Here is a 144,179-nt window from a genome sequence, read left to right on the forward strand (position 1 = left end):
GCAGCAGCATGAAGCCGCGCTGCTGTGCGATGTTGTACAGGGCACAGCAGACCACAATAATTCTGGACACCCTGGCTGGTGCATACTGCAAGGCTCCTCCAGATCTGGCTAGGCATCGGAAGTGCATTTTGAGCAAGCCGATGGTTTGTTCGATGATGCTTCTGGTGGATAAGTGACACAGATTGTAGCGCTCCTCGGCATTGTTTGATGGCCTCATCGGTGTCATAAGCCACTTTTTCAGGGGATAGCTCTTGTCGCCAAGAAGCCATCCGGAAAGTTGGTTTGGTGGATGGAAGAGCTGAGACACAGTAGACTGGCGCAGGATGAAGGAGTCATGGCAACTGCCAGGGTACTTTGCACAAACATGCATGATGATCGCCCTGTGGTTACACACCAGCTGGACATTCAGGGAGTGGAATCCCTTGCGCTTGACAAGTACAGCTGGGTTGTGATAGGGGGCCCTAATGGCTACATGTGTGCAGTCAATGTCGCTCTGCACCATTGGCAAGCCTGCCATATTGGCAAAGCCAACCACACACGCGGTCACACTTGAGCCATCTGTGGAGAAGTGGATATAATTGTGGACCTTTGCAAAGAGGGCATCCATCGGTGACTTGCGTGATGCATGTGTGTGCGGCTGACTGGGAGATGCTGCTGATGTCTGCAGCTGACCCTGGGAAGGAGCCCGAAGCAAAGAAGTTGAGTACAGTGGTGACTTTGACAGCCTCTGGTAAGGAGTGTCCACCCGCTCCTCTGCGCTCCAAGTGTTGGTGCAGCATTGCACAGATGTCAGCGACAACGTCTCTCGAAAGTCTCAGCCTCTTTTGGCACTGCTGCTCAGTCATGCTGAGGAAGCTGATCCTCTGCCTGTAAACCCTGTGTTGGGGGCATCTCCTGCGGCGAAGTGCAGCCCTGCGCTGAGGCCCTCCGCCCTGTGCAGCATCAGGTGGGTGAGGAGGAGGTTGGCACTCCTGGGGCTGGTGCTGCTGCGGCTGCTCTTCCTCCGAATCTGACGACGAGGATGAGAGGATAGAAATGTTTCCCCTCCCGTAGCTATAGATTTCACTCGAGGCAAGAAGCTTGCAAGTGCACACTCAAAGTAGCCTGAAATTATTCCAATCAGGTCACACTGCAGATGGGTGTCAGCTTGAACAGTCACAAGGTCAGTAGATTTGCAAAATCTTATCCCAAACCTCCAACAACAAGGTTGCTGCATTTGAATGTCAGCCATGTTTCAGGGCCACTTTTAAAGTGCTGCACCAATGACTACAATTCATGTCCCCCAGCAACTCGTCTCCCTGCAGCTGGCCTGTTTCTGACAAGACGGGAAACAGGAGCTAGAGGCACAAAAATGGGAAACCACCATCAAAAATAGGATTAGCAAGGCAGTTAACAGCCTGCCTTAGATATCCACCCACCGGTTCCAGTCAGGTCAATTTGGGAGCAGCTAAACAGACACTCACGAAAATCGGGTGGGGGCAGGATGGAGGCAGGTTGGGCGTCTGAAGCCATTTTTTCCAATTTTCACTACAGACCCTCCTCCTCGGGGCTATTAAAATTGAGCCCAAGGATTCTGGTAACCCCTGCTGGATGTGTATTGTGCAGACATCAGATAAGGATAGGCTTAGACCTGGATGTGATGCCCCTCCTGTGGTTGAATAGCTTGTTCATACATTCTGTCGAAGCTCACATGAATGGTAGCCAACTGGACACGATACTAGCATGCAACCAGCTCCCATAACCTAGCAAATAGTCAACGCATTCTGGAAGGGAGAAAAGAAAAACAATGGCAAAAAAAAATCTTGTAAGATCAGGTCCCAGTTCACCCTTTTATGATAAAACAACGACACATATCACTTGCATTCAGTGAAAGTCACTGTGCCACTACACCATGCAACAACATAAATCATTTTTTTTTTGTAAAAGAAAATTAATTTCCCCGTTACCAAGTTAAATCATGTAGAGCAGTTTCAGCGCAGGTGTAAAAACCAAGAGAGTACAGATGAAGGTGGTCTTAAATTTGAATATTAAACTGCATTGAATGTAATGCAGTGCTCTGGCAATGCGACTACATTGTATATACCCTTCATCATTTTTCAGATCAGGCTGTTTCTAAGTCCAAACACTAATACAGTGGTGACCCATTTAAGTGATCCAATAGAGGTCATACCAGTCACATTATTTTTGCATTTTCTGATTTTGTAACTTGAAGTGGAATGGTATGACGCTTATCCCACTAAGTTCCCAATTTTACCCAAGCTTTGGGATCCAAGTGAAGGGCAGACTATTTTCACAGCATGGAAGTCACCCTTTATGCAGAGTCTACTTGCACCACTTCAGATCAACTTTTGCAAAGGCTGAAAGGCAACTCAGCCTTCATTGTAATCAAACACTTTATGAAAATGTTTATCACCTAGAAGCAGCGTTTTAGTCCTAGAAAGTTCCCTCCCTAAAGTCACTCGGATGCGAGAATCCCACTGGGTCCCAAACATCAATTCCAACATGGGTGCCCACCTTCAGGAAAAGTAGAAGTACCTTGACTAAATACAATGCAAGACATTTGAAATTTATTAATCTTGGGGTAAATTTAAAGTGAAGAACCCACGATTCATTTGCACTCAAACTCAGCACACACACATAAAAGGCCCTTTCATAGCAGAGGTTTTTTTTGGCTGGGGAAAGAGTGTCTTCTGCACACTGCTCTGCTCTTTATTCATTCAGCAACAGGTGCTGGGCTCCACTATAACACGAAGCCCAAACTACAAACATGCAGGATCTGTTTGGAGTTTATTTTTGTGGAACAGGATGTCTTAAGCCAACAGCAGATTCTAGGCACACATTTTGTGTGGCACTTTACTGCTTTCAATTCCCTGCAGGTCCCCCCATTTATACACTTAGAGTGCAGCCAGCAAATGGAGAACAATACATCAGTTGGCTGTGCTCCTGTAAAGTACAAACACAATATTGTATATAGCACTGCTTCAAGCACCATAAAGAAATGGTCTTAATTTTTTTTTTTTTTAAACATGGGAGAGTTCTAGATTAAAGATTCGTTCTTTCCCTGCACTTTGATGAATGTTCTGTGTGGAAGAATACACTTCTCAGAAGTTTATTGCACTATGAACACACACTGTAGGGTAAATATTTGAAAATTGTGTTTGTATCATGGGTGAGGATTTTTACAGTGTTGTCACTCAGTAAATGAGCTCTAAGTCAGTCAATGTGCCTGTAGGTATCAAAGTACTTCACACAGTAAAGTATGTGGCTGAAGAGACAGCAAGCAGCTCAAACATCAGCTCACCAATATAGGCATTTAGTCAGAGGCTTAAGCTGCATCAGAAGCACTACTGGCACGAATTCATGAACTCATTTCTCTTATCTGCAAGGAGGAGAGCATGCCAGGGGATCTCGGAGATGCCGTAATTGTGACCATCTTCAAGAAAGGTGACAAGTTTGACTGCGGTGATTACAGAGGAGTTTCCCTGCTGTCTGCCACAGGGAAAGTCATCGCAAGAATCCTCCTCAATTGCCTTCTCCCAGTGGCCGAAGAGCTCCTCCCAGAGTCGCAATGCGGATTCCGCCTACTAAGGGGCACAATGGACATGATCTTCACTGCACGTCAATTACAAGAGAAATGCAGGGAACAGCACCAACCTGCTGTACATGGCCTTCTTTGATCTCATAAAGGCCTTCGACACTGTCAGCTGTGAGGGGTTATGGAGTGTCCTCCTCAAATTCGGCTGCCCCCAAAAGTTTGTCACCATCCTCCGCCTGCTTCACAACGATATTGAAGCCGTGATCCTGACCAACGGTTCCACCAAACCCAATTCACGTACGAACCGGGGTCAAGCAAGGCTGTATCATTGCACCAACGCTCTTCTCGATCTTCCTTGCTGCAATGCTCCATCTCACCCTCAGTAAGTTCCCCGCTGGAGTGGAACTAATTTACAGAACAAACGGGAAACTGCTCAATGTCCATCGCCTCCAGTCCAGATCCAAGGTCGTCCCATCCTCTGTCGTCGAATTACAGTATGCAGACGACGCGTGCATCTGCGCTCACTGAGGTCGAACTCAAAACCATCATCAACACCTTCACCGAAGCGTACGAGAGCATGGGCCTTACACTAAATATCCGTAAGACAAAGGTCCACTACCAACCTGCCCCGGATTATCAAAATCCATGACAAGGTCTTGGACAACGTGAACCACTTTCCATACCTCGGGAGCCTACTGTCAACGACAAAGTCCAACACCGCCTTCAGTGTGCCAGTGCAGCCTTCGGTCGCCTGAGGAAGAGAGTGTTTGAAGACGAGGACCTCAAACCCGGCACTAAGCTCATGGTCTACAGAGCAGCAGTGATACCCACCCTGCTGTATGCCTCAGAGACATGGACCATGTACAGCAGGCACCTCAAAGCACTGGAGAGGTACCAGCAACACTGCCTCCACAAGATCCTGCAAATCCATTGGCAGGATAGTCACACGAATGTCAGTGTTCTTGCTCAGGCCAACATCCCCAGCATCGAAGCTTTGACCACGCTCGATCAGCTCCGATGGACGGGTCACATTGTCCGCATGCCCGATACGAGACTCCCAAAACAAGCGCTCTACTCTGAGCTCCGGCACGGCAAGAGAGCCCCAGGTGGGCAGAGGAAACGTTTCAAGGACACCCTCAAAGCCTCCTTGAAAAAGTGTAACATCCCCACCGACACCTGGGAATCCCTGGCCCAAGACCGCACAAAGTGGAGGAGAAGCATCCGGGAAGGCGCCGAACACCTCGAGTCTCTTCGCCGGGAGCAAGCGGAAGCCAAGTGCAGGCAGCGCAAGTCAACCTAAGCACCCCACCCACCGTCTGCCCCACCTGTAACAGACAGTAGGTCCCGCATTGAACTCATCAGTCACCTGCAAACTCATTTTTAATGTGGAAGCAAGTCATCCTCAGTTCCGAGGGACTGCCTAAGAAGAGATCATAGTAAGTATCTCCCATAGCAACCAAGTGGACGGAGGAGCAGAAACATTGGCATGATAAGTCAAAAGATTGGAATTTGATTTAAAAAATTCATAATACTTATATAACATCATCACATAGAGACAGCAGACACTGAGCAGGAAGAGTTAGGAGTGTTGACACTGCGGGGTTGATTTTCAGTGTGCCGTGAGGCGGGCTTTTAGGCGTGCGGGGGGCTAAAATCCCGAATTCGGGGGGGCCCCCGACACTATCCCGCCCAAATCCCGCCTCCATGTAAGTTTCAAAGGAGGCGGGTACCCGCCCCGCACTGGGACCCGCCGACCCGAGGCGGGAAGGGATTAGTGCCAATTAACTGCCTGTTAACAAGTCGTTAACAGGCAGTTTTTAGCCTAATCCCTATTTTGAAGGTTGTCGTGTGGGATTCCCGACGGCTCCAAACCACGCCAAGTTAGAGGAGTCGGGCCGTCGGGTTGAAGGACTTGGAGGGGACGAAATGTTGGTGTTCAGGTGAGTGATGGGTGCATGAGTGCAAAGGTAAGTGTGTTTGGTGTGTGTAAAGAAGTTTAAATTACTTGTACTTACCTTTACAGCCTTCCATCCTCTAGGTTTCGGGAGTCCATCATTCAGCCAGCACAGAAAGCAGAACGGCCGCGAGCTGTCAAAAGTGACAGCCTGCAGCTTTCAGTGCCGGTGAGATTTCTAACTGAGTCTGCGTAGAAGGACTCAGGTTAGAAGTAAGACTGTCAGTGTTTGACAGCTTCAAACAGCTGTGAAACACTGATATTTCATCAGTCAACACGTCCTGACAGATGAAATTTCAGTTTGTGATGTCACCTGTTGCCGGGTGGCCCTTAATTGGCCTGCTGAGCCCGCTGGGCTGGCTCAACAAGGTCAATCAAGTGAAAATCGCGTGGATTGGCCGCATCTTGTTGGAGGCGGGGCTACAACCCGAAAGTTGTAGTCCCGCCTCCTTCCCGACTTCTGAATGAAAATCCAGCCCTGCATGAAAATAGGTTTTGAGAATTTTTTTTTAAAGGCAGGGAGTGTGGCATTGGTTTAAAGAAGGAGTTCCAGGATTGAGAAAGCTGAAGGCTCTGCCAATGAAAGGACAGTGATGGGGAGCGGGGTTGAAGGAGAAGATCATGGAAAGGAAGGTGTGGGCTGGAGGGATTTGTAAACATTGACAAGAATTTTGAATTCAATGCATTGGAAAACGGGGAACCAATGGAGGGCAGAAGGACAGGCGTGTTGGGCAAGTGAAGCAGGGAACGTTATACAAGGTGCAGCTAAGGAGTCCAGCAAGGATAGCATTGGAGAAGCAAGTGTCTTGAGGTAACAAGAGTGTGGATAGGAGTTTCAACATGCTGACAAGGTGAAGGTGCAAGTGGGCAATGTTGCAGAGGCAGAAGCGGTCTTAAAGAGGGACAAGATAGGGGATATTCAGACAGTTAAAAAGGCGGAGGCTTTGAGTGCCAACAATTTTTCAATCTAAATTTAAAAAACTCTCCTTTACAGTCAACTTAATGCTTTCTCCTCCCTTCACCATGCATACGTTCGACTCTCTTAGGATCTCAGTAACAATGGCAAAGTGTATGGGAGTGGTAGAGGGTACAGAACACAACTCTTTTTAAAGAAACTCACACATTGTGGATGCTGTCTATTCATTATTCTTTTTTCCATAGCCACATGTCCCCAACACACACCATCTGAACTCTTCAGGTCAACTATCTATTGATGTCATCGCTCTCAAAATATGGACAGTGTAATAGTGTAAAAGTTGGTCATAAGTAACTATTAAATGAATGTTCTAAACTTGGATTGAATTATCCCCAGACTGTTCTCCAACTTGGGGAAGGGGGCTTGGGTGTGAATGATAAAAGGACACGATTGGAACTTTTTTTGCTAATGTCACTTTGTACTTTACAAATGGGGCGGGCTAGACTAGCCCCACTGAAGATGACCTGTAGGCTAATTGTGAGCATCCTTCTGTCAGCTGGAAGGAGGAGGTACACAGGCAGTGCAGTGCCAGGAGTCTCTGAAGGAAGAGTTAGTCACTTTTTGGAGTATATGCTCTATAAAATATATATTCATCCAAATCTACATTGTTTAAAAAGACATATACAATGGTCATCCAAAAGAAGTTGCCAAAAGTGGGGAAAAAAGTCATGCAGTTTTAATTTTGAATTGTGAAAATGTCATTGTGATTGAAATGCCACACATCTGTTCCAGCTCTTCACACTGTGCCCATTCTCTCGCAAACTACACCCCCCATCCAAACATGCCTCTTAAAATATAGGGCCCTCCGAGTTGAAAGGTGCACTGCCTAGTTTGGTACTGAGCCATAGAGTCATAATGGCACAGAAGGAGGCCATTCGGCCCGTCGAGTCCGTGCCGGCTCTCAGCAGAGCAATCCAGTCAGTCCCATTCCCCCACTCTATCCCCATAGCCCTGCAAGTTTATTTCCCTCAAGTGCCTATCCAGTCTCCCCTTGAAAACATTGAGTGTCTCCGCTTCCACCACTTCCGTCGGCAGCGAGTTCCAGGTCATCACCACTCGCTGCATAAAAGTTTTTCCTCATATCCCCCCTGTATCTCTTGCCCAAAAACCTTAAATCTGTGTCCCCTAGTCCTTGTACCATCAACTAGTGGGAACAGCCTTTCCCCGTCTAGCCTATCCGAACCCGTCATAATCTTGAACACCTCTATCAAATCACCCCTCAACCTCTTTTGCTCTAATGAAAACAAATCCAGCTTCTCCAACCTGTCCTTGTAGCCAAGATCCTCCATTCCTGGAACCATTCTGGTAAATCTCCTCTGCACCCTCTCAAGGGCCTTCACATCCTTCCTAAAAAGTGTGGTGACCAGAACTGGACGTAATACTCCAGTTGTGGCCTAACCAGCACTTTATAAAGGTTCAGCATAACTTCTCTACTTTTGTACTCAATGCCTCTATTTATGAATTATGCTAACCACTCTCTCAATATGTCCTGCCACTTTCAGGGACCTATGCACATTAACTCCCAGGTCCCTCTGTCCCTGCACACTCTTTAAAACAGTGCCATTAAGTGTATATTGCCCCTCCCTGTTCCTTCTGCCAAAATGCATCACTTCAGGTGTGCAGAAAGATCCCTGATCTATACGGAGTTAGCCCCTCTTAGCCAGGGTGGTGGTAAAGATGCTACAATTGACCTCAGAATCCTTAGACTATAGATTGGGTGGGGGAGGAAGCACAGCCCGAATTCCTAATTGCCATCCAGAGGTCTCCATTGGAACATGTGCGCAGACACAGGACGAGTACAAGACTGGTTGTGATACATTCTACAGTGGAATTGCCTGCCAACACTCATTGCCTATCCTCATACATGAAGGATGGCCATTTGAACAAGGTACTGGAGAACTACACATGGAACCATACCTCAGCAAAAGCCAACACCTTCAGGGGATGGTATGAAAGTTGCAGAAAAAGTACATTAAAATTTACCTTCAAAGTAAAATACACGAAAAACTGATCAGATCATCACCAGTAACACACTGAAGACCGCAACCAATTAATACAATTGGATTCTGGTAAAACATTCAATAAATTCAAGATCCAAGAGATTTAAAACCAAAACATTTAATTTCCAAAAGCTAAATCAAAATCTTCAGATTGTAGACCAATTAAGTCAGTTAGGAACTCAAGAGCCATTTGAATACAGAAAGGGCATCTTTTGCAGTCTTCAAAATGTAGCAATCTTTTATGATCGAAGGTACAATGGCCTAGAAATTCGGTGGCGCCCCATTTGGGGCACCAGTCTCGCCAGGGCGCCAGAAGTACTGCCCCGGAAAGCGTCGCGAGGGCCCGCCGGAAATTCAGTTTGAGCGCCCCAAACGGAAGCGCGGCGCTACTCGAGGCGCCCCGCATCCGTCTTGGGGCGCTGCAACTGAAAATCGCAGCGCAACGTGCCTCAGCGCCACACGCTGCGGCACAGCGCGCTGCGGTACTGCAGGCCTTCCTCCCCTTCTTAAATCGCGAGTGCCGGCAAAAGAGCCCGGCACACCGAGGAGAAGTGCCAGGCTCTTGGGAGACAGCTGGCACAACGCCGGGGCGGGGGGGCTCAGGAGGCCGGGGACGGCTGCGCAAAGAGGTGCTGGCAGGCGGCCAGCAAAAAAAATGGCCGCCCCGCACCTTAGCGCCTCTACCGCCGCAGGTAGGCCCCCCTGAACCGGTCGCAAATTGCAACCAGCGTTACAGCGGGGGGCGCTACCAAATTTGGCGATCGGGGCGGTAGCGGGGCGCTGCGCACACTGATGATGTCATCGGTGGCGGCGCAGCGCTACCGGCTAACGTCGCCATTAGCGCCCCGCTAAATTTCGCGGGAGGTGTGGCCAGTGGCGCTAAACCCACTAAGTGCCCTCTTTGGGCGCTAACTTTCCGCAGCCCACCGAATTTCTAGGCCTATAAGTTTGAGGAAGATTTAAGTTAACATTTCTATCTTTAATAATGTTATCAAGGCCTTTCTACCAATCTGATCTGTTAAACTAGTAGTTTTGGGTCTCCCAAAAGGAAGGATGTGCAAAGTAGTCCATTCCAGATTTGGCTCAATTTGAGGTAACCTCACATCACACAGTGTGGTCTTGTACATTTCAGAGTTGCCTTATTCCTGGTTTAAAGCTGGAGCTTTGAAAAGCAAGGGCGTGTAGAGTGTTTCTCAAAAACTTTGTTGGTATTTGATTTTATCTCTGTTCATTCTTCAAAGAGTTTGCATAAACAAATTCAGTACTTAGAATAAATTACTGATCCAATTTTCCCAAAAGTGCAAAACTATGGTGTCTACACGGTTTGGAAAAGAAAATTGCCGCAACGGTTTTAAGGTCTAAAGAGCTTTCAACTCGTATCAGGTTATAGATTCTGACAGCAACACAACAGTGGATCCAATATAACAACAGAAAATGCTGGAAAAACTCATGAAGGCCAGGCAACATCCGTGGAGAGAAATTAGAGTCGATGTTTCGGGTCGAAACCCTTTTTCAAAACTGGAAAGGAAATAAAATAGATCGAAGTCAGGGCTGCGATAGAACAAAAGAAGTAAAAGAGACATTAAGAGGTATTCAAAACCAGACGAGATGCTAATAGGACAGTGGAGACAAAAGACGGCTCAGATTAGGTGTGAAGTGTACTGGCAGGATAAGAGACAGCTGCCATGTGGGAGAGAGAAGAGAGAAAAAAAAAGGAAAGGTGTGGGGGGGGGGGGGGGAGGGGGGGGGAGGGAACACCCAAAACAAAGGGGTGGAAAAAAATAAGTAAAAAATGTATTTGGGGCCGAGGTTATGATCTGAAATTGTTGAACTCGATATTGAGTCCGGAAGGCTGCAAAGTGCCTAATCGGAAGATGAGGTGCTGTTCCTCGAGTTTACGTTGAGCTTCCGTGGAACAATGCAAGAGGCCAAGGACGGTGAGGTCTGAGTGGGAATGGGGCGGTGAATTAAAATGACAGGCGACTGGAAGCTCGGGGTCACCCTTACGGACTGAACGGAGGTGTTCCGCAAAGCGGTCACCCAATCTGCGTTTAGTCTCCCCAATGTAGAGGAGACCGCATCGTGAGCAGCGAATACAGTATACTAGATTGCAAGAAGTACAAGTAAATCGCTGTTTCACCTGGAAGGGGTGTTTGGGGCCCTGGACAGTGGGAAGGGGGGGGGGGGGGGGGGGAGGTATAGGGGCAGGTGTTACATCTCCTGCGCTTGCACAGGAAGGTGCCAGGCGAAGGGGAAGGGCTGTTGGGGGTGACAGAGGAGTGGACTAGGGTGTCTCGGAGGGGGCGGTCCCTACGGAATGCTGAAAGGGGAGGGGAGGAGGTGGTGGGATCACTTTGGAGGTAGCGGAAATGGCGGAGGATGATCCGTTGAATGTGGAGGCTGGTGGGGTGAAAGGTGAGGACAAGGGGAACCCTATCGTGGTTCCGGGAGGGAGGGGCAGGGGTGAGGGCAGAAGTGCGGGAGATAGAACGGACACGGTCGAGGGCCGTGTCAACCACGGTAGAGGGGAATCCTCGGTTGCGGAAAAAGGAAGACATGTCGGAAGCACTGGTGTGGAAGGTGGCATCGTCGGAGCAGATACAGCGGAGACGGAGAAAACTGTGAGAATGGCATAGAGTCCTTACAGGAGGCGGGGTGGGAGGAAGTGTAGTCCAGGTAGCTGTGGGAGTCAGTGGGCTTGTAGTGAATCTTGGTCGATAACCTATCCCCAGAGATGGAGACGGAGAAGTCGAGGAAGGGAAGGGAAGAGTCAGAGATGGACCATGTGAAGGTGAGGGAAGGGTGGAAATTGGAGGCAAAGTGAATGAAATTGTCTAGTTCGGGGTGAGAGCAGGAAAGCACTGATACAGTCATCAATGTATCGGAAAACGAGGTGAGGGAGGGGACCCGAGTAGGACTGGAACAAAGAGTGTTCCACGTATCCCACGAAAAGGCAGGCATAGCTAGGACCCATGCGGGTACCCATAACAACACCTTTGATTTGGAGGAAATGAGTGGAGTTAAAGGAGAAGTTGTTCAATGTGAGAACAAGTTCAGCCAGGCGGAGGAGGGTGGTGGTGGATGGGGACTGGACGGGCCTCTGTTCAAGGAAGAAGCGGAGCGCCCTCAGGCCATCCTGGTGGGGGATGGAGGTGTAGAGGGATTGTACGTCCATGGTGAAAAGGAAGCGGTTGGGGCCAGGAAACTGGAAACTGTTAAAGTGGCGGAGGATGCCTGAAGAGTCGCGGATGTAGGTGGGAAGAGACTGGACAAGGGGAGAAAAGATAGAGTCGAGATAGGAAGAGATAAGTTCCGTGGGGCAAGAACAGGCTGAAACGATGGGTCTACCAGGGCAGTCCTGTTTGTGGATCTTGGGAAGGAGGTAGAAGCGGGCTGTGCGGGGTTGGGGAACTATGAGGTTGGTGGCCGCGGGGGAAGATCACCAGAGGAGATGAGGTCAGTGACAGTCATGGAAACGGTGGTTTGATGTTCGGTAGTGGGGTCATGGTCCAGGTGGAGGTAGGAGGAGGTGTCGGAGAGTTGGCGTTCAGCTTCCGCTAGGTAGAGGTCAGTTCGCCAAACAACACAGCACCACCCTTGTCAGCGGGTTTAATGACAATGTCAGGGTTGGATCTAAGGGAATGGAGTGCTACAAGTTTAGAGGGAGGTAGGTTGGAGTGAGTGAGGGGAACAGAGAAATGGAGACGGCCGATGTCACGGCGGCAGTTAGCGATGAAAAGATCTAGAGAGGGTAAGAGGCCGGGGGAGGGGTCCAGGTAGAACGGGAATTCTGCAAGCGGGAGAAAGGGTCATTTGTGCGGGGGGGGGGGGGGGGGGGAAGACTCCCTTCCCTTCCCCCCCACCTTTCCTTTTTTTTTCCTCTCTTCTCTCTCCCCCACATGGCAGCTGTCTCTTATCCTGCCAGTACACTTCACACCTAATCTGAGCCGTCTTTTGTCTCCACTGTCCTATTAGCATCTCGTCTGGATTTGAATACCTCTTAATGTCTCTTTTACTTCTTTTGTTCTATTGCAGCCCTGACTTCGATCTATTTTATTTCCTTTCCAGTTTTGAAAAAGGGTTTCGACCCGAAACGTCAACTCTAATTTCTCTCCACGGATGTTGCCTGGCCTGCTGAGTTTTTCCAGCATTTTCTGTTGCTATAGTGGATCCAACATGTTGAATTGTAAACGAGAGGTTTGCAGGTTAAGATCTCACCACTGATTGCAACACAGCCTTGTGAATCTCCAACCCCCAAAAATCAAACAGATCAATTCAACTTATACCATGATGCGCTATCAATTACTCATAAAAGACTGAGAGTTAGAAGAGTAACTAAAGGCTTTTATTAACAACAGAATGGAGGTCTGCCTCGCGTGGTCGACCGGTCCAGGATACAAAGGGCTGAGGAGCAGTCACCTTTATACTAGGACCTGTGGGAGGAGTCAGCCGAGGCATGTCCAGGCATGTACACAGTGGAATACAAACAGGACAAACAGGAATACAAACAGTGGTTTACCACATTCACCCCTTGTTTAAAATTGAGTCCGGCGGGGTGAAGTGTATTAAAAGTTAGTGTATTGGAGTCTCTCCGGAGGTCTTGTCTGCCACTGTGATCGGCGTGGCGACGGCAGGGGTAGTGAAGCTTCCGGCGTCGAGTCCAGCGTAGGCTGTGGCACAGGCGTGTCGTCCTCGTAGATGTCGAGCGGGTCGCGGGGCCCAGGCCTGCCGTCTGCTGGGGCTGGATATCGGATCGTGGGGGGGGGGGTGGTAGTGGGTAGTGGGTTACTGCGGCCCCCGAGGGTGCAAGGTCTCTTATGGAGACTGTGTCCTCCCGCCCGTCTGGGTATGCGCTGTAAGCATACTGGGGGTTGGCGTGGAGGAGGTCGACCCTCTCGACCAGGGGGTCCGTTTTATGGGTCCTCACGTGTCTTCTCAGTAGGACCGGCCCTGGGGACGTCAGCCATGGCGGGTAGCGATGTCCCCGATGTGGACTTCCTTGGGAAGACAAACATTTTCTCATGGGGGGTGGCGTTAGTGGCAGTGCAGAGCAGTGACCGAATAGAGTGGAGCGCATCGGGGAGCACATCCTGCCAGCGGGAGGTTGGAAGGCCCCTAGACTTTAAGGCTAGCAGGGCGGCCTTCCAAACTGTCGCATTTTCTCTTTCCACCTGTCCGTTCCCCCGGGGGTTGTAACTGGTGGTCCTGCTTGTGGCAATACCCCTAGTTAGCAGGTACTGACGGAGTTCGTCGCTCATAAACGATGAGCCCCGGTCGCTATGGATATAGCTGGGGAAGCCGAACAGGGTGAAGAGGTTGTTCAGACATTTAATGACCGTGGCACTGGTCATGTCCGGGCAGGGGAAGGCGAACGGGAAATGGGAGTACTCATCAATAATATTGAGGAAGTACACATTGCGGTCGGAGGAGGGGAGAGGCCCTTTAAAATCAACGCTCAGGCGCTCGAAGGGGCGAGTGGCTTTTATCAGGTGGGCCCTGTCTGGTCTATAAAAGTGCGGTTTGCACTCAGCGCAGACTTGGCAGTTCCTGGTCATGGTCCTGACCTCCTCAATAGAGTAAGGCAGGTTGCGGGCCTTGATGAGGTGGAAGAACCTGGTGACCCCCGGGTGGCAGAGGTCATTGTGGAGGGCCCGCAGTCTATCGATCTGCGCGCTGGCGCAGGTGCCACGCGATAGCGCATCCGGGGGTTCATTTAGCTTCCCGGGCTGGTACAAGATCTCGTAGTTGTAGGTGGAAAGTTCAATTCTCCACCTCAAGATCTTGTCATTTTTGATTTTGCCCCTCTGCTTGTTGTTAAACATAAAAGCAACTGAACGCTGGTCAGTGAGCAGGGTAAATCGTTTTCCGGCCAGGCAGTGCCTCCAATGACGCACAGCCTCCACAATCGCCTGGGCCTCCTTCTCAACAGCGGAGTGTCTGGTCTCCGGGCCTTGGAGGGTTCGTGAAAAGAAGGCCACGGGTCTCCCCGCCTGATTGAGGGTAGCGGCCAGGGCAAAGTCGGACGCGTCGCTTTCCACCTGGAAGGGGATGGATTCGTCCACTGCGTGCATGGTGGCTTTGGCAATGTCCTCCTTGATACGGTGGAAGGCTAAGCGGGCCTCTGCCGTCAAGGAAAAAGAGGTGGACTTGATCAGCGGACGGGCCTTGTCCGCATAGTAGGGGACCCACTGGGCGTAATAGGAGAAAAACCCTAGGCACCTCTTCAGGGCCTTGAGGCAGTGGGGCAGTGGAAGTTCCATAAGGGGACGCATCCGGTCGGGGTCGGGGCCGATGACTCCGTGTTCCACAACACAGCCAAGGATGGCGAGGCGGTTTGTGCGGAATATGCACTTCTCCTTGTTATATGTCAGGTTTAGGAGTTGGGCGGTGCGGAGGAATTTTTCGAGGTTTGCGTCATGGTCCTGCAAGTCACGGCCGCAGATGGTCACATTGTCCAGATATGGGAAAGTGGCCTGCAACGCATTTTGATCTACCATCTGGTCCATCTCCCTTTGGAAGACGGAGACCCCGTTGGTGACGCCAAAGGGAACCCTAAGGAAGTGATAGAGGCGGCCGTTTGCCTCAAAGGCAGTGTACTGGCGGTCCTCAGGGCGGATGGGGAGCTGGTGGTACGCTGATTTCAGGTCAATGGTCGAGAAGACGCGGTACTGCACGATCTGGTTGACCATATCAGCTATACGGGGGAGTGGGTAGGCGTCCAGCAGGGTGTAGCGATTTATTGTCTGGCTGTAGTCGATGACCAGGCGCTGCTTCTCGCCGGTCTTAACGACCGCAACCTGGGCTCGCCAGGGGCTGGTGCTGCCCTCAATAATCCCTTCTTTCAGGAGCCGCTCCACTTCGGTTTTAATGAAAACCCTGTCCCCGGCACTGTATCGCCTGCTCTTTGTGATGATGGGCTTACAGTCGGGGGTGAGGTTAGCAAACAGTGGTGGGGGGGTGACTCTGAGTGTGGAGAGGTTGCACCTGGTGCGCGGCGGGCAATTTGGAAGCTGCTGGCTGCGGACCGTGAGTGGGGGTAGGGGTCCACCGTACGCCATCGTAACACTTTTAAGGTGGCACTGAAAATCTAACCCCAGCAGGACGGCAGCGCAGAGGTCAGGCAGGACCAGAAGTTTAAAATGATCGTACACGGTCCCGTCTACTAAGAGTGTCACCACGCAGTAGCCGCCGATGTCCGCCGACTGGGACTCGGAGGCCATAGAAATCCGCTGTTGCGCAGGCAGGACTGGGAGAGAGCAACGCCGCACCGTGTCGGGGTGGATGAAGCTCTCCGTGCTCCCAGAGTCAAAAAGGCAGATTGTATCGTGACCATTTACCTTAATGTCCATTGTGGAACTGGCCAGTTGGTGCGGTCTCGCTTGGTCCAGTGTAACGGATGCCAGCGTAGGGGTCGGTGTGTCGCTGCGGGTATCAGATGAGGCGGTGTCGGGGGCCTGCTGCGTCCCGGCTGTCGTCCAAGATGGCGGCGTCCATGATCCCCATGTGGCTGGAGGCGTCCAAAATGGCTGCTGTACCGGTGATTCGCACATGGCCGGGGAGGTCCAAGATGGCGGCCCGCATGGCCCACACGCGGCGCTGCTGGGGTTCGGGGTGGCTTTGGCCCTGCAGACGCTAGCGTAGTGTCCCTTCTTCCCACAGCCCGAGCAGATCGCGTTTTTCGCCGGGCAGCGCGCTCTGGGGTGTTTTGCCTGGCCACAGAAGTAGCATTTCTGGCCTTGGGGCACTGCTGTCTGGCCTTGGGACACTGCTGCGGTAGTTGGGCCGTTGTTGGGGTGTGGCTGGGGTGGCACGGCGCTATGAGGCGGTCCTACCGTGTCCCAGGCTGTCATTCCCCACGGCGTCCACGGTGCAGAGGAGTAGGCATCCATGCCCTGGTAGGCTGCATCCAACGATAGTGCGAGTTCAGAGGCCTTGTTGAGGTCGAGGTTACTCTGCTCCAACAGTCGCTGTCAGGTGTAATTGGATCTGTGGCCCGCTACAAAAGCGTCCCGGATAAGTTCCTCTGCGTACACGGCGGCCTTTACATCCTTACAACCACAGGCCCGGCCAAGCACAGACACTGCCTGAAGGTATTCCACGGTCGATTCCCCAGGTTGTTGTTTACGACTCCCCAGGAGGTGCCTGGCGTACACTTCGTTCACTGGGCGCGTGTACTGGTCCTTGAGGAGCTTGATAGCGTCCGCGTACGAGGTCGCGTCTTGGATGACCGAGTACACTCGGTGGTTCACTTTGGAGGTCAGGATATCCAGTTTGTCCTCGTCCGATTTGATTGCTTCGGAGGCGGTCAGGAATTTTTCGAAACACTTAAGCCAGTGAGTAAACTTGGTGGATGAGTCCGCCTCCCGATGATCTAAGTCCAGGCATGCTGGTGTGAGGATCTTCTCCATTATAAAAATGTTGTTAATAAAATTGATGCGCTATCAATTACTCATAAAAGACTGAGAGTTAGAAGAGTAACTAAAGGCTTTTATTAACAACAGAATGGAGGTCTGCCTCGCGTGGTCAACCGGTCCAGGATACAAAGGGCTGGGGAGCAGTCACCTTTATACTAGGACCTGTGGGAGGAGTCAGCCGAGGCATGTCCAGGCATGTACACAGTGGAATACAAACAGGACAAACAGGAATACAAACAGTGGTTTACCACATACCATCTGTGACCTGACATAGCCGCCATTCCATTAGACATCTGGAAAGATGGTAGAAGTCATATCTAGATGATAGATAATAAGTTGCCTCACCTAACTGACTGCAAGCCAGGAACATTTAACACACATTGCACTGTCGTGCAGTCACAGTCCAGCAACCGCTCTGGTTGCACAGAGAGGGAGAGAAGATGCACTAGTGAGTCCATATTAACATACCGATCCAGCTTGGCCTCCCACAACACCACTATGGCTAGTCATCCGATAGGCAATCCCTCAATTTTTTGTAGACATCTAATTGGTCATTGCTCCTCTGAACTGTCTTCTTTTTCCTAATAAGCTCCAAATATTATAGAATCATAGAATGATACAGCACAGAAGCAGGTACTTTTGCCTATTGTGCCTGTGCCAGCTCTTTGGTAGAGCTATCCAATTAGTCCCATTCCCCATAGCCCTGAAATTTCACCCCTTTCAAAAGTTATTATTGAATCTGCTTCCACCATCCTTTCAGGCAGTGCATTCCAGATCATAACAATGCGCTGTGTAAAACATTTTATCCTCATGTCACCACTGGTTCTTTTGCCAATCACCTTAAATCTGTGCCTTCTGGTTACTGACCCTTCTGCCATAGGAAACAGTTTCTCCTTTTTTACTATCAAAACCCTTCATGAATTTGAACACCTCCATCAAATCTCCCCTTAACCTTCTCTGCTCTAAAGGAGCCCCAATTTCTCTAGTCTCTCCCCGTAACGGAGGTCTTTCACCCTTGGTACCATTCTAGTAAATCTCCTCTGCACCCTCTCTCCTTGATATCCTTCCTGAAGTGTAGTGCCCAGAATTGAACACAGTACTCCAGCTGAAGGCGAACCAGTGTTTTATAAAGGTTTAGCATAACTTCTTTGCTTTTGTACTAGTCTAGGTCATTAATATATATCAAAAAGAGCAGTGGTCCCAATACCGACCCCTGGGGAACGCCACTGCCTGAAAAACAACCGCTCACCACTACTCTCTGCTTTCTGTCCCTTAACCAATTACGTATCCACGCAGCCACTGCCCCTTTAATCCCATGGGCTTTAATTTTGCTAACAAGTCTATTATGTGGTACTTTATCACACACATTTTGAAAGTCCATATACACAACATCAATATGCTGTTCTAAATACCCATTCCCTTTCCTGCACCATCATGATGTTAAAATAAAAACTGATCAGTCTACAACTCATTCCCCCCACCACTCCCCCAAGGTCAGAGATTTATTGAACATCTTACCTCCTTCAGACTTTCCTCCCTCATAAAATTTACAGGCTTTTAAAATCGAAGGTTGTTATCACCTCAATCACTAATCACTTTTTAAAAATTTACTTCACCTTCTCTTCAAACTTTGATAATGTCCTTCATTATGAACTTGGATTCAGAATTAGTCACTTACTGAGAATTTCTCCCTTCTTGCTCAGGTGTCTTCATGAAAAAGTAGGGCATGTTTAAACTGCTGCCTCTCCGATATTTCTCCCTCCCTACCCCCACCCCCTGCCCCGAGACATACCTTCAGGCCAGTGCCAGTGAGACAAATAGCCCGACATTCTTCTTTTAATGGGAGAGCTGCCTGTGGAGGCACGACAGGTATCAGCAGCTCACCCAAATAATGTTAAAGAGGCCCGAGGCCCAATTTCAGGTCAGCCTCGGGCCTCTTGGTCAGACCCTCGTTCCGTATGTGGCGCCTATTTCAGAGCCGAAAATAGGCCTGAAAGAATTTCTACTCCATGAGCTGTTCAGCCTTAAAAGGTGATGACAGAAGTGTTCTTCTAGAGGTAGAAGTTAAAGACAAGTTCAGAACAATACTTCAAATTAAAGCTAGACAGCAGGAACAGTGGACATGGAATAAAACAGGCAAATTTAGGACTGATGTCAGGAATTCCTTCATACATGTTTGGAATGGACTCTCAGCTAGGACAGTGGAGCCAAAATCCTCTTGGATGCTGTGGTGAACCAAGATGTGCTGAACTTCCTGACCTGTTTTGATGCTGTGATCTTGATCATTTTACATGCATACAGGGATGAGGCACTGCTGGCAATTTCTGAAAATATGTTTTAAATGTTTTGTTAGGAGGGTTATTTTCTGTTAGAGAGAGTATAGTCTTGATACTGTCTCCCAAACTCCCTTCCTAGCACTACAAAAGAATTTTGAGGTTACTGTCCAGAATAGCAATAAGGAGGTACATATTAAAAGTGTCAAGATAACACTCATCACTTTGATCTGTGCTGAATGATCCGATCTCAGCAGTGGTGGAGGTGCTGCAACTAGCCCGAGTGTCCCATCCCTGCTGGGGAGTAAGGGAGTACACAAAAAAAATCAGCCAGGATTCTTCACCTTCAGTCACTCACTGCTGGAAAAGTATGTACGGCTATTGGGTGAAGACAAAAATCAAGCTCAGCCCTGATCCCCTCTCTAGTCAAATAGTCTGCTGACAGTCACTGCACAGTCTCAGACTTGAAGACTGGCCATCTCCTGTGCAACCCTAAACCAGTAGTCAGAGGCCTAGAAATTCAGTGGGCTGTGCCACCAGTTAGCGCCCAAAGAGGGCACTTAGTAGGTTTAGCGCCACTGGCCTCGCCTCCCGCGAAATTTAGCGGGGCGCTAATGGCGGCGTTAGCCTGTAGCGCTGCGCCGCCACCGATGACATCATTGGTGTGCGCAGCGCCCCGCTACCGCCCTGATCGCGATATTTGGTCGCGCCCCTCGCTGTAACGCCGGTCGCAATTTGCGACCGGTTCAGGGGGGCCTACCTGCGGCGGAAGTGGCGCTAATTAAAGGGGAGGTGCGGGGCGGCCATTTTTTTCACTGGCCGCCTGCCAGCACCTCCTCGCGCCGCCGTCCCCGGCCTCCTGAGTCCCCCCCCCGGGCAGTGCCGGCTGTGTCCCAAGAGCCCGGCACTTCTCCTCGGTGCCGAGCTCTTTTGCCAGCACTCGCGATCTCTGATCGCGCTGGTGCAGGCCCCTCCCCTTTAAGAAGGGGAGGAAGGCCTGCAGTACCGCAACGCACCGTGCCGCAGCGTGTGGTGCTGCGACACGTTGCGCTGCGATATTCAGTTGCAGCACCCCAAGAGGGATGCAGGGCGCCTCGAGCAGCACCCCGCTTCCATTTGGGGCGCTGAAACTGAATTTCCGGCTGGCGCAAGCGGCTCCGTCCGGAGCGGTAATTCTGGCACCCAGGCGAGCTTGGCGCCCCACCGAATTTCTAGGCCAGTGTCTTTAAAAACAGAAAATTCAAGAGGGGGGGAAAAAAAAAGATAGTCCATGGACTAGCAACAGATCAGAGGCCTGGAGATTATTTGCACAGCAAATTACCCAAGCCCATCACTCTGCACACAGATTGATTTTACATGAATTTAGCATCCCACAAGCCATCTCCCTCATCATTATAGATGCTGTGGTGTTGAACACTAAAAATTCTATTTTTGTGATGCAAGGAACAGTACATCACCAAGTTTAGAAACAGTATGAAAAAAATCATCTAAATCTTACAGGACTAACATGTCACTGATTAGATCTATCGATATTAACCCAACTCCCTCACACTGTAGGGCTTAGTAACTCTTCCTGGTTAGTTTCCTAGTGAACCCATTGCACTCAAATGTTTAAAAAACTAAATTTATATTCTTTGACTTTGGAAAGGGGCACTGATGAAGATTTACTCTCAAGTTCCACAAACAGCAGTGAAAATATTCAAAGTAATGTAGGATACAGCAGAAGCAGATTAAATTGTAAAACAGAGATTTGTGACAATGTCTAGGTCAAGGGCAAAGGAACAATTATAGCAGCTGTCACTCTCGGTTACCGATACAAAGATACGACAGCAGTGACAAACAGGAATCCCTCCAGACTGTACTAATTACAAATCTGTGGAGCTCCACCAATGGCTCAATGGTTAAATACAATGCCCTGTGTGTGATACTGGATCACACAGACTAGGAAAGTCTCAGTCACTCTCTCATCTCTGCTGTTGGCTGATCCCAGTTTGGGCAGCAGCAAGAGTGCAATTGGTCACAGCATCCCTTGGATACAGAGGAATTAAAAAAGTCAGTCAGTCAAGTTTCCCACCCCGATTGCTATCCAGCAACTACCGCCGGAAATGTGGATTTTAGGTGAGGGCCAGATTGGGTTCATTATGGTGCTTCCTTTCTCTCCCTCCATGTCCCCCTCCCCCCACCCCCACAAGTGCCACTCCCACCAGGTCAAATAACATGCCAATAAGGCTTCCAATTTGGCTACCCTTTGTATGGATGATGCCTCTCAGGGCTGCCAGAATCCATATAATCATCTCTCAGCAAAAAGAGGCAGTGTCTTTACAAGGAGGGAAGAAAATTAGGGCCAAAATAAATCTCACTTTAAGGCACACACAAAGAGTTATGAGTCCATTTCTCCAAAGTATCTAAAGAAAAAGAAAGAAAGGCTTGCATTTATATAGCACCCTGCACAACCACTGGACGTCCCAAAGTGCTTTACAGCCAATGAAGTACTTTTTCCAAGTGTAGTCACTGTTGTAATGTTGGAAACGTGGCAGTCAATTTGCACATAGCAAGCTCCCACAAACAGCAATGTGATAATGACTAGATAACCTGGTTTTTTTTTATGGTTGATTGAGGGATAAATATTGTCCAGGACACCGGGGAGAACTCCCCTGCTCTTCTTCGAAATAGTGCCATGGGATCTTTTATGCCCACCTGAGAGAGCAGACAGGTTTAACGTCTCATCTGAAAGACGGCACTTCCAACGGTGCAGCACTCCCTCCGCACTGCACTGGAGTGTCAGCCTCGGTTTTTGTGCTCAGGTCCCTGGAGTAGGACTTGAACCCACAACCTTCTGGCTAAGAGGCGAGAGTGCTACCCACTGGGCCACAGCTGACACTGCAAAATAACAAATTCATTAAAATCTTCACATCTCACAATGCTTAAAAGATACACACAGAGCTTTTCGTTCTTCCAAATGTTTACCAAGTACTCCTTCCCTTATCCTTATGAAAAGGGAGTGGGTGGCAGAAGAAAATTTAGACACCGCCAATGTTCCTGCTATTTTTTTTGGAGGTGTGCGGCTCCTTTAAGAGGCTGCGTGGCCTATTCAAATTATCACGCATGGTGGTTTTTTCTATTATAAAGCCGTTGAGCAGCTTACACAAGACCTCCAGAACACCGCGCAGCTGAACGAGAACATTGGACACCACCATCTTTTTGATGAGGTAAAGATTCCAAAGACAGATTGGAATATTTTCTTAATGTTGAGAGACTAGGAGCTGTGAAGGAGTAAAGGGATTTAGGAACACAAATCACTAAAAGTTAATGCACAAAATGGAATGTCGGCCTTTATCTCAAAGGGGGTTGAAAAAAAAAGCGAAAGGAGGAAGTTATGCAGTTAGAATCATAAAATCTTACACCACAGAAAGAGGCCATTCAGCCGGTAAGGCCTGTGCCAGTTCGGAGTTGTCCAATTTAGTCCCACACCACAGCATTTTCCCCATAATCCTGCAAATTAGTCCTTTTCAAGTGCATGTCCGATTGCCTTTTAAAGGATCCCATGGAATCTGATACCACCACCCTTTCAGGCAGTGCCTTCCAGATCTTCACAACTCTGGTGTGAAGAAATTTCTCCTCATTTCCCCTCTAGTTATTTTGCTAATTATTTTAAATCTATGACTTCTGGTTACCGACCCACTTGCCAGAGGAGGTAGTTTCTCCCTACTTGCTCTATTAAAACCCTCATAATTTTGAATATCTCTATTAGGTCTCCCCCTAACCTTCTCTGAGGAGAACAATCCAAGCTTCTCCAATCTCTCCACATCCCTAGTATCATCCTGGCAAACCACCTCTGTACCCTCTCCAGGGCCTTGACATCTTTCCTTTTGTGTGGTGCCCAGAATTGTACACAATACTCCAGCTGAGGCCTAACCAGAGATTTGTAAACATGACTTCCTTGTTTTTGTATTCAATGCCCCTATTTACAAAGCCAAGTATCCCATATGCTTTCTTAACCACGTTCTCAACTTGCCCTGCCACCTTCAAAGATTTGTGAATATACAACCTCAGGTCCCTCCAATCTTGCGCCCCCCCACCCCCCTAAAATAGTACCATTTAGATTATACTGCTTCTCCATGTTGTTTCTCCCAAAGTGCATCACTTCACACTTATCCACATTAAACTGCATCTGTCATCTGCATTTCACCAGTCCATTTATGGCCTTCTGATGTCTGCTACTGCTATGCTATTTACTACTTTGCCAAGTTTTGTATCATCCGCCAACTTCAAAATTGTACTCCCGATACCCAGGTCCAGGTCTACATACATACATGAAAAGTAATGGTCCAAATACTGACCCCTGGGGGACCGCACTGCATACTTCGCTCCAGGTCAGAATCCGGACCAGGTGACTTGTTGGCTTTGAGTGATGCCAACCTATTTAGCACCTCCTTTCTATCTATTTTTATTCTATCCAGTATCTCTACTCCTCCCTCCTCTAAACCAACATTAACTTCATCGTTTGTGAAGACAGATGCAAAGTACTCATTCAGTACCTCAGTCATGCCCTCTGCCTCCACAGGAAGATTTCCTTTTTTGTCCCTAATCAGCCCCAGCATTCCTTTAACTATCCTTATAGTTTTTAAGTTTATTAAAAAAATTGGGTTCCCTTTTGTTACCTGCTAATCTTTTCTCCTACTCTCTCTTTTTGTATCCTTTTTCAATTTCCCCTTGCACTCCCTGCATTCTGGCTGATTTTCGATTGTATTCTGTACCTGACATTTGTCATGAACCTCCTTTTTCTGTTTTATTTTAATCCCTATTTCCTGTGTCATCCAGGGAGCTCTAGTTTTGGATGCCCCATCTTTCTTCCTTATGGAAATATGCTTGGTTTGTGCCCAAACGATCTCCGCCCTGAAGGCCTGCCATCGCTCATTTACTGTTTTCTTGGCTAATCTTTTTTCCCCCCAATCCAGTTGCTCAGAGCCTTGGTCAGACCCCATCTGGAGCATTGCATTCAGTTTTTGGACCCAGACCTCAGGGAAGATATAATGGCCTTGGAAGAGGTACAGCACAGATTCACCAGAATGATACCTGGGCTTATAGGGTTAAATTACAAAGTCAGTTTGCATAAACTCAGCTTCTATCCCCTTGGGCTTAGAAGGTTAAGCGGTGATCTAATCGTGGTAATTAAAATTATGATGGGATTCAATAGAGTAGATCCAGAGAAGTTATTTCCTCTGGTGGGGGAATCCAGAACAATAGGATATAATCTTACAATTACCAGGCCATTTAGAAAAGTGAAATCAGGAAGCACTTTTTCCACACAAAAGGGTAATGAAAATCTGGAACTCGCTCCCCAAAAAGGCTGCATATGCTGGGTCAATTGAAATTTAAGACCAAGATTATTCTGATTGGGTAAGGGTATCAAGGAATATGGTACAAAGGTGGGTAGGTGGAGTTGAGGTACAGGTCAGCCACGATCTAACTGAATGGAGGAACAGGCTGGAGGGGCTGAACCACCTACTCCTGTTCCTACACCACTTCACCGGGGAAACAAATGTTCTCAAACCCAAGCAACAGCATCACAAAGAAATCAATAAACAGCACTGGAGGAGCAGGGATGGGGGAAAGAAATATACTTAACTATACAGGGGATAGGCTTGGAGATCAGTGAACTAACTAGCTACTGTATAGTCAGAGTGATACCACTCACCTGATGGAGAACGGAGAGCAATCAGACCTGGTGAAAATAAATCCAGCTAACTAAAACTCAGGCTCAACATTCATTTTTTTTTATGGCAGGAGGGAATATTGGTTTCCTCTGAAGTGAAAACAAAACTTTCAAAACATGGATTCACACAAGTAAAAGTTAATCTCAAACATCCAGCAATACGTACAAGAATCGGCACAATAAAAGTAAAGAAACTTTTACCTTCGCTAATAAATTGCATCAGGTGTCAAGAGGAAGTCACCATACCAAAATATTTTTACTCTAAGTAAGAAAACCGTACAGCTTGTCCTCACACCCAGCCTTAACAGGATCTCCTTACAGGCATCTGTGCACACCCAGCTCAATAGGGAGCCACCATAAGCAGGAAAACCTGAAATGGATTTTGGCAATAAAAAGGAATTGGTAAAGTCACCACAGGATCCAGCTTAATGTTCAGCTCACAGGTAGTCAAATTAGTCATGTTTCCATGGGGAATAAATCAGTCGGAATAAAATAGTCCATGTAGGGGCGGGTGCATGCAATGCAAAGGTACAATGGTCTTTGCAAAGTGTTTCCGTCAACTTTTTTTATTGTTTGCTTTCAAAAACACAATTCATTGTTATAATTCACATTGAAATGTTTTGTATCCTGAATACCTTGTTATATCCTTTGCAGGTGATAGCATTCCAATACAAATAGAACTGTTCTGCTCACACCCAATCATGACAAAGACAGTGCCCCTTTAATTGTTCCTGGGGCGTATTACACATTTCACACTGTGTGAACAGGAGGCAGATGGAACACACGGAATGTAAAGGGGAGGGGCCACCATCGAATTGTTAAAACATTAGATTATTACAAAGAATTCCAATAAACTTCAATAAGTTTGTGATTTTCTAAAATATATACATTTTCATTTATGTAGTAAATGCTGTGACCTTTAGGGGAACTGGTTAGGAAATGGTGTAGAGGGGTTGATTTAACCCACAATACAATTGATAGAACATGGTTACATGGAATCTATAACAGACATAGGCCCTTCAGCCCAATTAATTGCAATGTCCACCGGTACGCTTGATGCCTTCCGCTACCGATGGGCACCGCAGTGTATAAGGGTGTCTTGTAGACATAAGAAAGAAAGACTTGAATTTATATAGCGCCTTTCATGACCACCGGACATCTCAAAGCGCTTTACAGCCAATGAAGTACTTTTGAAGTGTAGTCACTGTTGTAATGTGGGAAACGCGGCTGCCAATTTGTGCACAGCAAGCTCCCACAAACAGCAATGTGATAATGGCCAGATAATCTGTTTTTGTTATGTTGGTTGAGGCATAAATATTGGCCAGGACACCGGGGAATAACTCCCCTGCTCTTCTTCAAAATATTGCCGTGGGATCTTTTACATCCACCTGAGAGAGCAGATAGGGCCTCGGATTAACGTCTCATCCGAAAGACAGCATCTCCGACAGTGCAGCACTCCCTCAGCACTGCACTGGAGTGTTAGCCTAGCTTTATGTGCTCAAGTCCCTGGAGTGGGGCTTGAACCCGCAACCTTCTGACTCAGGCGAGTGTGCTACCCACTGAGCCACAGCTGACATCAATAATAAAGTCTTGATTTAGTTGGCAAGGTATCCTTTTGTTTTGGTGGCACTTGATGCTTATTTTGGCATCTTTTTAGTTTGATTGGACCATCCCCTATTAGTGGTACCTTAAAAGGGGCACGTGTCGTGATGATTTTTGTTTGGTGGCCCTGGGGCAACCCAGTGTCACCCTTATTGGTCCATCAAAAAATGTCCACTCTAATGACCTCTTCCCAACCTTCTGCCTCATGCATGCATCAAGCCTCACTTTAAATGCATCAGTGCTATGTTCTTCAAGCACTCCATGGGGTAGTGAATTCCACATTCTCAGGCATGCTGAGTCAATAGCTATCTCTGTTAGAACTGGCCTCAGTGTCCCTAAGCTAGCAGTGGGGAAATCGGCCAAACCTTCTGCTCCCAATCGTTATCCAGTAACCCCTGGTAGAAAGTTAGGGCTGGATTTTCATTCAGAAGTCGGGTTGGAGACGGGACTACAACTTTCGGGGTTGTAGTCCCGCCTCCATCGAGATGCGGCCAATCCACGTGATTTTAACTTGATTGGCCTTGTTGAGCCCGCCCAGCGGGCTCAGCAGGCCAATTAAGGGCCACCCGGCAACAGGTGACGTCACAGACTGAAATTTCATCTGTCAAGACGTTTTGACAGATGAAATATCAGCGTTTCACAGCTGTTTGAAGCTGTCAAACACTGACAGTCTTACTTCTAACCTGAGTCCTTCTCCACAGACTCAGTTAGAAATATCTCCTACACAGAAAGCTGAAGGCTGTCACTTTTGACAGATCGCAGCCATTCTGCTTTCTGTGCCGGTGAGATGAGGGACTCCCCGAACCTAAAGGAGGGAAGGCTGAAAAGGTAAGAAAATGTATGTAAAACTTATTTAATCACTTTAGACACACCAAACACACTTACCTTTGCACTCATGCACACATCACTCACCTGAACACTGACATCTCGATCCCTCCAAGCCCGACAGCCCGACTCGTCCAACTTGATGTGGTTTGGAGTCGTCGGGAATCCCACAGTTCAAGCTTAAAAATAGGGATTAGGCTAAAAACTGCCTGTTAACTACCTGTTAACAGGCAGTTAATTGGCACTAATCCCTTCCCGCCTCGGGTAGGCGGGTCCCAGCGCGGGGCGGGTACCCGCCTCCTTTGAAACTGGCATGGAGGCGGGTTGGGGGCGGGATGGTATCGGGACCCCTGATTTCGGGAATTTAACAACCCGCACGCCTCCAAACCCGACTCCACTGTACACTGAAAATCGAGCCCTTAATGTTTGTGATTGTGAGGAGAGGACACTATTGAGCTCAGCTGCGATATCCTCCCCCTCCCCTACACACCAGTCGACTAGGTGGATTACAAGTGAAGAATAGCCACTGGGCAAAGTGCAGGAGGGCTACCAATGCCCATGGAACAGAACTCAAGGCAGTGTTTGTGCTTTCAGGCTATAAATGTTAATCAGACTTTTTTTGAGGCTATGTGACCCATTATATGCCCCCCCATCCCACCACTTTTCTACATTTCCAGTATCCTGAGACAAGCTGAGAGATTGAGCAAGTGACCCACTCCCATGCCTTAACTAATGCAACTCATGTTGTGGCTGATGGGAGGTGCTCGAGAGTGGGCTGGTTTTGAGCCTGCTTCAACCCTCACTGTAGAAAAAAATGGAAGGAACCATATGGCAGGTAAATGTAGTCTCACAACACAGTCTTTCTTTAACCCTCTGTCCTCTGATTCCCTGTACCCCAGAGCAATGCTGCTGAGATTAGACACTTAGTGAAGTGGGGAGCATTGCGCCTGCACCCTGGCCATACCTGCACAGTCAAGGCCTGTTACCATATAACTATTTGCTCTTTCTTTAACATTTCACACCATGGTTTTTTATTTGTTTGTAATTCTTGATTTTTAAAAAGGATATAAAGATGTTGAGACCATTTCTTTAATATCTTACACCCTGCATTTTTATCAACCTAGACAACCAAATTTTAATTTGATTTGTTAAGCTTTATTTGAATTTTTGTTAATTTACAGTCAATTTGTTTTTGGTCCTATCAAAAAGAGTACACCCTGCATTTTATTTTTAAGGTAAGAAGAATTATAATTAATATTAATTTATTTTGTTCATTATTTTAACAGATACACATAAGTATTTCTATTTAAGCAGAGCTCTTGTGACAATGCCAAGAAAAACTGACTCAGAGGAGTTACTAACCTTGGCAACAGTGAGGTAATTGTGTTAAACACCATATGAGAAACTGAAGCTCCCCCTTAGATGAGTGACTGAAGCTCTGCAGATTTGAATCCAGCCTTCTCATGCAGTCACACCTCCCCATCAGTTGCCTCACTGATGTCATGAGGACTTATCATTTATACAAAAATTAACAAATTGTTATAAAAAGGATGTCAGAGGAGGGAATGATATTGATCTGACTACCTATTGTTTTGACAGGAAAGGAAGAGGGATATGCATTGCCATCAGACCTTTAGGTTTAGTCTAGTGGGAGAGGGGGGATGTATCTGACTTGCTGTCACTCTGTATTCCCCCGGGTATAAATAGAAAGAAAGACTTGCAGATATATAGCGCCTTTCACAACCACCAGACAACAGCAACTTATATTATCCTAAAACACTTTACAGCCAATGAAGTACTTTTGAAGGGTAGTCACTGTTGTAATGTAGGAAATGCAGCAGCCAATTTGCTGCAGTGTGTTAATGACCAGATAATCTGTTTTAGTGATGTTGATTGAGAGATAAATACTGGCCAGGACATCAGGGATAACTGCCCTGCTCTTCTTCGAAATAGTGCCCTGGGATCATTTACGTCCACCTGAGAGGGCAGACGAGGCCTCTGTTTAACATCTCATCCAAAAGACAGTACCTCTGACAGTGCAGTACCCCCTCAGTACTACACTGGAGTGTCAGCCTAGATTTTTGTGCTCAAGTCACTGGAGTGGGACTTGAACCCACAACCTTCTGATTCAGAGGTGAGGGTGCTACCCACTGAGCTACAGCTGACACAAAAATGTTGGTTGGTCAAATGGGAGAAATGCCTCGCGGTTAATGAACTGGGCAGAATCAGTGTCTGACTCGCAGGAATTGATTGGTGAGGATGCATTCAGAGCTTGGTCAGCTGTTGGTGGACTAATGGATGCCAGCTGGCCCAGTGCAGGTGGTTCAGCGCTAATCATGTACTTAATATTGATGGTCCAGTGTAGGATTTACCCCATTCATCAATTGACCCTATTAGTTAGATTATTTGAATGTGCAAGTTGAACTTATTTAAATTCTCAAATAAAAACAGAAAATGCTGGAAATACTCAGCAGGTCAGGCAGCATCTGTGGAGAGAGAAACAGAGTTAACGATGACCCTTCGTCAGAACTGGGGGAAAAAAAGTTTTTTTTTAAGAACAGGCTGAAACGATGGGTCTACAAGGGCAGCCCTGTTTGTGGATCTTGGGAAGGAGGTAGAAGCGGGCTGTGCGGGGTTGGGGAACTATGAGGTTGGCGGTCATGGAGGGAAGATCTCCAGAGGAGATGAGGTCTTGGAAACGGTGGCTTGATGTTCGGTAGTGGGGTCATAGTCCAGGGGAGGTAGGAGGAGGTGTCGGAGAGTTGGCGTTCAACCTCCGCTAGGTAGATGTCGGTTCGCCAAACAACAGCACCACCCTTGTCAGCAGGTTTAATGACAATTGTAAGGGGTTTTCTCCGATACTGGTCCCCCCGTTACACACAGTTCTTGGACGTCAGGATTTATAAGAACAAAATGCACAGGGTTTTGGCTCAACCTTTGATTCGTTCGTTTATTAAACACACACACACAATTACTTCCCCAGTATAAATCCCTATGATTTATCTTAGGCTAACAACCCCAAAATACAAACCCCTACGCAAGGGTCATTTGCATCGACACAATATGACACAGTTATGCCCGTCCACGATTTGACTGTTACATATAAAGTTACCCAGACTCAATCACAAAACCCTTATTGTGATCTGACTGAAACTTACAACTTACTCAGACTCAATCGCAAAACCCTTATTGTGACCTGACTGAAACTTACAAACTTACTCAGACTCAATCACAAAAGCCCCCTCTATGATTTGACTGATACATACAATCACCACTCCCGATCGGCTGTCTCCTGGAGTTGATTGTAGGCCCGAATCTTTCTGCTCGCTGTTCTTCCATTAGCTTCCCACACCGACTCTCTTCGAAGTGTCCCTTCCTTTAAACCAAAACCAACTTGCAATCTTGAAACACATTTCCTGGCCCCCTCCTAAGCATACGACGGCCGTTTCAAAATGTGTGAATGTTTCTAGCAGAGAACTCTTGATGGCTAATTATCCCTCGTATTGTCCATTGATTAGAGATACCTTTCTGACAATGCAACCTTCCCAAGGTGACTGCCTATGTGAAGTTGTTGGTTTCTGTTAGCATTCGTATTCAAATGGTTCAAGGCCCTGCCCATTGTCTAGGCCTGCACTGATACTGGTTATTCTGAGGCCATGGTCTTCTTTATCAATGTAACTCCTTAAGGTAAATGAATATGCAAATGTTCTTGTTCAGAAGCATTCATATTTTAGATTGTCTGTGATCATTGATATCCAGTCTCTTGATGGTTCATAGTTTCGGCTGCACTGTTTGAATTAACCCTTTATTGCCCATCTCTTTTTGCGGGCTGTGCAGTTCTGGGTTTTTATATTTCATAGTCCAATTTTTACCGTTGGGGGGGGAAGAACGGATCCTACACAATGTTGGGGTTGGATCTGAGAGAATGGAGTGCTGCAAGTTCAGAGGGAGGTAGGTTGGAGTGGGTAAGGGCAACAGAGAAATGGAGACGGCCAATGTCACGCTGGCAGTTTGCAATAAAAAGATCTAGCAGGGTTAAGAGGCCAGAGGGAGGGGTCCAGGTAGAACGCGAATTCTGAAAACAGGAGAAAGGCACCGCTGTGCGGGGGGAAGACTCCTGGCCAAAGAAGTGGGCACGGAGATGAAGGCGATGAAGGGTTATCGACCTGAAACGTTAACTCTGTTTCTCTCTCCACAGATGCTGCCTGACCTGCTGAGTATTTCCAGCATTTTCTGTTTTTATTTCAGATTTCCAGCATCCGCAGTATTTTGCTTTTTTATTTAAATGCTCGCTGCAAATATATTTCATTTTTAATGAGGTATAATGACAGAGGGAATATACTGCTGTGAGATGGCAGAAAACATAACAGCGTGAGAATATGAGCAGAAGAATGGCTCAGCGCAGCAAAAAGCCATTAGGCCCAACAAGCCTGTCCCTTTTCATAGATCTACCCTGCAATGCTTGAAGAACACCTTGAGGTTGTTGTATCGTAGCTAATTATTACATCAGTAATTTACATGCTTTGGTTACATGCACAACCAAATAGAACAGGTTCAAACCAACTGTAAAGTGAATATGGAATCTCTGTCCTATTTTGTATAGGCTGATGAGTGGTGGCAAACCCCAATTCACCAGGAGAATTATAAGCAAGTCACGGCCCCAGAAGGAGTACTACTAATAAATAACAGATGGCCTGTCCAAACTAAAAGTGAGTGACAGTACAAGTTTCAAATGGAAATTTGGGTCAATAAAGGAGGTGATGTATTGTGGACCACTAATCGTGGAAAACTTCTAGTGACCTGGCATTCCAAGGTTACCGGAGTAATTACCAAAGATTTGAACACAGGCAAGCAGTTGGAGAGATCTTCACTGGTGAGCTTAAGCATCCTCCATTTCACCAGGAGCAGACCTATCAGGAGGTCTTCTGAGCTGTTCACCCTGTGTATTAGGTAACACATTTATACTGCCCATTTCAGCAGCCTTTCCTGGTAGCTTATTGTGCATCTCTATTACACTTGGGGTGAAAATGATACACCTGACTGTTTGTGGGAGCTTGCTGTGCGCAAATTGGCTGCCACGTTTCCTAAATTACAACAGTGACTACACTTCAAAAGTACTTCCTTGGCTATAAAGATAGGCAGCATTGTAGGCAGTGTAGATGAAAGCGTAAAATTACAAAGGGATCTTGATAGATTAAGTGAATGGGCAAAACTGTGCCAAATGGATTTCAATGTAATCACATGTGAGGTCATCCACTTTGGACCTAAAAAGGATAGAACAGGGTACTTTCTAAATGGTGAAAAGTTAAAAATAGTGGATGTCCAAAGAGACTTGGGGGTCCAGGTACATAGATCATTAAAATGTCATGAACAGATAGAGAAAATATTCAAAAAGGCTTATGGAATGCTGGCCTTTATATCTAGAGGGCTAGAATACAAGGGGGTAGAAGTTATGCTGCAGCTGTACAAAACCCTGGTCAGACCACACCTGGAGTACTGTGAGCAGTTCTGGGCACCACACCATAGGAAAGATATATTGGCTTTGGAGGAAGTGCAGCTGTGTTTATCAGAATAATACCAGGACTTCAAGGGTTAAGTTATGAGGAGAGATTACACAGATTAGGGTTGTATTCCCTAGAATTTAGAAGGTTAAGGGGTGATCAGATCAAAGTTTTCAAGGTATTAAGGGGAACAGATAGAGAGAAACTATTTCCGCTGGTTGGGGATTCTAGGACTAGGGAGCATTGTCTAAAATTTAGAGCCAGACCTTTCAGGAGGGAAATTAGGAAACACTTCTACACACAAAGGGTGGTAGAAGTTTGGAACTCTCTTCCGCAAATGGCAATTGATGCTAGATCAATTGTTAATTTTAAATCCGAGATTGATAGTTTTTTGTTAACTATAGGTATTAAGGAATATGGGCCAAAGGCGGGTGTATGGAGTTAGGTCGCAGATCAGCCATGATCTCATTGAATGGCTGAACAGGCTCGAGGGGCTGAATGGCCTACTCCTGTTCCTATGAGTTCCTATAAAGCGCTTTGGAACATCCTGAGGTTGTGAAAGGCACTACATAAATGCAAGTGTTTCTTTCCTTAAACATCTTTTTTCAGAGTTCTGCCCTGAAGTGTTAACTCTTTGCTGGGACACTGTTACAAGGCTATCAGAGTTCTCTCCAAGTGACCATTTTTCAAGTGTAAGCCGAGACAATGGGCTTCACCAAATTATTTAATCCTGGGCACAAGCCAGATCCATGTCCTCACCAGACATCCACAAATGCATATTCCAGCAGAGCCTATTGGATAGAGAGCATTAGCAAGCAGCTGGGCTGATTTTCTTAGCTTACTGCTACCCCAGCTGAGACCACTTAACTCAGCACAGGCTAGGATTGTTCCTCTTTTGGTCAGGCTAGGATTGTTCAGTATAACACCGCACAGTACAGTTAACCAAACACCTGCTAGAGGAGCAGAATTCTCTAATCGGCATTGTGTCCGGTTGAATCCCAAATATTGCCACCCTGCACCAATCAAAGAAATGCATGTTTAATAAAAGTTACATATGTATAAAAACTTTTCAATAAACTCTTAAGCTCCTAGGCCGCCATTTTCAAAATTCTGTTGTTGTATGATCTCTATCGTGGGATAATTACAGATGTAATGGGCTCACCCCATTGTTTATACCAATCTGGCATAAAAGGAAATCTAAAAAGGTGACTCAACCGTGGATAACAGGGGAAATTAGAGACAGCATAAAATCCAAAGATAGGGCGTATAAAATAGCCAAAAAAAGCGCCAGAGCGGAAGATTGGGAACAGTTTAAGATAGAGCAAAGGAGGGCAAAGGGCATGATCAAGAGGGGCAAAATAGCTTACGAAAACAAGCTGGCGGAAAATATAAAAACTAACTCCAAAAGCTTTTATAAATATATCAAAAGGAAAAGACTGGTGAAAACCAAAGTTGGTCCATTGCAGTCAGATACGGGGGAATATATAATGGGAAATAAGGAAATGGCAGATCAACTAAATGCATACTTTGGGTCAGTCTTTACGAAGGAAGACACAAAAAACCTCCCTGGGATATCGGGAAAAATAGGGACATTGGCAAAGGAGGAACTGACGCAAATCAATATCTCTAAGGATATGGTGTTAAGGAAGCTAAAGGGATTGAAGGTGGACAAATCCCCAGGGCCTGATAACATGCATCCTAGGGTACTGAAGGAGGTGGCCCTAGAGATAGCGGATGCACTAAGGATGATTTTTCAGAATTCATTAGACTCGGGAACAGTGCCGATGGATTGGAGGGTAGCTAACGTTACCCCACTATTCAAAAAGGGGGGTAGGGAAAAAGCAGGTAATTACAGACCTGTAAGCCTTACATCAGTTGTGGGCAAAATGCTGGAGTCCATCATTAAGGATGAAATAGCGGAGCACTTAGCAAATGGGGACAGGATAGGACAGAGTCAACATGGATTTACAAAGGGTAAATCGTGCTTGACTAATCTATTGGAATTTTTTGAGGGAGTAACTGGTAGAATAGATGGGGGAGAGCCAGTAGATGTGGTGTACCTGGACTTCCAAAAGGCCTTCGATAAGGTCCCACATAAAAGATTAGCATGGAAAATTGAGGCTCATGGGATAAAGGGGAAAGTTTTGGCGTGGATAGGGAACTGGCTGTCAGATAGAAAACAGAGAGTTGGAATAAACGGCTCATTTTCTGAATGGCAGGCAGTAACAAGTGGGGTACCACAGGGATCTGTCCTGGGCCCCCAGCTGTTCACAATTTACATTAATGACCTGGATCAGGGAGTCGGATGCAGCATTTCCAAATTTGCAGACGACACTAAACTAGGAGGGGGGGTGGGCTCAGAGGAAGAGACCAGGAAGCTCCAGAGCGATTTGGACAGACTGGGCGATTGGGCGGATAAATGGCAGATGCACTATAATGTGGACAAGTGCGAAGTTATCCACCTTGGGTGCAGGAACGGGAGGGCAAATTATTATTTAAATGGCAATAGATTGGGAGAGGGGGAAGTACAGAGAGACCTGGGTGTTCTTGTACACCAGTCACTGAAGGCGAGCATGCAGGTGCAACAGGCGGTCAAGAAGGCAAACGGTATGCTGGCCTTCATAGCAAAAGGGTTAGAATACAGGAACAGGGATACCTTGCTGCAGCTGTACAGGGCACTGGTGAGACCACACCTCGAGTACTGTGTACAGTTTTGGTCGCCTCATCTGAGGAAGGATGTTCTTGCCATGGAGGGGGTGCAGCGGCGATTCACCAGGCTGATACCAGGAATGGCGGGAATGACCTATGAGGAGAGACTATGTAGTTTAGGGATGTACACACTGGAGTTTAGAAGATTGAGAGGGGACCTCATAGAAGTGTATAAAATTCTGACAGGTCTAGACAGACTGGATGCAGAAGGAATGTTTCCCTTGGCGGGTGAGAACAGAACTAGAGGACATAATTTAAGGATAAGGGCTAAACCATTTAGGACAGAGATGAGGGGGAATTTCTTCACTCAGAGAGTGGTGAACCTGTGGAACTCATTGCCACAGAGGGCAGTGTACGCCAGCTCATTAAATATATTTAAGAGGGAATTAGATATATTTCTACGGGCAAAAGGGGTTAAGGGTTACGGAGAGAAGGCGGGGACGGGATACTGAATTAAAGGATCAGCCATGATCTCATCGAATGGCGGAGCAGGCACGAAGGGCCGAATGGCCTACTCCTGCTCCTATCTTCTATGTATCTATGTATCTATGTACCCTTAAGCCTGTTATTTAAATGATATGGAGGGAGGTGCAGAGAAGCAGGCTGGGTTAAAGAAACAATGAGGCAACTCAAACAAAGATAAATAAAAAACACCCTTTGTCAAACTATGCGGTTGGTTCAAAAAATTTATCTTCTTGTTACACCCTGTTAACAGCCCAGTTCAACATTGGTTACTCACTCTTTTGCTTAGTAGTTGCTGACTCATGCTCTTCCAGTGACTTGGCTCTAGCTTAAAGAGAGCAAATTATTTGAATTTCATTGGTTCCCATGCTGGACATGACGTGGAAGTGCTTGTTTGGACAGTGTAGAAGGAGCTTAACTACCCTTGATATTATATTTTCTTTTTTTTTTGTAAAGTTATGTCTCCCCCTACAGTCAAACAGCAGTTCCTATAAGTGGCCCTTTGTCCCCTTGTCCTCTGCGGGCTAACAATGACCCCATTTGCAGTCATTTGCTCACTCAGTTGTAAAAGATCTCCCATTATGCCTTGCAATTCTTTTTGAAAATGGCAAATATTATCAATGAGGCCGATTGTAGCACCCTTAAATCCTTTGTCCGAGGTAGAGAATTTTTTTGATAAATAATCCAAGATAGATCCATGGTAGGCCCTTGCTTTGGAGTAGCCACTCTCCACTTTATCATCCTTGTCTGCCATCTGGACACGCCCTGGCGCACCATCGTGCTGTCCGGAGGAGGCAGGGGTCCCCAATGGTTCTCTATGCGGGAGTCATAGACTCATAGAGTTTTACAGCACAGAAAGAGGCCCTTCGGCCCATCGTGTCTGCGCCGCCCATCCATCCCTGTCCAGTCTAATCCCATTTTCCAGCATTTGGTCCATAGCCTTGTATGCAATGGTATTTCAAGTGCTCATCCAAATGCTTCTTGAATGTTGTGAGGGTTCCTGCCTCCACCACCCTTTCAGGCATTGAGTTCCACATTCCAACCACCCTCTGGGTGAAAAAGTTCCTCCTCAAATCCCCTCTAAATCTCCTGCCCCTTACCCTGAATCTATGCCCCCTTGTTATTGACCCCCCCACTAAGGGGAAAAGTTCCTCTTTATCTACCCTATCTATGCCCCTCATTATTTTGTACACCTCAATCAGGTCCCCCCTCAGCCTTCTCTGCTCCAAGGAAAACAACTCCAGCCTGTCCAGCCTCTCTTCATAGCTGAGGCGCTCCATCCCAGGTAACATCCTGGTGAATCTTCTCTGCACCCTCTCCAAAGCAATCACATCCTTCCTATAGTGAGGCGACCAGAACTGCACACAGTACTCCAGCTGTGGCCTCACCAGCATTTTGTACAGCTCCATCATAACCTCCCTGCTCTTATATTCTATGCCTCGGCTAATGAAGGCAAGTATCCCATATGCCTTTTTAACCACCTTATCTACCTGCTCCGCTGCCTTCAGGGATCTATGTACATGTACACCAAGGTCCCTCTGACCCTCTGTACTTCCTAGGGTCCTACCACTCATTGTGTATTCCCTTGCCTTATTTGTCCGTCCAAAATGCATCACCTCGCACTTTTCAGGGTTAAATTCCATTTGCCACTTTTCCGCCCATCTGACCAACCCGTTTATATCGTCCTGTAGCCGGAGGCTTTCCTCCTCGCAATTTACCACCCCACCAATTTTCGTGTCATCTGCGAACTTACTGATCATACCTTTTACATTTTCATCCAAATCATTTATGTAGATCACAAACAATAAGGGACCCAGCACCGATCCCTGAGGTACCCCACTGGACACAGGCTTCCAGTCACAAAAGCAACCTTCGACCATCACCCTCTGCCTCCTGCCACTCAGCCAGTTTAGGATCCAACGCGCCAAGGCACCCTGGATCCCATGGGCTCTTACCTTCTTGACCAGTCTCCTATGCGGGACTTTGTCAAAAGCTTTACTGAAGTCCATGTACACCACATCCACAGCATTTCCCTCATCCACCCCACTAGTCACCCCCTCGAAAAATTCGATCAGATTTGTTAGACATGATTTACCCTTAACAAAGCTATGCTGACTATCCCCGATTAATCCTTGCCTCTCCAAGTGGAGATTAATTTTGTCCCTCAGAATTTTTTCCAATAATTTCCCCACCACAGATGTTAGACTCACTGGCCTGTAATTCCCTGGTTTATCCCTGCTACCCTTCTTGAATAATGGTACTACGTTAGCTGTTCTCCAGTCCTCTGGTACATCCCCTGTGGCCAGAGAGGTTCTGAAAATTAGTGTCAGAGCCCCTGCAATCTCCTCCCTTGCCTCCCTTTATCTATTGGGGATTTGGCATGGAGAGTGTTGCACAGGGCAGTCTCGTGCAATAGGATTTTAAGTAGGCTCACGAACTCCCAGGCCACCGGCATTTTCTGCAGCCTAGAGGAGTCTGTGTTCCATGTATATATTGAGTGTGAGAGGTTGCAGCCCCTCTTCCACTCTTTGAATGGGCTGCTCCTCAATTTTTGGTTGCATTTCAGCCCCACGCTCCTGATCCTTGGACTCTCGGCGTGTACGGGAGCGGGCAAGTCGGTGGACCGCCTCATAGGACTGCTCCTGGGCCTGGCCAAGGTGACCATTAACAGGTCCAGGCAGCATGGAGTCGAGGTGGTCGTTCAGCTCAACTGCCTGCCTCTCTTCTGTGGCTATGTTCGCGCCTGGGTGTCCCTGGAGATGGAGAACGTGGTGTCCACCGGCACGCTTGAGGCCTTCCGCGACCAGTGGGCACCGGAGGGACTGGAGTGCTTCATCACCCCCCAAAACAGAATTCTGATTTAATTTGTGAAGTTTCCTTTAAATGTTGTTTAATTTACAGTTTTATTGGTTGTGCCCCTTTAAAAGAGTGGCACCAGCCATCAATCACTGAAATTAAGTAACAAGAGGTTGCCTTGGAGTAGCTCTTTTAAAAAAAAAATCAGGTTCAGGATCTTTATACTGAAAGACAGTCAGGCATGCAGTTACACGCCAGTGCTGCAGAGGGCATTGCTATCCTGCCTCCTGAAAGTTTCTGCATAATGGCCGGAATTTTCCCATTAAAAAAACAGGTGGGTTTGGAGCGTGGGGGCAGTTAAATTGTTAAAAGTGAGATTCCCGACCTGATCCCGCCTCCAACCCACCCACTTCCGATTTCCCCGGGGGCGGGATGGGGGCTGGGCAGCCAACCCGCTCCAAGGGGGCGTTACTGTAATTTAAATATTGTAATGAGGCTGGAAGCCTCTATTTTCCCTCCATTTTGAATTTAACTGCCTGTGGACGGGCGGGTTTCACACAATTTGTGAAACCCGGCAGTTAAACCGAGGCGGGGACTGCTGGATCCAGGAGGTAAGTGGCTTTATACCTGCCTCCTGGATCCAGGGTCCCTGCCTAACCCACCTTCCGTGATTGGAGACCCCCGTCACGAGGCCTCCGATCGCATTTCCAGGCCCCCCCCGCCCCCCCAACGATGATGATGAGGCCAGCCAAGATCTTCTGGCCCCTGATCCCTGGCCACCCCCGCCCCCCGTCAACCCCGATCCCCCACCAACCCCCATCGCCTGCCGATCCCCTGTCAATCCTGCAACCCTCCGCTGATCCTTTCTCCCCGCTCCCGATCCTCTCTGATTGCCAACCCCCCTCCCGATCGTCGACCTCCCCTCCTGCCGATCCCGACCCCCCTTCCGCCGATCCCGCCCCCCTCCCGACGCTCCCACCGATCCCGGCCCCCCTCCTGATGCTCCCACTGATCCCGACCCCCCTCCCGCCGTTCCTGCCCCCCCCACCGATCCCGACTCCCCCTCCCGCCAATCCCGAACCCCCTCCCGCGATCCCTTCCCAGTGAAGCATCATCATGTGCATAATGGTAACGCTACCCATTCTTATTATAACACTTCTAATTCATCTCTTTACTCTCGCACAGGTCCATCAACTGCCCCCTCCCCACCCCCACTGTCCAGCTGGACGAGGAAGATGACTCCTCAGAGGAACCTCCACCCTCTGAGGGTGCAGCGTCAGTAGACCCAAGCGCACCCGGCACCAGCGCAGATACGCACACCTCAGTGGGCCATAGATTAGAGTTGTCACTTGGTGTCTCACAATTCACAAGTGAGCAAGAACAGGTGTTGACAGGGACAGCAGTGAAGACCCTTCGCCGGAGGGCGCAGAACACTCCAAGCTCTGCTGAGCTGCATGCAGACGCTGATCCTCGGGGGCCATCGAGAAAAGGGTGATCTTGGAGGGGGAGCAACAATTGCATGAGGCTCTGGCATCTATTTCAGCCGCAATGTCTGCAAGTGTTCAGAGAATGGAGGTGCCCATCTCCAACATGAGTACCACCATGTCGCAGGCGATGGTGACAATGTGCTTTTCCATGGAAAGGATGGCCACCTGTATGGAGCAGCAAATGCACCAGTCACATGAGCACATGCTAGCTGTAGACTGTAATGATATCAGCAAATAGAGATGGTATTTGCCTGTTCGATTATGATGCCTTACCAGCATGATTGCATGTATTGATTGCTTGTGCCTGACCAGCAGAGGGCATGTGACAGAGACAAGCAAGGCAGTTCAGTTTAGTTTCAGTTTCGTTCTAGATGCATCACTAGCATGATGTCTCCTGTAAATGCTGTTAAAAGAGTTGAACAAGCTTTAGATTAAAAGACATTCTCTTTCATAAATGTCTCGTCATTGAACCCACAAAGAAATCAATACATGGACAACAGATGGCAGAGGCTCATAGACCTCACCTCAACTTGGGCGTTCACCGCCCCACTGCTGTGCAGCACGGTGCTCACTAGTTCTGCTCACCAGCTCCTTGCTAGCAGGGAAGTGTGGGTGGCCCATGAGAGGGATGATGGTGAGGGGGGATATGGAAGTGGGGGCTCTTCTCAATGTGCTCCCACTTTTCCCCTGTTGCATCACCCTCAGTCAGAGCCCCACATGCTTCCTCGGATCCCGAAGGTCGAGTCTGCCCCTGCACAGTCGTAAGAGGAGCAGACTTTGGCGGGGCCATCACAGGCTCCAAACCCAGAGGACGTCTGCCAAAAGTGTCTGACGAGTCGCAGCAGGGAAGTGAGTAGCCTGCAACTACCTCTGCTGAAGCCACAGGGGTTGCACCTCGTAGAAGCGCACGTAAAAATAAAACGACACAGAAGTAGATGCACAAGGGTATACACGTGGATGTATCAAAAAATGTTAGTGGTAAGTTTCAGTTATTTTGATGACACACACAAATGTTTTTCTTTGTACCACTTTTGGGTGTGGTCCATTTTTGCCTCAAACCTTGGAAGTGGCTTTGTCACTTGGAGTGAATGGTGGGATATTACTTAACCTGGAGCACTGGGGTTTTGAGTGAGCAGAATGGATTGGTCATTATGGTAAATATGGCCATGATGAGGCCATCCCGGGCCTCCCGGGCAGCAATGTGCGCCGCTGCTGGTGCCATCTCCACCTCAGGTTCCTCCTCATCTTCCGCCTCCTCTGAAGAGGCTGTGAGCTGTGCGCCATGCTCCTCCTGCAGCTCCAGTCCTTGCTGCTGTGCTATGTTGTGCAGCGTGCAGCAGATGGCGATGATTCCAGAGAAGGGCTCCTCCAGATCTGTCAAGCCATCTGAAGTGCATCTTCAGCATGCCTATTGCTTGCTCTATGACACATCTGGTGGAGATGTGGCTCTCGTTATAACGCTCCTGGGCCTCAGTAATTAGCATTCTCAGGGGTGTCATGAGCCACGTCTTCAGTGGATAGCCCTTGTCTCCAAGCAGCCAGCCGGTAAGGCTGTTTGGCAGTGCAAAGAGCTGAGGGAGGGTGAACTGGCGCAGCACGAAAGAGTCATGACAGCTGCCAGGGAATCTGGCTCACAGATGCATAATCATCTTTTTATGGTTGCAGATGAGCTGCACATTGAGGGAGTGGAAGCCCTTGTGGTTCACAAACACTCCTGGGTGATGAGGGGGTGCCTTCATGGCCACGTGTGCAGTCGATGACACCTTGCATCTGTGGGAAGTCAGCAGAGCTGCAAAGCCGAGCGCCCGCTCAGTAACACTGGCTTCATCAGCGGCAAAGTTGATATAATTGGCTGACTTGTGAAACATGGCATCGGTCACCTGTGTGATGCATCTGTGGGTGGTCGACTGCGAGATCTCGTAAATGTCTGCTGCAGATCCCTGGAAGGAGCCTGAGGCGAAGATGTTGAGAGTGGTGATGACTTTGACAGCCACAGGTAAGGAGTGTCCACCAGGTCCTCTGGGCAGCAGGTCTTGTTCCAGCAAGCTACAAATCTCTGCAACGACTGGCGCGATAGCCTGAGCCTCCTGAAGCACTGCTGCTCGGTCATGTTGAGGATGCTCATCCTCTGCCTTTATAGTAGATGGCAGGTAAAGTGGAGATCAGAGGGCCAATCCCTCAGTGTTGTGATAGTGAGTAGCAGTGTAGTGAGAGTGGCTTCTGAGGTTTCAAAAATGACCTGCAAACTGCAGACACCGAAATCTGTAGACAAAATGGAGTGAGCAAGAGCCATTCCGTGAGGCAAGTAATGAGGTGTAGTGTTGCAGTATTGATGAGCTTTTCCCAGCTCTCAATGAATGAACTCACCAACGGCCACTGAGCTTCCGCCTCCCCTTCCCGGGCGAGGCACCCGACCTCTGTGAATCCCGTGCTTTTGCAGTAAAACTCTGAAGCTGGTGTTAAAATCACTCATAAGTGTTTGTAAACAAGCGGATCAGGTCCGTGTCGCGCCTTCAAAGCCGCCCACGTTAAATGCTCGAGGCGGTGGGATGACGGTGGGTTCCTGCTGTGCTCGCTATTTCCGACATTTTTACTGCCAACCCGCCCCCAAATCTGCGCGCATGGCAACGGGAAAATTCCGGCCATTAGTCATTCATGTTACTGAGCATGGCAATAGAATTTATTTTTTATATATTCCTCTCTGACCTTCAAATAGTGCCATTAGATCTTTAACAATCACCCATACCACTGGAAATGGCAGCAGTGGCCTCAGATTAATATTTAATCTGAAGGAAAGATAGCATTTCTGACATTGGAGCATCGGTTTAGATTATAAAGTCAAACTTGTGGTGTGGGTCTTGAATCCACTACCCAAAGGGTATACGGCTACCAATTGGCTCAAGCTGACACACTAGTCTCATCTCTAAGTTAAGGTACAGTGTAAAAGGAGGGCGGGTCAATGAAGAAAATTTGGAAATGCAAACATGGTCCTTTCACCAGAGCGTAGGTTGTGAGTGATGGAGGGTCACGCTTTCAACACTGCTGAGTTTTACTGAGATCCTATAGATTTTAGAGAAATTATTTGATGGGGTTGTAAGGGGTCAAATTCTGAATGCAAAATGGGAGGTGGGCTGGGAATCCTAGAAAAAGGTGGAAAATTAATTGATTAAAAAGATGCTGTGTACTGTCCTACAAAAAAATAAATTCTTCAGTTAAGTAACCCTCACCCCCCACATGTTCCCAGTAAATAGTGGTGGCATGGATTGCATCCTCTATACATGGTAAGATGCAATAATATCTCTGAATTATAAAAATGGAAAAGTGCCTTTCTTAAAATCTTTCTGAAATGATTAAAAATAATAGCCCCAAATGTTCCATTTACATTTTATTTGCAGCTATCAAATAAAAGGGACATTACTAAGCTTGGCTGTAAAGATAACGATTTTCCCACTTCTTGACTCTACTGAAAGAGGTTTTCCATTTGTATGGCGTTACTCCTTCAATGCCATTTTCGATCAAAGCCTTTAAGTGGATACACTTGTAGTCATTTATTTTTGGAAAAGCAGTGACAGTAAAATCTTTCCTGTTATTGATTATAGCCCATTTGAGTGAAGACCATGCTGATTCCAAAGGACTGAGGTGAGGATAACTGGGAGGAAAGTACAAAAGCTCATGGCCATAACATCGAGCAATTTTAGGACAGCAAGAAATATTAGTCATTTGGATGGTCAATGAAAATTGTGATGGGGCATTCTGGATGACCTCTGGTTTCCGTGGAGGAATCTCTAATTGGTCATCAGTAGGATTTTGGTGCTTCAATCCTGGAGAAGTAACCCACTGTTTTGGTTTGATCACCACTGTGCATTTTCCATAGGACTTCCTGAGTACCTGGCATAATTCTTTGAAGACTTCTTCATTAGCACCTATAGTCTTTGGAGATGTCCACAGTTCTTGTGACTGGAAGAAGATCCTGTATTGCCATGGAACCCATCCTCTTACTCCCCCAGCATGGATCAGTGTCAAGCCTTCTGATGGGGATTTGGGGTTGGCTACACTGTAGGAGATGCCGCCTGTTATCAGATTTTCAGAAATATGTGTTTCACCCAAATAAACAGTGTAAAGTCCATCATTCTGAAAATTCCTCAATGTCTTCAAGTATTGCAAGCATTGGTGTCTCCCTGGGCTACTAATTTCATTTGAGTACATCTTAGATCTTAGAAGTAATTTAATGAAAATTCGCATATTGTTCCATACAGGATCAGTCCTCTTATGACTTTACTAATTGAGAGAAAAGCTACCAGTAACATAACAATGGATGGGTTTCATTATACATGACATTACAGTAGATGGGAGGGATTGCACATGACAACACAATGCATGAGATGACCTGTGCATGATGTCGCAATGGATGGGAGTGACTGTACATGACATCGTAATGGGAGAGAAAATCAAAAGGTCTGTTACACCTCCAGACGCTGCTCTGGTCCACCTCCTAAACTATCATTGGCTGATTTTTTTAATATTCATTCCGAGATGCGGGTGTCGCTGGCAAGGCCAGCATTTATTGCCCATCCAGAATTGCCCTTGAGAAGGTGGTGGTGAGCCGCTTTCTTGAACTGCTGCAGTCCTTGTGGTGAAGGTACTCCCACAGTGCTGTAAGGAGGATGTTCCAGGATTTTGACCCAGCAACGATGAAGGAACGGCGATATATTTCCAAGTCAGGATGGTGTGTAACTTGGAGGGTAACTTGGAGGTGGTGGTGTTCCCATGCGCCTGCTGCCCTTGTCTTTCTAGTTGGTAGAGGCCGCGGGTTTGGGTTTGCTGCCGAAGAAACCTTGGCGAGTTGCTGCTGTGCATCTTGTAGATGGCACATGTGATAAATCCATGTAGTGAGACAAGGACGCGAAGAGGCAATATCGTAGAATTAACACGAGTACTTTATTAACAAACAGAGTAACAAACATCATGCCTGCATCCTGGCATTTCACCTTTGCTGACCTTGACAGCAAGCAAACCTCTGACCTTAACAGGAAGCAAACCTCTGACCTTAGCAGCAGCATTGGCTACAGCACCACCTGGTGGATAACCTTAATCATAACATCCCAGATTACTATATCCCTCCCCCCTTAAGATTTCAGTATGAATTTCTTAACAAACAACCATTCCTGAGGGTCACATAAGGAGTCTCCATTCACCATGTTCCATACTTGACGAATCAACAGTTCAGTATCAATCTCTCTGGTGGCTTGCAAGGCCTTTGTGAATGTCTAACAGTAAAGTCCCTGCTCATTTGTGGTGAAGCCACCAGCTGCTCCTGAGCAGTGCTCAGAGTATCTGACTCTGCAACGATGGTTTCCTCTTGACGAACAGGTTCCTGTGGAATTGGCTCTGTCCCTGGTGGTGGCACCACAGATGCACTTGGATAACTGGGGGCAACCCTGTCTTCAGTCATTGCATCTGGAACCTTCATTTCAATTTCCCCCTGTCTGGGAAGTATCTGATCTACATGTCTGCGCACTACCCTACTATCTCCCAACATGACCTTGTATGATACTGGACCTGTCATTGAGTCTATGAGGCCAGGAATCCACATTGGTCCATAACTGAAATTCCTGGTAAGGACCGCATCTCCTTCTCCAAAACTTCGGCTCTTTGTTCTTTTGTCATGGTTCTCTTTGTTTGTTTTGTCTGTTTTCCATTTTCCTTTTTAGGTCTGGGTGGACAAGGTCAAGAGTGGAGCGTAGTCTACGACCTAATAATATCTCAGCAGGAGAGTCCTGTGGTGGATTGAGGTGTTATTCTGTAGCTGAACAGAACCCATTACACTTTGGCTGCTAAACTCCCTTCTGCACTTTTTTTCATCATCTCCTTAAATGTTTGTACGGCTCTCTCCGCAAGTCCATTCGAGGACGGATGATATGGAGCCGAGGTCACCTGCACTATGCCATTTTTTCTCAAGAACTCTTTTGTCTCTGTACACACAAAATAAGTGGCATTGTCACTCACCACGATCTCCGGTAGCCCTTGATTACTGAAGCTCCAACACAGGCAGTCTATAGTAGTAGTGGCGGAAGCAGAATTTACAGGATAAACATCCATCCATTTGGAATGTGCATCAATGATTATGAGGAACATCTTCCCCATGAATGGACCCGCATAATCTAAGTGCAATCTTCTCCATGGTTTATCCGGCCACTCCCAGGGGTGGAGAGGAACCGCTGCTGGTGCCTTCCGGTGTTCCTGACAAGTGCTGCATGTCTTGACTAGATTTTCTATCTCCTCATCTAGCTTTGGCCACCACAAGTAACTCCTAGCCAAGGCTTTCATACGCGAGACCCCAGGATTACACTGATGTAGTTGCTCTAGGATAGACTGTCGTGCTGGCTGTGGAATAATCACTCGTGCTCCCCACAACACACAACCATCCTGCACACTCAGCTCTGTTTTCCTGACACTGTAGGGTGTGAAGTCAGTCCCTTCCGGATGCTGTGGCCATCCCCTCACCACATATTCTCGAACTCTAGACAGTACTGGATCTTTACCTGTCCATATTCTTACTTGCTCTGCAGTCACAAGTGCCGTGTCAGTGTCCTCCCACATCAAAACTCTGTCCTCTGGAGCTGCACCAATAGGTGTGCCTGGCAGTGGAAGACGGCTCAAGGCATCTGCGTTCCCATGGTACTTGCCCGCCTTGTAGACGATGACATACTCATATGCCCTCACCGCCACTGCCCACCTCTGGATCCGGGGTGACACCATCTGTGGAACTGCTTTCATTTCATTGAAAAGAGAGAGAAGAGGTTTATGATTGGTGCATATGGTGAACTTCCTGCCATATATGTACTTGTGGAACCTCTGTAACCCAAACATTACTGCTAACCCCTCTTTGTCTAACTGGGAATAGTTTTTTTCCGCTGGTGTTAGAGTTCGGGACATAAACCCTATTGGTCTTTCAGTTCCATCTTCCATGCAGTGTGAAAGAACTGCCCCCACCCCATAAGGTGAAGCATCACAAGAGAGAATGATGTCTTTCTCTGCATTGTAGTGAACCAGCACATCCGACGACAGCATCAGTTTCTTGGACTGTTCAAGTGAAACCCCCTGCTCCTCTCCCCACTGCCACTGTGTCTCCTTGCGCAGTAGTTTGTGAAGAGATGCTAACACAGTTGACAAGTTTGGTAAAAACCTGTTATAATAGTTCAGCAGTCCCAGGTAAGCTTTTAACTCAGCCACATTTGTAGGAGCAGGGGCGTCCTGCAGTGCTTGTACCTTCTCCTTGAGTGGATGGAGCCCGGTGGCATCCACTCTATGTCCCAGAAACACTGCCTCATTCCCCAGGAAAGTGCACTTACTCCTCTTGAGCCGGAACCCTGCCCTCTCCAATCTCTATAGTACCTCTCTCAGAGTGCTCAGATGCTCCTGGTCGGTTCTTCCCGTCACCAGAATGTCATCCAGATAGATGGAAACATGTGGAATCCCTTGCAGTACACCTTCGATTGTCCTCTGGAAGATAGCTGGACTAGATGAGACACCAAACGGTAAGCGGTTATATGTAAACAAGCCCTTGTGTGTATTTATGGTGACATACTTCTTTGATTTGTCATCCAGTATAATCTGCAAGTAGGCATGACTCATATCCAACTTTGTGAATTTCTTTCCTCCAGCCAGGTTTGCAAAGAGATCCTCTGTTTTGGGAATCGGATACTGCTCTAGTTTGGACACCCGATTGACTGTCAATTTATAGTCTCCACAGAGTCTTACCGAATTGTCCGGTTTTAAAACAGGTACTATGGGAGCTGCCCATTCTGAACATTTCACTGGCTCCAGTATGTTCTCTCTCAATAGACGGTCAAGCTCAGCCTCTACCTTTGGCTTCATGGCATAAGGCACAGGTCGTTGTTTAAAAAACCTTGGCAGTGCCTCCTTGTCTACATAAATCATAGCTGGGGGGCCATTAAATGTGCCAAGTTCCTCCTTGAACACATTCTCATGTTCACTCAACACTTCTTGCAAAGTCAACTGTTTGCCCGCATCTATTTGATGTACTGCTCCCCAGTCTAATTTAAGTTCTTTTATCCAGCCCCGACCTAACAGGTTTGGTCCGGTACCCGATACTATAACTACAGGTAGCTGTTCCACTGTGTCCCTGTGTTGCACAGTTACATTAGCTGTACCTAATGTCGCTACTCGTTCACCTGTATATGTTTTAAGATGCAGGGAGCAAGGCTTTAACTCTGGAACTTTTGCACGGTTCCACAATTTTGAGTACTCTGCCTTGTTCATTATGGTCACGCCGCACCCTGTATCCACTTCAAAGTTCACCTTAGAGTCATTTACTGTCAGTTGCAATGTGATAGGAGCCACTTTTGGAATGTTCTCTAACATGCTATACATTATGAACATGTCCTCTTCTTCCTCGGCTTCCCCGCTGATGTGGTGTGCTCCATGTTTTTTTCACTTCTCTCCCTTGGTTTTGCTGTCCTCCCCTTTTGGTTTGGATTCCTCCACAGGTGATTTCGCCCTGCCAGCTCGTTTTATGTGTCCTTGTTTCCCACACTTGTAGCACTTTTCCTCCAGAAACCGGCATTCACTTGCCAGGTGATCGCCCTTGCATCTATAACATGCCTTCACATGCTCACGTTGTGGTTTCTGACGCATGTTCAACTTGTGCACAACAACCTGACCTGCAACTTGCGTAGCATTAGCTCTGTCTAAACCCTGTATTTCTTTTACATCTCGGTTCGCTGTCTCTATGGCTTGAGCAAGTTCCAATGCTTTTTCATAAGTAAGCCCAGTCTCGGATAATAATTCGGTCGTCCATAATTCCGCAAACTAGCCTATCTCGCAGCATTTCCTTCAGGTTGTTCCCATAATTGCAATCTTGTGCTAATTTACGCAACACCACTACATAGTCCATTACGCTCTCTTCCTCTTTCCTGTTCCTTGAATTAAACTTGAACCGCTGTACAATCTCACTAGGCTTATGGTTGAAATGTTCTTTTAGCAAAGCCACTAATTCAACAAATGATTTGTCTCCAGGCTTTTCAGGACTGAGCAGATTCTTCATCAAACTGTAGGTTTGGCTTCCCACTGAACTAAGCAGAATGGCTTTCCTTTTTCCGGCATCATTTATTTCATTTGCTTTGAAAAAATAACCCAGCACTTCACAGTATTCCTCCCAGGTTTGTGCTTGACTATCAAAAGCGGAAACCGTTCCTACCGTGGCAGCCATGCTCTCTTACAGCTGGTAGCTAAACATAGCTCATAATTTTGTTGTTTAAACGTCCTGGCAGACTTTTCTTCTTTATCCAGGGTCCTTAGTTACCTCGTCGCCAAATGTGATAAATCCATGTAGTGAGACAAGGACGCGAAGAGGCGATATCGTAGAATTAACATGAGTACTTTATTAACAAACAGAGTAACAAACATCACGCCTGCATCCTGGCATTTCACCTTTGCTGACCTTGACAGCAAGCAAACCTCTGACCTTAGCAGCAGCATTGGCTACAGCACCACCTGGTGGATAACCTTAATCATAACATCCCAGATTACTATAGTACACACTGCAGCCACGGTATGCCAGTGGTGGAGGGAGTGAATGTTTAAGGTGGTGGATGGGGTGCCGATCAAGCAGGCTGCTTTGTCTTGGATGGTGTCGAGCTTCTTGAGTGTTGTTGGAGCTGCACTCATCCAGGCAAGTGGAGAGTATTCCATCACACTCCTTACTTGTGCCTTGTAGATGGTGGAAAGGCTTTGGGGAGTCAGGAGGTGAGACACTTGCTGCAGAATACCTAGCCTCTGACCTGCTCTTGTTGCCACAGTATTTATGTGGCTGGTTCAGTTAAGTTACTGGTCAATGTTGACCCCCAGGATGTTGATGGTGGAGGATGTGGCGATGGTAATGCCGTTGAATATCAAGGTGCGGTGGTCAAACACTCTCTTGTTGGAGATAGTCATTGCCTGGCACTTGTGTGGCATGAATGTTACCTGCCACTTACCAGCCCAAGTCTATGTCTAGGACAGATCACTTGCCCATCCTCTCAGCAGAGATGTACAATGTAAAGAAATGAAGAAAAATAGGAAAGAGGAAGTAAATAAACAATTAATTGGATTCCATAGTAACAACACAGTAGCTGGGTTGGTCTCTGTAACATAAGAATGAATGGGTTGGACCCTGTGACATCACAACAGATGGGTTGGACTGCATATGACCTCAAAGTGAATGAATTAGACTCTATAATAGTGAGTTGAACTATGTAACAAAGGCCCAGAATTTCTACTGAGTTGCTCCCACTCTGCCACCATAACTTGTGTACACATGTATACAAGTATCCGCCACACTTTCAGTGAAGTTACAGCAGCAGAGCGGGAACAGGTCCAAGGAAATTCTGGGCCATAATCTTTAAAATGTTAAAAAGAAACAATAAATTAAATGTGAGCAAGTTGTTAGATTTAAACCTTTTCTTCCCTAAAGATTAGATGAAGTGGAATAGACACCCCACAAAACAATTGAACCTGTGCCACTTTATAGAAGATCTGGTTAGGAATGGGATTGAAGGCTATAAAAATGAAAATAAATGGAGATAATAAATTCTCCATCTTAAGGCTGACGGAATAATATCTGGGAATGTAAATGGTCTTGAAAAATATAGGGGGCGAAATTCATTATCGCCCAGGAGTGGGCGCTAACTTCGGTAAGTTTGAGATTTAGTGCCAGGTGCTAATGAATCTCACTGCACGCAAAATTCAGGGTCATCGCTCAAAGAAAGGACTGGAGCGCTAAATCAAGCGCTAATGACCTAGCTCAGTGGCATTAGACTCAAAGCGCTAACCAATATCAGCTGCAATCTAATCGCTAGTCATCATTGCCACAGGCTCTTTCCAGTTCTTAAAGGGGAGGTTCAATCATGCTGCAGGACCTCATTCTCAGCATTGCTGGTTCTGCAGCTGTCTCAGCAAGCAGCAGAAGGCCAAGGAGGAAACAGACCACTGAAGGAGGTGTCATTATGGCAGATCAACGGCACAGGGAGAGAGCTGGCAGATTCTGTGACCAAGCATTGGAGGCGTTGGTCTTTGCTGTGGAGAGACGGATGGCGGTGCTGTACCCGGCAAGTGGCAGGAGGCCCTCTCCGCAAGTCTTCCACGCCATCTGGAGGGAGGTTGCCCAGCAGGTCTCGGGCAGCACTGTGGTCCCCAGGACCCATACACTGCAGGAAGAAATTTAATGACCTCACTCGGGTGGTCAGGGTGAGTCAATGCTTCAACAAATGCTACATACCACCATCTGAACCACAGTGTTCACACACTGCCCAAAGCACCACACCCCCAGCACTCACCCACCAACAATCTCTACCTACCAACACTCACATCTCACACCTTGCACACAATGATAGCTATTCAACTATGGCAGGCACATCACCCAAACACATTGCTCCACACTCACTCACACACTTTCCTCTCTCTTGCAGGCCAAGGTTGCTCACAACAGGAGGGAGCAGGAGCGCACAGGCAGGGGACAAGCCGACACCCAACCACTGTCTGCACTGGAGGAAAGAGTGCTGCAAATTATTGGGCGCCAGGTGGTGGGCGCTGTGGCCACTGGCGACGTTGACCCCTTGGGGACTGCAACGGTATGTTCATCCCTACACCTTCTTCTCACCCCATAAGCCTTCCCCACTTTCCAGCTAATCATGCTGTATGCATGCCTTTCTCCCTTCCTGCCCCCTCCCCTCACCTTAACCCGAATCTTGTGACTTCATGCTTTCAGATAATGAGCAAGCAGCTGAGCATCCTGTCCCTGAGGGCACTGTAGAGAGCGAGGCAGGAGAAGAGGAGGAGGAAGAACACACTGCATCACTGCATGTCTCACCAGCAGGTACCAGCTCAGATACTGGCACTACTCGTTCTTTAGAGGCTGCTATAGTAGCGGGATCTGCACAGGGTGAGGCACCGGGGACAAGCGGGCTGCAGCAAAGCCAGGGGAAAAGGGTAGCTCGGGAGCCAGCACCCGGAGGGCGAGTTCGTGTGCGAGTTCTGCTGCCCAGGACTCAGATGAGGACGTCGATGGGGCGGTCTTTAGAAGAAGGGTGATGGGCATACACACGGAGATGATAGGTGCAATGGCAAGGGTGCCTGAGAGCATCTCGGCAATGGTAAGGAGCATGGAGGAGTCCACCTCCAACACTGCACAAGGCTCTGCGTACACCTTGGAGCCCATCATTTGCAGTCTGAAAAGGATCGTAAACTCCTGGAGAGACTGTGGTGACCCAGACCTGATGCCGTGTGTGATGGGCGATGTGGCAGCATCCATTGCAGCACAGGCAGAAGCCACGCAATGTCTTAGTGCTGTAATGCAGTTTATGCTTGGTGGCATCGAACCTCAGACTGCTGTCATGCAGTCTCAGCTTGATGCCACGCAAGCTCTGACTGCTGCCATCGTAGCTGGGTCTACCACCGTCGGCCGGGGCTTTCACGGTGTCGCAGCAGGCCAGCAATCTGTGCTCCAGCAGATTGGTAGTGATGCTGAGGTGACACCCCGGGGCAGTGGGTCAGTGGAGCAGGAACCTGCTGTCCTCTCTCAGGATGACAGCATTCCTGCTCCCACCACTGGCACTCCGCCATTGCCCTTGTCACTGCCTGTCATCCAGCCAGCCTAGACTGCTGCCACCCACGCTGAGGTGGTGCAGTCTACAGTCGGGCCTTCCAGGCCCACAGCTGGTCGAGGGCATCCTGCAAGGTCATCTGAAGTCTCCCGCACGGACACTCAGCAGCCTCAGTACCCGCCGTACTGCAGCCACTGGGCCAACACTTCGTAGGAGCACTAGAGTAGGCAAAGGCACAGTAACGACAGGCACTAAGGGATTGCACAAGGGTGAATAGCTAATATTGTTGTAATAAATATGTGTTCACTGATTATTGATAAATTTATTAATTGGCTTTGGGTGATTTTGTGGTCTCTCTCATTTCAGCTTTGTGCTGTGATATGGCCTGCGACAGGGATGGAATGATGGGGATGTGGTGAGCAACAGGGATCTGGGGTTTAATTTATTGAAACCGCAGTCTGATGAGGCGGTCACGGACCGCCCTTCCAGAAGGCCGATTCAGTGGCTGCCTCCTCCCTCGTTCCTGTTCACCCTCCTCGTCCTCTCCCTCCTCCTCCTCGTCCTCCTCTCCCTCCTCGTCCTCCTCCCCCTCTCCCTCTTCCTCCTCCTGAGGTGGTCCCGCAATCCCTGGTGGCAAGGGCTGGGCCCTCATGATGGCCAAGTTGTGGAGCATGCAACAGACCATCACGAAATGCAACACCCGCTTAGCCAAGTACTGGAGGGCTCCTCCCGAGCAGTCAAGGCAATGGAACTGTTGCTTGAGCACCCCGATGGACTGCTCGATGATGTTCCTGGATTTTGACCCAGTGACGATGAAGGATCGGTGATATACTTCTAACTCAGGATGGTGTGTGACTTGGAGGGGAACTTGGAGGTGGTGGTGTTCCCATGCGCCTGCTGCCCTTGTCCTTCTAGGTGGAAGAGGTCGCGGGTTTGGGAGGTGCTGTCGAAGAAGCCTTGGCGAGTTGCTGCAGTGCATCTTGTAGATGATACACACTGCAGCCACAGTACGCCAGTGGTGGTGGGAGTGAATGTTTAAGGTGGTGGGTGGGGTGCTAATCAAGCGGGCTGCTTCGTCTTGGATGGTGTCGAGCTTCTTGAGTGTTGTTGGAGCTGCACTCATCCAGGCAAGTGGAGAGTATTCCATTGTACTCCTTACTTGTGCCTTGTAGATGGTGGAAAGGCTTTGCGGAGTCAGGAGGTGAGACACTTGCAACAGAATACCTAGCCTCTGACCTGCTCTTGTAGCCACAGTATTTATGTGGCTGGTCCAGTTAGGTTTCTGGTCAATAGTGACCCGCAGGATGTTGATAGTGGGGGATTCAGCGATGGTAATGCCATTGAATGTCAAGGGGTGGTGGTTAGACTCTCGCTTGTTGGAGATAGTCATTGCCTGGCACTTGTGTGGTGCGAATGTTACCTGCCACTTATCAGCCCAAGCCTGAACATCGTCCAGGTCTTGTTGCATGCGGGCATGGACTGCTCCATTACCTGTGGAGCTGCGAATGGCGCTGAACACTGTGCAGTCATCAGTGAACATCCCCATTCTGACTTTATGTTGGGGGGGAAGGTCATTGATGAAGCAGCTGAAGATGGTCGTGCCTAGGACACTGTCCTGAGGAACTCATGCAGCGATGTCCTGGGGCTGTGATGATTGACCTTCAACCACCACAACCATCTTCCTTTGTGCTAGGTATGACTCCAGCCAGTGGAGAGTTTTCCCCCCGATTCCCATTGACTTCAGTTTTATTAGGGCTCCTTGATGCCACACTCGGTCAAATGTTGCCTTGATGTCACAGTCACTCTCACTCTCACCTCACCTCTGGAATTCAGCTTCTTTGTCTATGTTTGGACCAAGGCTGTAATGAGATCGGGAGCCGAGTGGTCTTGGCGAAACCCAAACTGGGCATCAGTAAGCAGGTTATTAGTGAGTAAGTGCCACTTGATAGCACTGTCGATGACACCTTCCATCACTTTGCTGATGATTTGAGAGTAGACTGATGGGGCGGTAATTGGCTGGATTGGATTTGTCCTGCTTTTTGTGGACAGGACATACCTGGGCAGTTTTCCACATTGTCGGATGCCAGTGTTGTAGCTGTACTGGAACAGCTTGGCTAGAGGCGCGGCTAGTTCTGAAGCACAAGTCTTCAGCACGATAGCCGGGATGTTGTCGGGGCCAACAGCCATTGCTGTATCCAGTGCGCTCAGCCGTTTCTTGATATCATGTGGAGTGAATCGAATTGGCTGAAGAATGGCTTCTGTGATGATGGGGACCTCGGGAGTAGGCCGATATGGATCATCCACTCGGCACTTCTGGCTGAAGTTGGTTTAAAACGCTTCAGCCTTGTCTTTTGCACTCATGTGCTGGGCTCCACCATCATTGAGGATGGGGATATTCTTGGAGCCTCCTCCTCCCATTAGTTGTTTAATGGTCCACCACCATTCACAACTGGATGTGGCAGGACTGCAGAGCTTTGATCTGATCCATTGATTGTGGGATCGCTTAGCCCTTTCTATAGCATGCTGCTTCCATTTTTTAGCATGCGTGTAGTCCTGTGTTGCAGCTTCCACAGGTTGGCCCCTCATTTTTAGGTACGCCTGGTGCTGCTCCTGGCATGCTCTTCTACACTCGTTGTTGAACCAGGGTTGGTCCCCTGGCTTGGTGGTAATGGTAGAGTGAAGGATATGCCGGGCCATGAGGTTACAGATTGTGGTGGAATACAATTCTGCTGCTGCTGATGGCCCACAGCGCCTAATGGATGCCCAGTTTTGAGCTGCTAGATCTGTTCTGAATCTATCCCATTTAGTACGGTTGTAGTGCCACACAACACGATGGAGGGTGTCCTCAGTGTGAAGACGGGACTTCGTCTCCACAATGACTGTGTGGTGGTCACTGCTGCCAATGCTGTCATGGACAGATGCATCTGCGACAGGTAGATTGGTGAGGACGAGGTCAAGTAGGTTTTTCCCTCTTGTTGGTTCACCCTTGTCCTTAAATGTGATTGGAGGTAGGAGAAGTGCTCTCGGAATACCCTCGGAGGGTAAGGCCTCCTGTTGAGAGCACTGATGGCCCTCCTCCTCCCTCTGGCCACATCTTGCAATCTTTCTCGCTGCCTCTGCTCCCTCCGCAGTAGATCCTGGAGGGCGAGGTCAACTGACCGTACAGCCCCCATTAATATGTCGCGCTTTGAAATTTTGTCAGAATAAATTTGTTGTGGGAATAAATAGTAGCCACAACACTCCTGATACTAAAGAACCTTTAAGTGACTGAATTAAACTTTTGCACAATCACAAACTGACAAGGAAGAAGTGAAACAGCACTAACCTGATAGCTGTGAGTCATCCCTTTAAATAGCACCCCTAGAGCCGCCATCCGCCTGTTTCACGCCTCCTCTCCCTGTTGCTGTTGGGGCGAGGTGTTAAGGCAGGGGGTGATAATCAATTTGGCAGATCAGGCGCTCTGTGAGTGTTGAACGTTCACTGATGTCATGATCTGCCTGGCGCTAAAGCCCCAGGCGCTGACTGTTAGTGGTAGCGCTAAGGGACGACTGGATTTGGCGTGCAGTGCTAGATTCGCCTCATCCCGGCCCTACTTCATTAGCGCCCTCATCAGGCACTAACAGGAGGCGCTAACCAACTGAATTTCTCCCCCATAGGTTGTATTATCAGTGTGCCAGAGTATCTGCCAATCGCATTTAAGGACAAGGGAGAATTTTTTTATTGAAATTTTACTTTTGATTATTGACCTCCTTAATAAGAACATGAAAACATAAGAATTAGGAGCAGAAGTAGGCCATTTGGCCCCTCGAGCCTGCTCTGCCATTCAATAAAATCATGGCTGATCTTCGACCTCAACTCCACTTTCCCGCCCGATCCCCATATTACTTGATTCCCCTAGAGTCCAAAAATCTATTTATCTCAGCCTTGAATATACTCAACAACTCAGCATCCACAGCCCTCTGGGGCAGAGAATTCCAAAGATTCACAACCCTCTGAGTGAAGAAATTCCTAGTCTTAAATGGCTGACCCCTTATCCTGAGACTATTCCCCCTAGTTCTAGACTCTCCAGCCAGGGGAAACAATCTCTCAGCATCTACCCTGTCAATCACGCTCAGAATCTTTAACGTTTCAATGACATCATCTCTCATTCTTCTAAACTCCAGAGACTATAGGCCCATTCTACTCAATCTCTCCTCATAGGACAACCCTCTCATCCCTGGAATCAATCTAGTGAACCTTCGTTGCACCGCCTCTAAGGCAAGTATATCCTTCCTCAGATACGGAGCCCAAAACTGTGCACAGTACTCCAGGTGTGGTCTCACCAAGGCCATGTACAATTGTAGCAAGACTTCCTTACTCTTGCACTCCAACCTGCTAGCAATAACGGCCAATGTGCCATTTGCATTCCTAATTGCTTGATGTACCTGCATGCTAACTCTCCGTGTTTCTTGTACTAGGACACCTAAGTCTCTCTGAACACCAACATTTAAAAGTTTCTCGCCATTTAAAAAATATTCTGTTTTCCTATTCTTCCTACCAAAGTGAATAACCTCACATTTCCCCACACTATACTCCACCTGCCACCTTATTGCCCACTCACTTACCTGTCTATATCCCTTTGCAGGCTCTTTGTGTCCTCCTCACAGCTTACTTTCCCACCTAACTTTGTATATCAGCAAACTTAGATACATTGCACTCTGTCCCTTCATCTAAGTCATTAGTATAGATTGTAAATAGCTGAGGCCCAAGCACTGATCCTTGTTACAACCTGCCAATCTGAAAATGACTCTACTCTCTGCTTTCGGTCTGTTAACCAATCCTCTATCCATGCTAATACATTACCCCCAAACTCATGAGCCTTATCTTGCATAATAACCTTTTATGTGGCACCTGATCGAGTGACTTTTGAAAATCCAAATACACTACATTCACTGGTTCCTCTTTATCTACCCTGCTAGTTATATCCTCAAAAAACTCTAATAAATGTGTCAAAACACAATTTCCCTTTCATAAAACCATGTTGACTCTGCCTAATCATATTATGGTTTTCTAAGTGCCTGTTACCACTTCCTTCAGGAGATGAAATAAAGAAAGAAAGACTTGTATTTATAGAGCGCCTTTCACGACCACCAGACGTCCTGAAGTGCTTTACAGCCAATGAAGTACTTTTGAAGTGTAGTCACTGTTGTGATGTAGGAAACAAGGCAGCCAATTTGCACACAGCAAGCTCCCACAAACAGCAATGTGATAATGACCAGATAATCGGGGTTTTTTTGTATGTTGATTGAAGGATAAATATTGGCCAGGACAATTGGCCAGAATCTATGACAGAGCACAGATTACAAATGGATGGGGTTGGGGGGGGGGGGGGGGAGACTTTCAACTGCTGGCCGTCTGTTTCTCACCAGAAAAATGGACAAACAGCCGTTGAAAGTCAGGTGGGGACCTTGTGCACCCATTTGCCTGCCTGAATTAAACTTTCAGGCAGGCCTTTAAATGGGCACCCAACCGACGGTGGGAGGTTGTTTAAATATGCAAATTGGGGACCTACGCCTCAAAGAGAAATGGGCAGAGCATGCACACTGCATATCAGTTCCAAGCATTGAGAGGCCTTATCAGAAGGATTTAACAGTCCTAACGGGGTTCCCGTAATCCCTAAAGGGACCGCTGGAGGCCTCTCCAAAACAGGGCGTTTTTTCCCCCCAAGATTCTTATGGGACTATAAAGAGCAGGAGTGCTGCTCCGGTCTTAACAACTTTCTGCTGGCCCACTGCTGGCCCATTCTTGCACTCCCTGAAGCACTAAACATCCCCCCCACCCCCCACAACAGACCTTATCTGCCGACCAGCTGTGTGGAATAGGTGGCTAGTTTTTCACCGCAGGACACAGGCAAGCTTCAACAGGGCACCCGTTTGTTGCCAGCAGCTGCCCAATAATGAGGCCTGAACATGAATGGAGTTCAGGCTTCCTGATTGCTACACTGAGCAGACACCGGTGGTGGGGGGGGGGCGCCCTGCAGATATCACGCCCGTTTACTACCCAAGAAAGTCTCACCCATAGTCTGTGAAAAGTGCAGGCTAAGTCAGATGAGTGATCTTTTCTCATTGTATATTTTCTTATGTTCTGGTCTCAATGGATGGAAATTGCAGCCATATATAATATCATTGGCAACCATAACCCATGTGGCCCCCATGTCATATTATTTCAGATGACATCATAAAGCTTTATTACTCATTGATCCCCAGAACTCCAGCACTTTCAGCCATCACAACCTTCATATTTCTACTATGCAACCGTGGCCTGCTGCTCTCTACAGATAATACTTCCTTCCGCAGCAACTGAGTTCTATTATGTTCCATGGAATATTTGATCATCTCAGTTTAACATCTAGATAGGAAAGGGGTCACAGTTATTGACAGGCATGAATTCTGGGATTGATTGCGCCGATATGAGGGGGTAAAGGTACAATTTGTTGAAATGAAAATCGGAAATTTTATTTAAGAAGTAGGTTATATTAACCCACTCCTGTTTTATTAAGACATTGTTGACTTCAAGCTGTTCCTTATAGAATTATAAAATACAACACCGTTGATTAAAGTCTTTTCAGTCTTAGTGGCAATACAAGAAATGATTTAATCAATTAAATGTGTCTTAAAGACAACTCCTAGTTAGCTTTTTTCAGACAAACTTCTGACCCATATGTGGACAGTAGACAATTCTATGGTAACATGTTAAGAATCAGACAATTAAAGAAAGCCGCTTTCTAACTAAAAACAAAAAGCAGAAAACTGCAAATGCTGGAAATCCTAAACAGGAAATGTTGAAAAAATCAGCAGGTCAGTCAGCATCTTTGGAGGGAAAAGACAAATTAGCATTTCAGGTATAACCAGCTATTACCAATCAACAGTATTGAAAAGAAACAAAACCAAGGGAGGGGTAGAAAAAAACCCACAAACACACATGAAAATGAAATAGAATAACCAGCTTGACTGGAAAACGGGAGATGTTTCAATACCTGCACATTAAATGATAGAACAAAGCATAAAAACATAAATTAAAGACATTTAAAAGACACAGAGAACTTGTATGAATACCTTAAATGGTGGGGGGGGGGGAAATATGGCAAATGTGAAATGGAAACAGGAAAAGCTGGCAACGTGGAACAGAATCTCACAGCCTGAGGAGAAGAAAAAAGCAAGCTGACACCAAGGGTGCAGACTGAACTGCCAGCACATTGATGTCGGCTCCCATCCCAAGCACTCACCTGTCTCTCACCCTGCCCTGACAATGCTGACACACCCATTGCACATCACCAGCATGTAGGATGGGTCTGTTGATGTTTCTGGGGGTAGGGGAAGACACTTGGGGTGGGGCCCTCTATCGGAATACTGTGCTGGCAGGTCAGTCTGTATCCTCAGTATCAGCTTTTATTCCTTTTCTTCAAATCGCTGGATACTTACATCGTTTTTACAGCACAGAAACAGGCCATTTGGCCCAACAGATCCACACTGGTGTTTATGTTCCACATTCATCTAACACCGTCAACATTTCCTTCTCTTCCTTTCTCCCGCATGTGTTGATCTAGCTTCCCTTTAAATGCAGCTATGCTATTTGCCTCAACTACTCCATGCGGTAGTGAGTTCCACATTCTCACCACTCTCTGGGTAAAGTTTCTCCCGAATTCCCTATTGGATTTATTAGTGACTATCTTATATTTATGGCCCCTTGTTCTGGTCTCGCCCGCAAGTGGAAACATCTTCTCTACATCTACCCTATCAAATCCTTTCATTATCTTAAAGACTATATGGAGTGTGTGCGTGTGCCACAATCAGGTCGCCCCTCAGTCTTCTCTTTTCTAGAGAAAAGAGCCCCAGCTTGTTCAGTCTTTTCGGATAGGTATAATCTCTCAGTTCTGGTATCATTCTAGTAAATCTTTTTTGCACCTTCTCCAGTGCCACTATATCCTTTTTATAACACGGAGACCAGAACTGTTCACAGTACTCCAAGTGTGGTCTAACCAAGGTTCTATACAAGTTTAACATAACTTCTCTGCTTTTCAATTCTATCCCTCTAGAAATGAACCCCAGTGCTTTGTTTGCTTTTTTATGACCTTATTAACCTGATTCTGTTCCACTTTACCAGCCTTTCCTATTTCCATTTCATACCTGCCTTACCCACCACCATCGCCCTGCCCACCACCACTACCAACCCACTACCGCCACATCAATTACTTGCACATTTTCTGTGTCCCTTACGTCTTTAATTTCATTTATACTGCTCTCTGTATCATCTCACGTTAACATCACTTCCGCCATTTAACCATCTCCTGCTACCCATTTAAGCACTTCACAGGCCATTCTACTTCTGCTCTTGTACGTGCGCGTGTGTGCATGTGTCATATATACAAATATAGGATCAGTGCATTATTTAATAGGGTTTATAAAAGTTACATAGATACAGGAGCATAGCTGATTTAATAGGATATCTATTATAATTTTTTATAAAGGAACCTTATTTTTTCAAGACCATTTTCACAAAATACTTCAGTCTGTATCACAAGACTGCATCACCTGGAACCAGGCCTGTATTATATGATTTTATCTGCATTTTAGATTCTTTAAACCATGGAAAAATTTTAATGTACAAATGTATTTACTTTTGAAAAGTGACATGGGCAGCAACATTATAAACTAAAGGTTTCTCTCCTCTTCTGAAGATATTGAGTCATTCAGGATCCATGGGCTTGTCCCATTTTTAGCTGACATATGGCTACTCAGAGAGATCGGTTAGCCAAATCGAAAATGTTTTTTAAATGGCATTGATTATAAAAGGCAGTAAGTTATAACAATATAAATTTGATGAACAACTTGGCTAGTGAAAGGATTGTTAAAAAATGATAAGACCGCAAGGATTTCAGAGCAGAAAAAGGCATTTCAGCCACCTGTGCCAGTGCTAGGTCTACACTGGAGCTATCTATTCTAATCTAATTATTATATTCTTTTCTTGTACCCCTTAATATTTTTCTTTAAGAGTTTAATTCTCTTTTAAAGGACTCGCCTACAGCAACCTTAATTCCATATTCAGGAACCACTTTCTGCTGTTGCATTAACTGGCTTTCTGTTATTCCCGATGCATGCAAGGAGCACAGATCACACAGAGAATGTACAGCACAGAAACAGGCCATTGATATCTTAAAAACCCAGCTCATGATTTTCCATTCAATATTGATGATAGATGGAATATCGCAAGTTGGCTGAGCACAATTTTATAATATATGCTTTTGGCATGCACCATGTGTGCAGTTGTGGAATTTTTACCCCATGAGGCACTAGTTCTTCAATAACCCATTCCTCATAATACAATACAAGCCGTTTAATAGACACCCTGTCAATTAGAATACTTGGCTAAACAGGAAAATTCACAAATACAAGGAGGTGGGTATTAAGGATATTGTCATTTCATCATTGGGTTTGAATTTGAATCCAGACCAGACTGACAGGATGAACGTTTTCTGTCCATGCTGGATGTAAGGGTGCTGTATGAAATAAGTCTGGGCAGTTTCAACAAAGTTTCATGTCACAAAGGCCTTGTTTGTTTATTTTTTAATTTTCTCTCCTCCTCTCCTAAAGGGGTATTGTTCTGTGATCAGTGGCAGCCCTGCAATACCTCACCGAAGCAACCAGTCTTCTTGTATAAATCTAGTCAGTGAATGTCAGCGGGTTGTTCGACTGCCGTGGGATTACAGCCAAGTCTAATCCTGTTCTCAATTGACTTCAAAATACGGGTCGCTGGACAATGATTAGGAGCAGGAAATCAGATTAATTTTTCCCCTCCTTGGTTGATGGATGTTGAGACCCATTGTAGCATCCTCACCACTGACCCTATGTGTTAGTCAAATGTAAAATCCTAATTACAACACTATTGTTGTGATTTAGTCATTGGGCTGGGAAAGTCAGGCAACAAACTAATCATATATTCACAGAATCACAGAAACCCCACAGTGCAGATAGAGGCCATTTCGGCCCATTGAGCCTGCACGTATCCCACCCGATCCCCATAACCCCTACACCAACACATATCCCACCCTATCCCCGTAACCCCACATATTTAATCCCCCTAACACTAAGGGTCAATTTATCATAGCCAATCAACCTAACCCGCACATCTTTGGACTGTGGGAGGAAACCGGAGCACCCGGAGAAAACCCACGCAAACACGGGGAGAATGTGCAAACTCCACACAGACAGTCACCCGAGGCCGGATTTGAACCCGGGTCCCTGGCGCTGTGAGGCAACAGTGCTAACCACTATGCCACCATGCCACCATGCCACCGTATCATCTTAGTGGATATCTGGCACTTAGATATAAATAGGGTAATTGGAGGGGTATATTTTGCCCTGCGTGTAAAGTTAAAGAAAAACTGTTTTAAAATTTGGGAAGGTTAATAGTAGTTTAATAAAAGTTTTTTTTTTAAACTTTACACACCATTGAAATATACCCTGGAGCAGTTTTACACCCTCTTAACACTTTATGGTGTTTGAGGTAGGGCGGTGACTTTAGTTTTTGGGCCTGGATACATTACTTGCAATTGGAGTTTTAGATAAAGGAAAATGAGTTAATTGCTACAGAGCCGTTCCCAATAACAGGCTTGTATTGTAATATAAAATATGTTGGTGTGTAAAATGATAGCTTCAGATTCTGACACTGCTAGAGTAGTAGACTGGTTTTGTGGAAGGGTAAACTAAGTGGCCTGTGGACCCTCTCCCTCAGTCTCTTTGTTTGCTGCTTTTTCAGTGCCAGAGGGAACAGCATTTTCACTCAACAGCGGAGCTTCAGCTGGAGGTTCGTGAATGCTGTTCTGGCCCGCCTCTGGCAACTGAGCATCATTTGGGTTTGCGGATGCTGCTGGAGTATCATCTATGGGGACAGCCGCATACGTAGTAGATGTTTTCCTCGCTTCTTGTTTGACCCTTGAGAGAAGAAAAACGATGAACAGTTATGATATTCTTTACAGCCATAGCCTGTTGTCTATGTGATTAAGAAATGCAGAATAACAAGCAACTTATTTTGTCCTCTCTGATTTTCTTGATTTAAATCCAAGCTAAAGGCGTTGATTGTTTCTGGAGTACAGTCCCATTGGCAGCAGCTGCCCTCTGGTTCTCGTCCAGTTCATCATCTTCAGGTATGAGCCTACACAACGAGTGTCAGCAGGCTACAGGAGCATGGTTTGGTCAACCAACATTTATACATGTGCACTTTCCAGGGAACCAAAGCAAGAATCTTGGCTGATTTTGCCCTCCCTATCCCAGGGGAACTTTCAACAACAACAACTTGCATTTATACAGCACCTCTAATGTAGTAAAACATCCCAAGGCGCTTCACAGGAGTGTTATCAAACAAAATTTGACACTGAGCCACATAAGGATATATTACGGCAGATGACCAAAAGCTTGGTCAAAGAGGTAGGTTTTAAGGATGGTCTTAAAGGAGGAAAGAGAAGTATGCAGACGACACCCAGCTCTACCTCACCACCACCTCTCTCGACTCCTCCACTGCTTGTCCGACATCCAGTACCAGAGGAACAGAAATCTTCTCCAACTAAATATTGGGAAGACGAAAGCCATTGTCTTCGGTCCCCGCCACAAACTCTGTTCCCTAGCTACTGAAACCATCCATCTCCCTCGCAACTGTCTGAGCCCAAACCAGACTGTTTGCAACCTTGGTGTCATATTTGACCCCGAGATGAGCTTCCGACCATATATCCGTGCCATCCATGAGGTCATCCAAAATTCTGCTACCCGTGTCCTCATTCACACCAAGTCCCGTTCACCCATCACCCCTGTGCTCGCTGACCTACATTGGCTCCTGGTTAAGCAATGCCTTGATTTTAAAATTCTCATCCTCGTTTTCAAATCCCTCCATGGCCTCACCTCTCTCTATCTCTGTAATCTTCTCCAGCTCTACAGCCCCCCAAGATATTTGCGCTCCTCCAATTCTGGCCTCTTGAGCATCCCCAATTTTAATTGGTCCACCATTGGTGGCCGTGCCTTCAGCTGCCAAGGCCCTAAGCGCTGGAATTCCCTCCCTAAACCTCTCCGCCTCTCTACCTCTCCGCCTCTCTTCCTTTAAGAAGCTCCTAAAAACCTACCTCTTTGATCTAGCTTTTGGTCATCGGCCCTAATATATCCTTATACAGGAAACTTTGTGCTATCCGGCACCGACGGGACCGAGCTGCTGCCATTGCCTAAAAAGTGCCGTACACTCCAGAGTTAATGTTGAAAGATACGGAGATTCTTATCTCCGTATCTGATAACAATCACTGTTGCTTAGCAATAGCTTCTAAACACTCGTGTGTGGCTGCAAGGGTCTGTAGCTAAAGCTGCTGCTATAGCTACAGACCTTGCACTGCTTGACTGTGGAAAAAAAAGCAAAGAAAACAAACAAGAAGAATAAAAAACGGCACCTGATTTCTGCCGGTGGCTCCAGTTTGCTGGATAGCTCACCTCCGGATAGCACAAAGTTTCCTGTATGTGGCTTAGTGTCAAGATTTGTTTGACAACGCTCCTATGAAGCGCCTTGGGATGTTTTATTACGTTAAAGGCGCTAAATAAATACAAGTTGTTGTTGAAGTTGTAGTAGAGAGTAGGAGAGGTTTATGCTGGATGTTGTCAGTGTACATGTGGAACCTGATGTTGTGTTTTCGGATGATGTCGCCGAGGGGCAACATGTACATGAGAAATAGGAGGGGGCCAAGGATGGATCCTCGGGGGACTCCAGAGGTAACGATGCAGGAGTGGGAAGAGAAGCCATTGCAGGCGATTCTCTGGCTACGATTAGATAGATAAGAATGGAACCAGGCGAGTGCAGTCCCACCCAGCTGGACGACGGGGGGGGAGGAGGATGGTGTGGTCAACTATGTCAAAGGCTGCAGACAGGTCGAGAAGGACAAGGAGGGATATTTTACCACAGTCACATTCTCATAGGATGTCATTTGTGAATTTGATAAGAGCCGGTTCCATACTGTGGCAGGGGTGGAAACTTGATTGGAGGGATTCAAACATGAAGTTACAGGAAAGATGGGCACCGATTTGGGAGGCGACAACACGTTCAAGTACTTTGGAGAGGAAAGGGAGGTTGGAGATGGGGCAGTAGTTTGCAAGGACAGAGGGGTCACGTATTTTTTTGAGGAGAAGGCTGATAATGGCAGATTTCATGAGGAGGTGGACTGTACCTGAGGGGAGAGAACCATTAACAATATCAGCTAACATGGGGGCCAGAAAGGGAAGTTGGGTGGTCAGCAGTTTAGTGGGATTAGGGTCGAGGGAGCAGGAGGCGGGTGGCATGGACAAGATGAACTCAGAGAGGGCATGAAGGAAGTTAGGTGAGAAATTAGAGAAAGATGCGAGTTCAGGACTAGGGCAGGGGGAACCTTAGAGGAAGTTTGACCCGGTGAGCTAGGGGAAGGGAGGGAAGCAGCAGAGGCAGCTGAACGGATGGTCTCTGTGTTGGTGACAAAGAAGTCCATGAGCTCCTCGCACTTGTTGTTGGAACTTAGGCCAATTGTAGCACCTAGCGGTTGGCTGGGTGGGATCAGCTAACTAGGTACAGATGGGGATTGTTCGTGGGATGTTCCTGGACAATCAAAAGCTCAGCTGATGGACGTTCTAGGCAAGAGCACAGGAGAGGACAGCTTCTAATGTTTTCCTCTCTGTTTGCTATTAAGAGTTGAAAACAGATGACAAAAACTGGAGATAAAAAAGCATTACTGCAGCATGAAATCTAAAACATTAAACATAACACAGAAGTGAAAATAACACTCACTGAAATTCAGTATCGTTTTCCACATTTTTCTTTGCATTTTTCTTTCTCTTGTGTGTTATTGCCCAGACAATAGCTGCAATGACCAGTGCGACCAGAACCGCCCCAATTATGGCTCCTATAATGTAATCACTCTCAGAAGCTAGAGCACAAAGAAGAAAATGGGGAAAAAGAGCAATCAGTAAATCATTTGATCCATCCAGTCAGTCAGTCCGTCCAGTGGCACAGCGCTTAATACAACTGTTGTGAACAAATTTTCATGCTTTATTGATACTCTCTGGTATATTACTGTAACATTGTGGGTTCACTTTAGGAAAGATAGACTTGCATTTATATATCGCCTTTCACGGCCACCGGACATCTCAAAGCACTTTACACCCAATGAAGTATTTTTGAAGTGTAGTCGCTGTTGTGATGTGGTAAACGCGGCAGCCAATTTGCGCACAGCAAGCTCCCACAAACAGCAATGTGATCATCACCAGATAATCTGTTTTTGTTATGTTGGTTGAGGGATAGATATTGGCCAGGACACCGGGGGATAACTCCTCGAATTCTTCGAAATAGTGCCGTGGGATCATGAGAGAGCAGACAGGGCCTCGGTTTAACGTCTCATCTGAAAGACAGCACCTCTGACAGCGCAGCACTCCCTCTGCACTGCACTGGAGTGTCAGCCTAGCTTTATGTACTCAAGTCCCTGGAGTGGGACTTGGAGCCACAACCTTCTGACTCAGAGGCGAGGGTGCGACCCACTGAGCCACGGCTGACACTGAAAGCTGACACTGACACTAGGAAGCCCAACAAGTAAGAAATCAAGGTTACACTGCAAAGTTAAAAAAATCCAATGTGACCATATTGTGCAATTTCAGCTCAGATCCAGCGTAATTGTAAACTCAAGACCTCCCAACACTATTGTCGGGCAAAACGTTTTCACCCAAATGATAATAGAAATGTGTAGTAAGTAACCATCCAAAGAAGTTCCATTTATGTTCCCATGCCCAGTTTTCAAGGGGTTACTATTGGACTCATGGAGTGAGTGATGAAATATTGGTGCTCTGATTATGGCCCAAAATACCTTTACTATGCTTTAGCAATGTGTTATCGCATAGTATTTACTAAATGCATTGGTAACATCCATACATAACAACCTAGAAGACTAGAAAACACTGCTAAACAGCTTTAATAACTGCCCCATAAAAAAGGACAACTCAAGATTACAATCCTATGATATGTGAAAAGAAGTAGTAACAGGGGCTTTGTGACTTAAACTGTAGGAATAGCCAATATTCCTTCAATTGTGTAGGAGGGGAAAAAAGTAAATGCATGAAAGCTTGAAGGGGAAAATCCAAATGTTGATGGCATGAAACTGGGAGTGCAGGGGCATGCTCACGCAGAAAGTGTTGAATTTGTACATTAAAATGGTACATTCTGGTTATTATTAAGCACCCTTATACTTCACAATTGATAGATTTTTAAGCAAAGTAAAGTAACATTTACATTTTGAACAAACCATCACCTTCCCAAAAGTTATCTCAACAGTCACTCTCCTACCTCCAACAGTCCCATTGATAGTTTGCAAAGTGACTCTAGCTGTCTCTGGACCCAGTTCACTGTGACATTCTCTCCTCTGACACTCTCCTCCCTCTCCCCACTGCCCCCACGGCTCCCCTCCCACCTCAGTTGAAGATGGCGCTCTTCGCCTCCAACCCAGTTCAGGCTGGTGCACCTCTCTCCCAGTTCAAGCTGTCATTCTTCTAACTCCCACCCTCTCAATTCAACCTGGCACTCTTCTCCCTTTCCCTCCGGTTCAAGCTCTCACTCTTCTTCCCCCCAATAACTCCATAACATAGCTTGTGTATTTATGAAGTGCAGCAAATAGAAACATAGAAATTTAGAAAAATAGGAGCAGGAGTCGGCCATTCGGCCCTTCGAGCCTGTGCCGCCATTCAATATGATCATGGCTGATCCTCTATCTCAATACCATATTCCCGCTCTCTCCCCATACCCCTTGATGCCTTTTGTGTCTAGAAATCTATCTATCTCCTTCTGAAATATATTCAGTGACTTGGCCTCCACAGCCTTCTGTGGTAGAGAATTCCGCAGGTTCACCACCCTCTGAGTGAAGAAATTTCTCCTCATCTCAGTCCTAAACGCCCTACCCCGTATCCTGAGACTGTGACCCCTCATTCTAGACCCCCCCCCATCCAGGGGAAACATCCTCACTGCATCCAGTCTGTCTAGCCCTGTCAGAATTTTACACGTTTCAATGAGATCCCCTCTCATTCTTCTAAACTCTAGTGAATACAGGCCTAGTCGACCCAATCTCTCCTCATACAACAGTCCTGCCATCCCAGGAATCAGTCTGGTGAACCTTCGCTGCACTCCCTCTATGGCAAGTATATCCTTTCTTAGGTAATGAAGTCTAGTTATGGAAAATCAGTACTGCAACTTTTGCATCTATGGATTTATTATGTCTCTGGTCTGCATGTCGTTCTCTCACATCCTGATTAAAAAGTTCACAGCAAATTACTGTCATAAACTTGCTTTCAGAAATCTTGCTTTTCCTAATCGCCATCTCTTGTAATGCTCATTGAAAGCTGTATTACAATCCTATTAACAAAGATCATCATAACTGGCTTCCTCTCTCCCTCTATATGCTCAAGCTTAACAAGGTTGCTATGGGAGACTTACAGAATTTTGACAGGTCGACAATGCATGATTGGTTTTCAAAATTATTGGATGCTGTGCATTGGTAAACACCATATTCGTGCTCTGACATATTTGTAATAGTCAGCATTCCAGTCTTTGCATCTGAAAGGTTGAACAAAATAAAGAACCTCAGAACTGGTGAGCAAATGAGTAGGAAGAGTTATTAGAGGAACAAATAGATGGGAAAAGCTGAAAGAAATGGAATGTAACTTAAATACTCAATAAAAAAGTAGTCAAAATAATTTGTTTTTCATTCTTACCAAGATAGCCAGAGATATTCTGATGAACATTCTTTACAATTTTCACCCAGCGATAAGTTGGAGCAGGTACACCTTGGTTGCAATGGCAGGTTAGGATTGCCGCCTTAGCCTTCACAGGATGTGCTGTAATCCCACACTCTGGCTTTGAGAGTGGAACTGCAATAAAAATTAAATTACTTCAACTGAAATTCCTGTAAAACAAGATTATTGAAACAAATCTACAGAGCATTTTATATTACCCAAATCTCTTGCAGGGTGTGAAATTATTCTGCAGAATCTTATTTATTAACTCAATGTTTCTGCATGAGAGTAATGCACAAACTTGTTAGAGATTAGAAGGAAAGAATTATTGCTCTCTGATCATTTTTATACATAAATTACACCTAAGCATCAATGAACAATTTATTAGAAGTTTTTTTAAATTATTTCTGCTCCCTAATGTTATTTGCAGGAGCAAGGAGCAGTTGAAAAACTTTAAAAATGGGAGAAGATCTGTTTCCTCTTGCTACTTGTTCTATGCGTAAGCTTCCAGTCAGCGCCATTACCCTTTCCAGCTTGCAAGAAAGAATAGGCTCAAAGTTGTTAGGATACTTAACACAAGCTATATCCAAAATTGACTTTTTTGCAGGTACCTTTAACTACCACTAGAGGGCAGTTCAACCGAACGCCACGTTTGAGAGCGAGGGACCAAAAGACAAGAGCGATAAATATAAAACTAGGGTGAGAGAAAGAGGAAGATGATAGAATTGGAGAGTTAAGGGGACAAACTCAGGAAGTATGAGTAGAGGAAAATATTACAGTCTAAACCAGGACAGTCCAATTTCTTGTCTTTATGGGCTGCTTAGACGCTTATCATTAGGTTTTAGGTTTATATCATTAGGTTTAAGGTTTATATTAATGTCCCCATTAATTTACATATATCTGAAGCCGTGCCCAATTCTGGGCACCGCACTTTAGGAAGGATGTGGATGCCTTAGAGAGGGTGCAGAAAAAATTTACAAGAATGATTCCAGGGATGAGGGGCTTCAGTTATGTGGATAGACTGGAGAGGCTGGGGTTGTTCTCCTTTGAGCAGAGAAAATTGAGAGGAGATTTGATAGAGGTGTTCAAAATCATGAGGGGTCTAGACAGAGTAGATAGAGAGAATCAGTTCTTATTGGCAGAAGGGTCGAGAACCAGAGGACACAGATTTAAGGTGATTGGCAGAAGAACCAAAGGTGACATTAGGAAAAACTTTTTTACTCAGCAAGTGGTTATGGTCTGGAATGCGCTGCCTGAAAGGGTGGTGGAGACAGACTCAATCACGGCTTTCAAAAGGGAATTGGATAAGTACCTGAAGGAAAGAAATTTGCAGGACTATGGGGAAAGGGCGGGGGAGTGGGACTAGCTGAAGTGCTCTTGCAGAGAGCTGGCACGGGCTCGACAGGCCGAATGGCCTCCTTCCGTGCTGGAACCATTCTATGATTCTATGGGCTAGTAATTCGGTGCAGTTGCACCTCCCATTAGCGCAAATGACTTTTCGCCCTGGCGCGGCGCTGCTAATGACTCCCGCTAGATTCAGTGAGAGTTTAGCTGCGGTGGTAAGCGGTAGCACCCTGCACCGCTCCGCAGGCGATGGTGTGCGCAGCACCCCGTTTTCGTCCCGCCTGCAAAATTGGCCCTCGCCCCCTGAATCTGCGCCGGGCGATGACAGCAACTGATCCAGGGAGATCCAGGGGGCGGGAACGGAGCGGCAGGAAACAAAAATCGGCTGACTTACTGGTCAGGTCCTGTTGCCTCTTTGAACGCGGGGTCCGTGCCGCGGTCTGGCAGCCCGGCACTCCTCTTGAGTGCCGGCTGCTGGCACAGCACCCCGCTGCCCAGTGGTCCAGGTAGGGTCCCGCAGATTTGTGGGCTTGGGCCCTCCCCTTTAATGAGGGGAAGAGCCCTTCCATGCGGCAGCGCTACGTGGCCCAGTGCGTAGCACTGCAGAATGCCCCAATATTCGGGGTTATCGCTCTAAGAAGGAAGTGGAGCACTTGAATTAGCACTCCACCTCTCTCTTGGGCCGCTAAAACTGAATTTACCAATCGCCAGCGCTATTTTTCACCGGGCACTAAATTTAGCGCCTAGGCGATGTTAGCGACCCAAAATGGTCACTAGCGAATTTATCCCCGTATGATTCTATGCTGATACTAACAGATTTAGATGTTCTGACACAGGATTTATCCACCAGTGGAGCAGCAGGACTAAGAGCAGCCCTTTGCAAAACTCCAGGCCGACAGAATTCGAACAGGATAAATTGTTGAGTAAGAAATATAAACACAAATAAACCTGCCTGGGCTTCATGGGTTGGATTGTTGGGGTCTGAGGGCCCGAAATGGTCGGCAGGCTATAATTTGGACACCCTTGGCCTCGGCTGAGTAGACTGTTATTCATAATAGTCTAGAAATGGCTTTCCCAACAGCGGTATTTTGGAGAGACAAGAGATTTTTTTTTTTTTTTAAAGCTGATATTGGAGTTTATCCAGGAGATTGCTGGCCACTGCCTACACAACTGTCTGCTTTTATTGCAACCATTTGCAGTGCTGATACGGATGGACATATGCAAGCAAGTAACATCTAATTGCGAAATTATCTCAATTTGGCAAATTTAGGCTCATTTGCTGAAACCCCAAATTTCAAACATTCTTGAAGCCCCTCCCCAACGGTTAATCCTAGAAATTAGCTACATTTGTTAGGAGAACGGATTTTGCTATCAATCAATGGAGTTCTTTTCATTATAGTCCCAATGTTTTTAATTTTCTTTTGCTTCCTGGTATCAAATTGCATACAGTAGCATAGTGGTTATGTGACAGGACTAGTCCAGAGCAATGCAAATTCACATCCACCCATGGCAGTTTGATCATTTTAATTCAGTTATAATAAATCTGGAAATAAAAAGCTGGTGCTCCAGTAAAGGTGACCATGAGGCTGTTGGATTGTCGTAAAATCCCAACTGGTTCACTAATGTCCTTTAGGGAAAGGAAACCTGCTGTCCATACCCCACCTGAAAATGAGGGCAGGAAAGTGATGTGCTTCCAGAACTCCACTAATATCGCCCTGAAACTTGCTGTTAAGAGATGCTCAAGATTAGCCTGGCAGTGACCTTTAGATTTTTCCCTCCCTGTGAGAAAAGCTCATAATTTTCTCCATAGCAACACAGCAAAGATCAGTAATTCAGTGTCATGGGAATGAAGGCTGTAACCCCAGGTCCTACCAATCCAAGGAATTGTGTACTTGTGTTCCTGCAAAGGGGCCACTGGACTGCCAGAGAAATAGAATAGTTCCAAGTCTAGTCTGATGGTGGAATTATTGGTATAATTTAGAGCTTTTCTATATTTTTCCTCCTTTTTTGGAATCTCCCATAAACTACAAAGCTGCTTAGCTGAAGTCTCACAGTCTACAGCATGGCGAGGTGAGGAGATGTACATGATCAAAGCTAAGGCCTTCCTGTTGCAATCATATATTTAAATTACAATACAGAGGCATCAGTTCACAAGGAGTTAATATAGGTTTGGAATGGACTATGATCACATGAAATATATGTTCTGCCTGGTACCTCATGGTACTGTACACCTTGGACAATCAGCCTAGGTACATACACAGAACCAACAAGTTGTGGTTGACAGTAAGCTTGACAGTTTGTTCAGGTGTGGCTGTTCATATTAAGTAGAAAATAATGGACACCTGGAAATGGTTACAAGGCAGCAATCTGATCAAGCGATTCAGATGGCTTCATTTTTGCAAGATCAAACTGGAATGGTTTGTAAGTGTTATCTGAACCCAGAGATGCGATTATAGCGTTGAAATTATTCCAGGTTTGCTTTTTTTGTATAATTTATACTGTAAACTTTTTGTGGTGTTTTTTTGGGGGTCTTTTCTTTACACCAGCAATGAATCTTACTGTGTTTCATGCTGTTGAAACAATCTCCACCATGAATAGCATAATAATGTCACAAAAGAACTTTGGAAGTTCATCCTTCTGGTACCCTGGCTCCCCTATCTGAGCATTCAACTGCATTAGCTGGGGGGGAATTGTGAAAATTTCATTGAATATTCCAGGTATGATCTTTTTGATACCCCACATATATCTGCAGCAAATGGAAGAGTCATTACTCTTCTAATGACAAAACAGCTTTCTGGATGAGATGTTTCTCTTTCTAAACATGCTCTGCCAACTGAAAGCAATGCACTGGACTGAAGTCAACTCAAAACAGAGAAACATAAACATAGAAGATAGGAGCAGGAGTAGGCCATTCGGCCCCTCGAGCCTGCTCCGCCATTCAATGCGATCATGGCTGATCATCCAAATTCAGTACCCTGTCCCTGCTTTCTCCCCATATCCCTTGATCCCTTTAGCTTTAAGAAATATATCCAACTCCTTCTTGAATATATTTAATGAATTGGCCTCTACTGCCTTCTGTGGCAGAGAATTCCACAGGTTCACCACTCTCTGGGTGAAGAAATTCCTCCTCATCTCTGCCCTAAATGGCTTACCCCTTACCCTTAGACTGTGACCCCTGGTTCTGGACTCCCCGACCATCGGGAACATCCTTCCTGCATCTAGTCTGTCTAGTCCTGTTAGAATTTTATAGGTTTCAATGAGATCCCCTCTCATTCTTCTAAACTCCAGTGAGTACAAGCCCAATCGACCCAATCTCTCCTCATACGTCATTCCAGCCATCCCAGGTAATGTAATTTTTCCTACACTCTACAATAAGTAAGAGTTTCCAAGAGTCATTGGTTGGTGTTATCACTGGCTCCAATATTTCTTTCCGTAGAACCCGGGGAACTCTCAGTTCCCAAGCACTATGGAGAGAAAAAGGGGGCAGAGATCTGTTACACAGGCACAACATACATTGGGAGCCTGGGCAAAGTGGGGGAGGAATACCAAGGCTATTCTGTTCATCTTTGGGACCTGGATTTGCACAGGCTGAGGAGATAAATGTTTCCCCTCATGTGGAGGCTGTATGAGTCCATTTAGGAGAGTCTCTGAATTTGGCATATATTACAGGTAGACTATCCTTTATCCGAACTTCCGAAAACCGAAACCCTCTAAAAACCGAAAGTTTTTTCGTTCAGCGTAAGTCGTGCGTACGACATGACCAGAGTGGCGCACGACTTACGCTGAGCAGGGCAGAGGGTCACTGAGTTCCCTCCTGGGTAGGAGATTGCAGGCTGAGCTGGGCAGTGTGAAGGAGGTACCGGGAGAGTGAACCCAACAATACAGCGGCCCGTCCGATAGCTGCAGCGGCCTGTCCGATATTCTTTTCTCCCCCCCTGACCCCCGACCCCCCGCCGACCCCCACCCTTTCGGATAAGGGATAGTGTACCAGCCTTTATCCGCACTTCCGAAAACAGAAAACCTCTGAAAACCGAAAGTGGTGGCTTACGGGGTGCTGCCCCGTAATACCTTCTGAAATCCGAAATTTTCCGAAAACCGAAACACGGCTGGTCCCAAGGTTTTCGGATAAAGGATAGTCTACCTGTACCATTAAATTAGCAGATTGGTTTAAAAGACCTCCCCGATAGCTCTGTTGATAAAATCATTGGGTAACTGAGCTAGAAGGTTCCAGGTTTGATCTCTGGTTTGCTAATTTTAGTTGAGGTGGCAATAGAGGTGCTACAACTGACTTCAGCAGCCCTAAGGTAGAGAGATGAAAATCAGCGGGGATTCCTCATGCTAATTGCTATTCTATCAGGCAACTTTTTTCTAATACTAGTTAATCTCCCACTCCTCAACCCAGGGTTTGTGCCACCCTAAACACAGCCCGAGCCTGCACCTGCACCAAGATCCGCCTTCCCAGCACCTGACTCTGTCACTTGCATAGCCCGGCCTCAACATCAGCCTGCAAGCAGTGCCTTAGGAGATGCACTAAAATTATAATAAGAAAACCTATAACTGGGTAGTGCAGTGCATTAGGCATTGGCTTTTACCTCTGGGACATAGGCTGAGACTCTACCCCAGACTGATGTGCTGAAAGTCTTCTCTGTCTGCAGACTGTAAGGGTCCTATGTGAAATGAGTTTGGAGATCCTCAGTCCAAATCCAGGATCTAAAGCACAAAACTGTCCCTAACGTGGCACTCATTAGCAATCTCATGCAGGGAGGCCACATGATGGCTGGTGCGTGAATTGGAAAAGATGTTGCGCTGGTTCACTGTGGTTGATCTTACACCTTCTGAGATTGGAGCTGAGGTATATTTTTAGGGCAGAGTAGATGAGCTTTAATGAACATCTAGACACACTATGCCTGACCTGGGAGTGTCTGATGAAACACGGGATGCCTGATATGGAATGTGTTCCAATCTCCAGCATTAACATCCCTCAACTTGATGAGCACAAAATTGAAAATTGGGAGAAAAATGGTTATAGCAGTAAAACTTATATAGGTGATTGATGCACTACCTAACACTGTGAGCACGAGTGATCCAATGTTAGTGCCTGTGAAATCCGGTGGATTATCAACTTCACACATGTAGCTCCCAGTGTCAGATGGACGCAGCTTTTCAATGGTAATGGATGCATTTCCTGGGCTACGTGTTGCCAGCAACCTGCCTTGGAATTTTTGGTTTATATACGTCTGTTTTCCCTCAGAATAATATATCTGTAAATGAAAACAGACAGAGTTACAATACACAGAATGACACTCAGGATTAAATACCAGTCACAAACCCATGAATGCCTCTCCCAGCACAAAACCTCCCCTAATTCAGCACAGACAACATTAATTTAACAAAGCACCAACCGAGGATGGATCATGTACGAAACAAGAAAAAAGAGCTGGGGCTGCTGTTCTGAGATTTCGATGCAAATTTCATTTCATTTACACCACTGGACTACAGCTGCAATTAACAGTATACAGGCCCAGGAGTACTGATTTCATCGTTTGGTTTCTACCAATTTTCTCCTTTCTATCCATTGATTCCTTGATGCCAAGTGATTCCACAGGTAGCCTCCAGTACTTCATCCAATTTGTCCTCATCATATGTGAGCCAAGACACTGAATATTGGCAGGCTATTCTGCAATGGGGGGCATCACAGTCAAACCCAATCGTGTTCTCGAATTATATAGAATGTATAGCACAGAAACAGGCTATTTGATCCAACTGGTCCACTTTGGTGTTTATGCTCCACACGAGCCTCCTCTCACGCCTTTTCTAACTCCATCAACATATACTTCTATTCCGTTCTCCCTCATGAGCTTATCCAGCTTCCTCTTAAATGCATCTGTTATTCACCTCAACTACTCCCTGTGGTAGCAAGTTCCACATTCTAACCACTCTCTGAGTAAAGAAGTTTCTCCTGAATTGCCTGTTCGATTTAGTAGTGACTATTTTATAATTATGGACCCTAGTTCTGGTTTCTCCCACAAGTGGAAACATCTTCTCTACGTTACCCTATCAAACCCTTTCATAATCTTAGACCGCTATCAGGTCCAGGGAAAAGAGCCCCAGCCTGTTCAATCTTTCCTGATAGGTATAACCTCTCAGTTCTAGTATAATTCTAGTAAATCTGTTTTGCATCTTCTCCAGTGCCTCTATATCATTTTTATAATTTGGAGACCAGAACTGTTCACAGTACTCCAAGTGTGGTCTAACCAAGGTTCTATACAACTTTAACATAACTTCTCTGCTATTCAATTCTAACCTTCTAGAAGTGAACCCCTGTGCTTTGTTTTTTTTTATAGCCTAACATCTACACATGCACATACAGCAGCAGTCATTGGATAGTGATCAAGAAAAGAAGTCCTAGCCAATCTTCCAGTCCAATCTACTGAGGCCAATAATAATTCCCTCGAGTTACTCTGGCTGAGATTATGCTATTTCAGCACAGACCAGAGATTGAACCTGGGACTTTCCTGGCCTGTACGACTCAGCTACTCACTGCCTTCACTAACTGAGCATATTAGCTGATTTTGATATTACTTGATATCATTCACATGGATACGCACACAAACACACACCAATACATGCATTCAGTGTTCCTGGGCACCTGCCTCCCTTTCCTGTGCTTTGGTGGTACCAGAAGATACACAGAGAAATTTACAGCAAAAAATGACCTCTTTCTGTGCCGTAAAGTTCTATGATGCTATGATTCTATGAAAATGCATGGTATACTAGAAAAGTTATAAATAACACTTTACAACTTTGATTCTTTCCCTTTCTGGATGCCTATTGCTGTTGTCCTTTCTGGTTGCTTGACTTTGATTTTCTCTTTACTTTCTATGTTTTTGCCACACTGTATTACCCCTCCTCCCCACCGATTTACAACAACAACAACTTGCATTTATATAGCGCCTTTAACATAGCAAAACATCCCAAGGCGTTTAACAAGAGCGATATAACATGGAACCATAGAGACAAGTGTGCAGTGCCATAAGTGTTTCAGCACTACGCTGTGAGATGTAACAGTAAACAAGGTATTAACAGCCACCATTACTCTATTATCGAGATCCATCCAAATCACCTTTCCATCTTATGTATCCATGCATGCCTATCTTCTTATACATGACCTTTCATGTCAAAGTTCTCATATAGCTGCTAATCTTCTATGTCAAGAGGTGAAAGATGACCAAAATTGAAAAGGATGGGTAGGAGGATGTTAAACACCAATTTATCCCTCTTTTGGCAGGAGATAATTAGAATCATAGAATCATAGAATGGTTACAGCACAGAAGGAGGCCATTCGGTCCGTCGAGCCCGTGCTGGCTTTCTGCAAGAACCCTTCAGCTAGTCCCACTCCCCCACCCTTGCCCCGTAGCCCTGCAAAAAAAAAATCTTCAGGTACTTATCCAATTCCCTTTTGAAAGCCACAATTGAATCTGCCTCCACCACCCTTTCAGGCAGTGCATTCCAGATCCTAACCACTCGCTGTGTAAAAAAATTTTTCATCTCGCCTTTGGTTCTTCTGCCAATCACCTTAAATCTGTGTCCTCTGGTTCTCGACCCTTCCGCCAATGGGAACAGATTCTCTCTATCTAATCTGTCTAGACCCCTCATGATTTTGAACACCTCTATTAAATTTCCTCTCAACCTTCTCTGCTCTAAGGAGAACAATCCCAGCTTCTCCAGTCTATCCACATAACCGAAGTCCCTCATCCCTGGAACTATTCTTGTAAATCTTTTCTGCACCCTCCCTAAGGCCTTCACATCCTTCCTAAAGTGTGGTGCCCAGAATTGGACACAATACTCCAGTTGAGGCCAAACCAATGTTTTATAAAGGTTCATCATAACTTCCTTGCTTTTGTACTCTATGCCTCTATTTATGAAGCTCAGGATCCCGTATACTTTTTTAACTGCTTTCTCAATGACACAGTAGTGGAATTGCTCAAAATGGACAGGAACATCAGGCGACAAAGGGTGGACCAGCAGACATCTGCGTTTTAATCAATCATGAGGAAGAGGCAATGGAGATACTGGACATAAACTCCTCTTAAAGCAGTAGGGACCAGAGAAGTTCAGCCTCAGTGGGTTCATTCAAAGCAGATGAATATGTTGCAAATGAAACCAACTTCATGTGTATCATATATGTTGCTATTATTAGTCGGAGAGCCTAGAAGGAGCAGAAATGATAATGGATACAACAACTTTAACGTGACTCTTTTTATCTCCACACAAGTGACAAGAGGTCAAGCATTGCAAGAAGGCACAGAGGATGAGCTACCTGGACCCGCAAAATCGGGCAGCACCACAAGAAATTCCACTACTGTGTCATTCATTCCATCACTAGCGCTTACCAGCTCAGAGAGAGACACTTGATAGTATATGTGAGGAAATGTCACTGGGTGAGTCATAGAACACAAGGATTTTTTTTTAAACTGAATCAAAATTCTCAAATTGTCATGGTGAGATTTAAACTCACGTTCTCTGAATTATTAGTCCAGGCCCCTCAATTGCTATTACAGTAACCTAACTATTACCGTCCCGGTGTACATCAGATGCAGGGTTCATCTCTTTCTTCTGTACCCCAGCAGTGTGACCTATCCCCAACTGAAGCACTGCCTACTAAATCCATGTCACATTTCTATTTCTCAGGTGCCTGGTGGGTGAAATTGTCAATTTTGTGCCGATTAGTAGACAACAGGTAGTTCTGTGTTATGGGTCCACACTTACTGGTAAGTTGATAGAAACTGCCCAAACTCATGACAGATAAGAGTCTTATAGTGAGCAGGGAAAGGAGACTTGCACCCCGTCAGTCTAGTCTGGATTCAAAGCCATGAACTTGTGGTGAAAATACAATGTTGATTTTGTTAACTGAACAACTGGAATTCCCCTACATTCTTCTTATTGCCCTGTTCTCCTGGGGCAATGTGTTAACTTCAGCTCAGGTGAGAAGGGTTCAACCTACTTCCAAGTCTCTGCCAGTGCCTCTGAACCAGCCATTGGAAATCTTAAGAGCAGTCCAGTGCTGACCCGTCCACTGATTTGCCCTTTACACCCCCCACCCCCCAATAGGGAAGAGCCTGTCATATGCTTGTCCTCCCAACAAGGCAATGCTGCCAAGATCAAGGCCATAAAGCCATATCTCATCACTCCATGATGTACCTTCAAGAGGAGAGAGTTCTAACTGATGATGCTAAATAGTGCCAACAATATAATTTCCTTTAGACTTAATTTGTGTGAAAACATGAGGCCTACAACAGCAATCATGAAACAGTTGGACATCATGGCCCAGAAATTCGGGTCCCAATGCGTGAGTATGCACGGGGTACTCATGCGTAGACCCAACGAAAGTGCCGGTTTCGTGCATGCACTGCGCATGCGCGGGAAACCGGCACTTCCGTTCCCCTGAAAGAAGGGGTTCAGAAGTCGAACGCATGCGCCGGAGAGGCAGCGCGTGCGCATTGAACTTACGTTTTTTTTCCAGCTTTCTCCGGGAGGGTAAGTCTCCAGCAGTTACACTTTTAAAAAGCAGGTGCAAGGCCTGCTTTTAACAAAGTAAGTGGTAAATTAATTAAAATTAAAACATTTTTTCCACAGGTTTATTATTTTTTAATACTTTAAAGAAAGGTAAGTGTATTTTTAGCCCCGTTAGAAAATGTAATTATTTTTTTCAAAAATTTAAATTATTGTTTAAAATAGTTATTTCATGTAATTTATAGTTTATTTTAAAAATGTGATTTTTAAAAAATTTATTTGAGGTTTTAGCGATGTTTTGGGGCTTATAGTATTTATAGATTTGACTGCTCTTCCTGTCAAACTTATGAATGAAGCATTCCCTGCTACCATTGGCTCGCCATGGCCCACGTGATCCCAGGGGACGCATCGAACTAACTGCGCCCCTGGGATACACAAGCACTGCGCGCCGGCAGTTGGAGGAGGCCTAGGATCGGAATCCCACGCGGGCCCACAGCTCAATGGCCGGCGCGCTAGCTAAGTGCAGGTCGGGGGCTTGCACCCGTGGGAAGCCCCCGACCCGAATTTCTGGGCCCATTTGATTCATTCTTAACTTCAGAAAGAATGTACAAGTCAGAGATGTAGATATAATTCACGAGACTGAGAGAAACAAAGATACAATCAAAGGAAAAAAGCAGCTTCTGTAGGACTCCAGATAAAAATAGTCAATTTGCATACTACAGTTAAAGGGACACTTCCTTTGTTTACAAATGTATGGCGCCATGGACATGTATTGCATTGCATCACAATGTCATATCACTCAAACATAACATCACTTTGAAAAAAATAACATACTTTTTCTTTTCTCCAAAGAAAGAAATGTGTCAAGCATTTTTTTTCATGAAGACTGGGGCCCTTAAACCATTCATTCAGGAATTAAATCAAAATGTTTTATCATTCTGTCTGTAACTAATGGGAGTATTTTAGGTGATCCCAATATGTGTGAATTAATTCCAAAAATATCCAGTTTGTAGCACTTTGAGGTCAGAGATCAGTTCAGATCATTTCCATCCCTTCACATTGTTTCATTCGTTCTTATCTTCAGAAAGAAAGTATAAGTCACAGACTTAGAGAAACAGAAGTCAGTTGAACCGTAAACTGGGAGCTAACATTTGAGTCATTGGGGAGATGATTCCAGAAGTTAGGAATTTAGTGTTTTATGAAACCTGCACGTAACACACCTCTGTGCATTCATCATTTGTAAATGTGATGTGGAGTGTTTGATAAAAGGGCTGCTAAATATAGGTGTGGTATACTGAATTTCTTTGTTTGAATTTGAATTAGTAAAAGCACTGTTTGCTTTCTGCTTTGTAAAGATATTATTGTTTGCATATTCTGGTTGTGCTAGGCACTTTCCCAAGGAGATTAAAAAAAGCATTCAACATAAGTAAGTCCATAAAGGCTTGCTCGTTGCCATGAGTGATCAAAGAGTAACCATTATGAGATATGCTCTTGGAGGGACCTGAAAAGCTAAGGGTTGAAAGGTCGGCCAAGCCCACTATATGCCGATCAGAGAGACGCTTTCATATAGCCTTCTGGACTTTCTGATAATACAGAGTGCATTAGGACTTGGCTGTCACCTTGAGGAACATGGGTTGAATTCAGTTCAGATCAGTGAAATGAAAGTTTCCACTCTCAGCCTCCTATGTGGACCAAAAGTAGGTTCTCTCAATCCAGTCGTAGTAGGCACATGCCTATGGAATAGAATTTTCTCGAATTCAGCACTAGCTGACACAAGTATTCAAATTAACTCAAAGAAGTCACAATGGTGCTAGGGTAGGAAATAGAAATGTCACACTGATTCACCTGAGGATGCTATTCTGAAGTTGGAGTTAAGACATGTTGTTCATCAGAGCTATTAAATCCATGAATCTTAAGGTATGGTGTTCTTCAATAAATAGACGGAGACTGCAGATCAACAATCAACAGGTGTTTACTGGATGAGGGTAGTCTAAAAACTAACAGTACAGATGCCTGCTCAGGGCTTATATACAGGTGTGGTCACTGCCGGTACTACAGTATACAGGAGCTGTAAAAGTAGTTCTCTCTTAAAGGTACATACACTACAATTCCTCCCCTTTTAGATTAACAGTACCATAACATTCAAATAACAGTTAACACTTTTAACATGCACAGTAACTGAAATAGTCCATTTATAGATTCAGTCTCTGGGGCGGCTTCCTGATCCTTTCTGGATAGCGCCTTTCCTGAGTGTCTTGTTCTTGCTGCGGAGGCGATTCTGGTCCCCTGTCGTCGGTTAGTTCATCAGTTTCCGATGCTACTGTTTCTGGGGTAGATGCTACCGGTATGTCGGGTTCATCACCAGGTACGCTAGACATGGGGTTGACTCGTTCCTGTGACGCTAGGATCTGGTCGACATGGCGTCTCACAATGTTGACCCCGACGTCCACTGTGTACATTAGTGGCCCCTGCCGTGTGCATATCATTCCGGGTTGCCATTTCTCTGTTCGGTAGTCGCGGGCCAAGACTGGTTGTCCTACATTGAAGCTCCTTGTCGGCTTCTCATTGATGTGCTGGAATTGCTTATTCTCAACATTTCTTCGCACATTTGGTCTGAGCAAATCCAGAAGAGATCTCAACCTTCGGTTAAAGAACATCATGGCCGGGTTCTGGTTGGTAACTGCATGTGTCGCATTTCTGTAGGCTAGCAGGAAATTGTCCACCTTATGCTGCAGTAGAATGTCGTCATCGCACATGGCCCTTACTGCCTTTTTAAAGGTTTGTACGAACCTCTCAGCCAATCCATTTGTGGCTGGATGATACGGGGCGGATGTGTAATGCCTTACCCCATTCCTTCTCATAAATTTCCGAAACTCTTCAGACACAAACTGTGGTCCGTTATCAGAGCAAATCTGCTCTGGCAAGCCGTTCCTGGCAAATATGGTCCGTAGGACTGCAATCGTTTTCCCCGTAGTGGTGGAGGACATTTTGATCACCTCAGGCCATTTCGAGTGCGCATCCACTGCTATTAAGAACATTGAGTCCATGAATGGACCAGCAAAATCAATATGCACCCGTTGCCATGGAGAGGAGGGCCACTCCCATGGGTGTAGAGGGGCATGTGGTGGTGCATTTTGGACCTTCTGGCATCCTGAGCAGCTCTTTGTTAGGTCCTCGATTTGTTGATCGATTCCCGGCCACCACACATAAGCCCTAGCAAGGCTTTTCAGTTTCACCCCTCCCAGATGGCCTTCGTGAAGCTCATTGAGCACTCTCTCCCTTAACTTGGGTGGAATTACCACTCGGGATCCACACATCACTGTCCCCTGGCATACTGACAGCTGTTCTCTTCTGGATGAGAATGCTGGCAATAGTGAGTCGCCATGTGTTGGCCATCCCTTCACCGTCAAATCATATACCCGAGACAGTGTCGGATCATTTCGGGTCTCCTTCTCTATATCCGCGTTAGTTACTAGCAAGCGTTCAATTATCGACGAATAAAATATTTCGACAGGATCCACTGCTGGTGCTTCCTCCGCAGTAGGCAGTGGCTGGCGTGATAGCCCATCAGCGTTTCCATGCTGTTTCGTGCCCTTATACTCTATTTCATATTGGTTCGCCCCTAGAAAAAGGGACCATCTTTGTAGCCATTGCGCAGTCATCACCGGAATGCCCTTCTTTGGATTAAAGATGGAGACAAGTGGTTGGTGGTCAGTCAGCAAGGTGAACTTCTGCCCGTGCAGATAGTGGTTGAACTTTTTTACTCCCCATACTAGGCTGAGGGCCTCCCTGTCAATCTGGGCGTAGTTGCGCTCGGCTGAGGTTAGTGACCAAGACGCAAAGGCTACTGGCCTCTCCAACCCGTCTGGGAATTTGTGCGACAGCACCGCTCCAATACCATAGGGTGATGCATCACACGCCAACTGAATTGGTAGTGCTGGGTTGAAATGGGCCAACACCTCTTTTGATGTGATCAATTCTTTGCACTTCTGGAAAGCTCGTTTACATTCGTCATTCCACTTCCATGGTACCCCCGTCTGCAGTAGGGTGTTCAGTGGGTATAATACTGTAGACAAATTTGGTAAGAACTTATGGTAGTAGTTCACCAGCCCGAGGAACGACCTCAGTTGTGACACATTTTCCGGTGCTGGAGCCTTGACTACTGCCTCAATCTTCTCAGGGGACTTATGTAACCCCTCTTCATCAATAACGTGGCTACAATACGAGATCTGCTTCTGGAAAAACTCGCATTTGTGGCAATTAGCTCGTAGCCCATATTCCTTCAATCTAGTGAGCACCTGCTCCAGGTTGGCGAGGTGATCACTGTCATTTTTGCGCGTGACCAGGATGTCGTCCAAATAACACTGGGTCCCTGGAATCCCTTGCAGGACTTGTTCCATTGCCCTTTGCCAAATAGCCGGAGCCGATGCTACCCCGAACACCAGCCGGTTGTATTGGTAGAGACCTTTGTGAGTGTTGATCGTGAGGTATTGTTTCGCGGCTTCTTCTACCTCCATTTGCAGGTACGCCTGGGCCAGCTCAATCTTAGTGAAGCGTTTTCCTCCAGATAGCGAGGCGAAAATATCTTCAATCCGCGGAAGCGGATATTGTACCGTGTGAAGGACTGGGTTCACTGTCACCTTAAAGTCCCCACAGATGCGAACCTTCTTTGGTTCCCCAGGCGTATTACTCAACGACCTCTTCATTACAGGAACGATGGGTGTAGCCCACTCGCTCCAGTCCACTTTGGACAGTACTCCTGAACGTTCCAAACCTTCCAGCTCTGCTTCGACGGCTGGGCGGATCGCATAAGGCACTGGTCTGGCCTTAAAAAACTTTGGGCTTGCATTTTCCTCTATTTTAATCATCGCTGTTATGCCTTTTAGTGTTCCGAGTCCCTCCTGGAACACTTCTTGTGCGTCAGTTAGCATTTTTGACAGTCGTCCAGGTGTGACGTCGTCATCCTTTTTGGCCTCTACCGTCAATGCCTGTATGGAATGCCAATCTAATTGTATCTTCCGGATCCATTCCCGTCCTAGTAGTGGTGGTCCTCCATCTGGCAATACATATAGGTCCATTTTTGGTATTTCCTGGCCGTTATATATCACGTTCACCCTTATTTTTCCTTTGGGGTAGACTTTTTGCCCCGTGTACGTCTTCAAGACAATCTCTGTATCTCTCAAGGGTATATGTGAGAATAGCCGCTTGTAGTCCCTTCGGTTTATGACTGTTAGGGCTGATCCTGTGTCCAATTCCATTTTCACTTGGACTCCGTCTATCTTGAGCGTGACCCAGATAGTCTGATGATCCTCCATTTTGATTACATTATGTAGTTTCAGACAACCCAGCTCCTTGCTTCCGGAGTCTGTATCACTTTTCTGTTCGTCTGAACTACTCTCCGTCACCTTAAGTACCTTTTTGTACTTCTCTTGTGGAGATTTCTTGCTGCTGGTTTTCTTCCCCGACCTGCAGACTCTTGCTATGTGTCCTGCTTTTCCACATTGTCTGCACACTTGGTCCTTGAACCAACAATCCTTCTGGTCGTGTGTTGTTCTGCCGCAGCGATAACACTTCCCTGCTCCATATGACATTTCATTGGTGCCATATTCTTGCGGTCTCCGTTGTATCTCTGCAGCGCCCCGTGCGGCTGCTTCGTGTGATACTGCCATGCTGAAAGCCTTGTCTAGCGTAAGATCCTTTTCTGATAGAAGCCGTTTCTGGGTTCCTTCACTTTGAAGCCCACACACAAACTTGTCCCTTAACGTATCTGATAGTCCCATTCCAAACTGGCAGTGTTTCGATAGCTTGCGCAGTTCCGTTAAATACTCAGCATTACTTTCGTCTTTTTGCTGGTTCCTTTTGTGAAACTTAAATCTTTCTGCTATCAGCAGCGGTGTGGTTTAAGTGGTCCTGTAGGATTTCCACTATGTTTTCGAAATCCTTATCCACTGGCTTCTCTGGGGCTATTAGGTTTCGCAGTAAGCCATACGTTTTTGCACCCATGGAATTCAACCAAACCAGTGCTTTCCTGGCATCTGGCACTTCATTCGCCTTGCAGTACACCTCAATGCGTTCCACATATGTCGCCCAATCTTCGACTTCATTGTCGAACGCTGTGACACTGCCACTCTTCGGCCTCCCTGGGTGTGGTTAGACTGGCTAAAATGGCGTCTCCCGCGCTCTCCCTTCTTCTCCGCTGCGGCTTCATAAATGGCATCTCCCGCGCTCTCCCTTCTTCTCCGCGGCTCAAATGGTGTCTCCCGCGCTTCCTTTCTTCCCCCGCGGACGCTGCTCAGCCCTTGAGCCCTGGCTGCGCTCTGCGCGTTTTCCTGTGCGCCTCTCTCGTTGCCGCCGCTCGGTCCTGAACCCCGGCTGTGCTTTACCCTCTCTCTCTTTTTGTTTTCCGTCGACGCCGCTCGGTCTTCAACCCCCGGCTGCGCCCTGTGCGCTTTACCCTCTCTCTTACCCAGTCGACGCTGCTCGGCCTTTTCTGTGCCGTCGGTCGGCTGCAGCCGCCGCTGTCCGGGAAGAGTCTGCGCTGTACCTGTTGCCAGCCTGTTGCTGGATCGCCGTGGCTGGAGAACCAAGCCCAGCTCTCAACAGCCTCCCCTGCGATGCTCACTCTCTGCCGGATGACTGGGCGGTTGCTCGTGGTCGACGCCCGTGCTTCTGGCCTCGACTTTCTTCCACTATCCTCCAGGAGCGAATCCTTGGGAGGAAATGCAGAGTTGCAGGTAGGTTCGAATGGACCTCGTCGCCACTATTAAATCTGTGAATCTTAAGGTATGGTGTTCTTCAATAAATAGACGGAGACTGCAGATCAACAATCAACAGGTGTTTACTGGATGAGGGTAGTCTAAAAACTAACAGTACAGATGCCTGCTCAGGGCTTATATACAGGTGTGGTCACTGCCGGTACTACAGTATACAGGAGCTGTAAAAGTAGTTCTCCCTTAAAGGTACATACACTACAAGAGCCAAGGGGGCTCTTCACTGCATGTGACCCATGTTGTACCTTACCTACAAGTACTTAATGGAAGAATGGAACAGACACATCTGCTAAGCACAAGGGTTCACAGAGTGATTTCAGATTTTGTTTTAATTTTAGGGGCCAAGTATGATCAGCAATGTAGTGACTTCATTGCATCACTAATCCTACAATCCTCTGCATACCAACATACTAAAAGAGATCTCCCAGATATTTACCTTCCCAACTCATACAAAATTAATGTTAAAAAAATGATAAATGTCAGTGGGGTGCTGCAGTTGGCCTCAAAATGCTCAGGCTAGACTGAGAGAATAAATCCGAGGGTGTCTTGCTGCAGATTGCTATCTAGTGGCCCCTAGTATGGTCATTTTAATGCTTCGCGGCATCTCACATCCCGACATTACCATATTTAAAAAATAGACTATGGCCCAGTAATTCCGGGCACAACGCGTGAGTAAGGACGGGGTACTCACGTGTGTGCCCGGAGGAATTGCCGGTTTTCAGCATGCACAGCGCATGCGCTGAAAACCGGCATTTCCTGTCCTCTGACCCAAGGGGTTAAGAGGCAGAACGCGCGCGACTGCACAGGCAGCGCGTGCGCAGTGAAATTCCTTTTTTTTCCCCCCAGAGTTGCCTGAGTGTAAAGGCCTCCGGTTTTTACGCGTGGAAAAACCAGACGTAAGTACTTAGTTTTACAGGTAAGTGGGCTTTTAGTACAATGTAGAAATTTTTTTTCCACAGGTTTATTATTTTTAAAGAATTTACAGTAAGGTAAGTTTAGTTTTAGACCCTATTTTTTTTAAAATTATTTTTTTCAAAAAATTGATTAATTGTTTAAAACATTTTTAAAAACTTATTTATAGTTAATATAATCAGTGGGATGTTTTTTTAAATTTTATTTAAAGTTAAAGTAGTGTTTTGGCAGCCCATACTTTTCATGAGTTTGACAGCTCTTACTATCAAACTCATGAATGAGTTTCCCCTCCCCTGATTGGCTGCACAGTGCTCACCTGATCCCAGCCGGCACATCGCACTAACTACGTCGCTGGATCAGGTAAGCACATCGCGCCGACATCTGAACGGGGCCAGTGACAGGAAATGCAAGCAGGCCCGGGCTTCAGATGTCGGCGCGCAGGGTGAGTGCACATCGGGGGCTTGCACGCGCGGCAAGCTCCCGATCCTAATTTCAGGGCCTATATGTGTGATCTTGTTGAGGTAGAAATGTTTGCGATTCCATATCATCTTTAACATGTCTGTAATATCGGAAAAATCAAAGAGCTAAGTGATACTCTTGCCTGTGATGTCCCTCCATTGTCTCCACAGTCAAATAGTTGCTGCAAGCCATAGAACCATACTTCTGTATAAGTCAGTATGTTCAGAAAGAGCAAGGAGAAAATTGGAAGGAGTATCACTTGGCTCTTTGATTTTTCAGATACTACAGACATGTCAAAGATGATATGGAATCACAAACATTTCTACCTCAACAAGATCACAAATGTAGTCTATTTTTTAAACATGGTAATGTAGGGATGTGAGATGCTTTGAAGCATTAAAATATAATATTGTTTAATGATACTCAGGATATGTGCCAGAGGCTCCAATCTACACAAAGTATTCTCAAAGACATTTGAGAGGACTGAATCTGTTCATTGATACCTTTGATGATTGTAAGTTTGGAGATAGTGGTCATTTGAGTTTGGTAACTGTGGGTAAATTTACATTGTTGGGTGTTAATGAAACCACCTTGGCAGAGGGGTCAATCACAGCAAGGGGAGAGAGTGTGGAGATGGCCCTTTTCTGGGTTGGAAGATGCCACAGCTATCCCCTCACTACGATGAAAAGGTCCCACTCACAGTCATGGAGCCCTAAAAGCTGGTTTTCTCTTTTCTCTTTCATATTCTTACCCACCCCACCTGTGCTTTGTTGTCTTTCTGTCTGTGATGAAAGGCTTCTACCTGCAACATTAAGTAGTTTTATTCTCTTTTCAGATTGCATCAATCATATTCCTTACTGTAAACTCTAATTTTATTGGCTAGTCATTGCTCCGAGGGCACTGCACAGTATTTGAAGAGATAATGAACTACTTTTCTAGCTAAAACAAAAACACAATCCATCCAGGTGGCAGAACACAGTCTACATGAGAACCAAAAGAAAATCCTCCGTACACATTTAACTTAACTGTAATACCAGATACGTCAAAGAAGAGCAGGGGACTTCTCCCCTGTGTCCTGGCCAATATTTATCCCCCAACCAACATCACTACAACAGACTATCTGGTCATTATCACATTGCTGTTTGTGGGACCTTGCTGTGCGCAAATTAGCTGTCGCATTTCCTATATTACAACAGTGACTTCACTTCAAAAGTACTTCATTGGCTATAAAGCGCTTTGGGGTGTCCTGAGGTTGTGAAGGTGCTATATAAATGCAAGTCTTTCTTTCATTAATGATGCTACCAGCAGAAGTGCCTGGAGCTTTTCCAAAGCATTCAGAAAGGTCCCCTTATCCCTCTTCCTCTGAGCACACAGAGGATTCACACATCAAGAGGGCACTATTTTGATGCGAGGGGTATACAGCTTGGCCCTTCTGAATACAAACATTCTCAGTAGCATATATCCTTGTTAGTGGTATCTCTCTACTATGCAGTAGAATTCAGCATGACTGGCTCAGATGAATGCACAGCTAACTCGCACCCAGCTGTACTGTTTGATGTCTTCAGTCAGCTGTAGGATTACAACTTGTCTGTTTTTGGACTGGCAAGTTTTTTTATTTGCAAATTGTCGGGAAATTTCTAAAAAGTAAACTGGACCCCAAAAGTCCAGTTTTAAAAACTAGAACCTATTTCTCTGCCCTTCAGTCTCTTATGATCCTATCCATTGCCCAACCCTTACCCTGCTCCCTGTCCATTTTTGATTTGGCAAAAGTCGACATCCCTACTGAAGTAAGTGACAGTGAAATAAAGATTTTTTTAAAATAGAAACCAAAAATGCACAAATGGTTTAATGGAATTATTGTGTTGGTGACATAGTTTAGGTGAAGCTTCTTGAGTTAGTAACTTCTTTTCATGGGACCATGACCATGCTAGCGAATGTTAATGTTCCAAGATACATTTCTTCCCGTCTCCTCTGATTGTTAATGGGAATGTAAGTCAGCAACTGACTTAGAAAGCACCATAATTGTGCACACTTTACACGTAAAGTGTATACCCCGTGGACTTGGCATTCAAAATGGTGAATTTGGAGAGTTGCTTAAATACATTGCTCTGCACCATGGTCTGTGCATCACACAGAGACAGAACTTACCTTGAATTGCCAGCTACACAATCCTCGTACATCAAACATGTGTACCGTCTTGGGGCAATGCATCGCGCTGCTGTCATCCACATTGTAACCAGTAGGACAGGAGGTTTGCTGGATTTGGGTAGAAATGTGCTGGTTGGATAGCTTACTATATAAATGTTTATATTCTGTCATGCTGTACTAGTGAAGATCCCACTTTATATAGATTTAGAGAGATTTATTGCTTTGAATTAATCAAGACTGGTACTGGTTAGAACTGGTTATTTACTAGTTTTGATCTCACTCACTTAAGAACATAAGAATTAGGAACAGGAGCAGGCCATACGGCCCCTCGAGCATGTTCCGCCATTCAATAAGATCATGGCTGATCTTCGACCTCAACTCCACTTTCCTGCCTGATTCCCATATTCCTCGATTCCCCAGAGCCCAAAAATCTATCGATCTCAACCGTGAAACTACTCAACGACTCAGCATCCACAGTCCTTCTGGGCAGAGAATTCCAAAGATTCACAACCTTCTGAGTGAAGAAATCCCTCCTCATCTCAGTCTCACATGGCCTACCCCTTATCCTGAGACTATGCCCCCTAGTTCTAGACTCTCCAGCCAGGGGAAACAACCTCCCAGCATCTACCCTGTCTAATCCCCTCAGAATCTTATATGTTTCAGTAAGATCACCTCTCATTCTTCTAAACACCAGAGAATATAGGCCCAATCTACTCAATCTCTCCTCATAAGACAGCCCTCTCATCTCAGGAATCAATCTAGTGAACCTTTGTTACACCGCCTCTAAAGCAAATGTGTTCTTCTTCAGATAAGGAGACCAAAACTGTGCGCAGTACTCCAGGTGTGGCCTCACCACAGCCCTGTACAATTGTAGTAAGACTTCCTTACTCTCGTACTCCAACCCCCTTGTAATAAAGGACAACATGCCATTTGCCCTCCTAATTGCTTGCTGTACCTGCATGCTAACTCTCTGTGTTTCCTGTACGAGTACATCTAAATCTCTCTGAACACCAACATTTAATAATTTCTCACCATTTAAAAAATATTCTGTTTTTCTATTCTTAGTAACCTTATTTTCCTCTAATTTTTTTCCTGACCTCTCCTGAAAGTGTTAATTCATTCTGAGGCACTTACAGTCACATGAATAATATGCACTTCCTCTATACCCACCAAATGACTGGTGAACCTGAGCTATCAAATAATCATTAACCCTCAACATCCCTCGGCTCAGAGGTAAAAATTGGTCAGCATTCCCATTCTAATCAATGACTGCTGCTTGAAAATGGCCGAGTCACTGGGTTTGACACAAGTATCCGGCCCCTAGGGGCAACAGGTTGGATCCCCTTGCTCTAAACCACCTTCTCTTTTCCACCTAAACCACTGCTTCCATCAGAGATTGACCCACCATATAAACTCTCAATATGTTGTCAAAATTAATAAATACTCAGTGCATGTACCTGCAAGTGCCATGTAACCTATAATGTATCATAACCCAAGAAAGTGTATAAAAAAGTTATAAAATAATTTTTAGGAACAGGAAAAAGGCCATTTGACCAAAGAAACCAGTTCTTTTTTGTATTATTTTAATCCTACCTGCCCACCTTCTATCCACCAGACTGAAGAGCTAGGGTGGGACAAGTATCTTTCTTTATCAATATCTATCTTGTGATCTTGTAATCCTTTCTTGGTCCAGCAGCACTTGAACTAATTTGTACTATCTGCTTCAATGCCTAATGCCTATAAGTAAAAACAATGGTAATGGAGAAAATAATGGGACTTAAGATAGACACATCTCCAGGACCTGATGGTTTCCACCCCGGGGTATTAAAAGAAACAGGTGGAGCAATTGCAGATACATTAGTCATAAAACTCTCTAGATTTAGGAATTGTGCCTTTGGATTGGAAAATTGCAAATTTCTCTCCTTTATTTAAGAAGAGGGATTGACAAACCAGGGAACGACAGACCGGTCAGTCTAACATCAGTTGTGGGGAAGTTAATGAAATCTATCATCAGGGGCAGAGTGACTGACCATCTGAACAAGTATGAGCTGATCAAGGAGCGTCAGCATGGATTTGTGATGGGTAGGTCATATCGGACTAATCTACTTGAATTTTTTGAGGCAATCACCAACATGGTGGACAGGGGAGTGTCTATATAGATGCCCAGAAGGCATTTGATAAGGATCTGCACAAGAGATTATTAGTAAAAATGAGATCGCAGAGAGTAGGGATAAAGGGATTATACTCTGATTAGAGGGATGTGACAGGTGGTAATCCCAGGGATCTGTACTGGGCCCTCGGTTTTTCACCATGTATATCAATGACTTGGATGAAGGAATAGAGAGTTACATATCCAGGTTGGCAGATGACACTAAGTTAGGAGGCACAATACGGTGTGTGGATGGGAGCAGGAAGTTACAAAAGGACATAGACAGATTAAGTGAGTGGGCAAAACTATAGCAGATGGAGTTCAATGTGGGGAAGTGTGATGCCATACACTTTGGAACCAAGAAAGACAAATTCAAAATATTTTCTTAGGGACGATAGACTCGAAACTGTGTAGGAGCAAAGGTGTCAGGTGCACAAATCACTAAAAGTTAGTGCACTGTTGCAAAAAGTAATCAGAAAGGCTAATGGAATGGGAAAGTGATGCTTCAGCTGTACAGAGCGTTGGACAGACCCCATCTGGAGTACTGTGTTCAGTTATGGGCACCGCATCTGAGAGAGCAGGGTGTACAGCACAGATTCACCAGATTGATACCAGGGCATTAAGGTTAAATTATGAGAACAAGTTGCATAAATTTGGCTTATAGTCCTTTGAGTTTGGAAGGTTTAGAGGTGATCTAACTGAGCTGTTTAAAACGATAAAAGGATTTGACAGAGTAGATACGGAGAAGCTATTTCCTCTGGTGGGGGAATCTAGAACAAGGGGACACAATCTTAAAATTAGAGCCAGGTCATTCAGGAGTGAAATCAGGAATTACTTCTTCACACAAAGGTTAGTGGAAATCTGGAATTCTCTCCCCCAAACGGCTGTGGATGCTGGGTCAGTTTAAATTTTCAAGACTGAGTGACAAGTTATTATTAGGTGAGGGTATCAAGGGATATGGATCAAAGGCAGATAAATGGAGTGGAAGTACAGATCAGCCATTATCTTATTGAATGGCAGAATAGGCTCAAAGGGCTGAATGACCTACTGCTGGTCCTATGTTCCTTGGTAACCCTAGTAACAGTAATTGCGTAAACTCCTATCATTCCTTGCAAACGTCCCAAAACAGTAATATTTTTTCTGATATAAAACTTTGAGCATGTGTAGATGAGAAACAGTATATAAGAGGGTACAGATGAGAGACAATGGACCTAATGGTAATTCTGGGATGCAAGTTGGATGCAGGAGGCCTGATGGAGGTGGGTATTATGTGAGAGCCAGAAATGCTGTCCCTACACTCAGAATCCTACTGACTGCCAATTCATTCAAAGGGCCTGGGGCAGGACTATCTTCCATCAGCCCCAAACTTGGCATCTGGCATCAGAAAGGGCAGGGCTGTGTGGAGGGAATGCCTAGACTGGGAATTTTCACAGCCCCAGCCTCATGACTGACAACTGACCTGGACATTGCGATGAAACCGCAGTAGTTGGACTCCCGGGGCCTCAAGGCTGCGGTCCTGTCTTCCTGTGCCTGATCAGATTGGCCATTTTATAAAGGGGGCCGATCTGCCTGTCTGCCAGCAGTTGTGGTGGGGGAGGGGGGGTTCCTGGCCTCCTCCTCTCACGGACACTCAAGATGTGCCCATAGTGACACAGGTGTAGGCTGCTGGCATGCAAATGATGTAACCCCACCCTAGCCCTGGATCATCCAATGGAGTCAGGAGCAGAGGTCACCAGCTCTTACTCTGCTGCACTTATGCTGGTGATAGCAGGGCTGAGAATTTTCAACCCCAATGTTCTGAGTTGGATTTACCTGGAAACGCTTTGTGGGGAGGCTTCCGCGGAAGTTCCACTGGATGTTCAGGTTTGATAAGTTGCCCTGGGTAGTTTTGTACGTGCATGGCAAGGTGACACTCCCTCCTTCTGCTGCATTCAACTGTTTGTCCTTCACCGTCACCTGAACAGCAAGCACACATCCTGAGAGACAAACAGATCCAATGATGATCGGGAGTTCCTTGCTGCTAAATCTAGCTACTGTAACACAGTATGACATGTAGATTTTAACATAAATATATTCAACAGAAATAGAATCTGTAAAACAATGCATTGTTCACACATCGAACCATAAAATATTTTACAAATATTCCTGTAGGATTAAATATGCTTTAAATTAATTTTCTCCTTTTATCTTAGGCGACACACATACTCCATGAATGATGTTGAAATAGCTAAAGATGATAGGCAGAACTGGTGACCATTCTGGTGAGATGAGGTTGAAGACAAATCAAGAATCTGGTTTATTTTGCTGAATACACTTGACTGAACAAAAATAGTGATTCCAGACTTCAATTTTTTTTTCCCTACAACGCTTCCCATAACAACACAAAACAAGAAGACACACTACTCTATCCCAAATAGCAATGGTACTTTTTATTTTCTTACCTTATGGGTCAGCTTCTGGTTGGGAAATCCAATCTGCTATTTCCTAATTCCCAACTGTCCCTGAGCATGGGTTTTCCCCTAATTTTTGTAAATTCTGACCCCAGGAAGTGGAATCTCACCAATCTCCAATGGCAACTACTGCTGAGCTCAAATTAATCAAGTCATTTCAATCAGAATCGACATGAACAATCAGTGAAATATCCAAGCAAACTTTCATTGACGGCAGCATGCTGATTCTGACACCCATCTGAATATAAAGTTACATCTTCATGCCTTGTGAATTTAACTCTCAGAGTAAAGTTTAACTTAATAGAAACATTTTAAACATATATTACACCAATGACACCCTGTGGCAACACAGTCAGAAATCCCAAAATGTGGCCCAGGTTAATGCTGTCGTTTAGTTAGCAGTGACTGGAAAATATAGGTCACAATGTTTATAGGTCAGAGGTGGAGAGGTCAATTGTAGCATCTCTATTACTGTCCCTACTTTGGCACAGACCAGAGATGGAATCTGGGACTTCTGGTATATGTGGCTCCGTACCACACTGGGCAGTGAATTCACCCAGTGGGTCATCAGGTGGAGAAAATGAAACACTTTTAAATGGAGAGAAAGAAAAGGGCAGAGTTCAAATCATTTCCCACCCAACTGCAAACCACGTCCAAAAAGACAGAGCCCAAGGCAGCTGTGGTTGCACAGAGTCACCCGACTCTAGGAGGCCCTTGATGCTAAATGTTACACAGCTCGGATTTATGTTTTCAATCTTGCAAAGTTGCTAAATGCAGCTATTCAGAGCTCTGGTACAGAGAAGCAACTTTACAGCGTATTGAACAACTGTTCAGGGGCCAGAGAACTGAGGAGCAACTTACACAGCACACTGATCCATTATTCCAGGGGACCGCGTGCACTGATCAGCTGGTCTGAGGAGCGATGAAGTAACTTATAAGGCAAATTGATCAGCTAGTCAGCGGCTTGGGGAGCAGAGAAGCATCTTATACAGTGAATTGATCAATTGTTCAGGAACCCAAGGAGTGAAGAAGAATCTTATACAGTAAACTGATCAGCTACTGAGACATCTGAGGAGTGAAAGAGCTTGAGCGTTTCATTTTGTATGGGCACTGGTTGGGGGTTGGGAGAGTTAAGATGTCTCTGAGTGAAGCCAGTTTTCAACCCATTATGCAACATGACATAATTAAAGAAGCCAATACTAAGCTAAATCTTACACAAAAATGCTTCATTTTTGTCACACTACCATTCAGTAGAGTATGATGTATGTCCATGCTTGAGCGGGGGAATAGTGACAGTGCACTTACACATTTTATACTGAGATGTGCTGCTTAACATGTCACTCATGAGAAGCTCCTGGTATCTGCTGTCCATTTAGTGAGAGCTCAAACTCACACTTGTCAGTTTTCTAACGATCAACTTATTACTATCCTCCTTGGGGTTGAGGTGGTTCCAAGATGACATGCCAGGTGATGGAAGTTTGGAACCAAGTTATCCCTCTGTGGTAGAATTGATAACCTGATAGCTGAACCAAAAATGTCAGCAATTCGCCAGGACACCGTTGATGATTGACCAGCTAGCTTGGCTCACTAATGGAATTTGCAGTGGTAGACCTATCATTTGGGGCTGGAATTGTTTCCACTTTGCTCCAGATAACACTGGAAATCATAGCCCTAACAGATAGAGTGGTCTTCGTTGGACAAGAAATGGGACACTTACCAGTACAGTACTCTGTACTGGTAAGCTGTGCATATTTAGGAGTCCTTTAGAACTGGCTCTGTTAATCTACAATTAAGATCTCTGCATCTAGGTAAGTGGAATGTGTCCCTATGAGAGACAGTGTGCACTCCATATCGTGCAACAGGATTTCTACAGTTGTAGATTTCTCAGTTCGAAGACTTAAACATAGTTTAAGTTTCTACATTTCTCAGACACCCAACTGAAATTTAAAGAAAAATGTATTCCTCTTAGAATAACAACCCACTCATTCAGTGCTTAACTTCTAAAATCTGGAGGAGGGGAGCAAGAGAAGTTCTTACAGGGAGTCCCCCAGTTTCTTGAGCCTGGCCCTGCAAAAGGAGGATACCTTTGAAACGCATCAGAAGGCTGAGTAGCAAAATGCTGCTTTTATCCTTATCTTAGGCGCATGTATAATTGACATGAAATTTATTGTTTAGTATCTGATTGGTCTGCTGTAAAGTAGCGTGATGCACAAGTCTGCAGCTCGAGAGTATAAAACTGCAAATTAAAAAAAATACCCTGCCCTCCTCCTTGATATTTCACACAAGAGGGAAATTCAAAATCTGAGACTGCTATCACTGCACACAAACTAAGTGGATCTACCAATCAGCTCCAGAAAGCAGAGGGATTTAACCTGAAGAAGTCAATTTGTAATAAAATCACTTTTCCTTTCCACCCAACCTCACACTGTGCCAGGAAGGTCCAAAAGCTTAGCAGGTGTGGCTGCTGTTTGTTAATAATTAATCCATGGGCTTAATACACCTTGTGACAAAACTTCAACCGTTTCAGCATTCAGCAGCAATTGTACCTTTGTTCATGTGTTTGACAGTGAATTTCTTATCTGGACATGTGGGCCTGGCCACCAACCTCAGTGTATTCCCCTGCTGCTTTCCAATGCAAGCCCCAACCACCAGCGTTTTGCGCCTGGGCACACCACAGACATAGCTTCAGCAAATTGAAGCCAACTCCCTCCGCCCACCCCGCCCCCTGCGTCTCACTATCCTAGCAACACTGACAATAGGCACAGGCACTGTTCCGCTTCTCAGAAAAAGTTATAGAAACCTGAGGGCAGTGTAATGGGTACCCTAGAGCAATGTAATGGGTACCCGGGAAATTGACATTAGGAAAATTGGCCCTGTAGACTTTACAAACCGAGCATGCTTTTATGCCTTGAGAAAACTAGGTGAAGGTACAAGACCTATAGTGCAGCACAGCAACAACGCTGGAAAATGTAAAAGATGAGGTAAGTCAAGAAGTCAGTTGCTCCCAAATTTGGGAGAAAGGAAACTTGAAGGAGGTACAACGCTCCACAAATTTAACTTCCTAGAAAAGATTAAGTTGGAGTAGTGTTTAGGGTGGCATATTTTCAGCTTATGGGGAACAAGAGAGGAAAATTCAGAAGGGCAATGGTCTTAGTACCAATAATTAGACAGAAAGAAGGACATGAGAAAAGTTGCAAAGGAAAGAGTTTAATGTCTAGTGGTGAGAGAGGATTACCTATCAGATGGCAAGCTTTTTTTTTACTATCCAGGAGTGTGTGAGAGCTGCTAGAAGTACCTTCCCAGATTTGGGAGCAATATTTAAGTCCTCAACAGACTTGGGCTTTATGGAGATTTATTTTAGATCTTAAAAAGTACATAAGAGACCTATCTATAAGAAACATCAGCTTCTCTATCACTAATGTAGCCTGTCCTGCTCTCAAATATCCTCTGCAGTAATGGATAGTGCAGTCATTTCATTACACATCTATCTCTATCTTATATTAAAAGTCTGGTGTATAGTGCATATAACAACCTTAAGAGGTTGGGCTGAGAGAAGGAGCTGTTGTGGCTTTCTCCTCCCCAGGAAAGGTAGGCATATACGATGAGAGCCTAGAGGTTCGATGGGAAGAAGAGTGAGATAGTGAGATTCAAATGCTGTTGCAGTTGCTGACTTAAAATCATAGTTCCAGTTATTATTAAATACATTCAGTTCTATGCACATAACCATGTTTGGAGTTTGGTCCTGAAGAACTTGAAGCCTCGGTTATCCAATGTTTAATTCAATATAATCACCTGCGCACATCCTGAAAACATAACATTTACTCCCTGAAACACTTTCCGGAACACTTTTTCTGTCATGCTTTTTCCATCATGCTATTTCTGTCGTGCTTTTTCCATTATACTATTTCAGTCACTCTATTTCCATCACACCAATCTGTCTGTAATGCATACAATTTGCTATTTCTAGCCTTATTACTTATGCATACTTCTGATTGGCTCATTCTTTCCACATGACTCATTCCAGATCTAGTCCTCCCAGCTACCAGTCTGTGTCAAAAATAACAACAGAAAATGCTGGAAAAACTCAGCAGATCAGGCAACATCCGTGGAGAGAAATTTGAGTTGACGTTTCGGGTCGAACCGCTCTTCAAAACTGGAAAGAAAAGAAAACCCTTCGCCTGGCACCTTCCCGTGCAAGCGGAGGAGATGTAACACCTGCCCCTATACCTCCCCCCTTCCCACTGTCCAGGGCCCCAAACACCCCTTCCAGGTGAAACAGCAATTTACTTGTACTTCTCGCAATCTAGTATACTGTATTCGCTGCTCACGATGCGGTCTCCTCTACATTGGGGAGACCAAACGCAGATTGGGTGACCGCTTTGCGGAACACCTCCGTTCAGTCCATAAGGGTGACCCCGAGCTTCCGGTCGCCTGTCATTTTAATTCACCGCTCCATTCCCACTCGGACCTCACCGTCCTTGGCCTCTTGTATTGTTCCACGGAAGCTCACCGTAAACTCAAGGAACAGCACCTCATCTTCCGATTAGGCACTCTGCAGCCTTCCAGACTCAATATCGAGTTCAACAATTTCAGATCATAACCTTGGCCCCTATTACACATTTTTTCTTGTAATTTTTCCACTCCTTTCCCCCCCCCACCCCCTTTCCTTTTGTTTCTCTCTCACACCTGGCAGCTATCTCTTGCCCTGCCAGTACACTTTACACCTAATCTCAGCCTATTACCATCTCGTCTAGCTCTTTTACTTCTTTTGTTTCTTTCACTTCTTTTGTCCTATTGCAGCCCTGCCTTCGATCTATTTTCTTTTCTTTCCAGTTTTGAAGAAGGGTTCGACCCGAAACGTCAACTCAAATTTCTCTCCACGGATGTTGCCTGATCTGCTGAGTTTTTCCAGCATTTTCTGTTGTTATTTCGGATTTCCAACATCTGCAGTATTTTGCTATCGTACCAGTCTGTGTCTCTGATCTGCTGTTTTAAACAGTGTCACCTGCCTGATCATGTACAGACTGGGCCACTTGCCCAACCCAAACCTTGCTGCCTCTCTCCATACCTGGTGCTGGCTGTTACCTGCAACCCTCTCCACTCTCGGCCTTCTGGCTACTTGCAACCAGCCTTCTCCCCAGGAGCTGGTGTCCTCTCCCTATCCAGACCTGCTCCCCCCCCCCCCAACTTCCTGCACATGCCCACAGAGCCAAACTTTCTTCATCCCTCATCACTCCCTGCCTCAAACCAACCACTTACTCTGCTTTAAAGAACGTAAAGCCAGTTCTCAGGTCACGGCCAGAAATGTTGCAATCTGTTTTTTCTTAGTGCAGGGTAGGTTGTCATGCGCAGCTTTCCTGACAGTTAGGCAACAGCTGTCTTTTAGTTGTGTAAAATGCATCATGCATTAATATATTTGGCAATATACAGATCTTCCAAATTAGCTCTCCCAGTTAAGAGCTTTGTGCAACAGGAGTACATATTGGGAGCAGAGGTCAACCACAAGATTGTCCATCCACTCCCCAGCACTCCACTCCCAACTCTTTCAGAATCACGAAACACAATTCTCACTACTCCCAGACTCCAACATCCCTCTGTTCCTCCCATAGCCCACCATATCCCCGCTGACTCCAGGACTATCTCCCAACGCTACCAAACCACACAACCATTCCCCAGTACTTCGACATACCTCTGATCTTCCTTACCATCTTTCCCTTTATCCTGAACTTTAGAAAAAGTAAGATATAAAACTGAAACAAACATATAATAATCAAAGGCACTGATATGCAATTTCCACAAAAATATGGACATAATCAAATAATTCAAACCCAAACATACTGCCAACACTCCCAAAATACTATGTAATAAAAACGTAATTTAACTTATTCAATCACTGTAAATCAGTGGCCTTGATAATATATTGTATGTTACATGGTATAAAACAGCACATCCTTTTACACACTGTGAGCAACATCATTGGAAATCCTCCAATGTAGATATATAGATACAATCGTTCAGACTGAGATATCAAAATCCACATATGCATGTTTGTAGACAGGATGTCAATGTCCTGTGTGCAGTAATTCATCTCTGTATTGAGAGTCAATAACATTTTTGTTTTTAATGACTCATCATTTCCAAAATTGTTCAGATTTGACAGCAAGTCATTTTTATTGACAAACAGATAATTGGATGGGTAACTGCTCTGATGCAGAAACAGCCCACCTACCTCATGCTTTATATTCTACATTGACCCTTACTATATTGAAATCAAGACACATTGCAATCTCTTACTCTCTCCTACTCATTCCTTTCCAGAATCTCAAAATTGTGGCACTCCTTGAGCAGAACCTTCAACTTCATTGAGGGTCACTTCGGCTACCCGTTATCCATCCCGCCCTATCCACCCATTTTACACCCCTGCCAAAGTTGAAAGTTCCAGTGTTTATCTTCTTTTGGCATATAATCTTCAACATTTAAAACTTAAGCTTCATATAGGCTGATGCACCTTGTTTCCTCTGCTATCTTGAACATGGTGGCATCCTAGATTTATGGGCCTTGGTCTTTCATTTTGGTTTCTCAATAAAAATATGACTTAAAATACCAGATAGGAACAAGCTTGCTGATAGAAAAAATGTTTTGTTGTTTTTTAGTATTCAGTGATCGGAGTACCATATTATACTACTGTCTGATCTGTGGGTCAGCTGCCTAAAGGTTCTGAAAGGCTGGAAGATTTGCATAAAACAATTGCTTCCTGCAATTTCCCCACATGGCAAGTTCCTGTGTTTGACCATGCTAGGGAAGAGGGGAGATGGCAAGTAAAAGATGGACTTCTCCCCAAATGAAAGAATAGAACATCAGGAACGATAAGCTACCGCTCTCGATCTAGCCCAGCAACTGGCTAAGAGCAGCATTAGTGTAGTCCTACATATATATAGACTTTCTTCACATCCTCCCAGCCAAGCCTTGGAGGGGGGGGGAACCGTAAAGAGAGAAAAGAAAAGAAACTAAATTTAAAATTAGAGATAATTCCTTATAAAATCCATAAAGGACACATGGCTGGGAACTCTACAACATCGCTCCCAAACCTCCAAAAAAATTCTAAAATCTGTTTAGCCGCTGATCTATTTTTAGCATCAGTTTCCTGCTTGATAAATCCTATTCATCATTTTCTTTCTTTTTGAGAGTCTTAAGTGAAGGGCGAAAGCTCATAGTACAGGAAAACGCCAAGGTTGAATGAAAACAATAAACAGTAATATTTGCATCAGTGTTAGGTGGACACAACAATCATTTCTGTTTAATGTCCAGCATTGACCCAGAACACAGCTTGGCTTCAAATAGCTCCAAAGTTCCAATCAAAATAGCAAAATTGTATCCAAGATGTCCTGGGCACGGTAAGGGAGCACCGTGTCCACTATGTGAGAAAAACGAAAAGGCAGTCTTCACAAAAAGCAAAGCCAAGCTCCTCCAATGTTACCCCTTTGTCCCCATGTACAAGACCATATTAACGTAGCTTGAGATTTAACAAGAGGACACTTCGATTTTAAAACAATTTAAAGAACAATTAATAAACATTTACTATCTCTAATGTTTTAATTATAGATTGCTACTTCAATTATTTATTTTTACTAGTCATGTTAAGATCTAACAGTAATCATAAAGGATCAGAAATCATGAAAATTGCACAGCTCAATAGAGAGATCCTACTTAGCAGTCATTGAGGCATGTTGTATTGTGAACCTGGATGAGGATCTTACCTGACTAAAACCAACACCTTTCTAACTTATGAGAAAAGCAACCAAACCACGCACACCCCACAGATCCCACTCGCGCAGATTTGAGACTGCCCATTATTCAAGTCAAGACACACAATAAACCTTATTTTCTCCAAATACCTGAAAATCCAATTAAAGTCGCTAACAATCGCAATCTGAGAGGCAACATCTTTGTGTTAATTGGAACCGTGAATTAGCATGGAATGGAACGTCCTTCTCAATCAGCGCTGCAGTCATCTGTGCTAGAAAGGCTGGTCCAGTCGTTTATCATTCCTTGATCTCCATGACAAACATGCATTTCATTTTCCAGGGGTGTGTATGTGTATTTTTTAACCAATTGCGAATTGTAGACTTCCAGTCATGTTTGTGTCTAGGCTTGAGTGAAACACTTGTTGGTGAGTTTACAATTTTTATCTGCTTCTATTAATATTAAACTTCACAGATATACTGACTGAAATTCTTGAGTATTTGGCTGTCTGCTGTCTGACAAGTCTGAATAGGCCTTTCCAAATACAGGTTCAAGTCTAGTTCATTTGTATAGTCCTGAGGCTAATGATAATTTGTTTTTGGGCGAGGGTATCCTTGTGTTACTCTTCTTTTCTCCCCTTGACGTGCTGTCATCTTCTGGCATAATGCTCCAGCAAAGAATGGCACTGACAAAATGTGCCAAATGGTCTCTTTCTGTGCAGTCATATGTTGCCATGTATGAGAACATAGGAACATAAGAAATAGAAGCAGGAGTAGACCATTTGGCCCTTCGAGTCTGCTCCGCCATTCAATAAGATCATGGCTGATTTTCTACTTCATCTCCACGTTCCTGCACTATCCCCACATCCCTTGATTCCCTTAATATTCAAAAATCTATCGATCTCTTTCTCGAATACACTCAACAACTGAGCCTCCACAGTCCTCTGGGGTAGAGATTCACCACCCTCTGAGTGAAGACATTTCTCCTCATCTCAGACCTAAATGGCCGACCCCTTATTCTGAGACTGTAACCCCGGATTCTAGACTCCCCAGCCAGGGGAAACATCCTCCCTGCATCCAGCCTGTCAAGTCCTGTAAGAATTTTGTATGTTTCAATCAGATCACCTCTCATTCTTCTAAACTCTACAGGATATAGGCCTAGTCTACTCAATCTCTCCTCATAGGACAATCTCCCCATCCCAGGAACCAGTCTGGTGAACCTTCGCTGCACTCCCTCTGTGGCAAGTATATCCTTCCTTAGGTAAGGAGACCAAAACTGTACACAATACTCCAGGTGTGGTCTCACCAGTAACAGAGCATTTGGATAAACATAATTTAATAGGACAGAGTCAGCATGGTTTTACGAAGGGGAAGTCATGTTTGACAAATTTGCTCAAATTCTTTGAGGATGTAACATACAGGGTGGATAAAGGGGAACCAGTGGATGTAGTGTATTTGGACTTCCAAAAGGCATTTGACAAGGTTCCACACAAAAGATTACTGATCGATAAAAAATCACGGGATTGGGGGTAATATACCGGCATGGGTGGAAGATTGGCTATCTAACAGAAAACAAAGAGTTGGGATAAATGGTTCGTTCTTGGGCTGGCAATCAGTAACTAGTGGTGTTCCGCAGGGGTCAGTGCTGGGACCCCAACTCTTTACAATCTATATTAACGATTTGGAGGAAGGGACCGAGTGCAACATATCCAAGTTTGCCGACGATACAAAGAGGGGAAGGAAAGCAGTGAGTGAAGAGGACATAAAAAACCTGCAAAAGGACATAGAAAGGCTAAGTGAGTGGGCAGAGATTTGGCAGATGCAATATAATGTTGGAAAGTGTGAGGTTATGCACTTTGGCAGAAAAATCAAAGAGCAAGTTATTATCTAAATGGAGAGAAACTGCAAAGTGCTACAGTACAAAGGGATCTGGGGGTCCTGGTGCATGAAACACAAAAAGTTAGTATGCAGGTGCAGCAGGTGATCAGGAAGGCCAATGGAATCTTGGCTTTTATTGCAAGGGGGATGGAGTATAAAAACAGGGAAGTCTTGCTGCAGTTATACAGGGTATTGGTGAAGCCACACCTGGAATACTGCGTGCAGTTTTGGTTTCCATATTTAAGAAAAGATATACTTGCTCTCGAGGCGGTTCAGAGAAGGTTCACTTGGTTGATTCCAGAGATGAGGGGGTTGACGTATGAGGAAAGGTTGAGTAGGTTGGGACTCTACTCATTGGAGTTCAGAAGAATGAGAGGCGATCTTATCGAAACATATAAGATTGTGAGGGGGCTTGATCGGGTGGATGCGGTGAGGATGTTTCCACTGATGGGCGAGATTAGAACTAGGGGGCATAATCTTAGAATAAGGGGCTGCCCTTTCAAAACTGAGATGAGGAGAAACTTCTTCACTCAGAGGGTAGTAAATCTATGGAATTTGCTACCCCAGAGAGCTGTGGAAGCTGCAACATTAAATAAATTTAAAATGGAGATAGACATTTTCCTAGCAGATAAGGGAATTAGGGGTTACGGGGAGAGGGCAGGGAAGTGGACGTGAGTCTAGATTCAGATCAGCCATGATCCTATTGAATGGCGGAGCAGGCCCGGGGGGGGCCGTATGGCCTACTCCTGCTCCTATTTCTTATGTTCTTATATGTTCTATATATAGTTGCAGTAAGACGTCTTTACTCTTATACTCAAATCCTCTTGTAATAAAGGCCAACATACCATTTGCTTTCCTAATTGCTTGCCTAGACAGTGTGTGTTAGCAGACGATTTTACCAAGAAAGGTGTCACTGTCATTCCCAATCCTGTTCTTACCCAACATCCACTCCTTCCAGGAGGAATCACCAGATAACAATCAGGACTGGGAACCCTGGCTGATATTTCCCCTCCCTGGCCTAGGAGTGCTGAGGCCAATAGTAACACTCCAACTCCTACCCCGGCTAACATTAATTAACTCAGCACAGACCGGGAATCAAACCTAGGACCTTCCTATCTGTATGGCTCAGTATCAAAACTTTTGATACATTTACCCACTATGTGAACAGAGGAGCAGATAGCTTTTTCTTTAGCTTGAAGGGTTACTGCAGACCCGGGGGTGGTGCAAGGTCTCTACAGACACATGGGGCCCGATTTTGTGGATTGTGTGGGAAATGGTCGGATTCCCCGAATGTGGGGTTCTGACCTGAAAAAAAATGGGTCAGCCAGCTGCACGCAATTTTCCCTCAAGTGGCCAATTAATTTCCAGCGTGTGGACAGCCTTGCTAATTGTCCATTTCTAGTCAGAAAGCCCCACAGTATGATGTCAACATTCGTGGTGCTTTCAAGGTCCACAGCAAGCATTGCTTCCTCTGTTGGCTTCCAAACGAACCATACAGGATGGCAGAGGAGCCTGCAGCAGCTGTGGCCAGTGCCAGACCCCGAGCTGCCTCCAAATTCGACGAAGCTTCACTGCAGGCATTATTGGATGGGGTTAGGGCCCACAGGGAGGTCCTCTTCCCTAGGTCAGGCAGGAAGAGGCCTTCCACTGAGACCAAGGCTGCATGGATGCAGGTGTCAGCAGATGTCAACTCGAATGTGCATGTAACCTTGGCATCACATCTCTAACTCCTTCCTCTACTCCCCCAGTGCCATCCAGAGCTCCCGTCCCCACTGTGGAGGAGGAAGAGGCTGTGCAGCCAGATTCCTCAGAGGAAGCTCCAACCTCTGAGGGTGCAGTGTCAGCAGAAGTAAGCGCACCCAGCACCAGCGCAGACACTCACACCTCGGGGGGACCTTCGGGACATAGAGTAGTGTTGTCACCTGGTGTTTCACAGCTCACAAGTGAGCCTCAGCAGATTCTGGAGACAGGGACAGCAGCGGAGAGTCCTCGTCGGAGGGCACAGGACTCTGCCAGCTCAGCTCAGCTGCGCTGCATGTCGACCCTCTGCCTCTGGGTCCATCCGCAAGAGAAGAGGTGATGGATCTCCATGCACAGATGCAGGAGTCTCTGGCAGGTTTTGTCTCCAGGGTCGCTGCGAGTGTGGAGCGAATGGAGGAGTCCATAGCGACCATGAGCAGAGCCTGTGGAGTCATTGGCGCATGAAGGCATCACCATGGAAAGGTTGGCAACCTCCATGGAGGAGATAACTCGCCAGGGTACGGAAAACATGGTGAGTGCTCATAAGAGAATGACATCTCTTGAGGAGCGTTGGCCATCTATTGAACAGAGAAACCAGACCTTCATGGAAGTCCTTCTGAGTAGGACTGCCAGTACAGATACGGGTCCCCATGGCCCCCTAAAGCGCAGCAAGATGCTCTCAAGCCACTTCCAAGCGCTGGCCCCTTCTGGCCTGTGCAGCTTCAGGTGAGTGAGCAGCAGCCTGGTGCTCCTGGTGCTCATCCTGCTGTTCCTGGTTCTGCTGCTTCCGCCTCTACTGCTGGAGATCCTCTAATGGCAAGAAGGGAAGGAAAAAAAGGCGTCCCCTGCTTCTGGTAGATGCCTCCGTTGAGGAAGCGCTGAGTGAGGGTGGCGAGAGAGGCTTCCCAGGAGATCACATTGGAGAAGTGTGTGAGGCTCCAACCTTCCACAGCTATTTCTGCGATTTTCGGCCCCCGCCCGCCTGAAAACCCGCCCGACGGCTGGCAGAAAATTGGGGCCATGGCCACTATAAGAACCTAAAGCATGAAATAAGAAAAGACCATTCAGCCCATTAGGTCTCTTCCTTCCAAAGATCATATACAATGGCCACTCCCCAGTTGACGAGGGATGTGAGTCATTGGTCGGGAAATTCCATAGAGTTGCTCCCGCTCCGACGGGATTACTTCACCAGAGTGCAGTAGAACCCTCGTTTTTATGCGCCTAGATGGGATTTCCACTGCACTTCTGGCAAAGTAACACCGGTGAAGCAGGTCTAAGGAATTGCCCAGCCATTAACTTTCCCTAACCAAAGAGGGTAAAGCTGATTAAAGATAAAACATCCAAGTACGATTATTTAAGCTCCTCCAACGGTTCAGTGGGTAAATGCACCACTGGATGTGGCACTGAGTCACACAGGTCAGAAAGGTCCTAGGTTTTAGGAACACAGGTCTACAGCTGCAGTTCTGTGCATGACACACCTTTAATTTAATCATGCCACTGTGGGCAATTGCTGAGTCGAGCACAAATCTTTCCCTGTAAGGGGCTAATAGTCTATTGAATAATTTTATTTCAATAGGGCCCTTTCTTTTCCAATTGTTGAATGGAAGTTGGGATACCTTTTTGTTGTAGAGCAAGAAAAGGAGGAAACAGCACTTAATTCCAGACCAGATAAAATCTCACCGGTCACGAATAAACACATGATGGAGACACATAAAATAGCAAGTCTGCTGAGAGCCACGTCTGCAAATCATATTACCAATACCACTTTTCTAGATAGACTTCAACTCTTCCCAGAATTCCCTCTCCTGAGTATTGCTAGAAACTGCATCTGTGTGGATATCTGGTGAGGACAAGATCAGGCTTAACTACGACGTGCTCCATGGTCGAACAACTTGTGAACACTCAGGGCTGGATTTTGCCAGAACCGAGGAGGCGGGTTTGGAGGCATGCGAGTTGTTAAAATTGCAAAAAATGGCGGACCGATCCGATCCCGCCTCCAGCCCACCTCTGAGCAATTTTCCCACAATCGGGGTTTCAGATCTCATTTCCATCCCGCCTCCAAGAGGCGGTATAGGCCCTGAAGGCCCTTAACAACCAGTTGAGTGCCTCTATAATCCCATTTTGAGAGGCCTTTCTGAATTTAACACATTTCCCCTGTGCTGCACGTCTCCTCTGGAACACGTCAGTGAATCTTGGCGGCAGCACAAGTGGCTTGCTTACTAACAGCTGCAGCTCCACCATTAAAAAGGAGTTTTCAGCAATCATCATTTGCAGGTGGCAGAACATTGTTGTCTCAGGTCTGGGGGATCTTTTAGTGGCCTACTCATTGTTGTGGAAGTTTGGAGCCTGAGACCAATCCCAGTGTGACCTCCTGGGAAACCCCTCTCCCCACCTTGATTGAGCGGCTTCCTCAACTGAGGTATATACCAGAAGAATGGGAACCATTTATTTCCTTTCCTCCTGGACATCAGATTCGGACGAAGACCAGCCGCAGCAGCAGCAGAACCCTGAACAACAGCAGCACCAACTGCAGGAGCAACAGCAGGAGCTCCAAGCTGCTGCTCACTCACCTGAAGCTGCACAGGCAAGAAGGCACCAGCGCATGGAAGCACGTCGCCGCGGGAGATACCTCCAAAACAGGGTCTACAGACAGAGGATGAGCTACCTCAACATGACTGAGCAGCAGTGCCAAAGGAGGCTCAGACTTTCGCGAGAGGTAGTGGGTGACATCTGCGCAATGCTGCAGCAAGACCTGGAGCCCAGAGGAGCGGGTGGACACCCCTTACCAATGGCCGGCAAAGTCACCACCGCACTCAACTTTTTTGCTTCAGGCTCATTCCAGGGATCAACAGCAGACATCAGCGGCGTCTCCCAGGCGGCTGCACACACTTGCATCATGCAGGTTACCGACGCCCTCTTTGCCATCGCGCACAATTACATCAACTTCGCCAAGAATCAAGCAAGTGTAACTACGAGTGCAGTTGGGTTTGCGAATCTGGCAGGCTTTCCAAGGGTGCAGGGCGTCGTTGACTGCACACGTGTGGCCCTTAAGGCACCCCATCACAATCCAGGTATTTTTGTCAACCACAAGGGCTTTCATTCTCTCAACATGCAGCTGGTGTGTGACCACAAGAAGGAAATTTTGCATGTTTGTGCCAAGTACCCTAGCAGTTGCCATGACTCCTTCATCCTGCGCCAGTCTAGTGTGCCTCCGCTCTTCAGTCCGCCAGACCAACTTTTCGGATGGCTACCTGGAGACAAGGGCTATCCCCTGAAGACATGGGATGACACCGTTGAGGAGCTGAGGAGCGCTACAACTCCAGCCACATTTCCACCAGATCCATAATCGAGCAAACCATCGGCTTGCTGAAGATGCGATTCAAATGCCTTGATAGATCAGATGGAGCCCAGCAGTACTCAGCAGCCAGGGTCTCCAGAATCGTCGTGGTCTGCTGTGCACTTCACAACATGGCACAGCATCGTGGCTTGCAGCTGGCTGAGGTACAAGTGACTGGTCGCATAGCCTCCTCAGGTGAGGAGGAGGAGAGCGACAATGAACAGCTTGCAGAGGCGCATCAACCAGCGGCAGCAGCACGCGAGCACATTGCTGCCCGGGATGCAAGGGATGCACTCATCTTGGCCAGATTTGCTTAGCCTGCCCAATCAAACACTTTTGCCTCGCACCTTCTTACCAAAGTATCGACAATGGACAAGAACCTGCGGATTCCTATCACTCTGCCCACCATACTGACAATTGTAAGTCGCTCTAAGCCCTTAATGTGGAAGTCCTATTTGCGAAATGACACAGGCCACAACTTCAACAGTTTGCCATCAAATTTTTTTATCATCACAATTCACGGATGGCTTTTCAAAATTAAACACAACAGAACACCCAAGTGACTACCCTTGTGACTACTTATGCATTATCTTCCTCTTACGCGTGCTCCTACACAATGCTTCCCCTGTGGCTTCAGCAGGTGTGGAGGCCCCTTGCTCACTTTCTTGCTGCTCCTGCCTCGACACCTTTGGCGGGCATCCTCTGGGGTTGCGAGCCTGTGAGGGCTCAGCAACAGTCTGCTGCTCCTGCAGCTGTGCAGGGGCTGAGACGCCGATCTCAGTTGGGTGAGGACTCTGGTGGGGTTCTGACCGAGGGCTCTGCAGTGGCATGGTCGTGTGAGCGTTTGGAGAGGAGACCCCACTTCCTTGTTCTCTGCCACCAACATCCCTCTCATGGGTCAGCCCCACTTCAGAGCTAGCAAGTGGCTTGACAGCACCTTGCTGCACTTCACAGGGGGGCACGAGGACCTGTTTCTGCACTGGAAGTCCTACTCCAGAGGAGTTCCATGAAGGTCTGGTTTCTCTGCTCAATAGCTGACCATCGCTCCTCAAGAGATGTCAGTCTATTCTGAACAATTACCATGTTTTCCATACCCTGGCGACTAAGCTCCTCCATGGCCGCAGCCATCCTCTCCACTACCGTAGCAATCCTCTCCTCTACAGTAGCCAGCTTTACCACGGAGGTAGCCATCCTTTCCACGGAGGTTGCCATCCTTTCTGTGGTGATGCGTTCATGCACCAATGCCTCCACAAAAGCTCTGCTCATGATGGTGATGGACTACTCCATTTGCTCCACACCCGCAGCGACCCTGGAGACAAAACCTGCCAGAGACACCTGCACCTGTTCCTGGAGTTCCAGCACCGCTTTCCTTCTGGATGGACCAAGAGGCAGAGGGTCGACATGCAGCGGAGCCGAGCTGGGAGAGTTCTGCGCCCTCCGATGAGGACTCTCCACTGCTGTCCCTCTCTCCACCATCTACTGATGCTCACTTGTGAGCTGTGATACACCAGGTGACAACTCTACTCTATCTCCCGAAGGTCCCACCGAGGTGTGAGTGTCTGCGCTGGTGCTGGGTGCACTTAATTCTGCTGCCGCTGCACCCTCAGAGGTTGCAGGTTCCTCTGAGGAGTCTTCTGGCTCAGACTGTTCCTCCTGGACAGTGGGGAGGGCGGCTGTCGATGGTCCTGTGGGGGAGTAAAGGAAAGAGTTAGGCATGTGAGATAAACGCTGCATGCACATTGAAGCATCATAATCCATATCAGTCACTCATGCAATGTCAATGAGAGAGATGCAAAACTATTCTGTCACCAGCTTGCTGTGATGCGCCCATCTGTCCGTTCCCCACTTGCGCATCCTCCTCCACTCCCACGATCTCCAGGGCCACCTCCTCTGCAGTGGCGAGCTGGGCTATTGAGGGTGGCCCTCCTCCTGTCCGTGCTCTCTCCCTCTTATTGTGAGCTCTCTTTTCCTGCAATGAGAGACACAAGTGGAGTTTGAGTGAGAATGAAGGAGTGAGTGTAGAGAATCCATAGCAAAGATGCTTAGAAGGACACAAAGATGGAGTGAGGTGCCAAGACCAAGGGTCCTCCCTGTGTGTTGTAAGTTGTTGTCATAGCATCACAGTGATAGAGAGTGTGAGGGCTGCATAGTCAAATAGTTAAGTGAATGTGAACATACAGAGAGAGGGAATGGGTAAGGGTGCAGGGAAGTAAGGGTGGAGTGGGATGTGGAGGAGGAGGTTGACAAAGCAGAGTGCTGGTGAGGAGAGGTGATGGGGATCAGATTGCGGGTCATGAGAATGGAATACTCACTTTTCCTGTGCGAAGAAGATCATGAAACATCTTTCGGCACTGCAGCCAGGTTCTGCTGTACATTGAAATGGCATTCACCTCCTGTGCCACTTGCAGCCACACAGCTTTAGTCTGTTGTGGAGGCTTTTTCCTCCCTGAAGAAGGAAAGAGCACTTCCTTATTTGCTCTTGCTCCCTCCACCAGAGCTTGGAGGGAGGCCTCATCGAATCTGGGTGCACACTTTGGTCTGGTGCTGGACATAGTTGCAGTAGGAATCCCTCAGAAGTATGTTGATAAAGTAGTATGGCTGAAAAAGAACCAAGGCTGCTTGCAGGCCTTAAATCCAGCTGCAAAGTGTTAGATCCGTGTATTTTTGATGTTGTGTGTCCTTCAATAACTAGACACGAGACTGCAGGAACAATCAACAGGTATTTACTGGATGAGGGTTACTCTAAAACTAACTGTACAGATCCCTACTCAGGGTTTATATACAGGTGTGGTCACTGCTGTTACTACAGTATACAGGAGCTGTAAAAAGTAGTTCTCCCCTTAAAAGGTACATACACTACAATTCCTCCCCTTTTAGATTGACAGTACCATAACATTCATTTAACAATTAACACTTTTAACATGCACATTAACTGAAAATAGTCCATTTATAAATTCAGTCTTTGGGGCGGCTTCCTGATCCTTTCTGGATAGCGCCTTTCCTGAATGTCTTGTTCTTGGTGTGGAGGCCCCTTGTCGTCAGTTGGTTCATCAGCTTCCGATGCTACTGTTTCTGGGGTAGATGCTACCTGTATGTCGGGTTCATCACCAGGTGCGCGAGACATAGGGTTGACTCGTTCCTGTGACTCTAGGATCTGGTTGACATGGCGTCTCACAATGTTCTCCCCAACATCCACTGTGTACATTACTGGCCCCTGCCGTGTGCATATCGTTCCTGGTTGCCATTTCTCTGTTCGGTAGTCGCGGGCCAAGACTGGTTGCCCTACATTGAAGCTCCTTGTCGGCTTCTCATTGATGTGCTGGAATTGCTTATTCTCAACATCTCTTCATACATTTGGTCTGAGCAAATCCAGACGAGATCTCAACCTTCGGTTAAAGAACATCATGGCCGGGGTCTGGTTGGTGACTGCATGTGTCGCATTTCTGTAGGCTAACAGGAAATTGTCCACCTTATGCTGCAGTGGAATGTCGTCATCGCACATGGCCCTTACTGCTTTCTTAAAGGTTTGTATGAACCTCTCAGCCAATCCATTTGTGGCTGGATGATACGGGGCGGATGTGTAATGCCTTACCCCATTCCTTTTCATGAATCTTTGAAACTCTTCGGACACAAACTGTGGTCCGTTATCAGAGCAAATCTGCTCTGGCAAGCCGTTCCTGGCAAATATGGTCCGTAGGACTGCAATAGTTTTCTCCGTGGTGGTGGACGATATTTTGATCACCTCAGGCCATTTCGAGTGCGCATCCACGGCTATTAGAAACATTGAGTCCATGAATGGACCAGCAAAATCAATATGCACCCGTTGCCATGGAGATGAGGGCCACTCCCATGGGTGTAGAGGGGCATGTGGTGGTGCATTTTGGACCTTCTGGCATCCTGAGCAGCTCTTTGTTAGGTCCTCGATTTGTTGATCGATCCCCGGCCACCACACATAAGCCCTAGCAAGGCTTTTCATTTTCACCCCTCCCAGATGGCCTTCGTGAAGCTCATTGAGCACTCTCTCCCTTAACTTGGGTGGAATTATCACTCGGGATCCACACATCAATGTCCCCTGGCATACTGACAGCTGTTCTCTTCTGGATGAGAATGCTGGTAACAGTGAGTCGCCATGTGTTGGCCATCCCTTCACCGTCAAGTCATATACCCGAGACAGTGTCGGGTCATTTCGGGTCCCCTTCTCTATATCAGCGTTAGTTACTGGCAAGCGCTCAATTATAGTCAAATGAAATATTTCGACAGGGTCCACTGCTGGTGCTTCCTCCGCAGTAGGCAGTGGCAGGCGTGATAGCCCATCAGCGTTTCCATGCTGTTTCGTGCCTTATACTCGATTTCATATTGGTTCGCCCCTAGAAAAAGCGACCATCTTTGTAGCCGTTGCGCCATCATCACCGGCATGCCCTTCTTTGGATTAAAGATGGAGACAAGTGGTTGGTGGTCAGTCAGCAAGGTGAACTTCTGCCCGTGCAGAGAGTGGTTGAACTTTTTCACTCCCCACACTAGACTGAGGGCCTCCCTGTCAATCTGGGCGTAGTTACACTCGGCTGAGGTTAGTGACTGAGACGCAAAGGCTACCGGCCTCTCCGAGCTGTCCGGGAACTTGTGCGACAGCACCGCTCCAATGCCATAGGGTGATGCATCACACGCCAACCGAATGGGTAGTGCTGGGTTGAAATGAGCCAACACCTCTTTTGATGTGATCAATTCTTTGCACTTCTGGAAAGCTCGTTTACATTCGTCATTCCACTTCCACGGTACCCCCGTTTGCAGTAGGGTGTTCAGTGGGTGTAGTACTGTAGACAAATTCAGCAAGAACTTATGGTAGTAGTTCACCAGCCCGAGGAACGACCTCAGTTGTGACACATTTTCCGGTGCTGGAGCCTTGACTACTGCCTCAATCTTTTCAGGGGACTTATGTAACCCCTCTTCATCAATAACTTGGCCACAATACGAGATCTGCTTCTGGAAAAACTCGCATTTGTGGCGATTTGCTCGGAGCCCATATTCCTTCAATCTAGTGAGCACCTGCTCCAGGTTGGCAAGGTGAGCACTGTCATTTTCGCCCGTGACCAGGATGTCGTCCAAATAACACTGGGTCCCTGGAATCCCTTGCAGGACTTGATCCATTGCCCTTTGCCAAATAGCTGGAGCTGATGCTACCCCGAACGCCAGCCGGTTGTATTGGTAGAGACCTTTATGAGTGTTGATCGTGAGGTACTGTTTCGAGGCTTCTTCTACCTCCATTTGCAGGTACGCCTGGGCCAGATCAATCTTAGTGAAGCGTTTCCCTCCAGATAGCGAGGCGAAAATATCTTCAATCCGCGGAAGCGGATATTGTACCGTGTGAAGGACTGGGTTCACTGTCACCTTAAAGTCCCCACAGATGCGAACTTTCTTTGGTTCCCCAGGCGTATTACTCAACGACCTCTTCATTACAGGAATGATGGGTGTGGCCCACTCGCTCCAGTCCACTTTGGACAGTACTCCTGAACGTTCCAAACCTTCCAGCTCTGCTTCGACGGCTGGGCGGATCGCATAAGGCACCGATCTGGCCTTAAAAAACTTTGGGCTTGCATTTTCCTCTATTTTGATCATTGCTGTTATGCCTTTTAGTGTTCCAAGTCCCTCCTGGAACACTTCTTGTGCGTCAGTTAGCATTCTTGACAGTCGTCCAGGTGTGGCGTCGTCATCCTTTTTGGCATCTACAGTCAGTGCTTGTATGGAATGCCAATCTAGCTGTATCTTTCGGATCCATTCACGTCCTAGTAGTGGTGGTCCTCCATCTGGCAATACATATAGGTCCATTTTTGGTGTTTCCTTACCGTTATGTACAATGTTCACCCTTATTTTTCCTTTGCGGTAGACTTTTTGCCCCATGTACGTCTTCAAGACAATCTCTGTATCTCTCAAGGGTATATGTGAGAATAGCCGCTTGTAGTCCCTTCAGTTAATGACTGTTAGGGCTGATCCTGTGTCCAATTCCATTTTCACTTGGACTCCGTCTATCTTGAGCGTGACCCAGATAGTTTGATGATCCTCCGTTTGGATCACCTTATGTAGTTTCAGACAACCCAGCTCCTTGCTTCTGGAGTCTGTATCACTTTTCTGTTCGTCTGAACTACTCTCCGTCACCTTATGTACCTTCTTGTACTTCTCCTGTGGAGATTTCTTGCTGCTGGTTTTCTTTCCCGACCTGCAGACTCTTGCTATGTGTCCTACTTTTTCACACTGTCTGCACACTTTGTCCTTAAACCAGCAATCATTATGGTCGTGTGTTGTTCTGCCGCAGCGATAGCACTTCACTGTTCCGTATGACATTTCATTTGTGCCATATTCTTGCGGTCTCCGTTGTATCTCTGCAGCGCCCCGTGCGGCCGCTTCACGTGATACTGCCATGCTGAAAGCCTTGTCCAGCGTAAGATCCTTTTCTGATAGAAGCTGTTTCTGGGTTCCTTCACTTTGAAGCCCACACACAAACCTGTCCCTTAAAGTATCTGCTAGTCCCGTTCCAAACTGGCAGCGTTTCGATAGCTTGCGCAGTTCCGTTAAATACTCAGCATTACTTTCATCTTTATGCTGGTTCCTTTTGTGAAACTTAAATCTTTCTGCTATCAGCAGCAGTTTGGGGTTTAAGTGGTTCTGTAGGATTGACACTATGTTTCCAAAATCCTTGTCCACTGGCTTCTCTGGGGTTACTAGGTTTCGCAGTAAGCCATACGTTTTTGCACCCATGGAATTCAAGAATACCAGCGCTTTCCTTTCATCTGGCACTTCATTCGCCTTGCAGTACACCTCTATGCATTCGACATGTGTCGTCCAATCTTCGACTTCATTGTCGAACGCTGTGATACTGCCACTCTTCGGCATCCCTGGGTGTGGTTAGACTGGCTCAAAATGGCGTTTTCCCGCGCTTCCCTTCTTCTCCGCTGCGGCTCAAAATGGCGTTTTCCCGTGCTCTCCCTTCTTCTCCGCTGCGGCTGCTCGGCCCTTGAACACCGGCTGCGCTCTGTGCGTTTCCCTTTCTTCCCCGCTGATGCTGCTCGTCCCTTGAACACCGGCTGCGCTCTGCGCGTTTTCTTTCGTGCCTCTCTCTCTTCTCCCGTCGATGCCGTTCGGTCCTGAACACTGGCTGCACCCTGTGCGCTCTACCCTCTCTCTTCTCCCGTCGACGCCGCTCGGTCCTGAACACCGGCTGCGCCCTGTGCGCTCTACCCTCTCTCTTCTCCCGTCGACGCTGCTCTGCCTTTTCTGTGCCGTCGGTCGGCTCTAGCCGCCGCTGTCCGGGAAGGGTCTGCGCCGTACCTGTTGCCAGCCCGTTTCGCTGGACCACCGTGACTGGAGAACCAAGCCCAGCTCTCAACAGCCTCCCCTGCGATGCTCAATCTCTGCTGGATGACTGGGCGGTTGCTCGTGGTCGACGCCCGTGCTTCTGGCCTCAACTTTCTTCCACTGTTCTCCAGGAGCGAATCCCTGGGAGGTAATGCAGAGTTGCAGGTAGGTTTGAACCTGCCTCGTCGCCACTGTTAGATCCGTGTATTTTTGATGTTGTGTGTCCTTCAATAACTAGACACGAGACTGCAGGAACAATCAACAGGTATTTACTGGATGAGGGTTACTCTAAAACTAAACGTACAGATCCCTACTCAGGGTTTATATACAGGTGTGGTCACTGCCGGTACTACAGTATACAGGAGCTGTAAAAAGTAGTTCTCCCCTTAAAGGTACATACACTACAAAAATATAATGTCATCGGAGGCGAGTTTCAGTATCAAAAGACTCATTGGGCCAGGGGTTCCCATACGCTGGAAATCAAGTGCCCAATTAGGGCAAAAATCGCACTTTTGTCCCGCCTCACATCGGAAGTGGTGTCCTGACACGGCAACCACCTGACAAGCCCCCAGCCCACCCCCAATGACAAAATCCAGTCCTCAGTGTCTAGGCTCATTCATGAAGAAAGTTCACCAAGGAATTTCCAGAGGGTGCTCTGCACCCATGGAACCATACACAGCGGAGGAATTGGCTTGATTGGTTGTAAAGGGAGAAAATTGGAAAGAAAATTACAGAACAATCAGAAATAGCATTCAATTAAAAGATCATGGCCCTTGTTAAATCTTGACATCATTCTTTTCCTTTCTTTCCAATGAACATGTCATATCATCATGAATAAGATGCCTGCTCATAACATCCTTGTGAAATGACAACTAATAAAAAGATGTTGGCTTAAGGCCAAGGAGTAGATTTTCAACTTGTCACCCAGGTGTAAAACTGGTGTTGTGGATTGGCCACACGTTATAGAAAACGGCATGATTTTCATTCCCGTTGAAATCAATGAATCCAAAGCTTCAAATATCTCTTCAGGTCCTATCAGATTTGGCTGACTTTATTCAGCAGATTCCATAGAATACAAAGACAGCTTACATTAAACAGAGCTGCCATCTTTCACAACACACCACTGACAGTAGGTGGACATTTTAGACAGCCAGAGCTGGATTTTGCCAATGGGGAGCTTTTGAAGGCGGGTCTCCCACTTGTCGGGTTTTAGTCCCGCCTCCATTGACTTCTGGCCAACCCACGCTATTTTCCCTTGATTGACCTTGTTAAGCTCACCCAGCAGGCTTAGCAGGCCAATTAAGGGGAAGCCGGTTACAGAGATCGTCAGCGTATGACGTTTCATCTGTCAAAAATTTTTGACAGATGAATTGTCATCGTTTGACAGCTCCGTGAAGCTGTCAAACACTGACATTCTATGTTGTTTGATGAGTCCTTGTATTCAAGACTCATCAAACCTCTTTCTTTTGCAGAAATTAGATGGTTGTTGCATCGGAGAATGCAGCAGCCATCTGTCATCTCTGCCGGTGAGATGCGAGACTCTCCGCATCCCCAACTGGTGAAGCCTACAGGAAGAAACAAAGGTAAGTAAACATTTTCTATCACTTTCCACTCACCTCTCCACACTTGCACCCATCACTTACCTTCACAGCACACTTTTGCACCCCTCTGACTCCTGCAGACCCAGTGCTCACCTCGCTGACCCTGGCGGGGTTCGCAGCCTTCGGGAAGCCCGCACTTGTGTGGGTAAAATGGGGATAATCCTCTTATCTGCCTGTTAACTACCTGTTAACCGGCAGTTAAGTGGCTGTAATCCCCTTCCTGCCTCCAGGAGACGGGACCCGGCACAAGTCGGCTACCCGCCTCCTGGGAAGATGGCACGGAGCTGGGTTGGGGACGGGATGGGCACCTGCCCCCAGATTCTGCCATTTTCCCGGCAGTCCCGCCTCCAAACCTGCCTCCCCAGGGCTGGCAAGATCGCGCCCTTTTGAAACAAGCTGCTATATGCACACAGATAAATACAAATACAAATGAACATTCTGGAAAGTGCACGTGGATGGATGCCAGTTGAGGACAGGCTAACTTGTGATGCCACCTACGGTTAAATTGACAGACAGTCAACATTCGCTGGCTAGATTCGCAAATAGTCAATTGGTGACGTACGAGATGGCAATCAGCATCCGTGGGATGTGGCACAGGAGTGAGCTCCTTTACAAGAGGAGAGAAGAAAATTGATGGGGAATAAAATAAATATCAGGCATCATCTGCAAAAGCATCAAATCTATCAACAAGGAAAATATGCCCTTCAACAACACAGTAAACCTGTTCAATCTGCTGGAAGTTTTAAGAAAATTCTGAAGGACCGAGTTCTCTGCAGAGATCTAACAATAGGCCCTTCTCAGCCAGTATCTGAGTGACTCACACCTTGATTACTACATTATGGAGCCCTACCTCAGGTTCAGTTGAAACTGTGGCAGGCGATACCTGGAACCTTTTATCAGGAAACCAGATATGACTCACTTAAAACGAACATTGAAGAAAAGAAAAGAATTAGACTAGTACCACTCCCTCTTACACCTCTCACCCAACTATATACACTGCAGTTAGATGAGGGTGGGTCCTACTAGCAGTACCCAAATAAATCATAACAGACACTTTAGGGTGCAGCAGGTGTACTGATAATTGTTATGATTCAGACACTCTCCTTGTCTTTTTACATGTTTTCAATGCAATAATCAGCCTCCGTGGGCAAGTATACACTTCTTATGAAACAAAACTTGACCCTGTGTGCAAAGTATCTAGGACAATAAACTTCCAGGCACCAATTAATTTTTTTACTGTTAGAATCATAGAATGATACAGCACAGAAGGAGGCCATTCAGCCCATCGTGCTCTTTGAAAGAGCTATCCAATTAGTCCCATTCCCCTTTCCCCTGCAAATATTTCCCCTTCAAGGATTTAGCTAATTCCCTTTTGAAAGTTAGTATTGAATCTGCTTTCACCACCCTTTCAGGCATTGTATTCCTGATCACAACAACTCACTGCATAAAAAAAAATTCTCTTCATCTCACCTTTGGTTCTTTTGCCAATTACCTTAAATCTGTGTCCTCTGGTTATTGTCCCTTTGGCCACTGGAAGCAGTTTCTCCTTATCAAAACCCTTCATGATTTTAAACACCTCTACCAAATCTCCCCTTATCTCCACTCCCATATCTAAGGAGGTTTGGGGGTTTGTGGCCAGATCCTCCGCTATTTCCACCCTTAGTGCCCTCAGCAGTCTAGGATGCACCCCATACTTTGAGCGCTGCCAACCTTTTATGTATCTCTTTATCTATTTTTATCCTATCCAATTTCTCTACTACTTCCTCCTTTACTGTAACATTGGCAGCATCCTCTTCCTTAGTGACGACAGATGCAAAGTACTCATTCAGTAGCTCAGCTATGCCCTCTGCATCCATAAGAAGATCTCCTTTTTGGTCGTTTTTCAGCCCCACCCTTATTTTGACTACCCTTTTACTGTTTATCTATATATATATAAAAGGATACTTCTGTGTCATTCTGTCTGTCTGTCTGTCTGTCTTGAATTAACTCGAAAGTTATAGAGCGTACCTACACGTGCATTACGTCGAAAGAAAGCTGACAATTCCAGAACCGTCCTAAGCATATTTATGTTTCGGCCGGACAAAAATTGTTTGCGCGTTATGCAAAAAACCTTCAAAATTAAACTCATTATCTGCTAAGTAGCATTGATTGACTGACGTCAAGGTCGACCAATCCTGTGCCGGCATGATTGACCAATCCTACAGTTCAGTCGCCTGATGGTTGGCCAATCGCTGCATCTGTGGGCGGGACTAATGCTTTTCAACTCAGGCATCGGGCAGCCATTGCTTCACTACTTCCAGCTCAAACTACTCTGCTAATCCAGCTTCGAAAAAGTTAGTATCTCTTTTAAAAATTACATAACATTTACCAAAAACGTTTTATAAGTACTTTCACTTTCAGCTTTGAAGCTATTAAAAGGTAGAAATGTTGCCCGGCAGCAGATTCACACAGGGACAGACAGACAGGCCCCAAAGCCTGGGACTCGATTTAAACCGCCCGGCCCAAAACAGCCCTGGCAAAGCCGGGCTCCCCCAGCTAGTATGTTTATAAAAGACTGTTGGTTTCCCTTTTATATTACCCACTAATTTATTCTCATGCACTTTCTTTGCCCCTCTTATTTACTTTTTCAGTTCTCCTCTCTACTTTCTGTATTCAGCTTGGTTCTCTACTTTATTATGAGCCTGCCATTTATCATAAGCCTCCTTTTTTCTGTTTCATTTTAATGTCTATATTTTTAGTCATCCAGGGAGCTCTAGTTTTGGATGCCCTTCCTTTCTCCCTCGTGGGTGTCTAGTCTGTACCTGAACTAGCTCCTCTTTGAGGGCCTCACATTGCTCATTTGCTGTTTTAGCTGCCAGTCTTTGATTCCAATCCACCTGGGCCAGGGGTATACACTAGAAATGATACAAGCTGCACAACTGGTGCTAGACACCATGCTAACAGCCCATATGATTCAGGCTGAAAACTATGAATGAAGTTTATTAAGGAGTAATATAGTAAATAGAAGAGAAAGAAAAGATTTAGCTTGATTTTAATACTTCTCTTGACTTAAATTATCTGCTTCAAAATAATAAAAGTGATAAAATGATAAAAGCTCTATCATTGCAACAGTTATCTTCAGTAACGTGTATCCCTGATGAAAAGCTTTATGCAAGAGGTGAATCCCACAGGGTCCTTTCTCACAGTCATGAATTGAATGTGCAGCCTGCAAGTGAACTGAAGGTACTCAGGCTGTCACATACATATACATAGCCCAGACGGCTGGCTCACACCTCACAAAAGAGACTCTCCTTCATCAAGTGACTTTCTTTGAAGAAGCCGCTAAACAAACTAATAATCAATTATGGCCCTGAATTTCCTTGGAGTTGCTCTAACTTCACCAGACGTGCAGCAGAAACCCTGTTTACACACATAAATGGGGTTTCCACCGCAGTTCCGGCAGTTATGGAGGTGGAATGGCAGCAGCTCCAAGGAAATTCCAGGCTCCTATCTTCCTTCTGGCGAGACAAACACTATAGATGCAGAAGCCAACTTGCATACATCCGAAGAAATAGGTAAATCATTTGTCCTAACAGGCAACTGACTATGAACAATCAACATAAACAGAGGTCAGACATCTTCTTGGGATATCAAAGTCTACTCCAGACAGGAGATGTGGGTTTGCTCAACCCTTCATAGAAACAGCAAGACAAAATAAATCCATCCCAGAAAGTCATCACAGACATTTTAAAGTTACAATATTCCAGCACTATTAATTCCTAATATATAAAATGTAGAGATTCTTATGATCTGAAACAGGACTAATAAGTTTGTCACACAGGTGTACTTATACACTGTGAGCAGGGCATGCAATATATGATGAAAGTATCCACACCGTTATCCTAATTAATGGGCTAATATGGTAAAAGAAAGGGAACGCTTTCAGCCTTTGCAAAAATAGCTGTCCCAACATTGTTGGGAACTTTGCATCAAGGGCAAACTTGGGACTCTCCTTAAAGTTTGAACTTGAGGTAGGGCTCTTCAATGTAGTAATCAAGGTGTGACTCACTCGGATACTGGCTGAGCAGGAGACAGAGAGCAGGGATAATGGGCATGAATTCAAATTGGCAGGATGTGACTAATGGAGTCCCCACAGGGATCTGTACTGGGGCCTTAGCTTTTCACTATATGTATCAATGATTTAGATGAAGGAATAGAGAGCCATATAGCCAAGTTTGCTGACGGCACTAAGTTAGCTGGCACAGTAAGTAGTGTAGATGGGAATAGAAAATTGCAAAGAGACATTGATAGATTGCGTGAGTGGGCAAAACTATGGCAGATGGAGTCCAATGTGGGAAAGTGTGAGGTCATCCACTTTGGAGCTAAGAAAGATAGATCAGTGTATTTTCTAAATCATAAGAAGCTAGGAATTATGGAGGAGAAAGAGATGTAGGGGTCCCTTTACAGAAATCACTAAAAGCTCGTGCACAGTTACAAAAAATCTCCATGTGGATGACAGTGAGGGCAAAAGCTGTAGACTGCAGGAAGATATCAATGAACTGGTCAGGTGGGCAGAAAAGTGGCAAATGGAATTCAATCTGGAGAAGTGTGAGATAATGCATTTGGGAAGGGCTAACAAGATAAGGGAATACACAATAAATGGCAGGATACTGAGAAGTGTCAAGGAACAGAGGGACCTTGGAGTGCATGTCTACAGATCCCTGACGGTAGTAGGACAGGTAGATAAGGTGATTAAGAAGGCATACAGGATTCTTTCCTTTATTAGCCGAGGCATCGAATATAAAAGCAGGGAGGCTATGCTTGAACTGTATAAAAAACACTAGTTAGGCCACTGCTAGAGTACTGCGTACAGTTCTGTCACCACATTACAGGAAGTGATTGCACTAGAGAGGGTACAGAGGAGATTTACGAGGATGTTGCCAGAACTGGGGATTTTAGCTATGAGGTAAGATTGGATAGGCTGGGGTAGTTTTCTTTGGAACAGAGGAGGCTGAGGGGAGACTTGATTGAGGTGTATAAAATTACGAGGGGCCAAGATAGAATGGATAGGAAGGAGCTATTTCCCTTAGCAGAAGGGTCAATAACCAGGAGGCATAGATTTAAAATAAGTGGTAGAAGGATTAGAGGGGAGTTGAAGAGAATTTTTTTCACCCAGACGGTGGTGGGGGTCTGGAACTCACTGCCAGAAAGGATGGTAGAGGTAGAATCCCTAATCACATTTAAAAAGTACTTGGATGTGCCCTTGAAGTGCTGCAACCTACAAGGCTACAGACCAAGAGCTGGATAGTTCTTTCTCGGCGGGCACAGACACAATGGGCCGAATGGCTTCCTTCTGTGCCGTAAATTTACATGATTCTATTCTGTGAAAAATAATTTAAAAGGCTAATGGAATGTTAGCCTTTATCCCAAGGGGGTTGGAATACAAAGGGAAGTTATGCTACTTGTGTATAAAGCTCTGGTTAGACCACAACTGGAGCACTGTGTACAGTTCTGGGCACCGCATTCAGGAAGGAAATATTGGCCTTGGAGGGGGTGCAGCGTAGATTCACCAGAATGATACCGGGACTAAAAGGATTAAATTATAAGGACAGGTCGCATAGATTAAGCTTGTACTCCTTCGAGTATAGATTACGGGTGATCTAATTGAGGTTTTTAGGATGATTAAAGGATTTGATAGGGTAGATAGTGAGAAACTATTCCCTCTGGTGGGGGAGTCCAGGAGAAGGGGGCATAACCTTACTATTAGAGCTAGGCTGTCCATGGGGTGATGTCAGGTAACACTTCACACTCAGGGTAGTGGAAATCTGGACCTCTCACTCCCAAAAAGCTGTTGAGGCTGGGGGTCAATTGAATATTTCAAAACTGAGATTGGTAGATTTTTTTTAGGCAAGGTTATTAAGAGTTATGGAACCTAGGTGGGTAGATGGAGTTAAGATAAAGATTAGCCATAATCTATTGAATGGTGGAACAGGCTCAAAGGGCTGAATGGGCGACTGCTGTTCCTATACCTGACCTGGAACTGCTCAATGCTGACACTGGGGGTCATCTTTCATCCCATTGGCCAAGTGTAAATGCGGTGAAAATCATGGCGCAGCACTTCCCGCTGCTGCTTCAGCCACCGCCAAATTGGTTGGGTCCTTGAGGTGGGCGACCCAAGCCAGGCAGGAGCCTCATTGCAGACTACAAATCGGGGTCCTGTGGGATAAGTAGGTACCTGTGCCATTTTTTGGGTGAATTAGCAGGAGGGACACCCAGTGCTGGATCTGCCCAGTAGCACTAGTGATGCAGGTTGCAAACAGCCATTTCCAGCACCTTTTAAAGGGGCACTTACCTGCAAGTACTCAGATCATTAGAATCTGGAAATAGTCTTGCTTGATTTATATAGACATTTTTGACTTGGAAATCTCTATATTTCTGCTTGAATTTGCTTCAAAACCTACTGGCTAGTGAGGTACTGGCTACTGCTGAATATGGGAGCTATCCTGGCCACTCAGTTCTGGTTGGAGGAAGAGAAGGAGCTGCAACAAGTGGACAAACCTCAGGGAGCTGTAGCTGAGGCTGCTGGCAGTCCACAAAGGAGGAGGGCTGATCACAGGCATCCTTACGCTGCCCATAGGTCCAGAGACACTTACCTCCAATTTACTGAGCAGCATTGCAAAAGGTTTGTCTTGCAAGAAAAGTGGCAGGGAGTTAGTGTGTGGCAAAGGGTTGTGTAGATTTGTGATGTAGCTTCATAGAGTGTGCATGCTGAGAGAGAGAAGCAGCAAGAGGGGGAGGTGGCTGTGTGCAAGAAAGTGCCTCCAGTGTGAATGTAGTTTGCAGAACAGTGAAATGCATTGCAGTTGTAACTGGATAGCAGCAGAATGTTGTTTGTGCCAGTTCTGAGGCGGTAGCAGGTGTTGAATGTGTAACTGTAAACAGAAGGAGCTGTAGAGTGCAGTGTCGCGTCGTGATTGGAGGAGAAGCACGTGCAGTGGGGGAGGGCAGGATTAGGGGTGCTGGGACGAAAGTGTTGTGTTTCAAGGCATCATTCAGACAAAAAGGTTCGCAGCTCGACTCTCCTGGTCAAATCGATGAACCTCTTCCTGCACTTCAGTCAGGTCGTGGGTGTTATCTGCAGGCATTGGCATGCTCTGCAACCTCTCTCTGTGCCTGCTGACTGGTTTACCTGGTCATCCGTCTACCGTCAGAAGGAAAGAGGACCTCCTTACTGATCCTTACTTGCTCCATTCGAACTTCACATATGGCATAACAAAAACAGGGAGCCCTGGAAGTTGACCTTCTTCTCAGCAGTGTTTAAAAATTGCACCTGCCACAAACCACAACTGAAAAGGCACCTCCTCTTTAATAAGTATGAGCTCACTTTAAGTGTACGTCCGGCCCACCAGATTTACCGCCCTAGCGAGCAGTTCATCAGCACTGCAAATACGCAGACAGTTCACCAATAGACTGTAAATGAGGTCCGGCCATCAAAATGGCCATCAAGAAGGTCTTCGACACTGTCAACCGTGAAGGATTATGGAGTGTCCTCCTCAAATTTGGCTGCCCTCAAAAGTTTGTCACCATCCTCCGCCTGCTTCACGACGACATGCAAGCCGTGATCCTGACCAATGGTTCCACCACAGACCCAATTCACATACGAACCGGGGTCAAACAAGGCTGTGTCATCGCACCAACGCTCTTCTTGATCTTCCTTGCTGCAATGCTCCATCTCACCCTCAGTAAGCTCCCCACTGGAGTGGAGCTAATTTACAGAACAAACGGGAAACTGTTCAACCTCCGTCGCCTCCAGTCCAGATCCAAGGTCGTCCCATCCTCTGTTGTCGAATTACAGTATGCAGACGACACTTGCGTCTGCACTCACTCGGAGATCGAACTCATCGTCAACACCTTCACCAAAGCGTACGAGAGCATGGGCCTTACACTAAACATCTGTTAAGACAAAGGTCCTCTACCAACCTGCCCTTGCCACACAGTACTGCCCCCCGATTATCAAAATATCAAAATCCACGACAAGGCCTTGGACAACGTGGACCACTTTCCATACCTCGGGAGCCTACTGTCAACAAGGACAGACGTCGACGACGAAGTCCAACACCGCCTTCAGTGTGCCAGTGCAGCCTTCGGTCGCCTGAGGAAGAGAGTGTTTGAAGACCAGGACCTCAAACCCAGCACTAAGCTCATGGTCTACAGAGCAGCAGTGATACCCGCCTCAGAGACATGGACCATGTACAGCAGGCACCTCAAAGCACTGGAGAGCTACCACCAACGCTGCCTCCGCAAGATCCTGCAAATCCATTGGCAGGATAGGCGCACCAACGTCAGTGTTCTCGCTCAGGCCAACATCCCCAGCATCGAAGCTTTCACCACGCTCGATCAGCTCCGATGGACAGGCCACATCGTCCGCATGCCCGATACGAGACTCCCAAAACAAGCGCTCTACTCGGAGCTCCGGCACGGCAAGAGAGCCCCAGGTGGGCAGAGGAAACGCTTCAAGGACACCCTCAAAGCCTCCTTGAAAAACTGTAACATCCCCATCGACACCTGGGAATCCCTGGCCCAAGACCGCATAAAGTGGAGGAGAAGCATCAGGGAAGGCGCCGAACACCTCAAGTCTCTTCGCCGGGAGCAAGTGGAAGTCAAGCGCAGGCAGCGCAAGGAGCGCACGTCAACCCAAGCACCCCACCCACCCGCCCCTTCAACCACCGTCTGCCCCACCTGTGACAGAGACTGTAGTTCCCGCATTGGACTCATCAGTCACCTGCGAATTCATTTTTAATGTGGAAGCAAGTCATCCTCAGTTCCGAGGGACTGCCTAAGAAGAAGGAGGTTTGGGCCTCTCGCTGACATCGGATGGGCATCCTGATTATTCGTCTCTGTGCCAGCTCTTTGCTAGAGCAATCCAAAACTAATCCCACTGCCTCTCTCTGTCCCAATAGATAGAGCCATAAAAATTTACTCGGTGTTGAGATACCAGTGTTTTGGGGAGTGGATGTGCTGCAGGGCCATCTAGTGACAGATAGAGAACACTTTGGCTTTAGAATGCAATCTGTGGCAGTCTGAGTAACTGAAAAGATCATTCAAAAACACCAAATAGAAGACAGAATAAAGTATTAAGATAATACAGAAAGAGGAGAAATGAGAAGAGGTGGTAATGAGCAGTCAGATACCCATAAAAAGATGATCTTTTTATAGCTGCATTGTTCAGATACTAATCATTAAATGTTTCTCCCCCATCGCGAAAAGTTCCCTAGCCATATGCGGCTATGTAAGTTGAGATGAATGTAATGTTTCCATGACAACCCCACAGCAAATACTACTAGTGGAAAGACAAAAATAGCCAATAAAATCAGTCCCTCTAACCACATCAACCAATGAAATCTAACAGCTTGGAGCTTACCCCCAACAGCTTGCTGTTAAATATAGCAGCCCGAAAGAGCTCGTTCAATCGCTAGTGTGTGTTGCAGTAGCTGGTCTTAGCTGTGGTAGCAGCAATCACTACAATTGGCCACAATGCCCCTTGGACGGGGAGTAATTGGCCTCGGTTCCTGTTCTTGATTACTCTCCAGTAATCCATGATGGAAAGTGCTTGTGTAGAGGCTGTAAGGCCTTCTATGGGTGATCAGCCTGTTGACATTCACTGTTTATAGAAGAATCATAGAATAATACAGCACAGAAGGGGGCCATTCGGCCCATTGTGCCTGTGCCGGCTCTTTGGTAGAGCTACCCAATTAGTCCCACGCCCCTGCTCTTTCCCCATAGCCCTGTAAATTTTTAGGTTCATGAATGAAGAATTCTCCTTACTGAGGGCTGCCAGCACCTGTGGAAAGTCAACTTTTAGAGATGGGAGAAAAATTTTAAAAAGTTTAAGCATGATTTTCTGTCTTTTAAGAACATAAGAAATATGAGCAGGAATAGGCCACTTGGCCCCTTGAGCCTGCTCTGCCATTCAATAAGATCATGGCGATGCCTGGCCTGCTGAGTTTTTCCAGCATTTCCTGTTGTTATTTCGGATTTCCAGCATCTGCAGTATTTTGCTATCCAATCATGGCTGATCTTGGGCTCAAAGCCACTTCCCTGCCCGCTCCCCATAACCCTTCACTCCCTTATCTTGCAAAAATCTGTCTATCTCCACCTTAAGTGTATTTAATGATCCAGCCTCCACGGCTCTCTGGGGCAGAGAATTCCACAGATTTACGACCCTCAGAGAAGAAATTTCTCCTCATCTCAGTTCTAAAAGGGCGACCCTTTATTCTAAATCTGTGCCCCTCGAGTTCCCACGAGGGGAAAGATCCTCTCTGCATCTACCTTTCGAGCCCCCCTCAGTATCTTATGTGTTTCAACAAATCACTTCTCATTCTTCTAAATTCCAATGAGTATAGGCCCAACCTGCTCAACCTTTCCTCATAAGTCAACCCCCTCATCTCTGGAATTAACCTAGTAAATCGTCTCTGAACTGCCTCCAATGCAAGTATATCCTTCCTTAAATAAGGAGACCAAAACTGTACGCAGTACTCAAGGTGTGGTCGCACCAATACCCTGTACAGTTGTAGCAGGACTTCCCTGCTTTTATACTCCAAACCCCTTGAAATAAAGGCCATCATTCCATTTGCCTTTTTGATTACTTGCTGTACCTGCATGCCAACTTTTTGTGTTTCATGCACAATGACCCTCGGGTCCCTCTGAAGTGTAGCATTTTGTAATCTCCATTTAAATAATAATTTGCTTTTTTATTTTGCCTGCCAAAGTGTATAATCTCACACTTTCCCACATTATACTCCATCTGCCAAATGTTTGCCTACTCACTTAGCCTGTCTATATCCCTTTGCAGATTAGTTGAGTCCTCTGCACAACTTGCTTTCCCACCCATCTTTGTATCATTCGCAAACTTGGCTCCATTACACTCAGTCCCTTCATCCAAGTCATTAATGTAGATTGTAAATAGTTGAAGCCCCAGCACCGATCCCTGTGGCACCCCACTAGTTACCGTTTGCCAACCGGAAAATGACCCATTTATCCCGACTCTCTGCTTTCTGTTAGTTAGCCAATTCTCTATCCATGCTAATATATTACCCCCAATTCTGTGAGCTCTTATCTTATGCAGTAACCTTTTATGTGGCACCTTATCGAATGCCTTCTGGAAATCCAATACACCACATCCACTGGTTCACCTTTGTCCACCCTGCTCGTTACATCCTCAAAGAACTCCAGCAAATTTGTTAAACATGATTTCCCTTTCATAAAACCATGCCGTCTCTGCTTGACTGCATTATGATTTTCCAAATGCCCTGCTACTGCTTCCTTAATAAAGGACTCCAGCGTTTTCCCAACAACAGATGTTAGGCTAACTGGTCTAGTTTCCTGCTTTCTGTCTCCCTCCTTTCTTAAATAGGGAGGTTACATTTGCGGTTTTCCAATCCACTGGGATCTCTCCAGAGTCCAGGCAATTTTGGTATATTGCAACCAATGCATCCACTATCTCTGCAGCCACTTCTTTTAAGACCCTGGGATGCAGGTCATCTGATCCAGGGGACTTGTCATCTTTTAGTCCCGTTATTTTACCAAGTACTATTTCCTTAGTGATAGTGATTGTCTTTAGTTCCCCCCTCCCTGTGGCTCCTTGATTATCCATTATTGGGATGTTGTTAGTGTCTTCTACCGTGAAGACAGATACAAAATATTTGTTCAGAGTCTCTGCCATTTCCCTGTTCCCCATTATTAATTCCCCAGTCTCATCCTCTAAGGGACCAACATTTACTTTAGCTACCCTCTTCCTTTTTATAGATCTGTAGAAGCTCTTACTATTTGTTTTAATGTTTCTTGCCAGTTTACTCTCATAATTCATCTTCGCTATTATTTTTTGTCATCCTTTGCTGGTTTTTAAAAATTTCCCAATCCTCTGGTCTCCCACCAATCTTGGCAACATTGTATTCCTTCATTTTCAATTTGATACCATCCTTTACTTCCTTAGTTAGCCACAGATGGTGCTCCCTTCTCTTAAAATCTTTCTTTCTCACTGGAATATATTTTTGAGTTATGAAATATCTCCTTAAATGTCCGCCACTGCATTTCAACTGTCTTACACTTTAATTTATTTTTCCAGTCCACTTTAGCCAGTTCTGCCCTCATGCCATTAGAATTGCCTTTGTTTAAGATCAGGACACTGGTTTGAGATACAACTTTCTCACCCTCCAACTGAATTTGAAATTCAACCATGCTATGATCCCTCTTTCCTAGAGAATCCTTTACTATGAGATCATTTATTAATTCTGTCTCATTACAGTACCAGATCCAAGATAGCCTGCTCCCTGGTTGGTTCCATTACATACTGTTCTAGGAAACCATCCCGGATGCACTCTATGAACTCCTCCTCAAGGCTACCATGGCCAATTTGATTTGTCCAATCAATATGGAAATTAAAATCACCCATGATTATTACCGTACCTTTTTTACAGGCCTCCATTATTTGTTGATTTATACTCTGTCCAACAGTATTGCTACTGTTCGGGGGCCTGTAGACTACACCCACCAGAGACTTTTTCCCTTTATTATTTTTTTATCTCCACCCAAACCGATTCTACATCTTGATCTTCTGAGCCACTTCTCACCACTGCACTGATCCCATCCTTTATCAACAAAGCCACCCCATCTCCCTATCCTTTCTGTCTATCCTTCCAAATTGTCAAATACCCTGGAATATTCAGTTCCCAGCCCTGATCACCTTGCAACCACGTCTCTGGAATGGCGATCAAATCACACCCATTTGTAGCTATTTGTGCCGTCAACTCATCTATCTTGTTACGAATGCTGCGTGCATTCAGATATAGAGCTTTTAACTTTATCTTTTTACCATTTCTCCTTGTTTTGGCCCCATTTTCTGTTGCACTCTTATTTTTAAACATTCTGGCCTAGAAATTCAGCTGGGCCCCGTTTGGGGCACCAAGCTCGCCTGGGCGCCGTAATTACCGCTGCGAGCGGAGCCACTAGCGCCATCCCGATATTCAGTTTCAGCGCCCCAAACGGAAGCAGGCCGCTACTCGAGGCTCCCCGCGTCCCGCTTGGGGCGCTGAAACTGATTATCGCAGCGCAACGTGCCGCAGCGCCACACGCTGCGGCATGGCACGCTGCGGTACTGCAGGCCTTCCTCCCACTGTTAAGGGGGAGGTGCCTGCAACAGCGCAAGCACCGCTCGCGAGTGCCGGCAAATGAGCCCGGCACCAAGGAGAAGTGCCGGGCTCTCGGGAAACAGCCGGCAATGCCGCGGGGGGGGGGGGGGGGTTTAGGAGGCCGGGGACGGAGGTGCTGGCAGGCGGCCGCCCCGCACCTCCACCTTAATTTGCGCCACTACCACCACAGGTAGGCCCTGTGAACCGGTCGCGATTTGCGACCGGCGTTAAAGAGGCGGGCGCGACCAAATATGGTGATCGGGGCGGGAGCGGGGCGCTGCGCAGCGCAGCGCTACAGGCTAACGCCGCCATTAGCGCCCCGCTAAATATCGCGGGAGGTGTGGCCAGTGGCGCTAAAGCCACTGAGTGCCCTCTTTGGGCGCTAACTGGTGGCGCAGCCCACTGAATTTCTAGGCCTCTGTCCCTTCCTGTCACACTCTGGTTATTATTTTCCCCATCTCGATTCTGCTCTATTGCTTTCTCAGTTCCTTTTAAATTCCCACTCATATGGATCCTCCCCCCCACTATTTAGTTTAAAGCCCTCTCTACAGCCCTAGTTATTCGATTCGCCAGGACTTGCAGTGCAAGTTAAAAACGTGTTGGTTTTGATATTTATGCGGGGGATCGACAAAGCATCCAATCATATAATTTATCTGGGTCTACTCACTAAATAAATACCAAAGCCACAAGTGCCCCACATTGATGCTGCACCTGGCTGGACTCCACTTCAGTGGCCACTGGCCCTGAAATGTAACTGAGGTCCAGGGATGGTAAAGGGTACAGTAGAGGATAACAAGAGCTAAACTATTTACAAAATAACAACAGAAAATGCTGGAAAATTTACAAAATATGTTGCTGGAAAAAATTTTGTTTGTTTCTGAGAAATTTAACAGGAGATTCCTTTTGTGTTTCAGGGCAGTGAGTTAGTTGTCAATCCTGATTGTGAAGCAGTATATTCCACCAAAAGCTGGAAGCACAATAGGATCAACAAGGAGCTTAATAAAAAAAGTTAATAAGAACAGTATTGCTTATTTAATTCAAACACCCTGCCCACCCCACAAAGAAAACTCACAAAAAGTGACAGTACATCATCTTTCCATCTTTAAACTCAGTGCAGATTAATGGAATGAAAGAGCTTCATGCAAAACAGAAAATGCTGGAAATATATATAAAAAAGAGAAAAAGGTACATGCTTTGCCACAACTCCTTTAAACTGTATTTTCTTTACAGATGCAGACAGGTTTGCTGTGTATTTCCAGAATTTTCTATTATTTCAAGTTCCAACAGTTGCAAGTTTTTTTTTCTTATGTCATGTTGATATGAGATTTATGCTGAGACTGGTTTATTTTCTTATGATCATTTCTTTTCACATAAATGGAGATTGACAGATTTTACAACTTGAGTCAATTGGCCGCTTTTTTCACACTTTTCCTCTAAACAGGGTTTTTGCCCCTTGGAATGAATTATCCTCAGCACTCACTGTTCAAGAACAGAACAGAATCACCCAAGTAAATCCACATATATTAACATTTCAAATTAGAAGTTTCAACCATCAAAGCGGCATTGGCAGCAAGTTTCTGAAAAGAGACGATAGCAAAATACTGCGGATGTTGGAAATCCACAATAACAACAGAAAATGCTGGAAAAACTCAGCAGGCCAGGCAACATCCGTGGAGAGAAATTAGAGTCGACGTTTCAGGTCGAAACCCTTCGTCAGGACTGAAGAAACACAGGAAATGAAACAGATTAAAAGGCCAGTTTGGGGGCTGGGAAATGGGGATGAGAGAAGAAAATAGAAGTGAAATTAAGAGGTATTCAAGACGAGACGAGATGGTGATAGGACTAGTAAAGAGACAAAAGACGGCTCTAGATGTTTATTAAATGGATGCAGTGTGAAATGCGCTGGCAGAATGAGAGACAGCTGCCATGTGGGAGAGAAAAAAAGGGGGAAGGGCACAAACCAAAGGTGTGGATAAAAAATATATAAAAATGTAATGGGGCCGAGGTTATGATCTGAAATTGTTGAACTCGATATTGAGTCCGGAAGGCTGTAAAGTGCCTAATCGGAAGATGAGGTGCTGTCCCTCAAGCTTACGCTGGGTTTCAGCGCTTTCCTCCAGGCAGGCCAGCAGCTCTCCGTTTGAATCTCGGTGAGGAAAGAACAGTTTCCATTTTCATTCTGGCTATTTTAAAACTTGCATGCAATAATGATAAATTTCTCCATTTGTCACATTTCTCCATTTGTCACAAGGCGTTATACTTGACCTGGGAAGACAGGGAGCTTTACTCTGCATCTGTACCTAACTGGAGAGTGCTCAAAGCCTACACTAACACAAGTAGAAAAATGTTCTACATCCCGACACCAACATTTCTGATTGATTTAAAAACAGGATTTCACACACAGAAAGCCACGTATTCCGCTAGCATTTTACAATACATTTATTAATATACAGCCACTGTAAGAAATATACTGGATATCAAACATTTGATAACATGGATTTAAATCTGTGCAGTACACACATTAGTTTGTTAGTGTAGTGCACGTGAACAGCATTAAGTGTGCAAAATTGATACATTAAACATTTCTTCAGACTTGTCTGTACAAAACCACATACTCCTTTAAAAAAGTCCCAGAAAAAATCCTATTTACACATAGAAAGATAAGCAAAAGATAAAATAGTTCCTATGCACTAGTGAAAAGACCACAAAAGACCTTTAAAAATATTGAATAATACTGTTCGAGCAAAAAGGAAACCTTTGTGATACTGACTGAAGATTCACCAGTTAAGTGCTTGGTTACTAAACTAACACACAAGGGGTGATTCGGGCTATAATTATTAACCATATCTCCATCTTGTGCTTCTTGAACACTGCTTTCCCACTGGGAACACCACTACAAGTAATCCATCAAACTCTCAGAAGTGTGACTCATGCACAGCTTCCAATAAAAAGTGCAAGCCAGTAGTGTGCACACACAAATAAACAAAAACTCTTCAGCAGGCAGTGTCATCAAACAAAGATTCTTCCCCGACCCCTTCGCTTACTTTCTAAAATTTCGAGCTCATCAGGATGAGGGTTGTTGGTGCTGGGGAATGGAACTGCATTAAGCACTCCCAAGTCAGGATAGCACAGCCAGATGCAGAGTAAAGCCTCTCTACTCTGCTCCAACCTCAAAAAGCATCCCTTATTGCACCAGTGACTTTAAAACAAAAATTCCCAAACTAGCCATCCTGTGGCCTCAGTGATTTGTCAAACAGTGCCAGATTTGGGACCATTTTGTGCCACTCAGTTCCTCATCAGAAGTTTTTTTTTTAAATCACCATTGATTCTATGATACATGATCATTCATTCCAATTTCTACCATCTGCACTTTTGTTAAAAGGGAGGCGTTTTCCCCCTAAAAACATAATTTAAAAAAACTAGAAATGGGGGAGGAAGAGAGATATTGGAGATGTTGCAGCATCATGCAATTAGCTGGATACCGTTACGTGCAAACCCCATCACAGGGTAGTCTTTTGCTGCCCAGTTCCCACCCTTCAATTATCACAATTTCAAGATTACAGGGCTATCTAGCGAAAGGACATTTCATTTGCAAGAAAATATGTATTTGGTGCCATCACCATTACCCAAGGTTTGACGAAGCACAAGGGGTTCATGCCAACCTGCTGCTGTTAGATTTTCATACCAATGGCAGCTTTTTTTTTTTTTTTTTAAATGGACAATTTACTTTTTCTTTTGTGCATTAAAAGAAAGAGGCAATTGCAACAATACTCACTGCATTCTCTGAGCTAGCAGTTAGCACACAAGATATATTTTGCTCCATCTCAAGCAGAGTCCAGGTCATCATGGTGAAGGGCAACATTTTAAGAGTCTCCAAAGACTTGCCTGAAAGCTACTATTTTTATTTTTCCTAATGTATTATATTTAACACTGTCGTGGGGAACACACCCAAGATTTCCCAATATGCACTCTTGAGGGAGGAGTGGGGGGGGGGGAAACGCTCAGTGTCAGGAGTGTACATTGAAAAAAACCCTCTCTGGAAGTTGGCTTTGAAATCAAAACATGCTATGAACACAGAAAAAGTAACAACATACCCTCATCAAGTGCACTCTTCTGTGTAACTGGACATCAATAGACAAGCATGTGTAAAAGGCATCACCTTTGAAGCCATGTAACACGCAGCTCTTGATGCTCACATAGCTGCAACGGAATGCCCTCTCTAATGATCGGCATTAGCTCAAACCAACTTGATGGAATTAACTGGGCAAGCATTCAAAACAGAAAATTATGGCAGTACAGTGCAGAAAGTAGACAGCAGAATACTTCTAACACATTCAGTCAAGATTTCATTTTAAGGCTAAAATACATAACTGGACATCACCACAAAACAGAGCTTATACACAAAAAACGTTCCTTTGTGAAGATAACTTCAGGATGGCAGATTCAAGTCAATGTAATTTGGACTGGTGTTAGGTGGGTTCTGTGGACAGGTGTGTGTCACTAAGTTAGTGATTGTCCTTTCCTCCTCTTGCTCCCCCTAACCAATAGTCATGAAATTAAGCAAAACTGTCTAACATATTAACAAGATAAAGGGGCTTTTTAAAAAATGTACAAAATCCTCTTTTTCTAACTTCTTCCTGCAGCGTTGGTAAACTTGGCCTACAGTAAGAGTGTTTAACGCACAGTACAGTCAATTTCAACTATTAGCTGTAGTTTAAAAATCCACTATGTGCCTTTAATATGGGGGAAGGGGTTGAAGGACTTCTCAGCTGCAGCCCTTTAAACTTCCTGGGTCTCGAGCAATAAAAACATTTGCCCCATGATAGACTAGGACAACCTTATTGTGTCAATCAGTGCTTCAGACATTTAAAGAGCTGAAGTTCACACTTTCAAGTTTCAGCTTCAGGGGAGGGGAAGGATTACACTTAATTGTTAGGCTAAACCAGGGAAGGTTTAATTTTTTTGTGCATGGGGAGTTGGAATGTGTGTGTAGGGGACTTACTTGTTTTGTGTATGTGCAGTTGCACCTTTCTTCTATGGGGTCTCAATTTGTTTGCATAGGGCATGTTTATTTTCTGTGCATCAAGCCTTAAATTTCTGCACAGCTATGCAGCCCACTTAGTGGTTTTGATAAGCGTTCAGTCCATAACTTCAAACGTTGCACATCCCTTACCAATACAGTCCCCACCATTTATAGCGGGTGCATTTGTATTAATGCAATTTGCCCGCTATATGCGGAGGATGGTAAAACGGTGAGTTTTTTGGTGACTGACGAGATGTATCTTTGTTCGGAATGAGCATTTGCAGATTGAACAGTGGATCCCGGATACACCAGGTTGGGAATCTTGATGTTTCAAGCGAGACTTCCTCATCTGGCATTTACATTCAGCATCAGCAATGTGACAGGCCTCATAGTAGGAGGTGCCTTCCTGGATGATTTTTCGCCACGTTTTCTTCTCTTGAGCAAGTTGTTCCCACTTGTGGATGTCAATTTGGCACTGTTTCAGAGTTGCTTTTAAGCAGTCTTTATATCTCTTGCTGACCACCACAAAATCACTTCCTAGTTGTCAATGTGCCATAAAAGATCTTCTTCGGGATTCACTCATCAGACATTCACACCACAAGTCCTGAGCATTGCAGCCATGTCTTCATGATCAGAGCTTCCATGCTTGGCATGTCAGCTTTAAGAACTTCGGTGTCAGGGGTCTTGTCTTGCCATCTGATCTTCATTAGTCCTCTCAGGAAACTTTGATGAAAGTGATTCAGTTTCTTAATGTGGCGTGAATATGTTGTCCAAGTTTCACAGGCATAAAGCAGAGTCGTCAGAACAGCAGCCCTGCCCACTTTGAGCTTGGTCTGCAGGCTGATGCCTCTCTTGTCCTAGAGGTGCTCACTGAGTTTGTCAAAAGCTAAACTGGCTTTGGCGATTCCACAGGATGTTTCTGTATCAATATGGACTTCTCTAGGCAGGGCGGGCTTAACAAGGCCAATCAGGCCAAAATAGCGCCTGTTCGTCAGATGTCGCTGGGGGCGGGACTAGAACCCGGAAGGCAGCAGTCCTGCCCCCAACTCATCTCAGTAGGTAAAATCCCCCCATATGTAGTGATGATGTGAAGACTGAGCACCTAGTAATACAGAACAGGAATAGCGGCTCAGTTTTTTGGAAGTTGTCTGGGTTTAGTTGGCCTTAGGCACTTGTGCGAATTAGAAGACAGGAAATTAAATTCCAGACTGGGACTGTAACATGATTTGTGTGCAGAATCATTGGCATCAGAGACATGCAAGGAGTGAGATTTGTGATAACAAAAAGGGGAACAAATTATACACCTATATGAAACACATGGAGCTGCACCGCTAAAGGTAACATTTAAAAAAAAATGAATGCTAGCAATCTAAAATAAAAATGTGGAAATAACAGCAGCTCTGTCAGCATCGGAGAGGCTAACATTTTGTATAGAGATTGTGGCCTGAATTTTAATGGGGAGGCAGGTTGAGTGCGGGGGAGGGGGTCTCCGAAGCGGGAGAACAGGTTTCCCGCAGGCCCTGCCGAATTTAACGGCATGGGAAAGCTCTCTTCCTACGGGGCCGATGGAGCTAGATGTGGGGGGTGCGGGTGGGGGGCTAGGGAGCGATCAGTGGCAAGAGGGGTGTCAGCAAAGATCGGGGGCTGGAGGAGGGGGGAGGGGAGTTTGCAGCATCATCGGAGCGCCGGGAGGAGCAGAGGTGAGGGGGCGGGGAAAATCGGGGGCCTCGTGGGAGGGGTCTCTGATCGTGGGGCTGGGTTAAGCACTTACCTCTTGGATCCAGCACACCTCGCCTTACTTTAGCTGGCGGCTTTCACGAGGTTTGCAAAACCCAACCAGCAACTGTTAAATTCAAAATGGAGGTTAAATCAGTGAGTTCCAGCCTCATTATAATATTTAAATGGTCAACCCGCCTGCTGGGAACTGGTTGGCTGCCCGCCCCCTGTTACGCCTCCGTTAAAACCGGAAGTAGGTGTGTTGTGGTCCGGATTCAGATTTTTAACTTTAACTTCCCACACGACCCCAATCCATCTGTTTTTTTTCAGGTTCAAATAGCCCGCTACTTGTCAGGCTACACACTATCTGATGTTAATGGACTTGCCGCGTAGTCCCAGGACTTTTATTTTTACTTTAGAATTTTCTTCCCCTATTTTGTTCATTATTTTGAGGATTCATCCTGTTTAAGGCAGATTGTATCCCTCTAATAGAAACAAATATTCACAGGCACCTTACTATGATGCAAGACAGAAAATAAAGACAAAAAGGAGCAGGAATTAAATTCTTTTTGGAAAAATGGCTGATTAAATATCAGATCAGGAACAGGATTGCAGATAATAAAGATGAGTATAGGCTTGGATGATAAAATATTCAATGGCTTCTACGCTGATGGATCATGTAAATGCAATTTTTATAAAGCTTATGGTCTGAATTTTGACATTTCAAACCCACCCAGAGCGGGGGGGGGGGGGGGGGGGGGGGGGGAGCCAGTAGACCGCGGGAAACCCAGAAGTCCGGGGGGGGGGGTGGGTGGGGTGGGTGGTTCGATCCCGGGATCCCGATCTCTGACCCGGGGGGGGGGGGGGGGGGGGTTTGAGTTCAATCCCGGGGGTCCGATCTCCGACCCAGGGGGTGAGTTCGATCCCAGGGGTCCGATCTCCGACCCGGCGGGGGGGGGGGGTTTCGATCCCGGGGGTCCGATCTCTGACCCGGGGGGCTGAGTTCGATCCCGGGGGTCCGATCTTCCACCCGGGGGGTGTTCGAGCACCAACCCCCGGGGGTTTGTATGGGGCGGGCTGCTGGTGGGTGAGCTTGGGAGGCCAGGAGGAAGCCCTCCTGTTCCTCTTGGCCCACAAGGATTGTTCCCCGAGGCCGTGCTCGCCTCGCTGCAGCTACCGGGAATCCCGAGGCCCGGGATCCCCAGCCGGCTGCAGTAAAACCCGCACAGCAAGTTAAAGCACAGGCTTCAGGACCTCATCATCATTTAAAAATGCCAGCCCGCCTCCTGGCAGCGCGTTGGCTGCCCCCCCTCCCCCCCCCAACCCGCCTGAGTAAAAGTTGAAAGTGGGCGGGTTGGAGGTGGGTTAGGGTCGGGATTTAGGTTTTTAAAACTTTAACTTACCCCCCGCGCCCCCTGAGCTCGTCAGTTTTTTCATGTTAAAATTCCCCCCAATGTCACGCTCACTAGATGCTAACTAATATGATATCACACTACAGTGCACAGCAACAAAAGCAAATCTGGCATCCACTCAAAACCAGCAGCTTCAATAGAAAGGACACCAAATTTAATGGCAAGTAACTTTCTATCTAACATAGTGCATACCCTCTTCCCAGCCCCTGAACGATTCTCCACTGAATCAGCACTGCACTATACTGCATTACCAGACTGTGAGTAATATATGCAGTCAACTAGACTTGCAGGTTATCAATGTCCTTGCTTGCATTTAGTGACAGGTTGGCTCAAGTACTTTGGGGAAGGAGAAGTTAGTGTTACAGAAAAAGGCCAGTCTGTTAGCCCAATGCAGTCCTGTCCATTTAATTACATGCCAGTCTGTTTTCTAATTATGTTACGTTACATCAAAAAAGGAAAGAAAATGCAAGGTCACTTTTAGGCTATTGGCTTGTAAATAATTCTGCTCACTTAAGGGCTGGAAAGCGTTACAATGCTAAGCTCATTAAGCTCAAGCTAAAGGAACACACTGTGCCTAGATAGCTGCTGCCCATTAACGAAGCAATTCTGCTCTACCATTTCAATGGATTGCACCCATCTTAGTGAAAGGTTAGGTGTCATTTAGCTGCAGATCAGCTTGGATCTTTGGTTTGAAGTGTCACTGTCAAAACTGGAGATGTCGCTGGGGAAGAAGGTAACATCACTGGCCTCTTCTGCCAGTTCCAACAAGGTTGGCAACATATCTGTCTCATCTGCCCCCTCCTCTTCCTCCTTTGAGAAAGGCAGACTGTTGCAATCTCTCCTTTCAACTTCACCTGGAAAGACAGAGCAAAAGGGAAGAGAAAGATTCATTGAAACAGACGGACGAGTGGGTACTCTCGTATTAACCAAATATACAACATATTTATACAGTTAACTCCTGAGAAACACACAACTGATCCCAGTGGGCCCAGGTATTTCCCAATGTTCCAAAGTCCAAACAAGCTGGTCTTTTCCCATTTACTCCTACTAGTTAGAATTCTACAATGCTAATAAGCAGTCTTTTTTTATCTGCATGTTATTCCTTTATTAAATATTTAGTCTGAGATTTACTTTAAAATAAACAAGAGCTGCTTACCTCGTTCAGTCTGTGATCCTGTGTAATCTTGTTCCTCTTGTGCACTGCTGCATTTCTGTCCACTTGTCCTCTGCAAGAACAGATTCAGTAACTTAGTTACAACCCCTAATCTTTTGTATTGATGGGACAAGGTGTGCATCAAATAATCAGTTCCACGATTCTGATTAACAGCAAGCTCAATTCTGTGAGAAAAGGTTCTCCCTTCAGCTCCTGAAGGCACAGACTCTTGCTGAATGTCAGCCCTCCAGTAAGTGGTTTTCTGACAAACGTGAGTCTAGGCAGTGAGTGCTGACAGACTTTTGATAAAATAGAAGTTTAATTCTGTTTTCACCCAACATGCCCCCCAGCAGGGTTCGTGGATAATAGATCAGCAATTAAGGCCAATTTTTCCATCCCCTAACCCAGGAATGCCTCGGCCAATTGCAGCACTCCATTTGCCATCCTGGCTCAGAATTTTATTCCCCCCAAGTCCAGAGTTATTTATCTGCATTTCCAATCTGGGATTAACTACTTTCAAACAACATACTTATAAGAAGCTCAGCACCCTATGTCAGAGAGCAGTTGAACAAATCACCCAAATGGCCCACGCTGGTATACCATCAGTAGGCAGATTGCAACAGGAAGGAGGGTGGAGAATAAAATTGCTCAATAAGGACAAGGGGGGTTAACCCCCGAAAACGGGGGCAGGGATCACAATGCACGTTTAACACGCGCCCGTTGATTTCACTGCAGGCAGGATGCCAACTTCGTGCTGCCTACTCCTTTCCATGATTGCTGCGTGCAGCCAGCACTCACCGCGCTGTTGATTGGCTGCACGCATCAGCAGGGGGCCCATTATCATGGCTGCACGCATCAGCAGGGGGCCCATTATCATGGCTGCACGCATCAGCAGGGGGCCCATTATCATGAGTGCCTAGCACTACTTAAAGGTAGGCTGCAATACTTAAAACTAGCCTGCACCTCTTAAAAGGAGTAGAGATAGTGGCAGAGGTCAATGCCAGGAGTGTAGCCCTAAGGACCTGGATGCAGTGCAGGAAGAAATGTAATGATCGCACATGAGTTGTCAAGGTCAGTGAATGCATCATCAAATGCCATATCCTACCAAGTGCACCACTAGCCTCGCCCCCTGCTTAATTCACCACACCCCCATCACCCACCTACCAACAAACTCCATCAATCAGGATGCATACCTAACATTCGTATGCTTTACCTCACTCTCATACACTTAGCACTGTTGCAAGCCTCGCACCCACATCTCAAAGCTTGCACATACTGGCAGCTAGTCAACCATGACAGCCACATCACCCAAACATATTGCACGACACTCACTGACACACTTCCCTCTTTCTTGCAGGAGAAGGTGGCACACAATAGGAGGCAGCAGGAATTAACACACAATAGGAGGCAGCAGGAATTAACACACAATAGGAGGCAGCAGGAATTAACACACAATAGGAGGCAGCAGGAATTAACGGGAAGGGGAGAGACACGCCTGCATGTTTTAACCCCTATGGAGGAGACAGTGCTGGCCATTATAGGAAGGGGCATTGCTGAGAGCCCTTCTCCACCTCCTCCCTCTTCTAGCAGCTTGTCCTGCTCTGCATGGCCTCAGTTCATTCTCCCAATCATGCTCAATGCCAAAAGGAAGTCCTACTAGGCCACCCATGTCTTGGAAGCAACTGGTTTGTGCACAAGCCTTTAATTAACCAAAAAAGTACTTCAGTACCAGACAGACCACTCCTATAGACTATTGAAACTTTTAACAAGTATAGAAAAGCACCCAAAATGCGTAGAATTGCAGCAACAGCCAGAAGAGATAATCCAGCAGCTAACCTGCAAGTAGTTGATGATCCCTTTAAATAGCGCTGGTGAGGGGTCCTTCATGCCGTTGAACACGTGTTCAGCTGTGCGAGGTTAAGAGAGGGCGTAAGCTGCAGCGTGGAGCTCCAGAATGGCAGTGCTGGCATCAAATCAGTATTACTCGCTGATTGGTGTCATGATCTGCCTGCTCTACATGCTGCCGGTGGTCGTTAGGTGAGCCCCTTTACAAATATGACATACGCCGCACTTCCCGTTGGAAGCACGCACATCGCAGACGCCATTTTGGTAGTTTAAGAGGACTCGCAGCGCCCCAAAAAATGGGTGCTACAGAGCCCAATTTCGCCCCAAGGGGTTTCTCAAGCCAGGAATTAAAATCCAACCAAAGAAGTGATGAGAATATGTCCAAGGAACAGAAATGCACAAGGAACTCTATTCAGAGTTACTCTGTCTATACAAAGCAAATCTGGTCATCTTGGTACTCATTTTTCAATATCCCTGCCCATGTTTATCAATCCCTGGTATCGGGCAACAATCTGTTCTCTCTCGTCTCCCTGTATCATTTGCCATGGACTAAGTACCTTGCTGGTGTCCACTCCTACTTCAGGATATGATGTTACTGATCCTCCAGTTGATGGGTTGAAGAGCTAGAAAACAAGAAGTAATCAGAGGTGTAACTGATTTACTAAAGACATACTCCGTTCTCACTAATGCCACCTGTGCTCATCTCAGATGCGAAAGACCTCATTTGTGGCAGTCTTGTGCATGTTGCAGGATAGAACGGATTGCTTCTACTTATTTAGTTCAGATCAGGTTATTTGAGATGCTGTTAAATAGGAGC

At 46.1% G+C, this 144,179-nt stretch overlaps 4 protein-coding genes across 5 annotated transcripts in view; all 4 read right to left on the reverse strand.

Moving 5' to 3' along the window:
• LOC147125174 (uncharacterized) overlaps positions 1–25,656 on the reverse strand; it is a 121,792-nt gene extending 96,136 nt beyond the window's left edge. Inside the window, exon 1 of one of the 2 annotated variants that reach the window (XM_085998629.1) lies at positions 25,070–25,656. The gene's annotated coding sequence lies outside the window, so the exon portion shown is untranslated. The remainder of the gene's footprint in view (positions 1–25,069) is intronic. The other variant, XM_085998632.1, reaches the window with a different exon arrangement.
• Positions 25,657–43,626: 17,970 nt separating this feature from the next.
• LOC147125175 (uncharacterized protein C21orf140 homolog) lies at positions 43,627–44,547 on the reverse strand. The gene has a single exon (XM_086009406.1). It carries the CDS (start codon positions 44,490–44,492, stop codon positions 43,668–43,670), a length of 825 nt encoding a protein of 274 aa, XP_085865532.1. The 5' UTR covers positions 44,493–44,547; the 3' UTR covers positions 43,627–43,667.
• An 18,416-nt stretch (positions 44,548–62,963) lies between these two features.
• LOC147125176 (V-set and immunoglobulin domain-containing protein 1-like) lies at positions 62,964–95,030 on the reverse strand. The gene is made up of 6 exons (XM_085998644.1): positions 94,765–95,030; positions 76,064–76,262; positions 69,637–69,792; positions 69,359–69,478; positions 66,674–66,812; positions 62,964–63,822 (listed from the first exon to the last, which is right to left on the reverse strand). The coding sequence occupies exons 1-6, from the start codon at positions 95,002–95,004 to the stop codon at positions 63,594–63,596; spliced, it is 1,083 nt and encodes a 360-aa protein (XP_085854770.1). The 5' UTR covers positions 95,005–95,030; the 3' UTR covers positions 62,964–63,593.
• A 44,772-nt stretch (positions 95,031–139,802) lies between these two features.
• Positions 139,803–144,179, reverse strand: part of LOC147125177 (heat shock factor protein 1-like) — a 48,906-nt gene continuing 44,529 nt past the window's right edge. The window contains exons 11-13 of the mRNA XM_085998656.1: positions 143,920–143,985; positions 141,521–141,590; positions 139,803–141,218 (exon numbers count right to left, since the gene is read on the reverse strand). Of these exons, the coding sequence (XP_085854782.1) occupies positions 141,025–141,218; positions 141,521–141,590; positions 143,920–143,985 (330 nt within the window). The 3' untranslated portion in view covers positions 139,803–141,024. The remainder of the gene's footprint in view (positions 141,219–141,520; positions 141,591–143,919; positions 143,986–144,179) is intronic.

This window comes from Somniosus microcephalus, chromosome 1 (assembly GCF_052327205.1).
Source record: "Somniosus microcephalus isolate GS21.2 chromosome 1, FLI_Smic_1.0, whole genome shotgun sequence".
Lineage (NCBI taxonomy): Eukaryota > Metazoa > Chordata > Chondrichthyes > Squaliformes > Somniosidae > Somniosus > Somniosus microcephalus.

Excerpts from the sequence above, each read along its gene's own strand:
- LOC147125176 (XM_085998644.1), bottom strand. The coding sequence starts at position 95,004 with ATGTCATACTGTGTTACAGTAGCTAGATTTAGCAGCAAGGAACTCCCG. Across the intron at positions 69,793-76,063 it reads ACTCGTGCTCACAGTGTTAG|TTCCACTCTCAAAGCCAGAG; the intron begins GTAGTGCATCAA and ends TTTTTATTGCAG. Across the intron at positions 66,813-69,358 it reads TGTCGACCTGTCAAAATTCT|CTTCTGAGAGTGATTACATT; the intron begins GTAAGTCTCCCA and ends TTTGTGCTCTAG.
- LOC147125175 (XM_086009406.1), bottom strand. The coding sequence starts at position 44,492 with ATGCGAATTTTCATTAAATTACTTCTAAGATCTAAGATGTACTCAAAT.